This window comes from Dasypus novemcinctus, chromosome 12 (genome assembly GCF_030445035.2).
Source record: "Dasypus novemcinctus isolate mDasNov1 chromosome 12, mDasNov1.1.hap2, whole genome shotgun sequence".
Lineage (NCBI taxonomy): Eukaryota > Metazoa > Chordata > Mammalia > Cingulata > Dasypodidae > Dasypus > Dasypus novemcinctus.
Window position 1 is genome coordinate 50,512,979 of NC_080684.1, and position 144,179 is coordinate 50,657,157.

The 144,179-nt window shown below is 40.8% G+C and overlaps 2 protein-coding genes and 1 long non-coding RNA gene across 5 annotated transcripts in view; 2 read left to right on the forward strand and 1 right to left on the reverse strand.

Moving 5' to 3' along the window:
* Positions 1-685, forward strand: part of MDM2 (MDM2 proto-oncogene) — a 24,649-nt gene extending 23,964 nt beyond the window's left edge. For both annotated transcript variants that reach the window (XM_004479192.5, XM_004479193.5), the window contains exon 11: positions 1-685. This exon is cut by the window's left edge and continues 1,515 nt beyond it. The gene's annotated coding sequence lies outside the window, so the exon portion shown is untranslated.
* Positions 686-23,677: 22,992 nt separating this feature from the next.
* On the reverse strand, positions 23,678-96,351 carry CPM (carboxypeptidase M). Of its 2 annotated transcripts, XM_071218937.1 has the most exons (10): positions 96,314-96,342; positions 95,872-96,034; positions 68,460-68,570; positions 49,524-49,621; positions 41,180-41,352; positions 39,634-39,818; positions 38,257-38,427; positions 34,808-34,960; positions 28,245-28,393; positions 23,678-26,158 (listed from the first exon to the last, which is right to left on the reverse strand). In XM_071218937.1, exons 4-10 carry the CDS (start codon positions 49,536-49,538, stop codon positions 25,916-25,918), a joined length of 1,089 nt encoding a protein of 362 aa, XP_071075038.1. In that variant the 5' UTR covers positions 49,539-49,621; positions 68,460-68,570; positions 95,872-96,034; positions 96,314-96,342; the 3' UTR covers positions 23,678-25,915. The 2 variants fall into 2 exon arrangements, with proteins under 2 accessions (XP_071075038.1, XP_004479245.2); XM_004479188.4 differs by lacking the exon at positions 68,460-68,570 and having other exon boundaries at positions 96,314-96,351.
* A 145-nt stretch (positions 96,352-96,496) lies between these two features.
* Positions 96,497-108,197, forward strand: LOC131280614 (uncharacterized). The gene is made up of 3 exons (XR_009188278.1): positions 96,497-96,712; positions 101,168-103,082; positions 103,506-108,197. It is a non-coding gene; the product is annotated as an uncharacterized lncRNA (long non-coding RNA).
* Positions 108,198-144,179: the final 35,982 nt, after the last annotated feature.

The window sequence follows — 144,179 nt, forward strand, 5'->3', positions numbered from 1 at the left end:
CTCTAAATTATCCAGAAAATATGCATCACTTCAAGAATGATAGGGGTCATAGGATTATAAAATTGCCCTCAAACTGTGTAGATTAACTTATTGATTTATATTTACATATGAGTCCTTCAGCAAAGTAGTGTGAATACTTTAGAGCCTTTAGACAAGTGGAATTGAGTTTTGATTTAAATTTCCAGTGTTTTTCTCTTGGATATGACAGGTTGAGGACAGTAAAATCAACTGAAGTCTGAGTTTAAAACTGAGGAATAATTTTACACAGCAAATTTGTGTGTCTTTTACTAGCAGTAGATTGTTATAGACTTCAGAAAAACAAAAACACATGCACACATGACTTATCTCTGTATACATACTACATAAGTAGAAAACAGATGGCCAAAAGTATTGGTACTTAAGCCAGAGCTATTCTCAAATAAAGTTTAACTAATTGGAATTTGTGATACTTCCAACTAGAACTAAGCAGAATACATCCTTTCTAAGAAGAGTGAGTATAAATGAGATAATTTAATGTACATTCAGAGTATATGTTTGCAGTGATTATGCTGTTTACAAAACTATGTGCAAATGGAATTTCATTGTAAATGCCTATGATTACTAATGTAGTCTTGATTGTCTAAATTTTTAGGCTTAGTATAACATTATTTATTGATTTACAAATAAACTTAAATGATTAAAATTGTTTCAAGATTATTGTATCTAATTTTCCATGTTAATGGGAGTTATGTTAAAATGGAAATCATATTTGAATATCATCTGTTTGGGTAATCAAAGGCACAAGTCTGAATCTTTTTTTTTGGAATAGCCATGCCTGTGCATTTTGGAAATGAGCATATCACTGGGCAGCTTGATTGCAGTCGGGAGCCTCCAAAGGCATTGAGCTTGAGAGAATGATGTTGCGGCTAACTTGGACTAGGAAATGTTATGTTCCCTAACCTTGCTTGCATCAGTACACTGAAGGCTGCCTTCTGTGGTTTCTCAAGTGATGGTGAACTGTCTTGAGGGGGGTGTATGGGAGGAAGAGAAGGGAACTAATGCTAGCCACCCTGCAACTTGTCAGCATGAAGGGCCCTGCTGTAGTAGCATTTTTACTTCTTTGTATCATCTATGAAACTAAGTTTCATGAGACAGGAACCTTTTCTTGTCATGCATATACATAGATGCTCAATAGGAATTTATTGAATTAAAGGGTTGGGACCTGAGTCTTGAAGCTTGCTTTAGAGCAGGAGCTGTGCCCCAAAGCCAGACCAGTGTTAGGTATTGACATTGTTTCTATTTTTAGTTTTTTAGTAAGGTTTTTCATGATAATCATCACTGTCTCAGTCTGCAAATTGCCACTTGTATTTTTTTTTTTTTTAAGATTTATTTCCCCCACCCCCTCATTTTTGCTCTCGCTCTCTGCGCTTTGTGTCCATTCACTGTGTGTTCTGTGTCATCTGCTTGTCTTCTCTTTAGGAGGCGCCAGGAACCAATCCTGGGACTTTCCAAAGTGGGAGAGAGGCACTTAATCTATTGGACCACCTCAGCTTCCTTCACTCATAGTATTTTGAAAAGTTTTTAGTTGAATTTTCTGGTGGTTCAGATTCTGAATTGGGTTTGAATTAATATTTACAAAAAAATTCCTTCAGCTTAAAAAAAGCAGCTGTTTAAAGGTGTGGTCATATTGTCTATCACATAGCTTTCAGTTATATACAGTAGGGAATGTTTGGCATTTACAAATGCTTTAAAAGGATCTTAAAGCAGCAGCACATAGATGGTGCTCAGGAATGTTGACGAGTATCAGCCAAAGGGGTGCTGATGCAAAGTACCAGAACTCCGTTGGCTTTTAATAAAAGTTATTTGGGGTAGAAGCTTACAGTTACCAGGCCCTAAAGACTCCAACTAAAGGTACCATGAGACCTACCTTCTCACCCAAAGTTTGTTCCCATGTGTTTACGCAAGATTGTGAATAATGTCTGTGAGGGTTCAGCTTTCCTCCTGCTCCTTGTGGCTCTGTGGTCCCAGCTTCTTCCGATCTCAGTTGTAGGCTGGTATAAGGCTTGCACTCTACCTGGGACTCCCTTCTTTCTGGACTCAGCTGCTCTATTCTCTTCACGAGGTCAGCTGTAGACTCAGGCTCATCTCTCTTCCTGGGGCCTTTGCTGTGTCTAATGGAGCCAACTCTCTCCTCATGTATCTACTTCGTGTGAGCATCTGTTTTATCACCAAGGGGGCTGGACTCAAGCTGAGTTGCAGTCTAATGATTTGGTTGGCTCAGAGCCCTAATCATAATTTAATCAGACCTCTCAGCTGAATCTAATACAACCAAAGGGTTATGCCAGAGGAACTGACCAGTTTACAAACAATCTATATTGCTTTTTGGAATTCATAAATAGTATCAAATTGCTACAAAGAGTTAACATTCTAAAATTCACTGCTAACAGAATGGGACTAAAAAAGCAACACGAATTAGTCAAAACAGCTAAGCAGATAAAACTAGTGTTCAGAAATTTATATTTTATTGTAGGTAATGCATCTGAAACAATTGATATATTTAAATTCTATTGGATTTATATTTTAGATAAGAAAGAACCATAATTGATAGTTTTTAGAGAGGTTTACTAAAAATACTTGAAATTCTTAATGTTAGGTCCAGAGCACCCCCATTCATCCCTCCTCCCTCCCCTCTTCCTGCAGGTGTGCATTCCTAATTGCTATGGAACCAGAGCTCCTGGCCCAGCTCCCTCCCTGAACATTCCAGTCTGATAGTAGCAACCCATGTATGAGGGACACAGATGGAACTACAGGGCCGATATGAATCATCTCGCCCTGGCCTTAAAACTCCAAAGGTAGAATAAACCATCACAAACTAGCCCCTTTGTAGTCTAGCCCCAGAACCGAGTTATAAAATCCCTCTTCCCCCCTCCCTCGCTGCTGCTGTCCATTTCAGACACAGCCCACCAGCTGAGCTCATCAAAGGCTTTGCTTGAATGGACCAGGCTCCTGGACTAATTTCTAAGACACCTCCCTTCCTTGGCTTCCATCTGAATCTAACATTTTGGTGTTGAAACCTGGGAGCCAAGATCAAGGGAGCCCACTTGTCCTTTTTCCATTCACACTGGCGGGATTGTTCAAGCTGACACCCTCCTCTTCAGTTGTCCAGGGCAACTCTGGATTGTTCAGGCTGACACTTCATCTGTTCTCAGTTGTCCAGACAACTCTCGCAAAAAACCAGGTAAGGAGTGTCACCTTTTCCCCTGTACGTCTGGCACCCCTTCTGCTCTGTTCTCCACTGTCCAGGACAACTTTCGCTGTCTTGGAAACCCTGGCGCCGGGTAGAGGGCTGCGTCAGGGTCCTGGATCCTCTATTCTGAGGAGTGGCTAGTCGGGGGGACGCCTCTCTCTGGTCCTCTGTTCTGTATCTGGCCTGACGAGACAGAAAGGGACGCCCTCTGTCATCCATTGTTGTCTCGGGAACTCGGTGGAATCTTCTTAAACCCATGGGCAACAGCCAATCCCCCCCGCCTAAAAAACACCACCCTTGGGTGCCTCTTCCAAAATCTTGAAGACCTCGGCCTTGAATCTGATCTCCGGCTGAAAAGACTCATCTTGTACTGTAACACTGCCTGGCCTCATTACTCACTTGGCAATAAATCTGTCTAGCCAGAAAATGGGACCTTAAACCCCCAAGTTCTTACAAACCTCAACTGTTATTGTTAACACCTAAAGAAGTGGAGCAAAATCCCATATGTTCAAGCCTTTTTTGAGCTGTGCAGGTGCCCTCTGTCAGTCCTTTCCCACTTTTCAAATCCTTGTTTACTCTCCTCTCCCAAAAAATCCTCGCTCCCCTACCAATACCTCGTCAAAAACATCCTCCGATCCGGTGGATGACTCTATTCCCCTTCCCTGTATATCCCCCCTGCCTACTGATCCAGGCCCTTCTGCCCCTTCTGCTTTTCACGCTGGTCTGGAAACTCCCCTGGACCCCAACTCTACTTCCAGGTCAGATTCACCAAACCCTGTACATGTTCATGTTCCCTTCTCCCTCTGATCTCTCCTAAATACTGTCTTGGATTCTATTCATCTGATCTTTTTTGCTTTATCAGAGAACTTCAATACCCAACTGTCTCTCATAACCTTACTTGGCAAAACCTCTATATCATTCTTTCCAACTGTCTATCTGTAGAAGAAAAGGAATGTGTTTAGCTTGCAGCCCAGACCCATGCAAATACCCTAAACCAACAAAACACTACCAACAGTCCTGTCAGAGCCATGGCAGTCCCCCTAGAAAAAAAAATAAACAAAAAACTTAGCCGGAAATCCTCTGCTCTCCACAAATCCCAGCACCCACCCCACTCCAGGCAGGTGGGAAAAAACATGGGGACATGCTTCAAATGTAAAAATCTTGGACACTGAGCCAGGCAGTGCCCAAACAAACAGCCTTCTCTGGGGCCATGCCTGCTGTGCAAGCAAGGAATCCACTGTAAGTCTGGTTGTCCCCAGGCCTCTCAAGGCAAGAGGCCATTGGTTACCCAGTTGGACTGAACCCTCAGCTTCAACCTCCCAGACCTTCTGGGACTGGCAGTGGATGATTGAAAGTGCCCAGGAACTGCACATACCCTCATGCCCACTCCAAACAGAACCTCGGATAACTCTGATGGTGGCAGGTAAACCAATGTCATTTCTTATTAATATGGAAATCATTTACTCTGCCCTTCCCAAATTTCCCAGACTCTTAACTCATTCATCAGTCTCAATAGTGGGATGTATTAGTCAGCCAAAGGGGTGCTGATGCAAAATACCAGAAGTCTGTTGGCTTTTATAAAGGATATTTCTTTGGGGTAGGAGCTTACAGATACCAGGCCATAAAGCATAAGTTACTTCCCTCACCAAAGTCTATTTTCACATGTTGGAGCAAGATGGCTGCCGACGTCTGTCAGGGCTCAGGCTTCCTGGGTTCTTCTCTTCCTGGGTCTTGCTTCTCTCTGGGCTCAGGGTTCCTCTCTTCCCAGGGCTTGATTCTCTTCCTGGGGCTCCAGCTTAAGACTTCAGTATCAAACTCCAGCATCAAAACTCTGACATCAAAAACGTCCAGCTCTGTCCTTTGCCATGTCTTTTATCTTGAGTCCCCACCCACCGAGGGGCAGGGATTCAACGCCCTACTGACATGGCCCAGTCATAGCCCTAATCATAATTTAATCACACCCAGGTACAGACCAGTTTACAAACATAATCCAATATCTATTTTTGGAATTCATAACTATATCAAACTGCTACATGGAGGTAGATGAAATAGTTTCACAACCCCTTGCAACCCCTCTTTTTTCATGCCTACTAGAAATTCACCTCTTTACCCACTCATTTTTAGTGCTCTCCCACTGTCCAGCTCTAATCCCTGAAAAAACATTTTAACCAGGCTCAGAGCACAAATACTCATACCTTCTTTTCAAAACCCACTTGACATCTTCCTCCTTTCTCTAACAAACCTATCCCCAAGTTCCTCCTCTGCTCTCCCTTTTCTGCCAAACTTTGTCAAAGGGAATGCTACTTTGACAATATTTTGTTTTCATTACATTTTACTTTAATCAGAATTTTTATCAAACTTAAAAAAAAACCTTTCAGTTTTAAATCAATAGCTCACTTCTGAACTTCAAGCCAAAGTGTATTCCTAATGAGTGGTAATCTAAAATATATGTGTTAAGGGTTTGTCTGTCTAAACTGTTAAATTACTGCTTAACTACATTTATAGTGCTTAAATATTCCTAACTGGTTGCTGATTACTGATAAGAATGTTTCCAAAAACGAGCTTACCTTTTACACGTAACATGGATTCCAAAAAATTGTAGAAGAGTAAAATGAAAGGTGAAATAATGGACTGCTTGAAGACAGCCAAGCCAAAAGAGTAAAAATTACAAGTCAAATTATGTTTTTGTCTTTTGTGTTTGTCTGTTCAGTGTCAGTGTATGTTGTATACCTCCAGATGGTAATATTAAATTGATAAATGAAAATTCTTAAAAAAGCTCTATTCAAATGGCCAAAAAAATTAAATAAGCACTTATATTAATAAATATGGATGCTAATAAGATAAACTAGCATTATATGTTTAAAATCTTTTCAAAATGATGATTGTAAGTTTTGACTAATGATATTGTTGGAAACCTCTTTGCCTAAGTGGGAATGGATATTTATTTAATTTTTCTTCACAAAACAGAATAAATAATGTGAGACTTAAACAGATATAAAAAGAAGTAGAAAGTTCATAAAGGTGCTAACTAAAATTTGATGTTTGTTTGAAAGGACTTTTATACTAAAATAAAACAAACATACTTTAAAGGGAATGCAAAGAAGACTATTGAGCTAAAGTTGCATTAATGCAGGAGCAGCACCAAAAAAAGGTTCCTGCTTCAAGGGGTGAGTGAGAGGAGCAGCTTATATGGCTGCCTGAAACAAAAGAGAAGTTGCAGGGGGCATAATTTATAGTTAGTACTTGTATTCTGTGAGCTATGTAAATTACTGGTTGCTTGGGCAGTGAGTCCTTGAATTAGCAAGCAAGATGGGGAGGTAAGATTGTCACCATCTGGTGAACATCAGCAGCAAGATTTGTTGATATTAGCTGGAGCTCTTTGTTCCTCTCAGGCTGAGGCAGGGGTTTCAGCACCACAGTAAAAGATTGTTGGTATGTCAACTTACTTCAGTTAACCTCCATTTCTTCTCTGTAATTCCCTGGGTAAAATGGAAGCTCAAGCAAATCAAGATGGTTAGTAAAATTATTTACCATTCCAATTTCACTTTAAAGTGTGTTTTGTCCTAAAATAAAATGGCTGGGTTTCATAAAAGCAGAAAAGATGTGGAACAAAACTTGTAGACTGTACTGCAGGAAGTAGCATTAGGTAAAGGAATGTGTTCTGGGAAGGTGAAATTTGTCTTAAGATGAACTAACTATAGTCTATGTAGTTATGAATAGTTGTAAGGAGTTGTGGAAGCATTGTTTAAACTGATATATTTAAAAAGCTAATTCCAGGAAATCATTTTTAAACAGAAACTGAATTAGTGATAATAACAAAAGGTAACTTCATAACAGGAAAACCTGTCAGAGACCACCTTAATATTCATACTAAAGTGGTGGCAGGGAAAAGATAATCTTGATTCCATTGGGAATCTTAAGTTTTCATAAAATAATGGAGCAAGTAGTTTTTTTCTTTACTGCTAAAATAAAATACCTGTTAGTTAATGTAATCATGGTAAAGGTGTAAAAGTGAAAAGTAAAGTAATGAGATGGTCAAGTTCATTCAACATAAGTTGAATAAAAAAATGTTTGGAAACTGTTATAAAATTAAAAGGGATTCTTTAACCCTCTGTTAATCAAAGTTGTATGAGTAAAATGTTCATATGAATACTTAGTGTATAAAATTCCTGGAAATTTAATGTTTTGGCATAGTATTAAGTATTAGATAAAAGTATAATGTTGTTAATCATGGTTTTAATTAATTTTAAAAAGATATGTGTCACCGAAACAACCTCTTTGCCTAGAAATCAAAAAGCAGATGCTTTAGCTCATATTCATCTGATTCTCCCCACCTCTGCTGAAAAAGCAGCTCTATGGCTGCAAAAAGAGAGTAGCCATTGAGCGCTGCTGGGGATGGTGTATAACAGTAAATTATTATAAATTAAAGTAATACCACTGCTGTATGCAGCAGTCCCAAATATTACTAGTTTGTTACAAAAATTAATATCCACTTATATCACTATCACTTTATTTTAAAACTTGCTAAAGCTTTCTTTAGTATCTCCTTAGGCAAGTCAAGCCAGCCTGCATTGACCTTCATGTGAAAAAGCCAGTGGTGGATTTGGCAGCACTTCCCAAGGCGTGTGCATAGCCCAACCATCTGTCCTGGCCTGATGGGAAAGAACCTGACTGTGTGGAAAAAACCTGTGTGGTGCTGCAGGGACAGTTACCGGACATTGTATGCCCTCCCATGGCCCACTGGGTGGACTGGGGGAGAGTGTGGGCTATGGTGTGGACCATTGGCCATGAGGTGCAGTGGTGCTCAGAGATGTATTCACCAAGGGCAATGAATGTCTCATGACGATGGAGGAGGTTGTTGTTATGGGGGGAGGAGTGGGGTGAGGGGGGTGGGGGGTATATGGGGACCTCATATTTTTTTAATGTAATATTAAAAAAAATAAAGACAAAACAAAAAACAAAAAAAACCTGTAGCTATAACCCTATTTCATTATATTAATAATATTATGTTAACCAATAATTCTCTTTTCAGAGTTAAAAGAAACACCAGACACAATGGTATTTTATTTTAAAAGTCAGGAATAGGCAAACAATTAGGACAAGCTGTAAGGCGCTTGCTGCTCTGTCAAACTCTTAAGTGTTGTTAAAACCACAAACTCCAAAACAATTAATGACCTTTTCGGGGTTGTTGAGGGTGCTGAAAACCCTTCATCCCTCATTTAAATCAGATATTAAAACCATTTTGTGTGTTAATCAAGAAAGATTGTGCATGGAAAGAAGAAAACCCCTCCAGCAGGCTGCTTTTAAAATTACACAGGCTCAAAATTGGATGTCGTCAGCACAAATATTGGCTTTGGGTGGGGTTTGTGGCAAAGGCAATGTTCTAAACAAGTACCCCTTAGGTTTTAATCACAATTGTAGAAACGGGCAAAATCACAATGTATACCATGCCCTGTTACAAGTAAACAGCTTAAGCCATTAGTGTTTGATAACTATGAAAACTGCCATTCCTATCCAGGGGTGGATTGCAGATACTAAAAATAAGACAAGAACAATAAATAAACTGTTGACTGTCTATCATATCCCTGCCCATTCCTCTAACACCCTTCTCAAGGCTGTTAAAGCAGATACCCTCGGGAAGATTCAAAGCCATACCACTGAAACCTGAGTGGCAGTAGAGTAGCTCTGCAAGAGAAACGGACAGCGTGGTTACTGAACCCTGTGGCAACACTGTCAACTGCCTGTTGCTTGCCAACAGCTCATGGACATCACCCACAAGTATTCATCATGCTCACTCCAACAACTGTACGTCAGTCCTTCCTGCCCTCGGAAGAGGCAAGGTATGCTTTCACTACTGCAAACACTGCAACGAGACTCTTCTAACCAGCCAGGTACTATTTTTTGCATAAAAAATATAAGTGCCATATATAAGATGCCAGCACAAATTAACAGTTACCAAGAAATTCAACTTACCAGTTACCACATGTATTCTTAAACTATGAACCAGGGTATTAACTGGACTTTTTATTTGAAAAATAAATGGCCTTTTAATAAAACAGAAGGCGATAAAAAAAATCTTTACAGTTAGCTAAATTCAGCACTCCAAAAGCTAACAACAAAACCAATATAGACACTGAAGTTATAAGTTAAAGTGCCAGCGGCCCTACAGCTCAAAATGAAAAGTAATAATAATTTATTGTTGCCTATGCCTCAAACTATACAAACTGGGAAAAATGAGGCCATTTTAGCTGTAGTATTGGTCTATATGGCCTTACTGGTTGGGAATCTTAAGTCCATAAGAAATAAGTCACCCAAAACATTGTTATGAAACCACAATCAATAATCTAAAGTCTCCTATTCCCGCTGAAACTCTATGTATATCTATGAAAACTCTTCTTGTACCTAAATTGAATTTTAAATTTAGAAATAGAAAAACTTTATTAAAAGCCTACTCATAACGCCCTCCCCCCAACCTGGTACTTTGTTATCTGTTAATAAAAATATTCCTTGTATACTGTTTAAGCAGCATAAACTGCCCAACTGTATGAAATAACAAAAAGAAATCGGTAATTTGAGATAATTACCTACCAAATTATGTAATTTCACTGTCAAGCATTAATGTTCAATGTTGTGTATATGTTACCCCTATTATTCTGTTGTCTTTTATATTGTCGTTGAATAACCAACCTACATGAACTATTTCAATATCCTAACTGCTCAGGTAATTTCTCAAAATGTTTTCACATAAAATGGAAAGTGAAAAGGGCACTGGGGTAGAATGTAAGAACATAAAATGCCCACTTCCCCCTCTGTAAAGTATATAGAAAAATGCCTTTTCCTTAACCCACAAGCAAAAAAGCTGGGAAAGAGAAAGCTATATGGGTGATGGCCCATTCCTCCTTAGCAGGGAAGAAATTAGCAACTATTCTGAAAAACCCCCACGATCCCCCCACGATCCCCCCACGGTCCCCCTGCCCCCCAGTAAACAAAAGAGCATCAAACAAGCCAGAAAAAACACCTTCTGGTTTGAAACCCTTTTTCATTTCTCCTCTCTGCTTCCTGCCACTCCCATACCCCTCCTAGCCCTTTCTTATTAATCTTATCAGTCCTCCTCCTCAGGCCCTGCCTTACACAACCACTAACAAGTTTCAACTGTAGGGCCTTTCACACTATGACCAACCAAGCAGTCAGCACCATGCTTCTCATACAGCAAACTCACCCCTGCCAACCCCTGGCCCAAGACAACTGTTAAAGACAGCCCGACGCCCCGTCAGCAAGAAGTAGCTGGAGAAGACAGACCAGCACCCTTTCCCCCAGCAAAAGAAAGGAAAAGACTGGGAAGTTAGAGAGCTCCGGTCCCGCATCCCCCCGCCCTTCCCCCTCCCTGCAGGCTGCATTCCTCATGGCTACGGCACCTGCGCTCCTGGCCCAGCTCCCTCCCGGCTCCCTCCCTCAACATTCCAGTCTGATGGTAGCGACCCACCTCTGAGGGACCCGGAGGGAACTACAGGGCAGATCTGAGTGACCTCGCCCCGACCCTAAAACTGCAAAGGTTGCATAAACCATCACAAACCAGCCCCTTTGTAGTCTAGCCCCAGAACGGGTTACAAAATCCCTCTTCCCCCCTCCCTCGCCGACGTGGTCCCAGTCCAGCGCAGCCCACCTGCTGAGCGCATGGAAGGCTTTGCTGGAAGGAACCAGGCTCCGGGTCTGAATTCTAAGACCCCTCCCTTGCTCGGCTTCCATCTGAACTTAGCATTTAACTGTTCGCACACACGGAGAGCTGACACAAGATGACACAACAAAAAGAAACACGGATTCCCGTGCAGCTGACAACAACAGAGGCAGACAAAGACTACCCAGCAAATACACACAGAGAACAGACAAGGGGGGGGGGGGATAAATAAATAAATAAATCTTAAAAAAAAGATTCCTTTTTAAAAAGACGTTTTCCTCTCAGCCTTGTTTCAGCCCCATAGCTCTACTCCCTTCAGAATTAATTACAAAAAGTTTCAAATTTTTCTATTTTCCCTCCATTACTCCCATGTTAGATGGATTTCATTTTTACTTAGGGGCACATTTTACATACTATTTGTGTATATTTTGGTTCACACCTTCCCAGGCCACCAATCACCCTATATTAGGCTTCTGCCCAAATCACAGTAACATCTTCGTAAATTGACTTTACTACTTTTGGTCTTCCTCATTTTTGGTTCATTTACAGATGCCTTCATGTCACATCCCTTATATGAATATTGAAAAAAAATTAATGATTCCATTGGTAGTTAGATAATACATCAGGTATTTTGCCTGACCACTTTAGACCTTTCCCGGGCTCTTTATGAAATGGGTGCTTTCTTTTTCACCATTCTTTTCTCAAACCCTGTTTGCTGCAACAAGGCGCATAAGCTTCCAGACTCAACATGACTTGATTTTATTTTCATTCTAGTATAGTGGGGATGGTTAAATTCAAATCACAGATCTAGTACTCACTTGGTCAGTGACCTTTTAGAAAGATAATGAATACATGGTGTCTAGAATAGAGTCTGGCATGTGGTAGACACTTTTTAATAAATGGCAGTTGTGTAATAATACTCCTGACCCTAACTACTCCCAAAGCCTAGCTTAGATACCTTTTCTTGAGCTAACCCCTTTTTTCCTATGTTGTCTCATCACTGAGACACATTTATGTTCATTGAAATGTTGCTTTATTAACTCTCTCCACAAGCAAATGGTAATCTCAAGGCAGGTTAAAAGAACATCTTTTTGTATCCCCTTGTTCTTCCCCAAAGTGCCTAGTACAGATTGTGTACTCAGTAGGTATCCCGGAAAGGATGCTGAATGGCAAGGAAAGTTGCTATGCAGTTTTCTCCCACTTAGAAGAGGGAAAGACAATACTTTTGGAAAGCATCCTGAAAAAATATTGTCCCTGAAATTGATTACTTAAATGACAAGAAAGGTAACATTCTTACAAAAAATGGTCCTTAGGAATTTATGTTCCTGTGTGCAAAATGAAGAGAATTTGGAAAGCTTTTCTTAAAAAATAAAACATTCCGCTCTATTTAAAAAAAAAAATCTTTTTTTCCACCTTTTCTTTTTTGTTTTTTATGCAAAGACCAAATATTTTCAGTTATTTTTCACCACAAGGTGGAAGCACTACATTGGGAGGACACTGAGGTATTCCCTCCCCTAAGGGTAGTCATTAATAGATCCCTGATAGTACTGAGCAAATGCTCCTGGGAGACAAAAGAATGCCCTTTATGTCAGCTTTTCCCAAAGAGTGCCTGGAAATCTAGGAATGCTAGTTCTGAGTGGTACTAAGCTAAATTATTTAAGAAAATTATTCCATGGCTAAGTACGTTTGGAAAATGCATATCTCCTGCATGATTTCTCAGAGCCTCTAATACTTAAGGTCCCTGTGAATTTTTCAAAAAAATTTTTAAACCAGTGGTTACACTTTGCGCCCAGCAACTTGTCCAGGGAACCCACTGCCCCATGGTACAAATTGATTTGGGATATATCATATAAAATGTCCTGAAAGGAAAGCAGGGATTTGAAGAGTTTTTGGAATATTACTGCCTCATAAAAGGTTATTAATTTGGTCTTCCCCAGGCTCAATTTGATGGTAATCAGTTCTCTTTAGTAGATGAACTTTGCTACACTTACGTAAGTTCTGCCCCTCCTCCCCCACCTTGGGCAATATAATTGAAAGAACCAGCATCATTATTTACATGAATATTAATTATTTATTGAGAAGCAGAAATACTTAGAATTTACTAAACACACAGAGGTAGTCATGGCCCCTACGCAATAAACTTTACAGTCTTAGACAATTTGTGCACTTTAATAAGTATTTAATTATAGTACAAAAGAAAATCACTGCGAAAACTTGTAAAATCAGGTATAAAACATCTATAAATGACTGTGGAGTGTTTCATATGCTAAAATATTAAATGGTTTGTGTGCAATACAGCAAAATATCTGCTTATTAACAGTATGTAAAGTGTTTTACCCTTTCTCTAAGCTTCTATTTTAATTTTTTTATTTTTTATTTATTTCTCTCCCCTTCTCCTTGGTGTCTGCTCTCTGTGTCCATTTGCTGTGCATTCTGCATCCACTTGCATTATCCGGCGGCACTGGAAATCTCTTTTTTGTTGTGTCATCTTGCTGCGTCAGCTCTCTGTGTGTGCGGTGCCACTCCTGAGTGGGCTGCGCTTTTTTCACGTGGAGCAGCTCTCCTTGTGGGGCGCACACCTTGCATGTGGGGCACCCCTATGTGGGAGCACCCCTGCGTGGCACAGCACTCCTTGTGTGGGGCAGTACTGCACGTGGGCCAGCTCACCACATGGGTCAGGAGGCCCTGGGGATCAAACCCTGGACCCTCCACATGGTAGACGGATGCTCTATCAGTTGAGCCAAGTTCGCTTCCCACAAGCTTCTATTTTAAGTATTGTGAACTTTTAGTGTTCTTTAAGCAATCTGGCCAAGCTTGTTTTCTCCCTTTTCCCCCATCTAAAGTCATGAGGAAGATATGAGGAATCTGTCACACAAACATCAACTACACTGGTACTATATAGAATAAGAACCAGACGTCTCAGTGAGCAACTTATCCTGTTGCAATGATAAAATACGCTATGCTCATTTTTCTGGATCCCCTAGAAAAAGGTATTTCCAGCTCAGCACCAGATAATTTTTTTTCTAAAGATAGAATTCGCTTTATAGCATTTTTATAAACAAATAGATTACAAATGCAAATATACTTTTGAAACAAAACACAACATTGATTTCTTATGTGGACTTTAAAAAATGTTGAGAAGTGGCTTTTAACTTTTTAAAATAAAATTTTATTGCAGTATATCATTCATACACGAATATACATAAAACAGTAAGTGTTTTACCAAAAAAATGCATATCATCATACAAAATCTTTAATTTTTTTTCAGCTTTAATACATATTTTTTAATAGATTAAAAATTTTTTTTTAGGGAAGTGGATGTGGTTCAATCAATTGGGCTCCCGTCTACCATATGGGAGGTCCTGGGCTCACTTCCCAGAGCCTCCCTGTGAAGGCAAGCTGGCCTGCTTCCACAGAGAGCTGGTGCAGCAAGATGATACAACAAAGGGAGACAAGCAGACACAGAAGAACGTGCAGTGAATGGACACAGAGAGCAGACAGCGAGCAAGTGGGAAGGGGGAAGGGTGATAAATAAATAAAAATAAATCTTAAAAAAGTTTTTTTTAAAGATACATAGATCATGCAAAATATTACATTAAAAAATATAAGAGGATCCCATATACCCCCACTTCCCACCTACCCCCCCCCCCACTCCTCCCACATCACCAAATTCTTTTATCAGTGTGGCACATTCATTGCATTTGATGAATACACTTTGGAGCACTACTACACTGCATGGATTATAGTTTTCATTGTAGATTACACACTCTCCCAGTCCATTCAGTGTGTTGTGGCAGGATATGTAATGTCCTGCATTTGCCACTGCAATATCACTCAGGACAACTCCAAGTCCTGAAAATGCCCCCATATCACACATCATCTTCCCTCTCCCTGCCCTCAGCAATGCGTGTGGCCACAACTTGACCTAAGTAATTTTTAACCTGGTTTTGTTTTTTCCTTTAAGATTTATTTATTTTTTCCCCTTCCCCTCCTCCTGCCTTGCTGTTTTTGCTGTCTGTGTTGTCTTCTCTTATCATTTTCTCTCCCTTAGGATTCACCAGGATTCCATCCTGGAGACTCCTGATGTGGAGAGACATTCCCTGTCAAATGCGCCATCTCAGTTCCTGATTTCTGCTGTGCTTCACCTTGACTCTCCCCTTGTCTCTCTTTTTTTTGCGTCATCATCTTGCTGTGTGACTCATTTGTGCAGGCCCTGGCTCACCATGTGGGCACTTGTGCAGGCACTCACGTGGGCACTGGATCACTGTGTGGCATTTACACTCACCACACGGGCACTGACGCTGACCACGAGCACTGGCTTATTGTGCGGGCATGCTTTCTCTTCTTTTTCACCAGAAGGCTTCAGGGATTGAACACAGGCCCTCCCATATGGTAGGTGGAAGCTCTATCACTTGAGCCATATCCACTTCCTTTTAACCTGGTTTTGATTCAGTATCTGAGTCTAGGATGGGTCAGTATATACTGACCTTTTTATAAAGGCCAAATTTCTTTAAACAAATCAATTTTATTGATACATACTAATAAAGCATACAATTCATTCAAAGTGTATAATCAATGGGATTTGGTATAATCACATAGTTGTGCATTCATCACTTGAATCATTATTAGAGTATTTTCATTATTTCAACCATAATAATAAGCAACAAAGAAATGAGAAAATTCTTCATCTCTCAATCTCTGTTTCCCCTGCTGTATGTAGCTACTCTTTCTGGCTATTCTTACACAATTATTTATTTATTAACCAGTTTTACTGAGATATATTCACATGCCATATGATCGCTCCAAAGTGTATAGTCAATGGCTTTTAGTATAATCACAATTGTGCATTCATTAGCACAAAAAATTTTAGAACTATTTCATTATTCCAAAAGAAAATCTCCAAACCCCTTAGCATGCCTTCCCCAGGCCTCCATAACCACTAATCTTTTCATCTTTATAAATTGATTTATATTTATATTTATATAAATGGAATCATACAATATGCAGTACTTTGTGTCTGGTTTCCTTCACCCAGCGTAATGTTCTTTTTTATCTGATACCAACACTTTGCAGCATTAACATACATTTGTTCAGCTTCAAATAAAAATGCTTTTTTATGTGCAATTTTACCCATATTCATATTCTTATGTGATTTTACTATGCTATATAGTTCCACATTACATTTTTAGCTTTCCTTTTAGTAATAATATACATGAACTTAGGCATTCCCTTTATTTTATTTTTTTTAAAGATTTATTTATTTTTTAAAAAAATTTATTTCTCTCCCCCCCGCACCCCCCAGCTGTCTTTCTGTGTCCATTTGCTGTGTGTTCTTCTGTGACCATTTCTATCCTTATCAGCAGCACCAGGAATCTGTTTCTTTCTGTTGCGTCATCTTGTGTCAGCTCTCCGTGTGTGCAGCGCCCTTCCGCGCAGGGCAGCTCGCCTCACGGGGTGCACTCCTTGTGCGTGGGGCTCCCCCACGCAGGGGACACCCCTGCATGGCAGGGCACTCCTTGTGTGCATCAGCGCTGTGCGTGGGCCAGCTCCACACAGGCCAAGGAGGCCCGGGGTTTGAACCGTGGACCTCCCATGTGGTAGACGGACGCCCTAACCACTGGGCCAAGTCCACTTCCCAAGGTGTTCCCTTTAAACCGCTTTCATACTGATATAGTAGTACTGCAAGGTGCGAACATTATGCTGGGTTTTCACCTTTTCTATTCATTTCCAAATATTAATACACATCCTTTTTACCAGTTCTGCACAAGTTAACCTTCAGCTTTCCATTCTCTAAACTCATTCTATTCTCTGGTGACCCATATTCCAGTTATTAACCCCATGAGCTTACACAATATATTTAATTCTTAGTATGACTGTGCAATCATAGAGAATTTGTCCTTTTGTGTCTGGCTTGCTTCACTCAACATAATATCCTCAAGTTTCATCCATGTTGTCATATGCTTCATGATTTCATTTCTTCTTGCAGCTGCAAAATATTCCATCATGTGTAATGTTTTACCACAATTTATCCATTCATCGGTTGATGGATACCTGGTTTGTTTTCCATCGTTTGGCATTTGTGAATAAGGCTGCTATGAACATTGGTGTGCAGAAGTCTGTTCATGTCAGTGCTCTCGTTCTTCTTTGGGATTGTTTTGCTGTTCTTTTTTTTAGTTTCTCCATTTGTTCAGTTAGATCTTTGATTTTAGCTCTTCTTTTTTAATATAGACATTTAGGGTTATAAATTTCCCTCTCAAGACCGCCTTCACTGTATCTCATAAGTTTTGATGTGTTCTTATTTTCATTCATCTCAATATATTTACTGATTTCACTAGCAATTTCTTCTTTGACCCACTGATTATTTAGGAGTTTGTTGTTCAGCTTCCACATATTTGTGAATTTCCCTCTTCCCTATTATTGATTTCCAGTTTCATTCCATTATGATCTGAGATGATGCTTTGTATAATTTCAATATTTTTATATTTATTGAGACCTGCATTGTGACCTAATGTGTGGTCTATCCTGGAGAAAGATCCATGGTCACTTGTGAAGAATGTATAATCTGCTGAGATTGGATGCAGCGTTCTGTATATGTCTGGTAGGTCTAACTCGTTGATCATATTGTTCAAGTTCTCTGTTTCCTTGTTGATTGTATTAGCCAGCCAAAGGGATGCTGATGCAAAATATCAGAAATTGGTTGGCTTTTATAAAGGGTATTAATTTGGGATAGACGTTTACAGTTACCAAGTCATAGAGCATAAGTTACTACCCGCACCAAAGTCTGTTGCCATGTGTTGGAGCTTAATGGAGTTGTTATTTTGTGTGATGTTTTCTCCCTCTTAATTCTTATAACTTTTTTTTTTATGGTTGTTGTTTTAGGTACCAGGGTTGTGGACTGAACTCGGGAACTTATTTGCAGGAAGCTCAATCACTGATCCACGTCAGGTCCCCTGAGTTGTTTTATCCCTTTGTTTGCTTGTTATTTTTGTTTTTAGGAGGCACAGGAGACTGAACCTGAGCCCTCCCATGTTGGAAGCAGGGGCTCAACTGCTTGAGCCACATCTGCTCCCAATTCTTATAATGTTTTAAGCTAACTCTCCATTATAGTAGAGAATGGTTGCTTCACATTGAGCACTAGTGGTACAATTTTGATTTCCAATAAAAATGGATAACTTGTAATGCTGTTAACAGTTTATATAAGACCTTTGCTATGAACCTTAGAATAAATGCAAGGTCCAGTAAAAAACATTGCATTTGGATTTATTTCTTGATACATATATGAAAATACTTTTCTGTGAGTGTTCCTAGTGAGCTGGAGATTGCTAAAGCATAGCATCTAGGTGTAGGAGGTTTCCTCTTTTTTTTTTCTTCAGTACTAGGGTCGGGATTGAACCCCAGGCCTTGTATATGGGAAGCTGGTGCTCCACCACTGAGCCACACCAGCTCCCCATAGCAGGTTTTTGGAACCCTTTTTCATTCATTCACTCAGTACACACCATGTGCTAGGCTCTGAGGATATAAAAATGATTTTGAAAAACAAATTAAAAGACTGGCCTCAAAGAGGTCACAGTCTTCTAGAGAAGGCACATACCGAAGTAGATGACCATGATACAGCATTGCAAATTCAATAATGGAGACAAATCATTTATTTTGGGAGCAAAGAAGGGCCACTATTACCAGACTGACCGGGAGGGGGTGGGGTGGAATGGAATGAGATGATGGTTGGCGAGGGCTTCCTGGAGGAACTGATACCTGAAGTGACCTTTAAAGGTGTGCGAAGGAAAATGTAGTGGGTCAGAAAGGCATTCTGTACAGAGGGGACACAAACAGCAATTTATGTGGGTAGCAACTCTCAGCAGTTGGCTGTTGATTTTTGTTTTAAGTAGACCCCTGTCTTCATGATTGTGAAGGACAGACTTGAAGAAGACACCTGGGAACGAGAGTCAAGTAAGGCCATAGCAGTGGTGCAGGTGAGGAGAGGCGAGAGTAAACTCACTCCATATTTATAAAGTTTTTTTTACGATCTCTTTATTATATTTTTAATGGTACATCATATTTATAATTAACATTAATCTTTAGTGACTGCCTGCATACATGGAATGAAGAAGAGAAAGTACCCAGGTTTCTAATTTGATGGTGCCATCAACTGGAATAGAGAATATAGGAGGAATAGCAGCTGTAGGGAGAAAAGTATTTTCAATTTTCAACATGATGCATTTGAGGTATGTCTGGGTCATATCCAGGTAGATATATCCAGTGGGCAGTTGGATTTGAGTCTGAAACTCAGGTAAGAAGCTAGAGTTATGCATTTAGACATCATCAGCATAACAGAGGACAACTGTGGCATCCTGGTGCAGAAGGTGCACAAAACACAGCCTCTGCAGAAGACAGCCTCTGGAGGGAGAGAGCCTTCCTAAATTGACCTGTTGCTTCGCAGCTCTGTAGACATAACCTTCTCACCACCCCTAGACCAGATTTTTGGGGGTTCCTGAGACACGGCTGCCTATTTTCTTTTGTATTTCCTTAGACTATTTGCAACTCAAAAATTCTCAATTCTAAGAAATAATTTCTCTCTGTGCTGAAAACTCATTCTATATGGCACTTACTTCTTCACTATATAGCAGCTCTCAGGGCAAGGTTTGTATATAGTAGGTGATCAGTAAATATTCATTCACTTTATTGCTTATATTCATCAGGTTCTCTGTAAACAAAATAGTTTTTTTTTCCTCTTAGGAACTGCTTTTTAAAAAACAAACATGTTTTATTGCTACATTTTAATAAAGCATATAATCTATCCAAAGTGTACATTCAGTTGGTATTTGGTATAATCACATAGTTGTGCATTCATCATTTCAAACATTATTAGAGCATTTTCATAATTCCAATAACAAAACAAAAAACAGACAAACCAAAAAAAACTCTCATCACCTCTCTCTCTAAGCCTTCCACTGCTATACATAGCTACTATTCTGTTTTTCCATCTCTCTAGTTAATTTGTATTTATATTTTTAAAAAACAGTATTATATATGCAATATTATCCATATTCATATTTCACATGAGGTATCACTATGTTATACAGTTCCATGTTACATTTTTTTTAGCTTTCCTTCTAGTAAATAACATGCCCTTAGGCTTTCCCTTTCAAAGATTTTCATACCCATATAATAACACTGCTAGTTACAAACACTATGATATGCTTTCACCCTTTCAATTCACTTCCAAAGATTTAACAAACAACCTTTTTTACCAATTCTGCACAGATTAACCCTCAGCTTTCCATTTTCAAATCCCATTCTATTTTCTGGTTACCTATATTCTAGTTATAAACTCCACGAGTTTACACAATATATTTAGTAGCACAATTATACAGTATTTGCTTTTTTGTGTCTGGCTGGCTTCACTCAACATAATGTCCTCCAGGTTCATCCATGTTGTCATACGCTTCACAACTTCTTTTCTTCTTAACACTGCATAGTATTCCATTGTGTATACACCACAATTTGTTTATCCATTTATCAGTTGATGGATACCTGGGTTGTTTCCAACATTTGACTATTGTGAATAATGCTGCTACAAACATTGGTGTGCAGAAGTCTGTTCCTGTCACTGCTCTCAGTTCTTCTGGGTATACTCCAAGCAATGGTATTTCCGGGTCACTTGGCAAATCTATATTTAACTTTCTTAGGAAATGCCAAAGAGTTCTCCACAGTGGCTGTACCATTCTGCTTTGCTACTTACAGTGAATAAGCGTTCCTATCTCTCCACATTCTCACCAACACTTGCAGTTTTCTGACTTTTTAATAATGGCCATTCTAATAGGATTGAAATGATATTTCATTGTGGCTTTGATTTGCATTTCCCTAATTGCTAGTGTCGTTGAACATTTTCTCATGTGGTTTTTTTTGTGTGTGTCATTTGTATTTCTTCTTTTGGACAAATGTCTATTGCCCATTTTTTAATTAGGTAGTTTATCTTTTTATTGTTGAGTTGTAGTATCTCTTTATATATCATGGATATTAAACCCTTATTGGATATGTGATTTCCAAATATTTTCTCTGTTGAGTTGGCTGCCTTTTCACACTTTTGGCCAAATCCTAAAGTGTTTAATTTTGAGGAGGTCGCATTTCTCTATTTTATCTTTTCTTGCTCGTACTTTGGGTGTTAGATCCAAGAAACCACATCTACAATAAAGTCTTTAAGATGTTTCCCAACATTTTCTTCTGGTAGTTTAATGGTCCTGGCTTTTATATTTAGGTCTTTGATCAGAGTTGATTCTTGTATAGGGAGTGAGATAGGGATCCTCTTTCATTCTTTGGGTTATGGATATCTAGTTCCCCCAGTACCATTTGATGGAGAGACCATTTTGTCCCCATAAACTGGACTTAGTAGGTTTGTAAAAAACCAATGGGTCATAGAGGTGAGGGCTTATTTCTGGACAATCAATTAAATTCCACTGATCAATGTGTCTATCTATATGACAATACCATACTGTTTTGACCACTGTAGTTTTGTAATATGTTTCAAGGTCAGGCAGTGAAATTCTTCCCACATTGCTCTTCTTTTTTAGGATGTTTTTTGCTATAAGGGTACATTTTCCCTTCCAATTAAATTTGGTAATTGCCTTTCCTATTTCTGTAAAATAGATTGTTTGATTTTTGATTGGTATTGCATTGACTCTATAAATCAGTTTGGGTAAGACTGACATCTTCCCAATATTTAGTCTTCCAATCCATGAACATAGAATGTCTTTCCATTTGTTTAGGTCTTTGATTTATTTTAGCTTTTTTTTTTGGGGGGGGGTAGTTTTATGAATATAGGTCCTATACATCTTTGGTTAAACTGATTCCTAGTATTTGGGTTTTTTGTTGCTCTTTTAAATGAGAATCTCCCCCCCCACCCCGCCCCAATTTCCTCCTTGCATTGTCCAATGCTAGTGTACAGAAACATTACTGATTTTTGCATGTTGATTTTATACCTTGACATTTTGCCGAACTCATTTATTAGCTTAAGCAGCTTCGTTATAAACATTTCAGAATTTTCTAAATATAGAATCATATAATCTGCAAATAGTGAGGGTTTTACTTCCTCTTTTCCTCTTTGGATGCCTTTATTTATATAGTTTTCTTGTCCAATTACTCTAGCTAGAACTTTTAGCACAACATTGAATAACAGTGGTAACAACAGGCATCCTTGTCTTGTTCCTGATCTTAGGGGGAAAGCTTTCAACCTTTCCCAGTGAGTGCAATATTGGCTATGGGTTTTTCAGAAATGCCCTTTATCATATTGAGGAATTTTCTTTCTATTCTTATCGTTCAAAGTGTTTTTATCAAGAAAGGATGATGGAGTTTGTCAAATGCCTTTTTTACATCAATTGAGATGATATGTGTTTTTTCCCCTTCAATTTGTTAATGTGGTGTATCACACCATTTGATTTTCTTGTGTTGAACAACCCTGTCTTACCAGGAACAAATTCCATTTGGTCATGGTATATAATTCTTTTGACATATTGTTGGATTCTATTTGCAAGTATTTTGTTGAGAATTTTTGCATCTATATTGTGGCAGTTTGAGATTGGATCTCAAAAAGAGAAAGATTATATTTGTAAAGTAATCTTCTGAGTGTGATACCCTTTCTTGTATTAAATTCAGTTTAAGGACCTTTGATTAGATTAATTGTTAAGACTGCTGTAGGGCTTAGACTCCATCAGTGAGGTGGGACTCAGGTTAAGTCCCTACCCCCCTGCTGGGTCTGACATATATGGACACTCACTCAGACATGGGAAGCAAAAGCTATGTAATTTTTGATCTTGCCATGTGTCAGAAAGGAGAATGCTCAAACAGCTGCAGCTCCACGGAGAGAGGGCCATTTGACTGATAGCTTACAGCTGAATTTGGGAAGAAAGCAAAACAGCTGAGACTGATATAGAAGACTGTTGACAGCTTGCAGCTGAAATCTGGCAGAAGGTGGAGCGACTGAGCCTGACAGAGGAAGCCTAGAGGGGAAGGAGAAACTTGGGTACAATTCAGCAGCCATCCTGCTTCACCATGTGGCAACAAGCCAGGATCAACAGTAGCTGATTTTGGTGAGAAAGCATCTCTGATGGTGCCTCGGTTTTGGCCTTTGAACTGTAAGCTTTTACCCCCAATAAATCCCCTTTATAAAGGCCAACAGATTTCTGGTACCTTGCATCAGAGGCTCTTTGGCAAACTAATACATATATGTTCATTAATGAGATTGGTCTGTAATTTTTTTTTTTTTTTAGTATCTTTATCTGGCTTTGGTGATAGTGTGATATTGGCTTCATAAACTGTGTTGGATAATTTTCTCCTCAATTTTTTGAAAAAGTTTAAATAAGATTGGTGTTAACTCTTGAAATGCTTGGTAGAATTCACCTGCTATGCCATCTGGTTCTGGACTTTTCTTTGTTGGGAGATTTTTTTTTCCTGTTGTTATTGGGAGATTTTTGATGACTGATTCATCTCTTAAATGTGATAGGTTTGTCGGGTTCTTGAATTTCTTAAAGAGTCAGTGTAGATTGTGCATTTCTAGAAATTTGTCCATTTCATCTAGGTTGTCTAGTTTGTTGGCATACAGTTTCTCATAATATCCTCTTATGATCCTTTTCATTTCTGTGGGGCCAGTTGTAATGTCCCCTCTTTCATTGCTGATTTTATTTATTTACATCTTCTCTCTTTTTATTTGCTTCTTTGTTACTCTGGCTAACAGTCTGTCAACTTTATTATCTTCTCAAAGAACCAGCTTTTGGTTTTGTTGGTTTTTCTCTATTTTTTGTTTGTTTGTTGTTGTTGTTGTTCTCAATTCCATTTATTTCTGCTCTAATCTTTATTTCTTTCCTTCTGCTTTTTTGGAATTGGTTTGCTGTTCTTTTTCTAGTTCCTCCAGGTATTCAGTTAGTTCTTTGATTTTAGCTCTTTCTTCTTTTTTAAATAAAGGCTTTTAGGGCTATACATTTCCCTCTCAGCACTGCCTTCGCTGTATCCCATAAGTTTTGATAAGTTGTGCTCTCATTTTTACTCATCTTGAGAAATCTATTAATTTCTCTTAGAAGTTCCTCTTTGACCCATTGGTTGTTTAGAAGTGTGTTGTTTAGCCTCCATATATTTGCAAATTTCCCCCTTTTCTGCCTTATTGATTCCAGCTTCACTCCATTATGAGCAGAGAAGGTGCTTTGTATAATTTCAGTCTTCTTAAATTTATTGAGAGCTATGTTGTGGCCCAAAATGTGGCCGATCTTGGAGAAAGACCCATGAGCACTTGAGAAGAATATATAACCTGTTGATTTGGAGTGCAGTGTTCTGTAGATGTCTGTCAGGCCTAGCTTATTTATTATATTGTTCAAGGTCTCTGTTTCTTTGTTAATCTTCACATTCAATGATATTACTATAAATGTATTATTTACTTCCACCATTTTATTCTTTGGATTTCATATGTCATATTGTATTTTCAATGATCTTTTTACTCTTTTGGCGATCCTTTCTGCTAGTTCTCTCTTCTACACTCTCCTCTAAGCCTTTCTCTCCTTTTTCTTTGGGGCTGTAAGGTTCCCTTTAATGCATCCTGCAAAGGTGGGTTCTTTTTTAATGAACTCTCTTAGTTTCTCTTTATTTCTGACTATTTTAAACTCACCTTCATATTTGAAGAACAATTTTGCTGGATAAAGAATTCTCAGCTGGCAATTTTTCTCTTTTCTCTTTTAGTATCTTAATTGTATCATACCACTGTCTTCTCACCTCCATAGTTTCTGATGAGAAATCTACATTAAATCTTACCGGGCATTCCTTGTATATGATGGTTTGCTTATCTCTTGCTGCTCTCAGAATTTTCTCTTTATCTTTAGGATTTGACATTCTGAGTAGTGTGTGTTGTGGAATAGGTCTATTTGGATTTATTCTGATTGGGGTACACTGTGCTTCTTGGACATGTAAATTCATTTCTTTCATGAGAGTTGGGAATTTTTCAGCCATTATTTCCTCAAATACTCTTTCTACCCCTTTTCCCTTCTCTTCTTCTGGAGTTCCTATGACACATATGTTGTTGCACTTTATGTTAACATTCAACTCTTCTGTCATGCAACAATGTGACAGAGGATCTTCCCTCAAGGCTCTGAATAGCCTTGAAAATCAAACTTTCTCTGAGGCTGTTCTGCAACCTTTGCCTGCATCCCTCTTCCTTTTTCCCAGTAGGAACCTCAGCAACCAGTCCTGGTCAGTAGGGAGGGTATTTGTGAGAGTTGGATCTCTTTAGTCCATTGCCAGTTCCCTGGCCAAACAAGGGCATGGCCCCACCTGGCCTGGAAGGGCTCCTGGGACACAGCAGACCAAATCTGTTGGCTAAAAGCTGAATCAGCCTTAGACTGCATCCCTCTGAAAGACAGACCCCTGTTGTTCTTATGTTCATAGATGCTGGCCAGAGACCAGAGAAGTCAAAGCTGTCTGCGCTGCAGGTGGGGGATGGGTGCTGACAGCTGCAGCTGCAGCTTTAACTCACAGTTTTCCCTTCGAGATTCTCTTCTTTTGCCCCTTTTTCTTCTGGATGGTGTCCAGCCTTCCTCTAGTGTCCTAAACCCTAGAACATATATTTTTTTCCCAGGCTGTTACTGCCTGCCCTCTAGCTATTTTTCTGGGAGAGAAGTGAGTCCTGTGTTTCTCTAATCTGCCATCATCTCTGAAGTCAGGAACCCCCCCTTTTTTTTTTGCATATCATTTTTAACTTATGAGAATTTTCTAGGGCTGTTTCAAGATTTATTTGAGTGTAGGTGGCCAGGCACGTCATGAGAGGTAGGCATCTTCGATTCCCCATCAAGACTGAATCATTCCTTTCATTGACATGCCACACTGCTTGTTGCAGGACTTGGAACCATCCATTTCTCATTTTGGGGAAGACTATGGCAATCATCCAGTCTTGGTCCCACAGAGGGAATGAAGCTTGCAATACCTGGCTTGAGTAAATCCCTGATTCCAGTGGTGATGGGGGTCAAGTTTCACCTTTTGCTTTATTTGAAAAACATGTGCAAAAGAGTTACTAAAAATAAGAACAAACTAGGCTTTGTTGCAGCTGAGTGGCTTGGCAAATTTCTGTATAGAGGAATCATAGGGCATGAAGGATTTGATACTGGGATAGAATTCAATTGCCCTTGGAATGGAAGTAGAATATCCTTTTTAAGAGCACCGAATTTCTGTGATTTCTCTGGAATAGTCACCTTTGTGAGTTGTGAATGATGTCCAGGGACTGTAACCTAAGAGGAAACAAGAAACAGTTATCTGAGTGATTTCAGATGTCTCATGGTGCCAACAATGAAAACATTGATATCCACCACTAAAATGTGGCTTTTGTGAAATGCATGTAACAATCTGCCAGGCCTCCTGGGCTAGTAACAGATTGGGTTCTGCTTGCTGAATGAGTTACCCAATGCCTTTGGATAAGGACCTTAGTTGTTAATACTGCTGCCAAGAACTGCACAAGGAAATAAAGCCTGGTCCCTTATCAAGTGATGTAAGACAGAAGAAGGAAGCAGTAGACTGATTCTGCAACCATCATTTTTAAGGATGGTAACAGCCCTGAGAGCAAACGTATATTGCCCTTTGTCCCAAGTCTATACATAATACCCTCACTGGAGTAATTTTATTTATTTGTAAGTAGAATTATTATCCCCATTTATTCTACTTTCCTTGGAACTGATCTAAGTGTACAAGTCTATTGCTTCCTTTGATTTTCACCTGATTTTGTTAATATGAGTCTGAACCCTTAAGGTTTTTTTTTTGTGTGTGTGTGGGGGCAATGATCAGGACAAAGAAGACAAACACTAAATTAACTATAGGCCATGTCCATTGAGAAATGTTTTTATTATATGTGTATAGGGGTAAGACTGGTGAATAACATTTATATAATCATCACTTAGTTATTTTAGCCATTCATTTCAACTTCCAAAGTCTTGCCTTCCAATCTTGTCCTAGAGCTAATAGCATGTACAGCAATAGCCTAGCTAATGGAGATTTAATAATCCATAACTTTATTCTATAAGGGATTATTTACGGAACTGCATGAAAATAATTTAGATTCACTCCAGGGAAAACCCTTATTCTAGTAGTTTTTATATTTGCATGTATTTGAAGACCAAAAGACTGGCTCTCTTGTTCCAAAGGGGAAAAATGGGGCAAAAGACTAGATTCTACGAAGCTCCACCTCCCATACAACCATGAAGCTTAATGTTTAGTAAAATTAGCAAATCATGCCAAAATCCTTTCAGTGTCACCATGGATTTGCCCCCTCAGAGGAAGTACACAGTTAACACAGTCTCTAACAGTAAAATCGTTCATTTCATTCATTAAGTGTATAACATGTTCCCAACATACTCTGAGTTCCTAGCCAAATGAAATGCAATACTGAAATCAGGTATGGAAAGAAGGGAATGTCACAGTACATAAGCAGAAAAATAAAGGATCTTTTTAGGCAAGAAATCAAAGTGAGTTGAAAATAAAAGTTTTAAAAAATCAAATAAAAAAGAAAAAACAAAACAAAACAAAATGAGTTGAAGTTTTTCAAGCCCTATCCATTTGCTCAGTAGGAGGAAGATTCCCAAGATTAGCAAAAGATGAGCCCCACTGCAGGGGCTGTGAAGAAGCATGAGTTTCTAAAGAATTGTCATGTTTACAGAAAGATGCACAACCTGGCCAACTAAATCAGGTACTTTATTCATTTAGTTCTTTCACAAAACCTACTCAGACTCAAACTAGTCCAGGTCTACTTCTACTCAGAAACATGTATCTTAATAGAATTAAAGGCCAGAGTTTTACTTGCATCAATTGGAAAACTCATCAGCATTTGCTCATGAAAGGGCAGCAAATATGTCTATTACTTGCTTAATATGTGGTAACAATTGTGGATCAATTTCACTGATAATGAATTCTAAGAAACTTGTCCCAATCTTTTTTTTTTAATAATAGAAATTATGTTTCATATAATGGGTACTAAAAGTGGTATTGCATGAAGCTTGGAAGTACTTTTGCTACATTGCTTAATTAGTCTTATTATTAAAAAGAGTAGTTGCATCTTTTATTATGAAGGGTATTACAAGAAATAGGATTTGGCCTTTTTTAAAACAACACAACAACTAATTGCCAGTTGGGAAAAGACATGAATTTTTCTAGTTTTTTCCTATTATCCTCCCCTACTCCTACCTAAAATTGCAAGTCTGACATTGTCCCTTCTTTCTGCCCTGAAGTATCTACTTTTTGACTTTCCAGACTTATTTTGATTCCTTCTGGGTAAGTATTGTGACTTCTATAATATTTTAATAACAGTAACTAGGATGGCATACTTACATTTATCATATAGGTCCCAGGCAAGAGGAGGAGATAATATTCTCCGAATTTGTTGGTTTTATAGGGGCAAATATGTTTTCTGTCTTGGACTTCCACAATTACATTGGGTAATGGATTTCTATTCTGATCAAAAACTTGACCTTTTATACCTGCAAGATAAAAAAATTAAATAGAAATAAATTTTATGACATATGTAAAAACATTCTTCTAACTATTTTAAAACATGAGTCCAATTTTTATTAGCTGTTTTGAGCTAATAAAGTATTAAAGAAGGGAAAGTAATCTTATTTTAATTTTATTTTTTTTCGGAGGTACTGGGGATTGAACCCTGGACCTCGTAAATGGGAAGCAGGTGCTCAACCATCGAGCTACATCTGCTCCCCAATAAGAGTTGTTTTTTTTCATTTGTTTGTTTTGTCTTTGTTTTTAGGAGGTACCAGGGAGTGAACCCAAGGCCTTATTTATTCTTTTTTTTCAAAGATTTATTTTATTTATTTCTCTCCCCTTACCCCCCATTGTCTGGTCTCTGTGTCCATTCACTGTGTATTCTGCATCCACTTGCATTATCAGGCAGTATTGGGAAACAGCGTCTCTTTTTTGTAGCGTCATCTTGCTGTGTCAGCTCTCTTTGTGTGCGGTGCCACTCCTAGGCAGGCTGTACTTTTATCACGTGTGGCAGCTCTCTTTGTGGGGCACACACCTTGCACGTGGGGTACCCCTATGCGGGGGGCGCCCCTGCGTGGCACAGCACTCCTTGTGCGCGGCAGCACTGCACGTGGGCCAGCTCACCACATGGGTCAGGAGGCCCTGGGGTTTGAACCCTGGACCCTCCATATGGTCGATGGATGCTCTATCAGTTGAGCCACATCCCTGTCCCCTGATGTAACTTTTAATAGTCAAGTACTGATATGATTTATAGTTTAAATTTTTTGTTGTTGAGCAATTCCATTTATAGGCTGTCTTATCAGAATAAGAACACAGCTGACAATCTAAGATCCATTTCTGTCATTTCCAAGTTGTTAATCAACAAACTGGTAACATTGCCAGAGGTGGATTTCATAAAACCCTAAACAAAACAAAACCCCAAAATGTCAATTTTGAATTTGTAAGACGATACGTATCAATGCAAGGGACTAAGTAGTTCTGTCACAGGCTCTGTGCTTCTTCTCACATCAACTCAGGTAGGTAATATTAACACCACCATTTTACAGATGAAGAAACGGAGGCTTTGGATTATTACAATAACCTCAAGTTCACATGGCCAACTAAGAAGCAAAGCCTGGCTATAGATGCAGGCCTCCAGAGCCCACGCTAAAGCTGTTACACCACACCCCTGCCCACCCACCTCGACATTTCAGGAGGACAATTAAGAAAAGGCTATTCATATTGTAAGAGTTTTCACATTTTAAATCCTAAATTTCACATTCCACTATGTTGACTCCCATGGCAAATCATGCTTTCTTAAGTTGAGGGCACCTAAGCCCAATGACTTAAATGAGAAAGAAGAGGCCACACTGATAAGATGACCTTGAGCTATCCCAAAACAGTTATACCCAATAATTATTACTAAGGCAGAAGAATGAGGTGCACTTTATTTTTTTATATTTAATTTTATTTATTATTATTGTTTGGGAGGTACGTGGATTGAAACTGGGACCTAGCCCATGCGAAGCAGGTGCTCAAACACTGAGTTACATCCACTTCCATGAAGTACACTTGAAATAGTTTCCTTCAGAAAAGGTTAAAATGAAAGAATTTTTCATATTTAGCCACTAAATCTTTATCTCAGGCTTAATATTAGGCAAACTTCTATCTGACCAAGTTATCTTTTACTTACTTTCTGACTTAATACCTGACTCTTCTTTCTCTAACTTCACACAAGGAATTATTAAATGCCATTCATCCTTTTAATTTTCTCAGTACAGGCCAACCATATAAAACCTCTAATTTCCTGTGATTTTATTCTTTCATTGCCTCTTTTTTGAAAAGTTCCATTTATATTTACTTCTACTACTGGGTATGTATTATTTTGATCTCCGGGTAGTAACTGGTAATGGTTTGGTAACCTGATTATACATTTGTTCCTTAGATTTCAGTGGCATTATTCCTTGAAGAGGTATTTATATTGTGCCCTTCTTAAGAAGGTGCTGTGGTACAGTAGATGAAAAATATATACCAATCATCGCAGGCCGGTGTGACAGAAAGAACCCAGTCAGAGAGATCTCAATTTGAATCCCAGTTCTTAATTCACTAAACGTTCCCAAGTCTCAATTTTATCATCTGTCAAATGGGGATAAAATATACCACTTCCTAGGATTCCTGATGTGAAGATTAAATGCATGTGACACACCCAAGAGACTCAATAAATATTTCTTTTCTTTCATTTTACTTGGATAAGAAAAACTGTGTGAAGGAATAGAAAGACTGTGGCTATATATTCTGAAGCTAAGACAGAAATATTAGACAAGTTTCTGCAATCTTGTTCAAAACTTGCTCCACAAGGGTAGGAATATATGAATGAAGAAGCTATAGGGAAGCATATGTGGCTTGTGGCTCAAGCAGTTGGGCACCTGCCTGCTGCATGGGAGGTCCTGGGTTTGATTCCCAGTGCCTCCTAAAGAAGATGAGCAAGACAGTGAGCTGGTGTGGTGAGTTGATGCAACAAGATGACACAACGAGATGATGCAACAAGGAGACACAACAAAGAAACACAATGAGAGACACGACAAGCAGGGAGTGGAGGTGGCTCAAGCAATTGTGCATCTCCCTCCCGCATGGGAGCTCCCAGGTTCAGTTCTTGGTGCCTCCTAAACGGAACTGGAGCAGACAAAGAACACACAATGGACAGACAGAGAGAGCGGACAGTGAGCGCAAACAACGAGGAAGAGGGGGAGAAATAAATGGAATAAATCTTTAAAAAAAAGAAAAGAAAAAGGAGATATATATTTCTTCCTTCTCTGGGGCTCTGAGCTAGCTTCCTAGTCTTTCTGCCACTTAGAAAATCCATGAATTTGAGCAAAATAGCTTGTGGTGGTGGCAGTGTCTCTTGACTTCCGTATTTTTCATTGACTTTTTTGTTTTGCTTGACCAAGCAAAACAAAACCCAAACTCATAAAAAGAAGAAAACTAACTTTGAAACTGACTTTACACCATCCTTTAACACCTAAGATAATTCTGAGAAAGGATTAAGGATGCCAGAAATGAGTAGCTGGCTGAAGATACCAAGAAAAAAAGTTATGGACTCTTAAAAGGTAGCAAGTTCCTTCCTGGCTAGACTTGGTTACACTGTAATATTACAGACTTGATTTTTTTCCCTGCTTGCACCAACAGTGTTTATGAACTGCCTTAGGTACCTACACAATATCCTTCAATCAGCATGTGTTGCAACTGAACAAAGATTGACTACGTGTGCCTATCCTCAAATACGGGAAAGGTGGAATGATCTGGCTTGGGGGGACTTTCTGACAGTCGTTACATTCCAATTTGATTTTTATTCATCATCCTCTTAAAAACCCTCACCCAGATTTAAAGACGGCTCTTCAAGAATGTGGAAGCCTGGAGCATCTACCACTCTGTTACTGACCCAACACCCATCATGCTTAAACATGGAATTTTCACTCAAAGAAAACCCCGAAATGAAAAACCAACCAAATGAAAGCTTTCTTCAGGTCTTTCATGTCTTCACAATTGTCTGTCCACTGCACCTTTCGTTTAGGGGAAAGTAATTGCTTTACCAGAAGATATGGTTTATTCTGTATGCTGAAATCAAAGCAATGAAAAAAGATGCAAAGACAGCCGGCACATCAAGGGAACAAAATGCACAGTTTTGAAAAAAGTTCAGATAATAAACAAAGGAGAAGACAACATTTAAGGCCACATTTGGAGATGAGGGAGAGAAGTGCAAAGCTCTCCCTCCTGGAAAGGTATTAACTTCAGGAACTAAAAGTCCTTTCTGGGCAAGAACTAGAATGCTGCATCTGTGGGTCACAAGTCAGAGTCAGAAGGGGACAGCACTTGGGGGACTGCACGTGCAGACCTGTTTTGAGAAGTCCAGGGGCGAGGCAGGGAGCGCAGCAGGTAGCAAAGCGTCTTGTATATCTTTGCTTCTCTCCAGGGAGCGGGTAATCCCAAACCCAGTAAATCCTCTAAGCATGGCTACACAGCACCAAGGGGCCTGGCGTAGACCGAGAGCTGCAGTGAGCTCTAAATGAAAGAAAAACCCCATTGGAGCCTTACAGCAAGCGGCTTGCTCAAGGCCCTCACCAGTCTCCCGCCCTCTTGGCTGGGTCCTTTCTTTAGAGCAGAAAGCCATTTCTGCCCAGATAGATGCAGGCCAGAAACGTCCAGAGGGGTACAAATCTCAGAGACTCAGAGGTATCCTAGCAAGTGGTGAAACCCTATCAGTGAATGCCACGCAGTGGGATAATTTCAATCATTTTCTTAAACCAGGGCAATACCAATAAAGAAGTGTTCATTTTCATCATTTACAAACAAAGATATTCTTTGGTTCCCCAATGGACACTAATGTGGAGAGTACCTTTCCACCAAGTAGTAAAAGGCACATTGTATCTGTGTTTTGAAATAAGGTTGCATTATTAAACTAAAAAGGTGCCTCTATATTAAACCACAAGGGGGCAGTGTTGATGTGCCAATACATTTTCTAAAGCGAGTCGTTCCTACCAGGTTACAGGGACAGGTGGATTGATAGTTCTTTATAAAGTCCAGTGTAAATGGACTTGTAAGCCCTCCAAGTTGATAGTAAGAACAATTGTTGTTATGCTGCGATCTATGTGGCATTTAACAATTTACAGAGGTCCTTCACTGGCAATTAATTCAGTGCTTGACAAATAACCTTTACAACTCAACTGAAATTCTGAAAATAGAAGTGCAGTTACGTGGAACATATTTCATGTTCATTGCATTCCCATATTGATGCTGGCAAAGGATGAACTTCAGAAAAGAACAGGCAGAGCAACATGCCAGAGGATCCATATAGACATAAATAAAATAGAAAGGTTAAATTATTTAATATGTACACGAGAGGAAGTTCTAGTGAAAGAAGAAATATCAGAAAACCAAACAAGGGAAGACTCAAAAAAGTTTGATGACATAACAAAGAAGGAGAAAGTCTTAATAATACACTTAAAATTTATGAAGATGTTGGTGAAAAAGAAAGATGACATTCTGTAAATCCCTTATCACAGGGAATCAACTGACCCTGTGAACAGCTCAGCCAGTCAGATTCAGTCCTGTGAGTTCACCAATAATTGCCTTCTGTTCGGAGTGGGGAAATGGGCCTCTGGGAGCAGGTGTGGAAGGGGCATCCATGTAGGGATGTGTGGTCCAGGGAAGCTCCTAATTATCCTTGTACTCAGCTCTTTACCCCCATGGTTCTGATTCGCCCCTCCCTCATCCTTCTCCATCTTCTTTTTACCAGGTAGAGAGCTTTGTTACGAAGCAGGCAGAAAACTAGGTATTATTCAATTAGGCAAACCTTCAAAACACACCCACACCTACAATTGCACTTTCTCACTTAGCTTGAGCTGGTAGTGTAACTATTGTGCCAATTTCTGATGTGTTTCTTCCCCACCTAAACCACTCTGAACGGAGAAAGATAATTTGAATTCTGACAATGCAGAAGAGCCTTCCATTACCCTGTTCAGAGAGAGATACCTGGTCAAGTAAGCTTGAACTGTATGTGATTTCATCAGTACCAAAAGTAGTGTGTCTAGTGCAGTGGTTTTCAAACTGGGTCCCTGAACCAGCAGTTACCAGTTCCCTGAACCTGGGAACTTATAAACAATGGATAAGAATTAACAGTTTAATAATAATAATGTTTCATCAGTGGTAACAAAGTTACCACACTAATGCAAAGTGTTAATAAAAGGGAAAATTGTGTGAGAGGGTGGGTGTGGGGACTCTGTATTTTTTGCGTGATTTTTCTGTACACCTACAACTTTTTTAACTCAAGACTTGCTAGATCAGAAACTCTGGGAGTGTGCCGGCAATTCGTGTTTTAACAAACCCTCCATGAGTTTGCCCTTTTGCCATACTTAGTTTGACCATCTGTGATCTGTCTAGTTTCAGGTCATTTGGCAGAACTAGGGGATGAGGAAAGGGGTGAAGCTTATGCCACCAAGTCACCACCCTACTTTTGTAAAAAATGCAATGAAGGCATGTCCACATGATCTCTGGGTATGTGATCTTGTGTGGCAAGTAATAAGAAAACTTGGCTTTTCTCTAAATGGGAGATAATGTAATAGTAACAATTGTTTTCCTAGTCTTTTGCCAGATTCCCAAGTCATTCAACATGTAAAACTGGGGGTACTCTGGATGGATGTTTATATTCCCACGTTAACACAACATGCATCATGCTTTCTCTTAGCTGAACCGGTTGGCACGGTATTTCACACACACTGTGGATGTTCATGCAGAGAATTCTTAACCTTAGCTCTAGCTGGAACCAAAAATGAGCTGCGTATGGAGGCTTGCATTTTCTCAGCCAACAGGTTTTCCCAGATGCTGCGTTTTGTGTTAATAAGGAATAGGAAAATCTTACAAACCTAGGTGCACCTGTTTTATATATTCAATTAAGGAGGCTTTGTTTTCATTCCAGAAGAATGGAAGCTTCTTTTCCTGAGGATATTTGCAGCAAGACAGCTCCAAAGTAATTTCAAAACACTGGGCCCAGATATAGTTGTAATCTTGCATTCCACCTAAAACAAGCATGTTTAATTATTGTTAAGGTCTGAATGTGGAATGGAGCCAAGGATCATGTACCTTGGAGATGAGTGAATTAGACAGTTGCAAGGAAAGCACATGTAAACAGGAAAAGATGAATTTGACATATTAGTATATAAAATCAGGGCTTGACATTTTATTACGCAAGCATGACCAGGCAACTCTAAGGATTCCCATATGGGTAACTGGTTCAGAACTGACCAAAGTTCAACTGTGCATCAAAATTACACGAGAGTTGTGAGAAGGGTTTTTTCTTTTTTTAACATTACAAAAAGGATTCTTCAAATTACATTCTCCTCCAAAGTACAATTTAAACCAATATAGACTAGAATAAGAGTTCTTTAAAAATATTTCTACAAACTATTTATAAATATACTTATTATAGAAAACTAAGTACATTTATATCAATGCTAAATTTCTTGAACTTGCCAACTGTACTAAATGAAGTTACATAAGCGAATATTCTTCTTCTTAGGAAATATACATGAAAGTATTAAGTGTTCAGGGAGCATGATATACGCAACCTACTCTCAAATGTTTAGGAAATAGATGGAGTGGTATCACAAATGTGGCAAAATGTTGAAAGTTGGTAAACCAGGGCATCTGGGGAGGGATTTCATTGGAGTGCTCTGTATTGGTTTGTTTCATTTTTGCAACTGTGCTTTAAGTTTGAAAACATTTCAAAACATAAAAAGTTAGAAACCAAACTAAGTGTACTAATTTTGATTTTGCGGGGGGGTGGGGAGGTGGAGGGTGGAGGGGGTTATAGTCAGCGTTTCCTGGGAGCTTGCTATGTGCTAGGTACTGTCTAAAGAGCTCACAGCAATTACAGATGAAACGTGATCGTCCATGTTAGCACATGCCCAGGGACTCCAGCTAGGAAATGGCAGGAGGCGGGTTACAGACCATCTTGCTCTAGCCCCCATGCTCTTACCCACCACACCAAACTGCTCCTGGAGATGGCAGAAAGGGGATGAGGCTGAGTGGGCGGGAAAGGCACAGACCCTTGCTCGGGGCGGCCTTCGCTCATGCTCCCTTTCCAACTCTTCCCTCTAGGGGCAGTTTTCAAAGGATTGTAATTATATGTCATATTTTCTAAGATGAAAATTTTGTCATATTTTAATATCTCTGCAGTGGGATATGCCTTAAATTTGATGGTTGAAAAAAAATCATTGTCATTAGTTTAACTTTTTTTTCTTTCCCCGTGGTATAGTGTTTTACAACCAGTGGATCTTGGATTTGATGAAATACAGTTAATTTTGAAGAAAACAATTTCTGTCAGATTTTAACTTATACTTGATTTGTGCCCCCCAAAATATGTATTCTCAATTTCATCAGGGTTTTTGGGAAGTTCTAAAGTAAAAAAAAAAAAAAAAAAAATCGCAATGAAGAAAATGGTCAAAATATGCAATCAAAATATTATTAAATATTAAGTAATATCTATATAGACCCAGATTCCAGACAGGAAGAATTTCTCTGTCCTTCCTACTTCCTTTGCTTACCTTACAGGTTTTGTACTTTTTTTTTTAAGGACCAAGTTTATTATTATTTCCTGGTTCCTACAATTACTAACTTTTAAAAAAAATTTTTATGTTTACTTTTTAAAATTTCTTTGTCTTTATTATTTTTTTAAATGTTACACCTACCCTTCTCACCCCTCTCCTCTTTCTTATCTCGTTTTCACCAAAAGAGAGAAGGGGGTGGTAGGAGAGAAACAAAACAACAAACGTTCTTGGTGAGGGGGCTGTGTCTCGGGTGTGAAGAACTTAAATGGCCAAACAGGGACAGATGTGCACTGTGGACCCCTGGCACAGCAGCCAGCACGGAGAGTGCCAGCGCGGCGAGGTGTGCAGCCGCAGGCAGGCTGCCCGGGCTCCCCAACGTCCAGGCTGCGCCCCTAAGCTCCCCAGGCAGCTGGCCCCGCCTGCTTTTTCTCTGAGAAGGACACACGGCTCACAGGCAGGCACATGTGGGAGCAATTCCCAGCAGCAGCTACAGGTTCCCAGTTAATTTCTCACACAGCTGGATTTATCTTGAAAGTCACTGATGGAGAAAGCTGTCAAGAGGGGCAGCTCTGCCACCAAGCCAGGAGGCACCCCTTTCCTCGCTGGGAAGGGCGACGGGCAGGGGTTCTGCTGGAGGTCTGGGGCGAGGGTGGGAGGACTGTTTCCAGGACATCGGAGACATGTGGGTTGTTGGGGAGTCCGGGCGGCGCTGCTGCCCATCAGTCGTGCTCGGTGCTTATTGGCATTGCTTGGGAAGCTGGCACAAGCTGCCCAGATACAAAAGTGCCAGCTGGTGTGAGACTGCTTGCTAGTCTAGAGCGCGGAAGTGATACCGAGGACGGCGCCTTGGGAAGTGGCCTGCCAGCAAAAATGTCAGCAGCAGCTTGTGTTGACAGGGTAAGGGCTCACCCACCCACAAGGGGGTGATTTCCAAGGGGGTAACAGAAACCCACAAGCCAGCAGCTATCTCCTCTCACCCTTCCTCCCTGAGATCCACCTGTTATCTTTTGGCTCCCAGACTGGGATGAGTTCTCTCATGCCCCTGAGCTTTGGCTTATATTACTCCTTCTGACAAGCATATTCTCCCTTCCATCCTCTTTCCACCTTTCTCCTTCATGCAATCTCCTCCCCCCGCCCCCCTTACCTGCCCTGGAACACTGGAGGTCCCCCCTGTAGATTCCAGCCTGAAGGGCTCTTCTGTTTTAGGTTGCAAAGTGGCTTTAAAATCATGTGCAAATCCAGCTTACTTAGAGATGGGGAGATCTGGCACTATTAGGACCCCACTGCCGTGTGGCAGTATTTAGCTGGCTCTATGTAACGGCTGCCCCGTTAACATGAGTGTTAGATTTCTCCAATGTCTTCACCACTCCCAACTGTACTTTGGCATTACACCTAGACTTACAGTGTACCTTTTCTAAATCTCTATTTTCATTCTAATTACAATGCTGTCACAATTATTAGTTGGCACATCTGTCTCCCCTATTAAGTGTGAGGGTAAAGTCTGTGTCCTATTCATCGTTCCTGGCACAGTTCCTGGCTCACGGTAGGTAGGTGCTGAATAATCATTTGAATGAATGAAGGAGACCCTTGGCATCTCTCAAACTATCAATTACCTCTACCGCTCTGTGATATTAGCTGATGGAGAATACTTGAAGGGACTGTGCTGTGCCTAAAGATCTTTTGACAGCTGTGGGTTAACATAAACCAGCTGGCACCTTTGGATGAAGGCAATAAGGAAAATGCTGGAAATGAAAAAAGAAACTCACCAACGAGTGGATACCAAGAGTATCCATTCGTAACTCCATTTGGAAATTTCATTTTATTTTTACACTGCTCTCCTTTCCTCATGCTGGGATTTCTTGAGGCGTAAGTATGTGCGAGGTATTGAAAAACGTCATCATCAGGAGTTAAACTGCGTGCGAGTAAAGTCCCTGTTGCTGTATTTGAAAGACAAACCAAGACCTTTCAATTGACTTTATAGTAAGGGAAAACATACAAAATCACATCAGTAAATACCGTATCTACGTTGACACAAGCGCTCTCATTTCCCTAAAGAGAAATCTTCAACCCATGTCCTTGAACCCACTCCCCTCTGCCTAACTTTTAATGAACATACACAAGGGCAAACAAAATAAGCCATATTCATACCAAGTTCTTCCTAAATCAGTTTAAAATTAAATGTCCTTTTCGTACTTTTGTTAAGTTCTTGAGGTAAATAAACTTTCTCTAGGTACTGAAGGAGTTAAATGAAATCACTCTAATATTTAGGTCTTTGGTACATACCTCATCCCATAGAGGTTTTGTTTTGTTTTGCTCTAAAAGTAATTAATATCTTTTATTTTTTAGAGCAGTTTTGGGTTTACAGAAAACCAAGCAGATAGTGCAGTAGAGCTCCAATATAGCCATTGTTTCCCTTGCTCACAATTTCCTTTAAAATGAACATTTTGTATTTGTGTGGTGCATTGGTTACAATTGACACATTATTATTAGCCGAAGTCCATAGTTTACATTCGGGGTCAGACTTTGTATTGTACAGTTTTATGGGTTTTGGCAAATGCATGGTCATGAATCCACCATTACGATATCCCCAGAATAGTTTCGCAGCCCTGAAAATCCCCTGCACTACTCCTACGCATCCTCCTCCTTCCCCATAAGCCCAGGGCAACCACTGATCTTTTCGCTCTCTCTGTAGTTTTGCCTTTTCTCAAATATCATATAGTTGGAATCATATAGCACGTTGTCTTTTCAGATTGACTTCTTTCACCAGGTAACACGCACTCGGGGTTCCTACACCCACAGGATTTTAGAGGAGTCAGCAGTAATTGTTCGCATGATTAGCAAAGAAAGGTAAACTGTTCTGGTTTTATTTTCTTTAGTCACATTGTCTCTTGTGAGAAAATCCAAACTCTGATTTTAGTATGTCACTGATGTATGTCCAGTGGTCCTGTTACTTATAAGATAATGCCTATCTGTTTACAAGCTAGAGGAACAACGGCTCAGAGTCAGTAAAATGAGTTTTTTTTCCCTTATCCCTGCCAGAGAAATCAAGTCGGGGGAGAAGAATTTCTCTCCACCCAGAGGCAGAAAGTTTTCAGTTCAGCTCTGGACACAGAAAGCGGGAGCTAGGCAACCAACCTGCTTACCTGGAACCCCGTTATCGAATGGGTAGCTGGACACCACGGCACCACCGTGGAGGTTTGCAGAGAGGACGAAGGTCTCTGTTTTCAGCCACTTCATGACTGCCTCGGTTTCAGGCTGCCTCGTTACATTATTAAATTCAAAGCCATCGGGGAAATTTCTATTCAGGTCGTACTGATTATGATTTTCCCTTAGAAGAAAGAATTTTTAGGGTTTATTGACGGTACTTGTACAATGTGTAGACCTTTGGTTGGGGCTCCAGGTGCTTCTTCACAGGGGGATACAGGGGTGTGGCAGATGCCTCAGTGTCCTGTGAGCCACACCTCCTGTCTTCAAGCCCTTGCAGTCCCCCCCCTCCACTTGGTGGGCCATGTGACTTGCTCTGGCCAATGGGACATTAGCTTATGTGATGCAGGCAAAGCTTTCAAATGTGCTTGCCCTTTGGGGCTTTTCTTCTTGGAAGACTCCCTTTTGGAACACCGAGTCCCCAATGCTAGCCATGTAGAGAGTCCACATGGAGGAATGACGAACCCAGCTGACAGCCAGAACTGAAATTCCAGATATACGGTCCCAGGCTAGTTGTCCCAGCTGGACCCCAGCTGAGCCCCCAGACATGGTAAAACAGAGACTAGCCATCCCTGCTCTGCCCTGCCCACATTCCTGATTTACAGAGTGGAGAGCACATAAAATGGTTGTTTTAAGTCACTAAACATTGGGGTGCTTTGTTATGCAGCAATTGATAACTGAAGCAACATGAATGTGCTACTTTGTACAAATGTGTTCCTGAAAAGCAGAACAGTCTTGTTTAAATATACTAGGAAAACTTAAAGGCAACCAGTTGTTAAGATTTTATTTAATTATTTTTGGAAAAGCAAACAATTTTAAATATATATGCATGCTAGACATTTGAGAAATTCAAAATTTGAAAAATTCCAAACTACCAAAGCATTCTGAAACAAAATAAACTCTGTTTAAATCAGAAACAGCCAAAAAGCGACTCTTTCTTGTGTTTAATTCTTGGGCTACAGTCTTTATAAATCAGCTGATAATTGCTGAGGGCCTAGGTACTATGCTAAATACTGGAGATTCAACAGTGATGAGCACAATGGATTTATAGGTTAGTTGGGAGAGGGACAAGAAGTTAAACATTAAAAATTGTACTATGAAGGTAATGTACCAGGGAAATGAAATTTTAACAAGGGATCTAATATATTATAGGTTAGGGAAGGCATCCTTGAGGACATGCTAGTTAAGGAGTGCAAGGGGGCAAGGAGTGGGAAATGGCACATGCAGAACCCCTGAGGTGAGAAAGAACCTGGTAGCAAAAGGAAATGATGGAGAGCTGAAGCATGGTGAGTGAGGGGAGTGGGAAATGAATTTGGAGAGGTAAGACACCTTAATGGGGATTTTATCCTAAAAGCAATGAGCAGCTCTGAAGAGTTTCTGGCATGGGTTGTGAGACATTTTACCATTACCCAGCTCCTCTTGACAGGACCACCAAGTATTGCCAGATGGGGGCATTTTGTTGTTTTTAGACAGGTCCATTCTTACCTTCCGTTTGAGTAAAAACAGTTAGGCTTTCTGACAGCTTCAAATCCATCTGGGTTCATTGAAGGCATGATGTGTATCCGAGTACTATTGATTAGATTTGTGATATCTGGGTCTTTTCCTTCATTTGTTACGAGATATTCAATCAAATGAAGCAGCAGTTCCCGTCCAACAGTCTGTGTGTGTTAAGGAGAAGAAAGGCTATTACTGGTCAGAGGTAAAAAGGAAAACAGTCTCCAAAGCACCAATTCCCACAAAGGGGCCTTTACACATATTTTAGATGATAAGCAGTTTGTGAGACCACTGAAACAGTGATACTGTTCAAGTGGAAATCAATTGTGAGAGATGCTGAAAATGATTTGTTAGTAAAACTTAAAGTGCCCATTTGTAAATAATTTAGTCTTTTAAAAATTAATTAAGAGTAGAGTAAAGCTTTACTCCTATTACATTGTTTCTCATTTGCTTGCCTCCCAAAGTACTATCTGGAGTGGTAGGGAAAGAGGTGGGATTACAGGGAATGTCTGATCCTTATGAAAGCTGTAATCACGTACATCTTGGTGGATAACAGAATGAGAACCACTGCTTTAGACACATGTAGCTTTTACTAGAGAAAAATCCAAGTCTGCAATAAGTATCATTTAAGGTTTCTGATGCCCATTTTCCCTATTCCAAAACTTTAGTCTTTTGCACAGCTGTGCAATTTTTGTCATATCTGTGTATTCCTGATTTCCATACCCTTGTGTTTCTGAAACTAGTCATTTACACATCATCCTCACAATTTGTTGTCATATCTGCATATTACCTATACTATTGCTTACATTACAATTTTCTTTAAATTGGCTTAATTTTTACTTACATTAAAAATGAAACTTTGTGTCATTACCACTTTGCCATTTTTCTAATACACATTAAACTATTAGATATTTAAAACATTAAACAATTTAAAAAATTCACATCCACCTAAAATTATTTTATATATCATCCATGACTGGGAAACTGAAAGCCTTTGAGAGATCTCACTTTTAATCCTCATGGGAGAAATTTATTATTTTTCTTATTAGTTAAAAAAATAAAAGCAACTCACATTTCAGCCATAATACAGAAAGATTTGATTAGACTATGTCAATTTCTCCCTATAATTCTAGGTTCAAGGAACTGGCTTCTGAGTAAGGTATTTTCACCTATTAGGAAAAAGCAGATATTATTGAGGAACTAGTAAATAGGAAGTCAGGGGCAACAGGTGATTAAATAAGGACAGTGCTGCAGAGGCCCTAAGTAGGCACTCAAGATGTAAAAATTTACTTGTGCCTTATAATTTTCAATGACAACTCCATTATAGGAATTCACCATTGTCACAAAGGACACAATCTTTAAATGGCAGGTCCTCATTTTATCCCAATTTCTGGAAAACAGGAAGACCATACTTTAGGAATTTGTAATCAAGTGGACACAGAAAGATTGAAAGTGGGCTAAGAAAATTTGTGATATTTGAATTAAGCATTCATAGCTAGCCATAAAATTCAAAGTGGAAATACGTTTAAATTGGACTTTGCTCTTACCTCAATGTCTTTGTTGTTGTTGTTGAGTGACTGGTAGATTTATTTTTATTGCAAAGCATAATATACATATGGGCAAATACATAAAACATATATATGTATATTGCTTAAAAAAATAATTGTAAAGCAAACATCTATGTTTGATGTTTGTTTTTAAAGTCAAAATTGTCACTTGAAAAAGTCCCCACAAACTAATAACGAAAAGAGCCAAGCATGCCCCATACGGAGTTTCCATTGCTAAGATATGTTTTGGAAGCTCAAGTACTTGGGGAAGCAACGTTAATGGTCTACTTACTGGCTTCCCTAAAGCAGCCATGGAGAAGCTTCCTCTTGGGAACTAACTTAGGGTAAGTCATTTTAAACATGAAAAGGGTGGCTGCTTAAGGAGCTTTTCAGGAAAGGGACTGAAGAAGAGAAAAGGTAAAGGAAAAGGAGAGGGAAGTGGAACAGGAGTCACTTACAGCTCCATTTCTAAATGCTGGTTAGAGACGGGGAGAGGGTTCAAGAGGGAACCCCAGATTGACTCCCAAGGTAAGCACAGAGGAGGAGCACTATCAGAACCATGCCGGGTTTCTAAATGTGAATTTCTCTTAATTATTTAACCATACACACTCAAGAATGCAGAATTCCAGGCAGGAGCTGGCATTGAAATCCATCCATCCAAAAGTAAATGAAAACAAACAAGAATGGAGAAGCTAGGCTTAAGAGGCTGGGCTTGAGTTGAAATTCATTTGGATGTAGAACTAGATCAAGCAGCCATGGTAGTGTGGGTAGAGAACGAATGTGAAAGTTAAGGTTTGTAATTATCAAAGGGAGTAGCACTGGGGGAGAGAGGAGAAGAGGGAGGAGGAATTTTCTAAATGCTAAGGGAGCATAAGACACTATCAAAGGTTAAGTGTGTGTGTGTATATATATATGTGTGTACACACACACACACTTTTTTTTTTTTGAGGTGTGGGGACAGGGGACTTGTCCCCACACCTGGGACCTTGTATATGGGAAGCCAGAGCTTAACCACTGAACCACACTGACTCACCTGAGTTGGTTTTCACTTTTTGTTTTAGCTTGTTCTTTGTTTCCATTTTCCTTAGGAGGCAGTGGAACTGATCCCAGGCCCTCACATGTGGGAAACAAGCGTTCAACCATTTAAGCCACATCCACTCCCCAAGTATATATTTTTACTAATTACATTTTCAAAGTTTTCTGAATTTTAGAAGTTTCTTATAATTTCTTATTTTGAGCAAATATTTATCAAGCTCACCAACTCTTAGTTTCACTTTATTTATAATTTCTGTTAAAGTAAAATTAAATTTCATGTACCTTATTTAGATATATGACACATTTTATTTTATATTCTTTTAATTCCTCTTATTATCTTACTATATACATAGAGAGATGTCTAGAATACTGTGGCAAATATTTAATGATTGCTGTTCTGGGTGATGGTATTCTGAATGATTTTTATTTTTATTTCCTCTTATTTTTCTAGTATCACTTTTTTAATTAAAGGAAACCTGCAGCAGTTTGATACAGTTATGAATTCCAAAAATAGAAACTGGATTATGTTTCTAATCTGGTCTGTACCTGGGCATGATTAAATTATAATTAGGGCTTTGATTGGGCCACATCATTAGATAAAAGGCATGGCACAGATAAAAGGCATGGCAAAGGACAGATTTGAGGATTTTTGATGTTGGAGTTTTGATGTTGGAATTTGATGCTGGAGCCTTAAGCTGGAGCCCTGGGAAGTAAGCACACAGAGGAAAGAGAAGCAAGCCCCAGGAAGAAAGGAACCCTGAACCAAAAGAGAAGTAAGACCCTGGAAGGGAGGAACCCAGGAAGCCTGAACCCTCACAGCCATCAGTAGCCATCTTGCTCCAACATGTGAAAATAGACTTTGGTAAGGGAAGTAACTTATGCTTTATGGCCTGGTATCTGTAAGCTCCTACCCCAAAGAAATACCCTTTATAAAAACCAACCAATTTCTGTTATTGTGCATCAGCATTCCTTTGGCTGACTAATACAAAACCTATGTCATTTTTTTTACAAAAACAGTTAAACAACAGTTATGGCCCCTTTTGCTATTGGGCCATATTTTACTGCCTCTGTAACTACAGATTTATGCCAAATGTTTTTCAAAGGGATTCTTTACAGCCTTGATATAAATATCTCACACACTCATGTTATATGTACAAACCTACCTTCGTATAAAAGTAAGTCTTTAAATATGAAATCTTGGAAAGTCCAAATTTTAAAAAAGTATGTGGTCAAAACTTAGTCTCTAAAAGTTTAAACAGCCTTTTATTGAGTATGCTGAAACTCACTTGGCCTCTATTATATTAAAAACTATCATGAGAGTGTAGATGTCATGAAAGAACTTGTAATTAAAAGACTGGGAGGGCTTGATGAACAGATCAGCTTCTGGAATCTTTTCCTGCTAATTCTTTGAGTAGTTAAAATATTAATTGTAGGTCCTCCCATGGCCCACTAGATGGAGTGTGGGAGAGTGTGGGCTATGATGTGGACCATTGACCAGGAGGTGCAGCAATTCTCAGAGATGTATTCACCAATGCAATGAATGTCTCATGAAGATGGAGGAGAATGTTGCTATGGGGGGAGTAGTAGGGTGAGGGGGGTGGGGGTATATGGGGGCCTCATATTTTTTTAATGTAATGTTAAAAAAATGAATAAAGACAAAAAATTTAAAAAATAGTAATATCCCATAAAGCAGAAAAAAATCCTCTATTGGTTTTTCATTTCAATCAAGTTGGAATTTGCCAGTTAGAAAATGAATGTTTATAAACAGTTGTAGCAGTTTGATACTACTGATGAATTTCAAAAAGAAATATTGGAGTATGTTTGTAAACCGATCTTTTTCTCTGGGCATATTAGATTATATTTGATTCATAGGTTTACTTGATTAAGTAATTATGTAAACTTCTTGTGCCAGTGCCCTTTGGTAGGTGGGGACTCATAGGTAAAAGGCATGGTAAAGGACAGAGTTAAGTGTTTTTGATGTTGGAGTTTTGATGGTGGAGTTTGATGCTGAAGCCTTAAGTTGAAGCCCCAGGAAGAGAGAGGCAAGACCCTGGAAGGGAGGAACCCAGGAAGCCTGAACCCTCGCAGATGTCGGCAGCCATCTTGCTCCAACACATGAAAATAGATTTTGGTGAGGGAAGTAACTTATGCTTTAAGGCCTGGTATTTGTAAGCTTCTACCCCAAATAAATATCCTTTATAAAAACCAACCAATTTCTGGTATTTTGCATCAGTACCCCTTTGGCTGACTAATAAACAGTCTAACAATTTTTCTAAAAAATTTAAGGAAAGAATACAAGTATTGCCTGTGCCTGTATGTTTGTATGTGTGTGTGTGTGTGTGAGAGAGAGAGAGAGAGAGAGAAGGAAAGAGTGGGGAGAGGGGCAGAGGAGGCTTTTATGTTCTAAGGCAGGGGTTCTTAACCAGGAGTCTGCGAGCTTGAATTGAAATTCAAAAAAATGTTATTCTTGGAGGGACAGCTTAGTGTGTGTATGATATATTTATTAAATAATACACAGTATAGTGTGGACTTAGTAAGGAGTCTTGTTTTTCACCTGGGTGGCAAAGGGGTCCATGGAACAAAAAAAAGTCAAGAACCCCTGCTCTAAGGTATGACCCGTCCCGTGGGGTGTGTTGTAACTGAGGTTCTCTACTAGCCTAGATGTTAACTGCCCCTGCTGGATGGAGAGGGACAGACTCCAAGGAGGGTTAACAAGTTTAAAAATCCAGAAGATGGGACATTCTGCAGGACAGACAGCTGCCCAGGTCTTTTTTTAATCAAGTTCAGTACAGTGAAAAGGTACTGTAAATGCTATATTAGAAGAGATTTGAGGGCTATACCAACCAAATATGATGCATGGTCCTGAACTAGCTCTGGTTTGGACAATTTTGGGGACATTTTGAGAACAACTGGAGATACAGAAAGTGGGGGTTATAAGATAGAGATAGGATAGAATATATTGACATTAAAAGGTAGCTAGTATTAAAATGTTACAAATAGTAGAATAGCATAGCCTCATTTGGGAGAAATTCATACATACACTCAAATATATGAAATGATAAATAAGGAATTAATAGTGCTAATTTTGGGAAGATCATACACAGTGTTTTCCCTTTTTATTTTTTTTCTATTATGCACATATGCTGATTTTATAATAATAACCAATTATTTTGCATAAAAAACAGCTCAATTCTAAAACAAGGTACAATGAGGTAAAGAGTATTCTCATGTTTAAAAAAGGCTTTTTTAAAACTTTGTTTTTCTGTAATGTGGCCCCTAGTCATAAATCAACCACCTTATCTGGTCAGCTGAAGAAGCCATCATCTGTTCCAGTGCTGGAGGACCATCTAGCTGTGCTGGACTAATGAAAAGGAGGGAAACGTCCAACATCAAAGCATACTGACTGAAGTAATGTTGACCCCAACATGGCACCTGCCTTATTTTCTTCTGTCTGCTTAGAATATAACCCTATGTAAACTGCAATTCCACATCTACCTTCTAAATCCTGCCTTTCTTCTGTGACTACAAAAAGTCTCTTCAGGCTTCTGTTTCTTTATTTTTGAAATGGGGAATGGATTTAAGCAGCACTTTTGGGTCTAAAATTCTGATTCTCCAAGACTGAGCTCCCACGAGTCTCCATCTCCCCCACTTCTTCAAAGTTGAGATTCTCCACATGAGGTCCATATACTCCTAGAAGATGCGTAATCCTTGAGATCAGTGTTCAAAGCTTGTACAGAAAAGTAAGGAATCTAACCTAAAGAAGGCTACCACTGCCCTACAATTTTTGAAAATGCTCTTTCAATTCCAAAAGATTTAGGAGAGAACAGGGATGAGTAAAGTAGGTAGAGCCTCTACCAGACTGACTTCTCTGCTCCTAAGTTAGGCCATCACTTCCCCCAGCTCCCAGGGGCAAGGGGAGGGCAGGTATACAAGATCCCACATTCAGAATAATCAGTTTTTCAGTGGCCTCATAGAAGTCCCAGACAGTGGCACCAGCTGGGACACACAGGGCATGGCAGTGCTCAGATCCTCACTCTAAAATATACTGGACTTTTCTCCCTCTGCCTAATCTCCAGCCTCAGAATTTCTTAGTCACAGTGAACTCGAGAGCCTGATTTGATGGAATGCACTAACCACCCAGAAAGTGCACGGAATGAATAAGCAAATTTGGGGTGGGTGAGAAAGGACTCTTGCTTATCTTCGAGAGTTTCAGTTTAGGAGATTAATATCTGAGTAGCAGGCGGCAACCTCTGAAATGCCAGGAATTGAATAAACAAACTACTGAAGCAAATGAGTGCCATGTCTCTTATAAAAAAATGGATTCCTAGGACACCTGATCAACAGCCTAGAGTGCAAAAGAGAAGGAAAGGCTGGGCTGTGGTCTGTAACGAACAGTTGTTTTACTAAAAACAACTTTGGGGGTGTGGGGTATATGGGAGCCTCATATTTTTTAGTGTAACATTTTTTTGCGATCCATGTATCTTTAAAAAAAAAAAAGAATTAAAAAAAGGACAAACACAAACAAAATGTTCTGCAAAGTAAAAAAACAAAACAAAACTTTGAGGGGAGCAGTATAGCTCAAGTGGTTGAATGCCTGCTTCACATGTACGAGGTCCTGGATTCAATCCCCAGTACCTCCCACAAAACAAAACAAAATAAAAGACAACTTGGTCACACTGTCCAGCAAGAAGCACCCGATCCAGCAGGTCTGCTGGGACAGCGTGCTTGGGAAGGCAGGCTCCGGCTGTCAGGAGGGGTGCAGCCTGGGTTTGGGGAGGGTGAAGAGGGGCCGGAAGCCCCGCCTGCGCTTTGGGCAAACCACCCACACTATGCACATACACAAGTGTTTTAACAGGTCAGCAGGTTGCTCTTAATGGGATATGCGTTTCCTTTGACATTCCTTACAGGTAAGTATGCTTTACGGGGCATTACGCACTTTCCTATGTGAATTTTCTTTACTGGGATGACTGGTAACTGCCTTTCCCTCCCAGTGGATTATCCAGTTGTATGGAATCCTGGTAAACAGAAAACACGGCATTCGTCATATTATTAAATTACTCTAAGGAAGGACAGTAAGAAAGAGGCGAACGTGCTCAACTGCCCAGCAAGAATGGCTGCACAATTAAGAGTGGTAAAGGTATTTTTCAAAAGATGAAATAATAAAATAAAATAAAATAAAAATAGTTTATTGCTACTAAACTAGATAAGAGGCAAGGCACAATTAAGGGATTTAAGAAACTATCGAAGGGTGGGTTTGAGAGAAACCTACATTTAATTGTATAAACTTAGATATTGAAAACATAGAATATTAGATCAAGAGAAAGTGACAAAAGGATCCAAAAAGCCAAATTTTTGTAGTTCGGATAGCAGTTTGGGATCTTATGATTGTTCTGACCACTAATACCTGATGTTTTACCTGGAGCGGGGAAGAACCACCTCCCAGGGAGTTCGGGGACTTTGCTAGCAGGAGTTCAGAGGTTGGGAACTGTGGTTCTTCCAGCCCCAAAAAGAAAATGCTCAAGTTACCCTCAGAGGGCACTAGGTAAACAACCAGACGGCTGCCAGGGCGCTGGACACTGGCTCCTTGCATTCCTCAGCAGCCCTCACAGGAACACCTTTCAGGGCCTTGCTTCTTTGCTATTATTTATGCTGGGGACCCTCTCCGTGCTTCCACTTAAGCATTTACACAGTGCTCAAGAGACCGGGGGAAAGTTTCTCGGGTGACATTTCAGAAAATCAAGTCACATACATACCTCATCTCCATGCATATTTGCCACGTATTTAAAATCCGGAATCCCAATTCTGTGTTCCTTTGGGAACCAACCCACAACAAGAACCCACAGGTTTCTTCCTTTACAGGGAAGAAAAAGAACAATAAGTTGTCTCTTAAAATGACAAATGAACCTGGGTGAATGAGAATAAGATACAGACTACACTATTTTTCCCACCTGAATATGTTAATAGTTCATGGTGGCTTAAGTTCACATGCCTAACACCTCCATGCTTAAAATGCTCTTGATTTAATGCCAGTCAAATGCTTTTCACTCTAGCACAAATATTTAACTTATTTTAGAATGTGGTTTTAATGTTTGCAGACTTATTCGGCTACGTAGATCTTATTTTTACAAAATGTTTATACACTTTTTGCTGTGAGATCCTGGAGCTTTATAGATGTGCTCCTCCTAATTCACATAATTATACAATGTTAAATTATAGTTGATGGTTGGCTGAGAGGGTGCCACAGCTTGCTGTGCAAGGCAAGCGAGAAAAGCTATAGCAATAAAACATGTAACCCAGAGGGAGATTGCTTTGAAAACAAGAAATCCTGAAGCTTGTACTCAAATGCATATGTGACAGTGCCTCTCTGTTCTCATCTTGATGTCCCTGAGTCCTGGCCAGTAAACTGAAAACCACAATCCATCCTAATAATGCCTGAAGGAAAACTCCTAAGTCCCAGCTCTGTCACTGTCTGATTTGGGCTAGGAAGGGCAGAGACTCCCAATCACTGAGGCTTTGCTATGTGCAGACTGAACACTTGACTCATGTTCTCTCAGGTAAACCTTTGCCATGAACCGAAATGGTTTATTAACTGCACTTTACAAATGAGAAAACCGGTCTCCAAAAATATTTGGTAAACTGCTTTATGATCACACAGCCAGAAGCTATGATTTGAGCCCCAGAGACAAGAATTCAACCCCAGTCTATCCGACTTCATTTCCAGTGTTCCTAAGGAAATCAGCAAAATGAAGAGGTCCGTTTCAATTCTAAAATTGCCTGGCTCTTTTAGTACAAATAGTTTAGTATGAGGTATTTGGGTATGTCTGATATCTATTATGTACATCCAAACTAACTTGGATGTACATGATAGATATCAAACGTAAGCCTTATTTGGAATTTAAGAGCCCAGGAAAGGAATTTGTCAGCAACTGGTGGTCTAATGTTGAGCAGAGTTCTGCAGAATTTCAGATCTAGTTCCTAAAATCAGGGTCCCCACATGTTGGTAAGCACTGAGTTGCCAGGAGGGACCCAGGGAGAGGCATATAGCAGTCTTGTCTTTTCAAACATTTATTCATAATTTACTATAACAATATTTTAGGGAAATCTGTCATGATAGGATGATGCTTTAAAGGTATTAACTACAGGAATTTTCAGAAAACAGAACAAAATGCAGTTTATCTGAATGACACCATCTGTTCAGTACAGAATTCTCATTTATTCATTTATATATCCATTTATTGAGTACTACTATATTTAGGCTTTGAACTAGGGAATCAGACTGGACAATAAGTCACACTCTCTATGTCCAATGAGTTTCTGACATAGTGGAGAATAGCGACATATAAACAATCATTACACTAAAGTGTGATATATATAATAATAGATGTGTGTATAAGGTACTGTTGTGGAGGTGGTATAAAAGGAGAAACCTGGGAAACGGACTTGGCCCAGTGGTTAGGGCGTCCGTCTACCACATGGGAGGTCCGCGGTTCAAACCCCGGGCCTCCTTGACCCATGTGGAGCTGGCCATGCGCAGTGCTGATGCGCGCAAGGAGTGTCCTGCCATGCAGGGGTGTCCCCGCGTAGGGGAGCCCCACGCGCAAGGAGTGCGCCCATAAGGAGAGCCACCCAGCACAAAAGAAAGTGCAGCCTGCCCAGGAATGGCGCCGCCCACACTTCCCGTGCCGCTGACTGGACAAAGAAACAAGACGCAGCAAATAGACACAGAGAACAGACAACCGGGGGAGGGGGGGGGGGGGAGGGGGGAATTAAATAAATAAATCTTTAAAAAAAAAAAAAGGAGAAACCATTAACTCTTGCCAAGAAAGGGACCACAAAAAGCTTTACAAATGTAAGGTTTTACAGGTGATACTTCTTAGCACAGTTCCAAAGAATGATTCTGAGTTTGCCACATGGACAACTATAAATTCATCTCACCAGAACCATTTTATGAACCAGAAAACTCTATTCGCTGATGGCATAAAATCTCAGGTCATCTGGAGCTTTAATTCTACAAAGTTAATATTTTAATGAGAAGAGAGAGCTTTTTCTGAGAGAACTGTTAAACCTGGTTCTTTTTTTAGGCTTGCTTCCAGGGAATTCTTTTCTGTAGCTTAGTGCTTTTAAAGCAAGAATACCTGCAGATCTGTACAAAATATGGTCTAGTCCCCTCAAGGGCAAGGGAAAAAGTCAATATCCTTTTAACATAATACTTGTCAATTGTTATTTATAACTCTGTCTGCAACAGCTAGCCTGTTACATAAAGGATAGCGATATATATTTTTAATGTAATATTACTACAAAGTCAATAAAAAAAACACACACACACACACACAAAAAAAAGGATAGCGATAGCATAAGGCAATAAACAACCTGATTTGACGTGAATATTCAACATTATTTGGTTAAGGAAGGAGGGAAATCAAAGCATAATATCTAAGGGAAGAGGCACTTTGGTGGGTGTAGCAGTTTGATATTATTCATGAATTCCAAAAATAGATATTGGATTGTTTGTGAACTGGTCTTTTCCTCTGGGCATATTAGACTATATTGGATTCAGAGGCTTCACTTTTACTTGATTATGATTAAGGCTTTGATTGGGCCACATAAGTCGGACGTTGAGTCCCTGCCCCCTTGGTGGGTAGGGAATCACAGAGAAAATGACATGGCAGAGGAGTTAGTAGGGTTTTGGATGCTGGAGCTCTGGAAAGTAAACACAGGAGGAGAGGAACACAGAGGAATAGAGACAGCTCTATAGACATGGCAGAGGCCCCGGGAAGAGAGCCTGATAGTCTACAGCTGAGCCGGGAGACAAACAAGCCCCAGGAGAAAGACGAGACTTATCCCAGCCTACAGCTGATACTGGAAGAAGCTGGGACCCTGGAGCCTCAGGAGGAAGAGGAAGGTGGAACCCTTACAGACGTAGGCAGCCATCTTGCTCCAATACATGGCAACAGACTTTGGTGAAGGAAGTAATTTTAAGGTCTGGTAATTGTAAGCTTCTACCCTCAAATAAATACCCTTTATAAAAGCCAACAGATTTCTGGTATTTTGCAACAGTACTACTTTGGCTGACTAATAACATGGGTAATTCAATCCTAATTTTAGGACAAATGGCCCCTAAATTGACTGCAAGATGAGAAACTTATCTTGCGTGACTGCAAAGCCACAAAATCTGAGAATGAAAACCAACCAGTAGATGTGGTAAATATACACACAGTCCTTTTGGAATGATAAGACTCTTGAAGGGTTTTAACCACCCACCCCAACAAAGACTGACTATCTCAGGCCTAGACCAGAGTAGATGCACAAAGGACAAACTATTTACTTTTCACAATCTGGTTGCCAGGTTAATGGTAATTAAAACAAATAGTTTTTTTTTTTTTCTATCAAGGTTGGAAAGAGTACCTTTATTCTCATAAGACAGGTGTGTTAAAGAATTCTGAAGTGCGTGGCCTCTTTCTTTTCACTGCAAAGTAAATGAAACTTGGATTCCAGATACCTCAGTATCTCTATTCAGTAACTCACTCGGAGTTTGACAGAAACCCTGAGTTCATGTCCCAGGGCTGTGACACAAGTGCTCAACTGGGTTTGCTTGGAGGATCAGGAAAAGGTTTGCAATTTAGAAGGATTGCCAAAAATCTACAAGACGAGAAAGCAGACCCCAAGTGCTACAAAGTACTAAAGGAATTCAGGAGAAAGTAGGAGAAGCTTAGAAAAAGAGGTATAGTTTCCACAGGTAAAAGCTAGGGTATCATTCCTGCATCAGAATCACCTGGGATGTTAAAGTGTCAATCCTCGAGCCCCAACCTCTATCTACTAAATCAAACTCTAGGGGTGAAGCCTGACACCTGCATTTAACAAGCTCCCTTGGTGATTCTGAGGCCACAAAAGTTTGAAAACTGCTGAGAATGAGGCATTAAATGGCCAGACAGATTTCGGAGGCAGTTGATCTTTAGGTAAAACCATCTCATTTCACATATAATCATGAACATGTTTCTCTGTTAATAAATATACTTCTACTGTGTCTTTTTAAATGGCAGCTTAATATTTTATTACATAATTAAATTATTTATTCAACCAATTCTCTAATGTTAGGTGCATAACAATAAGTAATTTATGGACACTAAAGCATATCTACTAACATTATGTACAAAATTTATAACAAAAATATTTTATAATGTGAAAAAATCAGAATGCAAAATTATGTGAGTACCATGTAGACTACTCGTTAACATAATAATAATAATAATAATAATAATACCAGGGAAGCAGACTTGGCCCAGTGATTAGGGCGTCCATCTACCACATAGGAGGTCCACGGTTCAAACCCCAGGCCTCCTTGACCTGTGTGGAGCTGGCCCACGCGTAGTGCTGATGCACGCAAGGAGTGCCGTGCCATGCAGGGGTGTCCCCTGCGTAGGGGAGCCTCACGTGTAAGGAGTGCACCCCGGAAGGAGAGCCGCCCAGTGCGAAAGAAAGTGCAGCCTGCCCAGGAATGGCGCTGCCCACACGGAGAGCTGACACAGCAAGATGACACAACAAAACGAGACACAGATTTCTGAGCCGCTGACAACAACAGAAGCAGACAAAGAAAAACAAGCAGCAAATAGACACAGAGAACAGACAACTGGGGCGGGCAGGCAAGGGAAGAGAAATAAATATTAAAAAAAAAATACTATGGAAGGAAATATCTCTGTTGCCTACAAAGCCCTAAATCAAATAATAGATGAGTCCTTACAAGAGTGAAAAGATTGAGTATTTCTTTTCTATTTTCCACCTTCCCAGTTTCTTGTTGTTGTTAACCTCAAAATACCAAATCCTACCATTTATTAAGTCCAGATGCTATATGCTAGGCACTGCGCTAAGCACTTTACCTATACTATTTGACCTTTACAACACTTCTGTGTGGTGCGTGTTATCCATAATTTATAGTTGAGGAAATTGGAAGTTCAGTGGCAGAACTTGGATTTAAACCCAGTCTGTCCGATTCTGAAATCTGAACTCTTCTGACAATCCCAGGCTGCCTCAATCTCCCTGAGAGTTCTAATCCCACTCTGGGGAAAAAGGTCCCACGCAGTTCTTTTGCATTGAGTTGCTATGATCTGCACCTGGAACAAGAAAGCTCTCCTGGTCCAGAGAAACCTGCTGCATCAAAGGCTACCCAAAGAGACATTCCGTACTGGCTGTTGACTTAACCCCATCGGATTTTCTCTACTTGGAGAGTTCCAGTGGGACCCAGAGAAAAGCAAAGACTGGTGGCCTTGGCACTGGAGCAGAGCTGCAGTGATGACGAAGTCCATTTCAGTTTTTCAAGAGGTATGTGGCATGGATGGTCTGATTCACGAGGCCTGGTACCCAGGGTGATGGATTAGCTGCTGGGTTCCAGGCTTCTGGATTTTTCTGTGCATTCTTACAATTACCCTTTGACCTAAGTAAAAGCTTGAAAGAGCTTCCCTAATGCACTCAGTTTCAATTTCCTCAAACATAAAGTGGGAATAACAACCCTATTGGCAAGGCTATGGTCAGGCTGCCCTGTAGAGGGTACTCAACAAAGTGAGTTCCATTTACCTTCCTTAAGAATTATTCAAAGATCTAACACCAAGCTTTCAATTTCACTTGTGTATATTGCCCCTATCACATACACAAGGAGCTTATTACATATAGCATATCATAGCCCTATGTTGAAATGGAGTTGAAAGTAGCACATTATTTAGGTCAGCTTAAATACTCGGCATCCAAAGTTTGCATGCCCTCTAGATTTGATGAGGAGGAAAAGGGGTTCCTACTAAGTGGCTCATGACAAACACAAACCAAAACAAAACACACACAAAAAACCAAACCAAAACAAAACAAATCTCCCCCCAAAACAACAACAAAGACCAGGATGAAAAGCCAAGCTTCCAGACTGGCTATGGATATAGCTCAAGGCATTTTACATAGACTCACTCATTTAACCCCAATAACCGTAATATAGGTACTAGTATTACCTTTTCACACTCAAAGAAACTAACTAACCTTATTAGGTAACCTAATAAGGCAGTGGTTCTCAAAACGTCATCCCAGGGCCAGCAGCATCAGCATCACCTGGGAACTTGTTAGAACTATAGTTTTGGCCTCCACCCCAGATGTAATGAATCAGAAAGTCTGGGGGTAGAGCCAGCAATTTGTTTTAATAGACTCTCCAGGCGATTTTAATGCATGCAAGGTTTGAGAACTGCTGCAACAAGGGATAATCTAGCTCGTCTCTCTTCTGTTTTTAACCACTATGCTGCATTGCTAGTCACCTGAGAGGTAGACAATCCAAAGAAAAATCAAAATTAAAAACCAAAATCAAAGAAACATGAACATGTGACCCAACCAGGTTATGTACCAAACTTCTGTCGTTGAAGATTTTGTTTTCCTTCCTTCTCTCTGGGGAGACCTGGAAAATGGTAGGAAGCAGGTGAGGGGGCACTTTGAGAACAATTTGCTGAATTTGATTTTGTTTGATTAGCTGCTATGACCCCATACCACTCTCCTTATAACAACTATGCGCAAGCCTTATTCACTTTGCCCCAGAGCTGTGGAATCTAGAATGGCTGCACGTTATAGATCTGACTGCTAGGTGGTTCTCCCTGGAATAGCAAAAGAAAGCGGGGAGCAATGGAAGAAGGATGAACAAAATCCATCTGCTGTATACATACCCTGACTCTGGGACATAAAATTCATGTGTTAGGCCCTCGCCTCATGGCAAACTGCCCAGCATTCAGCGTGGCTTCTGCGCTGAGTGGAGTCGGTACTGACCAATCAAGGCGAATGCGCAGCCTGCCTGTTCCTTTACCTGCAAAGCTGAGAACCCACGCTTGGACAGATGTGATGATTTCCCCCAAGCCAGCCACATGATCTCAATGAAACTCAGTTGCCACCTCCAGTGGACTGGGAATTCCTGATTTTATGGACCGAGGAACTTGTCAAGGAAGGAGTCTGGGGGTTCAGAAGGGAGTTGGGTGTCCCAGTGGCCCTGCTGCTGTTGTGGTAAGAGCAAGTGTTCTGCTCTGTCTGGAAGCAACAATGGGGCTGGGCAGTTCATTTGGCCTGGGCAGGTGTGACTTAAGCCTACTTAGTGCTATGAGTTTTGTGGCTCAGTTTAGTATGGGGACAAATGGGAAACTCTGCACCAGAGTTACCCATTTGCAGAGATCCTGGTGTGGGGTCTGAGGTGGGGCCACCTGCAGGGTGAGCCCGGGCCCAGGGGGAATCAGGGCTTCTGCACAGGAGTCAAGCCTGCATCCTTGGTTCTGAAACCTCATCCACTTACGTGCTTTTTTGTCTGGCCCACACCCTGGCTGTAGGGGCAGATCACTGTAAGGGCAGATCACCTTCTTTTGACTCGGCATTTCTGGCGTCTACACAGGCCAGGCTTGGACAAGGAGGCTTTAATCAGCAGAGTGCTGGCTGTGTTATTGAATATTACAGGGTGGGCGTGAGGGCTGGTTGTTGCCCACGACAATCTCAGGTCCATCATTCTTCCTAAGTACCTCGTCATCTCCCTGGCCCCTCCCCTCCAGCTGCGCCTCCGCCGCCGCCCATTCCTTGATCTTTCTCTGTGTGATTTTTCTTCATACATTTTTCACTCCTTGAGATTGTGTTTTTGTTTACTTGTGTAATATCTGCCTCAATGAGAATGTAATCACAGGGCATTGCCTGTTGTGTTTCCTGCTATGTTCTGAACACCTAATAGTGTTGAGAACATAGTAGATGTTCATTAAGGTCTACTGTAGCATTTCCAAAGTTATTGGTGCACCAGGAGGACTATTTTTTTCTTGTAAACACTAGTATACTGAGCCAAATTGCTCCCGCTAGCTTTCAGAGTCCTCCACCACTTGACTGCCACTCATGTCTCCCACAATCTGCTAACACACAAGCTCCCACCAGCATCAGGGTCCTTTCTGTCCCCCTATGTCCAGGCTCACCTCTTCATCTGTATTCATGTTATCCTCAGCCTAAAATGGCCTGACTGGATTTTCTGCCCTTTCAAATCCTATGAATTCCACAAAACCTAACTCTCAAAAGTTTTCCCAGACTACTGTGACTCACCTTGATTTCTCTTCCTTCAGAATATTTTTATAAAAACGGCATCAACAGCTATGGCAGTGCAAACCATTCTGCCTTCCAGTTAGTTTTCTAAGGGTTTCATGTGGACACAACTTGCTTTCTTAACGATGCCATCGGCATCGTCCAAGCTGTCACAGCTTTCCTGTCCTCCACTACTGTGTCTACCATGGTAAGTCACGGCCATCCACCAAGGCTTGGCCACGTTCCTAGTAAAGACCTCTGTGGTAGACTGTATTGCTAGTTATCAGTTCATCAGTACTCTGATGAAGTCAGGGGTGCTCACATAACTTGCTTTGACCAATGAAATCAGGTAGAAAGGACATGTGTCACTTCTGGGCAGAAGCTTCAAGAGCCAATGCATGCTCATCATCTCTTTTCCCTCCATGGCAAGCCAGGCAATATTCTGATAATAGAAGCGCTGTCAGTTCTGGAGGGAAGGTGATGGATGTTGTCACAACCAACTGATATTCGACACATAATGTGAATGAGATATACACCTTTATTTTACTGTTATAAACTACTGAGATTTAAAACAAAAAAAACACCTTTTATTTTGAAATAGTTTCAAACTTACAGGACAATGGCAAAAATAACACAAAATTCAAACAGAGAACTCCAACATACCCTCCCCATACAGATACACAATCCACCAACTTTTAACATTCTGTTTCAATTGCCGTTATTTTATCTGTATCCATCCATCATATATTTATCTATTTTCTAAACATTTGAAAGTTGTAATATCATGCTCCTTGAAAACCTAACACTTCCGTGTACATTTCCTAAGAACAAGGATATTCATTTATGTAACCACCTTAAGTACAATGATCAAGTGCAAGAAGTTTAACATTGATGTAAAGTTTACAGTGTATAGTCCAATCTTTGATATGTACCAGTTATGTCCTTTTAGGCCCTTTCGCTTCCACTATTAGAGCCAGCCCAGGATCATGTATTGCATTTAATTTCCATTGTTTCTTTAGTTGCTCTTTTTTTGTTTGCTTTAACTGTAGAAAGATATACACAGCACATACCTTCTGTTTACTCGTGTAATATCTGCCTCAAACATCTCAACCACTCCCAAGCATACCACTCAGTGGGATTAATCACATTCACAATATTGTGCTACCCTCACCACCGTCCATCACCCCAACCTAAAACCCTATACCCATTATGCACTAATTCTCCTTTCCCTCTCACATCTGCCCCTGGTAGCCTGTACTCTACATTCTATGAATTTGCGTATTATAGCTATTGCATATAAGTATAATCATACAATATCTGTTCCAATGTGTGTGACTTATTTCACTCAACATGATGTCTTCAAGGTTCATCCATTATGAGCATGTATCAGAATTTCTTTTTAGGACTGAATAATATTCCATTGTATGTATATTCCACATTTTATTTATCCATTTATCTGCTGATGGATATTTGGATTGCTTCTACCTTTTGACTACTGTAATTAATGCCACTATGAACCTTGGTGTACAAGTAGCTTTCTGATTTCCTGCTTCCAATTCTTTTGGATATATACCTTGTAGTGGGGATTACCAGATCATATGGGAATTCTATACTTTCTTTTTTTTTAAAGATTTATTTTGTTTTATTTTATTTATTACCCCCTGTTGCCGCTTGCTTGCTGCCTGCTCTCTCTGCCCATTCACTGCGTGTTTTGTGTCTGCTTGTCTACTTTTGCTGCATCATCTTGCTGCGCTAGCTCTCCACGGGCACAGGCCCTCAGCTCTCTGCAGGTGCGGGCCGTCAGCTCTTCATGGGCGCAGGAGGCCCTGGATGAGAACCTAGGGCCTCCCATATGGTAGATGGGAGCACAATCAGTTGAGTCACATCCGCTTCCCTATACTTAACTTCTTAAGAACTGCAAAATTGTACCATTTTACATTCCCGTTAACAGTATATAAGGTTCTTATTTCACCAATCCTCACAAGCACTTGCTATTTTCCATTTTTTAAAATAACAACACCATTGAAATTTTGGGTGTCTTTCACCTATGTAGCATAATCTAGCCTACTCTGTCTGATACACCCTCTGAAGCCAACTCAGTCCAAAATTATCTTTCCTTCCACTGAATCTTCCTTACATTTTTTATTACTGATATCTGTGGTTTTTCAGACAGACGTTCCCAGAACCCTAAGATTTTGTGGAGGTGAACCAGAGTTGAGGAAATGTTAAAAAACTGATTTAAATTATTGATCTGGCACAAATTATACATCAGCTTCTGTTAATATGTGTATGTCTTACCTTTTAATCCAAATGAACAATTTCTTTTTTAAAAATTAAATTTTATCATTCATACATGAACATACGTAAACAAGAAGTGATAGTAAAAGTTGTGAACTTACAAATCAAACATGCCTATTATTATACAGGGTGCCTATACATCATCCCACCACCATTACCTTGCATTGTTGTGAAACATTTGTTACAAACTATGAAGTAGCATTGTTAAAGTATTACTACTAACTATAGCCCATATCTTACATTTGGTGTATTTTTCAAGCTACCCGATTACTAACACCCTGTATTAGTAGTATACATTTGTTACAGTTCATGAGAAAACATTTTCCTATTTATTCTCTTAACCACAGTCCATCTTCTACCACAGGATTCACTGTGTTATACAGTACAGTCCCATGCTTTGCACAGTCCATTCACACTGCACAGTCAGTGGCTCTCATTTTCATCATAGAGTTGTCTTATAATCACCTCAGTAAATTTTAGAATGTTTTCATTACTCCAAAAGGAAAAATCCCATATCCCCTGTGGCAGTTTGAGATTATTTATGAATCCCAAAAGGAGAAAGATTATATTTGTAAACTAATCTATCCTCTGGGTGTGATACCCTTTGATTGTATTAAATTCAGTTGAGGGGCCTTTGATTAGATGACCTGTTAAGACTGCTTTGAGGGCGTTTTGATTCAACTACATCAGTAGGCATGACTCAGGTTGAGTCCCTGCCCCCTTGCTGGGTCTGATATAAATGGACACTCACACAGACAGACAGAGGAATGGAGAGCTTTGTCATTTTTGATCCTGCCATTTGATAAAAAAAAAAGAAGGCTCCAACAACTGAGGCCCCAGGGAGAGATAAGCCATTCTGCCTGATAGCTTACAGTTGAAATTGGGAAGAGAGCATTGTGGCAGAGACCGATATAAAAGGCCCAAAAAGAAACCAAAGCCAGGAGACAGAGGACTACAGGAACACTTAAGCACGAAACCTCAAAAGGAAAAGGAAGCCAGGTGGGGAACGGGGGACCTCGCTGAGATAGGCGGCCATCTTGCTTCACCATGTCGCAACACCCGGGGATCAACAGTAACTGACTCTGGTGGAAAGAAAGCATCTCTGCTGATGACATGGTTTGGCCTTGGGACTGTAAAAGCTTTTACCCCAAATAAATACCCTTTATAAAAGCCAACAGATTTCTGGTACTTTGCATCAGCACCCACTGAAAGACTAATACATTCCCTTATTGCCCCCTATATTGTCTCTTAGAATTGATAAATATCTACTTTGCCATGGCTGCAAAAATACTACAATATTACTGTAAACTATTGCCCATAAGTTACATTAGTTGTAATTTTCCTGTGTATCAACTTCTGGACATGTTGTATTGTTTTGTTTTTCTAGTACCTGTCGAGTTATACATATTAATACTATCTGTTGATTGATAGTGACCTGCCAACAAATCAATATTAAAGTGCAATAAAAACTGTTTTAAAAAGGCACACCACAGTAATACATCAATGGTGAAGATTACCTCATGGAATTTTTTTTCTGGAAAATATCATGCACCATCAATAGGATTTGAAGGTAGATAGACATGATTCCAAAGCTGAAGTAATGCCCTGAATTCTAGCAGGGCAAAATTGTGCATGACTAGAGAATAAATGCACAACAAAAAGATCTAAGTAATTGCTGTGTGGTAAGCTACAAGCAAGGTGAGCAAAGGAGGCCTTTAAGGATGTATTAAAATGCAGCTGTAGACAAATGGAAGCCCAGTCCCCTGCTGGAACACAGCCTGCCTGACATTAGGAACCTGAACTGGACAGCAGAAGCTTTCGCTAAACCATAGGTATTGGTCCGAGTTAAAAGCAGCAGTCAACACTGTGGCCTGCAAACACAGCCTTGCTGGATTAAGTGCAGCTTCCCAAGGTAGCCAGATTGGTTTGTAAACCCTGACAAAAACTTTTAAATCACTAACTGATTATACTGTCCTGAAAATTTTCCCATTTTCTACTGAGGCTAGTTTCTAAACTTCTAATTTTCTATTTCTCACATCACTTTCAACATCTGAAAAAAATGAAGTCCAAATGGAAGCATGATGTTTGGTAAACTTTCTCTTACTTGGGGGGAACTAATCACATTACTCCACTGTGTAACTTACAGCGGCTCTCTGTAGCATCAAGATAAAACGCACACCCTTCAGATGGCACACCAGATCTCTTATGTTCTGGCTCCCTCCTGACTCAAGCTCCCCACCACAGTCTCGTACACTGGGCACCGGCCATTCTTAATGACATGTAGTTCCCAAAGGAGCCAAGCATCTGCCTCCACCCCTCATGCGTTTTTCATGCTCTTTATTCTGCATGGTAGGCCTCAGCTTACCTTATCAAAATGGCCAACTCCTCCTGCCTTTGCAAGGCTCAACCCTTCTTACCTTTCTCCTCCCTTAGCCCCATCCCTTACCACCCTGGGTTAGACTCTCCCCTCTGAACTCTCACTGTACCTCTGCAACCCCTCTCATAACACTTATTAAAATCACAGGTTTTCCTGTTGGCAAGGGATTTTGTAGCTCTGTGTTCATTGAATCTAGTCATGGCTGACACATGGCTGGTGATTGAGAAATGATTAGTGAATAAATGGATGATTGGATAAATTAACAAATTGGAGCCACGGTCAACCCTGGTCCAGAGTAGATGGAGATATTTTTCCAATATTGCTGGAAAACTGCAGCTGGTCTGTAAGGTATACCTCCTTGGGTGGGTTCTGAAAAGGACCCAGTTTTCTAGATCTAGAGTAGCCTGATATTCTTGTAGTACCTCCGTGCAGAGATTGCTGAGATCCAAAGCAAATACCAACAAATGGTTTAGACTCTTAGTATGGTGATATGGGGGTTCATTAGTTTATATATTTGTCCCCATGGCACTAAGATAACCCAAAGATTGTAGATTTAGGTTCCATTCCATATCTTGATAAACAGGAAAAGGGTAGGTTTGGTGATTTTAATTTCTAAATCAGGGTTTTTTTCTGATTGCTCAGGGATATTTCCTTTTTAAATTGAATATAGGGAAGGAAAAATCTGAAGATGCATTGTGTTGCAATAAATCTTCCTCTTCTTACAACTCAATCTTCTCTATCCTTCCCACTCCATTCCCAGGTCAGAGGCTAATGAATCTAATCCCCTTGTTCTGAATTTTTTAAGTTTTAAACTATAAATTATAAATGTAAAAGAAGTTTTAAAAAATGGAGTTTTAAAAACTAGCCATAATTTTACTCATGCCCTAACCATTATGATTTCTCTAGGTTCCCTTCTGGTCTCTTTTTCATGTAGAGACATGTTTTCATGTTTTTAAATCCCCCAAGTGAAAATCTCTAGAGACCTCATACTATAAAAAGCTGAGAACTTCCCTTTTTGGTCCCTCAGGAGAGAGGCCAACTACAATCAGACAGAACATCTTTTTAAAGAGCAGTTCAGCAACAGTGATAGCTAAGTTGAGCATTATCATAAAAAGCACAAATAAGTACTTAAAGAGATTTTTAAAAATATTATTTGTAGCAAGAACTATACATTTACTGTCCATTTGAAGTCTCCTCTTTATGGCATGTCAGAGATATTCTGGTTTGGGACTAATAATTTGCTTCTCTTTTCCCCATTGGTGTTTTTATTTCTTATGGGTTCCTATAAGTATAATACAGCTGTAAATTATGATAAGGTTAATTGAGAAGCAACTTGATCCTCAAAAAGATAGTTTCTTGCCTATTTATTTCTACCATAAGAACTCATCTTTTAGGGGCCAGAATACTGGCAATTGATTTGCCAATTCCCCATAAGCTACTTTGGGGTACAGAGAGTTTTTGTCAGTCATCCTACTCTCTGAGTTTCTACGCTGAAAGTCTTTCATTCTAAAGTGGAGCAAGTTGGAGTCCAGGCCTGATGCCAAGCTCCCAATAGCAGAGGAAGCCCCAAAGTTGTCAAAATGAAGTCTCGGGGAGCAGAGATTGCTTAGTAGTTGAGTGCCTGCTTCCCATGTAGAGGTCCTGGGTTCCATCTCCCGTACCTCCTTAAAAAAAAAGTGATGTTCCTTTAAGGTCTAAACTTGATCTAAAATAGCACATTTGAGACCTATGTAGGACTTCTCACTAGTATCACGTTCTGAGATTTAAATCTCACAACTGAGGAAGCAGATTTGGCCCAACGGATAGAGCATCCGCCTGCCACATGGGAGGTCCGCGGTTCAAACCCCGGGCCTCCTGACGCGTGTGGAGAGCTGGCCCATGCAAGAAGTGCCGTGCCACACCGGGGTGTCCCCTGTGTAGGGGAGCCCCAGGCGCAAGGAGTGCACCCTGTAAGGAGAGCCGCCCAGCGTGAAAAAAGTGCAGATGGCCCAGGAGTGGTGCCGCACACATGGAGAGCTGACACAGCAAGATGATGCAACAAAAGAAACACAGATTCCTGGTGCCACTGACAAGAATGCAGGTGGACACAGAAGAACTCACAGTGAATGGACACAGAGAGCAGACAACTGGGGGTGGGTAGAGAGGGTGGGGAAGAGAAATTAAAAAAAATAAAAACAGAACAAAAAAATTTCACAAATGGGTCAAAACCAGTATTTCAGTGACATACTATGTGCCTCAAAACAGCATTTTGAGACTTCTTAGCTGATACACAGTATCCCTATAGTTCTGCCTTATATAACAATGAAACATGCAGGTTCTAGAATCAGGGTTTGAAACGCAGCTCTGCCACTTACTAGCCATGTGGTATTGAGCAAGTTGCTTAATGTAGCGGAGTGAACCAGTTTCCTCATCTATGTTATGGGGCTAACCGTACTTACACCTCATGAGCTATAGCACTGATACTGAGTAAAAGTGGGTTCCTTCTTCCTGATGTATTTATTTATTTATGCCCCTCCCCCACCTTGTGTGTTCTCTGTGTCTGTTTGCAGTGTGTTTTTTCTGTGTCTCTTGTTGTGTCAGCTCTCCACGGCGTGGGTGTGGGCCGTCAGCTCTCCGTGGTGCGGGGGCCGGGTTGCCCTCACAAGGAGGGCAGGGATGTGAACCCAGGGCCTCCCATATGGTAGACAGGAGCCCAGCTGATTGAGCCACAGCCGCTTCCCCTGATGCACTTTAAAGACCAACTACTGAGATACAGGAGTTCCAAAGAAAGAAAGTTTATTTGGTTGTGTAAGCAAAGGAGGACAGTGGCCTAAAGGCCCAAAAACTGCCTCCCTGGTTTTGAGGTACTTAAGAGTTTTTATGGAGGGAGGATGGAATGATTACCATCACAATACAAGAGAGTGAGGCTACTCTGGAGTAACCATAAACAGGGGTGTGAGCAGTTTAACTAGTTTCAGTCATTTCAGGTATTAACTTTTGGCTATTCTATAATATACTGGTAATAGAAAAAGCATCTGTATAATAATTCAGTCATCATTTGTTAATTCTTATTTCTCCATCAAAGTATTATCTCATTTAATCCTCACAAGCTTTAAAAATAGTGCCAGGGGGAAGCGGATTTGGCTCACTTGATAGTGTCCACCTACCACATGGGAGGTCCAGGGTTCAAACCCTGGGCCTCCTTGACCAGTGTGGAGCTGGCCCATGTGCAGTGCTGATGCGTGCAAGGAGTGCTGTGCCACACAAGTGTGTCCCCTGCATAGGGGAGCTCCATGCGCAAGGAGTGTACCACGTAAGGAGAACCACCCAGCACTACAAAAGTACAGCCTGCTCAGGAGTGGCGCCGCACACACGGAGAGCTGATGCAGTAAGATGACGCAACAAAAAGAGACACAGATTTCCAGTGCCGCTGACAAGAATACAAGTGGACACAGAAGAACAGACAGTGAACGGACACAGAAAGCAGACAACTGGGTGGGTGGGGGGGAGGGGAGAAAAAAAAATCTTAAAAAAAAAATAGTGCCAGGCACATGATAAGCATGCATTTTTTGAGGGCCTCAGGTGCAGAACTGGCTGATGACCAACCATAGGCACTAGCAGATGGCACGGTATCAGAGAAATTAAAGAAGAAATTCTAAAGTAAATAGTGTCTATGACATATGGCTAGAGACCTTATGCCAACAGTCAACAGAAATGTATATTCCTGAAGATGTGCAGATCAGTTTGCATAAACCAACACCCACTAAGGTTTTAAAGAATGTGGAGTGTGGATTCAGAAAGTGGAAGAACACGTCCTTCAAAATCCATTAGCAGCAAAACTATCACAAACATTTACACCACCAGGCATTGGGTGAGTTTAATTATTAAGTCCAAGGACTGGATTTCACTCAGCAGTCCCAGGATAAAATGCCTGAGGACAGTACTGAAGTTAGAAGTGGCAGGTGCACGTTGCCATGAGAGCAGGACAGGAAGCGAGTCACCTCTGCTAGCTATGTTGAACCATGAACTATAAACACGGCTTTCACAACAATTTCTTCCTGGCCTGTTGCCAAAGTGACTGAAGCCAGAAACGGTTGAGAATTTCCAGTCTGACTCTGTCATGAAAAGACTCTAACTCACTGAAAGAGGGCAACCCAAGAGCCGGTAAATAAGGAACTGGTTCATCAGGAATCAGTCAGTGACATAAGAGTGGTTCATACATGGGTCTTTATTGCATTATTTTTGCAATTTCTCTATAGGTTTGAAAAAGTTCAAGATACAAAGCTGGGCAGGGGTGGGTTTAAAAGGTAAAGGTAATACGTCATGCCCGGATCACTAGCTTCTACATCTTGTAAAGGTGGGAAGCAGCAGGAGTCAGGGGTCACCAGAAAGGTGAAGCTGGAGGGGGGGCGTATAAAGACTTCAAGGTAAGGGACTCACTGGTTGCCTATTCCTGATGAAAACACAAAGCTACATTCTAGAGGGTTAAGAAATTACTATGTTGGAGCGGATGTAGCCCAGTGACTGAGCGCTTGCTTTGCATATATGAGGTCCCAGGTTCAATGCCCAGCACCTCCTAAAAAAAAATTACTATGTAGATTGGTCAGTACATTACTTTATTAAATCCCCATATATACTTGGAAAGAAAAATGATCTCAACGCAAATATTATTGTTAACTAAAGGACAGAGCATTTTTATTTTTTTTGCAACTAGAAAAAACTACTCTTATTTGCTATATATGTGATCACTTGAACCTTCTGGTCACCAAGTCACTAATCTAGCAAAGGCCAAGTGATTAACTTAAAAATAAGGAATCAGTAAGATTTGAGTGTTGGGCAATTTGAATCACGAGGTCCCTTTCTTCCTTAAGACTGGGCTTTGGAAGAGGGCAAAAAGGGATGTAAATGGTTGGAATTGCTCTCTCTGTCTCAATTTGATCACCACTCCCCTTCACGCTCTGAGTAGAATAGAGGTGTAAGATTATTACAGGAGAGAAAGAGAAGAGAGGAGAGAGAAGGCAAGAGGAGTAGGCAGGGGCAGAGTCAGTGATTGCTGGAAAGAAGAATATAAGAAGAGCCCGAAAGTCCCCTGTGAACAGGGACTCAGGAGAGGCCCCACTCTATCCCATGGGGCATCAACACAGATCATACATTTGTAGCTTCCATGGGTACTTTCATTTTATCCTTTAACAAATTCGTGGAATACGGTTGTTATCAACAAACTTAATAAACTATATGATACCCATTCTATCTCGTTCAAAGGAGTGGTGAATAGGAGATTTATTGATGTTTCTGTTTCTGTGGTTTTTTAAGTTTTATTTTTTATTTTGGTTAAGTTTTATTTTTAATTAGAGAAGTTTTAGGTCTACAGGAAAATCATGCACAAAACAGAGTTCCCATACACCACCCTATTATTATCACCTTGCATTAGTATGTCTGGTTTATTTTTAATATAGCCAAGAAGGATATAAGCATGCTTTAACAGTATGATTCTAGATAATTTAATCATGAGCTGGTACTAATTAATTTCCCTAATGAAACAGCATGTTAAATTTGCTGTACTTACTGTTGCAAAGTCAATAAAAATATGTTTACTAAAATAAAACAAAAGAAAACCAGTGCCCAAGCATTCATAACAACACCCTACCTTTAGAAGTTATCAACAGATTTCTCAAGTTAACAAAGCAATTGGCAACTTTCGACAGATCCATTAACAATTAACATTTACTGAGTGTCATTAAAAATGAGCTGCTTTAGTAGGAATTTCTATTGCTTTTTGACTTTTCCAATGTTTAAACAAGCTTCTGACTGCTAGGATTCCAGGTAGTGTGGCATATTTAAATAATGCCGTAATCATGGAATCAGAGAAAGAACTCAATTATAGATTATAAGAAATCACATGCGTTATATAATTTCCAAAGTGTTTTCACACTTTACCTTATTTAATCCTCAACAGAAACCTCATCAGAGGTGACATTACCTTTATTTTACAGATGAAGAAACAGGTGCAGGCAGCCTGAGCTTTGAAATGGTTTTTGTTGGTTGGCTGGTTTGACTCTAAGGTTAATGCTTGTTCCACATCGCTCCTTCACTATAAAAACAAAACTTGCTCTATTACCATCTCAAGTGCAAAAGGACAAAGAACTTGCAATCCATGAAGCATCTAACTCCGAAAACAAGGCAAGAGCACCATTCCCCGTGTTCCTCTCCCCACCCCTATCCCCACAAGCAACTACTGCTAAGCATTTGGAGTGGATGTAGTTAAGTCACTCTACTGCTCTTCTGATAATGGCATTAGACTCATCAACAAGGAGATGCTTTCTTGAACATTCTGTGTTTATTTTCTTATAGACATAAGAACTTTGGAGACACTAACTTCTTGCAACTCAATGTCAAATGTTATCTGCAAAATAGGTCTGTGCTATACACAAAGAAACCTATATCTATGATGGAAGTTGATAGTTTCCAGCTGTTTCTCTGGCTGTGCATTAATAGATGGCTGATCATAGGGTGATGTTTCTAAGTTGAAGACTGTAGCTTGAATAATGGCATCTCATAATTGTAACTATCGTTTTTGCTCAATATGCCTAAAAGAGCAACACTGAACATTCAGGTTCTAAGCTGCCTGCCAGAATAGACTCAAGATTATGTGGGCCACCTCCACAGAACATTTTTAAGGTCAGAATATTTCCCAGGCCCAATGCTTCAGCTTCATCAAACTTATAATTAGCTTGCATCTTAGATGAGCTCCTACTTTAAAATGTGGGTTGAGAAACACCCACTTCAGAAGGAACATGAGGAAATGCAGTAGTTAATGAGCCACCTTGGTTACCCACCCATTAAAATGACCCTTATCTTGATCTTTTGTAGTTTGTATTTATTTAATAAAAATTTATGCCCTGCCCCATTTCAAAAAGGACATGAGACAGCTTTGTCATATAGTACATCTGCTCATTGATAATCTATTCTCAAGAAAGTATCAGCCAGATAGCATATCCAAAGTCCTAGAATTAATACAATGCACATAAGCATTTGGTACAAGTCAGGTCAATTAAAAGACAACACTTTTCCCTGGGCTTACTTTAGTGCAGAAACTTTAGTGCATAGAGCCATTCCAGCGGAGCCTTTTTGATTATATTCGATCCTTTCTCACAGTGGGTTGATGTAGCCCTGAGTCATCTTATATCTGGCAGGACAATCACAGCTTTGCACCCATCAATTGCAGTACATGGTGGCCAGCGTTTATCCTTTCTGACAATGTGCCTCTATTTCCCTTAATTGAGCTTAGGAAAGTTGGAGACAGGGACCATAATCAAACTGTCACCCACTTTTACCATTCTCAGTCAATGGCCAAGCTGAAAGACTGAGGCAGATCCTTAGAGGAGGGGAAGCAACAAGATTTGCCAGGGTTTCCTCACTGCTCAACAAGTCAGCCCTGCTCAGCAAGAGAATTACTAATAGGGCGATACCTCAAGACATTCCCAACTATAACACTCAGAATTAGGTGAGCTCAAAGAGAAATGCCAATGTATTGTTCAAGCCACCCTCTCCAGTTAACACACATGTAAATGGGCATGAAGTGGTAAGACAAGGCTCAGTGGGAAAGCTGGGGAGCAGTTTTAACCATAGCTTTTGCATTTGAGTAGAAGGGGAAGAAGAGAGGGCAGAGGATGTGGATGATGATGTCATGTGTGGATCGCTGCTGTCCCAGTACAGGGAAACTTTGGCAGAACAGAGCCCAGCCTGGAGTTTATCCTCTTGTATTAAAACGCAAGAAGGTTTTAAAAATTGCTCTCACAGCAGGCATGAAAGGGATTCTGGGATATTTTGTTGCGAGCATTTTATGCAGTGTTTCTGCATTTCTGTGGATTTCTTTTCATGTATGATACATGTAGGATATATTCTATACTGTGAGTTCAGTCATTCTCAAATAATCCTTTTGTCACTGCGTATTCAATCTTATTGATAGCCAGGGTTAAACAGATCAACGGCAGACCAGATTGGCAGCATCACTGTATTTCTCATAAGTATAGTCTCAGGACTACCTGCAGCAGAATTACCTGAGGTATTTGTTAATATTGCAGACTCCTGGCCCCACCCAGAACAGGAACCACCAGGGATGAGTTCTGGAATTTCCACTTTTCATAGATACCTTAGGTGATACTAATATGAATACACCTCATGAAAGCAAACTCTTCAGTGAAACCGAAAACATACATAGAAAAGACTGCACACCGGGCAGCCCCCTGTGGGTTTTTTGTGTGGGCGGCCTCCTATGACACCGCCCGAGCTCACTTCCAGGCACTGCCTGCTTTTGAGGGTTCACCCACACTGTTACAAGTGCCGAATGTATTCCATCGCGTGATGCTCGCCAAATTGAGGACCACTGCCTTCTAGAAAGGAGCAGGAGCAGAGCCTGTCCCCGCATGGACAGGGCACATCATATCTGAGGACATTTGTCTCAATTTTTGCCACAAGGCTAAAGTTTCCAGGAACTACAGAGAGAGGGCTCGTCTAGAGTGCAGGTGGCCAGAGCGGCGGCTTTAATCGCTAACTTTTCAAAAGAGGCTCCTTGAGGGTGCTCTGATAACCATATCAGCTCTGCCTCTTGAGGGCTCATCAGAGTCTAAATCTTTCCTGACCTCTAAATTCGCTGAAATAGCTTCTATGGAGGCAGCATTAGCATTGTGGTTAAAAGCCTGGAATCTGGAGCCAGGCTACCTGGGTCCAAACCAAACAAATGCACTGCCTGTGTGACTGTGGGGACTTTAGTTAACTCTTTGGAGTTTCAGTTTTTTCATCTGTACAATAAGGGTACTCCTAGAGCAGCCATAAAGAGGACGCAAAAAGCACTTTGGGTAGGGCCTGGCACACAGTAAGCTCTACATATGTGTTTGATAGATGAATCAATCACTAAACTAAATTTACCAGTGTAAGACAGACAATAAAGGAGTGTGTGGACCTAACGCCAAAGGAAGAAAGATACAGCGCTGTTGTGGGGGGAGTTAGCCTGGTGTATTTCCTACTTCCCCTACCCTTTAGAGAATTATCCACTGAGGGCTTGTTCATCTGTTACCCATATTTTTGTCACCAATGCGCCTTTCTCTTTTTTGAATGTAAAAAGTGTTAATTAACATGCCTACACATTTTGGTAGCCGGAGTTAATGGAATCAAGTTAATCATTAATCCAGGGTTGGATTCTTTTTAAAGAGGGTATTATTCCATTGTCTCAGATGATGGATGAACAATCCCATTACTTTACAACCATAAATACCAAGAAAAAAAAAATCCAATCTCTGATCCGTTCCGGTTTGTTTTCTGGTTCTTGTGCTCTGAAGCCACGACGCTGCGTGAATTTCCTGCCACATCTGTGGCTGCCAGGACACAGGGGCTGCACGGGCCCATCTTGCTACCGCCCTCTGTCTCGACCCATTTTGACTAGAATCTATCCCACAGACCACAGCCACCTTCCCCCTTCACTTTTCCTTTTCTCCCCTGGACATCCATTTCCTGAGTGTATTTTCAAGATCTTCACAGCTGTTTCTTCTTACAAATGTTGTACATACTTTTTTTGAACTTTAAATACCCAAAATAAAATTGATTTGTTAAAAAAAATAAAATTGATTTGTTAAAAAATATATACTGTAAGAAAAAAATATACATGTATATATATGCTGTAAAAAATGAAATCCATACACCACTCTATTAAAAAAATACATTCCATATGGACTTAGGTGTTCAATGTAAAAACTAACACTATAAAAATATTTTAAAAGTATAGCATATATTTATGATCCTGAGGTAAAGAAGGCCCCTTTAAACAAAACATAAAACACAAAAGCATTAAAAAAGATTCATGATTATAACCTCATAAAAATTTTAAAATTCTGTAAGATAAAAGAAACCGTAAAGTGGCTGTGGCTCAGTCAGTTGGGCTCCCGCCTACCATATGGGAGGCCCTGGGTTTGCGTCCCGGGGCCTCCTTGTAACGGAAGGCTCACCTGCACGCTGTGGAGCGCTGCTCAGCCCGCAAGTGCCACAGAGTGCCACCTGGCCCACAAGCACTGCAGAGAGCTGACTCAGCAAGGTGACACAACAACAACAAAAAAGGGAGACAAGTAAAAACACAGAAGAGTATGCAGTGAATGGACACAGAGAGCAGACAACAAACAAGACATGGCAGGGGGGGAAGTAAATAAAATTAACCCCGACACACAGAAGAAAGCACAGTGAATGGACACAGAGAGCAGACAGCAAGCAAGCCGCAAAGGGATGAAAAAAAAAGAAACTGTAGGAAGTGGATGTAGCTCAGTGGTTGAGTGCCTGCCTCCCACGTATGAGGTCCTTGGTTCAATCCCCAGTACTTCCTTAAAAGAAAAAAAAAGACACTATCAACAAAGTTTAAATGAAAGGCCATAGAATAGGAGAAAATATTTGTCACGTATACAAATAAGAATATCCAGAATATCTACAAATAAGTAGAAAAACTGGCAGAAGACATGCAGTAATATAAATGGCCAATAAGCTTTGAATGTTTTCTGGGGTATGGATTGCTGTTTGTTCACGGCTAGCTCCAGCATCTAGAACAGTACCTTGATGTTGAACAAATGTGAAAACCTGCTCATTCTGATTTGTAACCAGAAAAATGAAATTAAAACGGAGATTTTTTTTTTTAATCAGTTGGATGGGTAAAATTTTGTAGTGTTAGTTAAAATGTAGGGAAATGTGCATCCTCGTGGTGTTGGAAATATAAATGATACCTCTTACTGAAGGGTAATTTGTCAGTATCTACCCTAGTGCAAAAGTGCAAAAATGATAACCTGTGAAACAAAACTGTTGACATGCCCAAATATGTAAATGTACAGAAAAAAGTTTGGGCATATACTTTTTTTTACTTCACAAAGCATACAAATTGACTCATTCTTTTATAAAGGTTGCATAATGTTCCACTGAATTGGCATAGCATAATAATCTAATTAGCTTCCTACAGACGAAAATACTGATATCAGTCTTTACTATGCTAAATAATGCAACTCGGCAACTGGAAAAAGACCTTGAATAGAAGGCGGAAATGGTAAAGACAAATGAGTTTATCTGGCTAAGAGACTTCAAAGTGAGTCGGGAGGTCTCAAAAAGCTAATGCTTATGTATGTCTCAGCAGGATCTCATCAACAGCCAAAGCAGATGCTACCCCAAATAGTGGGGCTCCTGAGGGCTCTGGAGACACGCAGGTCTGGTCATGACAGATACCTCTGGAGTTTGGTGCCTTGCCAGTGGGCTCTACTTTAGGGTTTGTGCTCCGCAGTGTACAGAGACGGATTCAGATGTGACTTCTCTACACATGCCTCTTCTGTCCCTTTTATTGAACTTACAGTTGGAGCTGGGGTCGGTGTATGTCCAGGAGATTTGAATCTCTGGGCTGTCTTATGTGTCAGCTGGCCCTGAACCTCAGCTGAATTGCAACACCTACTCTCCATTTCATTGGCCTCACCCAGGACAACTAACAAGGAACTGAGGATGGACAACCACCACACCAAGGAACCAAGAGAGTCTACAACTGCAAGCAAGAGAGCCCCATCCATCAGCCATACGGGATCAAAGCCCCCTCTCAATTAGAGGTGGAGTGGGCATCACCATCCCAGAATCCTCAGGATTGGGGAATAAAATATGGATCAGAGTAGACTTACTAGTATTCTACTAGAGACTTATTGTGATTCTAACAATGGAAGAAATTATATCATTGATTTGGAGACAGTGGCCACTGGAGGTGCTGAAGTCAGGGAGAGGGAAAAAGAGGTATAATATGGGAGCATTTTTGGAACTTGGAATTGTCCTGAATGATATTGCAACAACAGATATACAGGCCATTATATATCCTGCCACAACCTACAGAATGTAGTGGAGAAAGTGTAAATCACAATGTAAACTATTATCCATGCTGTGCAGCTGTGCTCCAAATTGTCTTCATTAATTGCAATGAATGTACCACACTAATGAAAGAAGTTGTTGATGTGGGAAAAGTGGGAAGTGTGGGCAGTGGGGCATATGGGATCCCTTTTATATTTTTATGTAACATTTTATGTAATCTAAGTATGTTTTAAAAATAAATAAAAAATATATTTAAAAAATAATGCAAATCTATATCCTTATACATATTCTTTGTACACTTTGTGCAAATGTTTTGATAGGATAGGAAGCTCTCATCTGGTAAGGATTGTTCAGAATAAGGCTAGCAATAAAGAGTAAAAAGGATCATTCTTTTCCTAAGATTACTACTTTATTAAACATGAATTTTAAACCACATAAAGGAATAGAAAATTTTCCAAAGTAAATGCAAAAATGGAAAAACAAAACAAAACAAAAAAAACAACTCTTTTTCTATGTCCATTTACAATGCCAAGAATATAAATATAAGATAATTAAAACAAAGGATGATTTTTTTTCCCCAATGTCTGAGCATATGCATACATATACTAGATCCCAGTTGTATCAGAAATCTGATAATGGATGTCTTATCTTCTTTTGGCAATCCTACATAAAGCAGTTGGACCCTACATAGCGAGACATTGTAGAGTAGTAGGAAACACATCCTCAGTTATTAGTCCTGTTTGCTTAATTTGGACTTCATAGCATAATTAGGGGGTGATCTCAGGCAATTTTATGGCCTCAGGTTTTTCTTTGGTAAAATGGAGGTTTGGTCTGGTTGAAATAACTGGTATGGCCCGGATTACAGGTGTGCTAGCATTTGAGGGCAGGTATGAGGCCAGCCCAAGCCTGCAGGTGTGGCTGGAGCTAAACTCTGCAGACTTGGAGCCCCTGATCTTGAATCTATCATGAACTTGCTTTGTTGCTTAACCACTCACAAGATAAGTCTCAGAAACTGTAAATTGGTATTTACCTCAAACGGTGCCCTGAGGATTAAATGGGTTAAAGAACGGATACTGCCTAGCCCTGTGCCTGACATCAAAGATGCCCTTGGTCAATAGCAGCTGTGAGTATTTTAAACACCAAAGTGAGCCAATATCATGCTTGGAAGTTGCCAAATACAATTTATATAGTAGCAATAACAATAGCATATACTTGTACTGTACTTATTAGGTGCTGGGCACATTGTGAGTACTTAACATCTATTACAACAGAACCAGAATTTGAAACTAGCAATGTGTGGTCTTAGCCACTATAAACTTTTATCATTGTTTACAAATACCTGTGTATTTCTCTGTGTGGGCATAAATATGGTATTTTTTCCCATTCTGATAGCTACCCTACTTCAATGCCTGATACCAAAGTCTCTTTCTTACCAAGTTTTTTAAAATTAAGATTACTTTGCCAAACACTCAATTTCAATTCTGGGTGCCAGACTTGGCTCAGTGGTTAGGGCTTCCATCTGCCACATAGGAGGTCCGTGGTTCAAACCCCCGGGCCTCCTTGACCCGTGTGGAGCTGGCCCATGTGCAGCGCTGATGTGCGCAAGGAGTGCCCTGCCACACAGGGGTGTCCCCCGAGTAGGGGAGGCCCACGTGCAAGGAGTGCACCCATAAGGAGAGCCACCCAGCACGAAAGAAAGTGCAGCCTGCCCAGGAATGGCGCCACACACACGGACAGCTGACACAGCAAGATGACGCAACAAAAAGAAACACAGATTCCTGTGCCGCTGACAACAACAGAAGCGGACAAAGACGACGCAGCAAATAGACACAGAAAACAGACAACTGGGGTGGGGGTGGAGGAGAGAAATAAATAAATAAATAAATCTTAAAAAAAAAAATTTCAATTCTGCCCCCTAATTTAAAATCTGTTTTTTAAAAAATGACAACCCAATGATAATTGTTATAAAGGCTATATAAAAAGAGGGATTGTATCCTTGAATGTGGTTAAAAGGGGAAATGTTAGGGTATATACATGGTACTGGAATAAAATTTTTAAAAATAATCCATGGAACTGCACAATACAAACAGAGAACCCTAAATTAAACTATGGACTACAGTTAATAGTACAATTATAAAAAGGTGCTTTCGTCAATTGTAACAAATGTAACATACCAATGTAAGGTGTTAATAATAGGGGAGTAGATGGGAATCCTGTATTTTATGCATGATTTTTCTGTAACACGTTTTTGGTCAGAGATAAAAAAAGGAGGGGTTATAAGAAAAGACATTATTAAACTTCCCACTGGTCACTTACAGCCTTGAAAGTCATACCATGACTCCTTTGAGTCAAATATTTTGGAACTCAAATGCTTGTAATTACCTTCTCTTACTGGGCAGCATTCCATGCCATTAGCTTACACTAACTCCCTGAGTTTGCAGCTCAAAATTGAATGGTTTCCCACTAGGTCATATGCAACTTTATACCAACTCATAATATGCCCCTTACAGGAAATATAGTTTGTATTGCTGACTGAGCAAGACTCAGTGTTTCGGCCTTCTGGGATTCTGTTAATTTACCCACTGTAAAAGGTTGTTTTGTTTTCCTTCCTTAACTCACTTTTATCCCCATCTCTAGCACAGTAAAAAGCATTTCCCCTCTAGCAAGCAGGACCCTCAGTGGTGAGACTGGACTGGGAATGACATGTTACTTGTACGGCACGGCTGTTTCGCTCCTGGGATGCAGAGGAGGCACTGAGGCTGGTCCAGGCAGGTTCAGGAATTCCCTGTACTAGACTGTCATCTTCTCCCCCAGACTCTCAGAGTGCTGAGTGGGCTCTGGTCTACCCTAGCCCAGGAGTCCTGCTGTCCTCCCAGATGGCCAGTTTCTAGCCCCTATGCTCCCTATTCTCATTCCACCTTGCCCATCAATGAAATCTGCCTAAGGCTGAATTTCAGCTGAGAGGAGGGAGGCTTCTGAGCCCAGGCAAAGCTGTAGAGATGGTGAAGTGTTGCTGAGCATTCTGAGATATTTAGAAAAACTCTGTTTGCCCAGAGCATATTAAGGATGTGGGAGAGGGTGTGTGTGTATCAAGAGTGGGATATTTTGCCACCCTAACCCAACACACAGGTGACCACCCAAGATGCCCTGTTATTTATACAAAGCATTTAGTGGCATTTAGTGGGGTACATGGAATATATTCAGTATTTTCTAACTAACGCAAGGTTATTTTGGTGAGCTTCAGAGGGCTCTGAACTCGTACACTACGCTGCGAAGAACAGGGACTGATAGTCATTGGCACCGCTCCGGGGAGTCGGGCACACAGGCTTGCTTATGGCATACTTGATTTATACTTCTACAGGCACCATGGGCAGTGCAGTGGTTTTTATGCTACCCACCCTGGTGGTGGAACCTTTATTCCAAAAAAATCTTATGTGAAAATCCAATGTAAAAAAGTTCAAGCTGAGCTGCTCTGGTTTAAGGAATGGGCCCCTAAGCTGTCTATTGTCTTCTCGGTGACTGAAGTAGCCCGACTCATCCCCTCAGAACCCCCCAGGCTCTGGAGACCCATTTGAAACTGTAAGAACTGGGACTTGGAGTCCTCACATATCTGGGTTTGAATTTTCGGCCCTGCCACTTACTAGCTAAGTTGTTTTGGGCAAATCACTTTTCCCCCATCTGCAAAACAGGGAAAAACATTACCTAATTCACAGGATTGATATGAGGATTTAAAATAATACAGGAAACCAGCTGGTACATGGTAAGTATTCAATAATCAGTACAATATTTACTCCTCATCCCCAAATACCCTTTTTTATTTCTCTTTTTTTTTTACAAAGTTTCCCAAGAATAGAGAACAGAATGTCCTACGGAAACATAGTTCCCATGGGGGCTACAAATATCACCAATTTCAGTGAATAGTTACGTGGGTCAAAATATTTTCCCTATTTATCACTGTTCTTTGAACAATCTGCTTAAAAACACACATACACATATGCACATGACAAAAAGCCTTCTAAAACTTCAAATTTTCCAGAGAGCACAGACTAAGGATTTACTGCTCAGATATGTAGAAATAGTGTCAAATATTTATCCTAGATCAGACGTACAAGGAAAGTCCTATTTCCTTAGCATACAAGGCTCTGCCGCTTCGTACAGCACAATCTCAGGCTCTCAGCTGACTGCTCCTGCTCCAAGACCAAGTCATATGCTTTCCCAGACTGTTGTCTTGGCAGAAGGTTAATTTTTCCCAGAATTCCGATCCTTACCTTATCCTCACCTGTCTGCTGGATAACATTCAAAGCTCGGTTCAAGCATCAGCTCCCCCAAAAAGCTTTCTCAGCTTCACCAAGCCCCTCAAGGCCAGGCCTTTGAACACATCCCCGCTATAGGGCTTATCCTGGCCTGGCAGCTGGTGTGAAGCCCCAGCCCTAGTTCCTACAGGGACGGCCACGTCTTCTTCCTTGTACTCCTGCACATAGGTTCTGAAATACAGTAGGAGCTCAAACATATGTGTTGAATGAATACACAAATGAATTACTAAAAGCCAGTTTTGGGTTAATGCCCCAACTCTATCAGTTACCAAGATATAATTTTGGATCACCAATTTCTTCATTTATAAAGTCTACCTGCTCTCATCCATAAAATGGAAATGTAGAAATAACTTATCTCACCGTTCTTATGCAGCCTAAATGAGGAAAATTTGTAAAGAGCCTAGCACAGGGCATGGCACAATAAACAACAGTTGCGTTTCTTTCTTTTTCCCCATCCTCTCTGCTCCTCTTGAAGAGCTACCTAGAAAATGAGACCAGGACTAAGTTCCTTCTCATTGCTGCCACATGCTGCCTCAAAATATGAATGGTTGTAATTCATAATAACAATAATATTCCAAAATTAATTTTAAATCTAAAGTAACTGTTCCTAGATACTCTGGCATTTCTCTTGGAATTCTGGATAATAATTAATGCTTATCAGTTTCTGCCTAAGTTTGGCATTCATACAGAATTGGTCTTCGAAATTGCTGATAAAAAACAATCTGTCTGATCTATGCTCTGTGAGGACAAAAGAGAAAAGAAACTATGTGTATTACACTAATGAAGCATTTCTAAAAAGTTCTTTATGTAAAATTACATTATCTTAATGTTTAAGTCAACAATACTGCCAATGATGGTGCTTAAATAAAAACTCTTCATGCTGAAAGTACTTAGGAACTATTATTTTTACACATTGTCACATTTTATTGGTGCTCTGGTTTATTCAGCCTGGTGTATTTGTATTTTCTCACTGTGGGTTTTTTTTTTTTTTTTTCATTCCAGGAATGGCTGCTCTGCCAATTTCTTAAAGGAAATGTTTATTGAAATGCAAAATGAGTGTAAAATGATCAGAAAATTTCCAATCAGGAAAATAATTCTTCTTGAACATTTGTCATTTTCCTATGAAGCATGAAGCCCCAGGAAGATCAAGTCTCCCCTTAGAAAAAGCAAAAAGTCTTCACCATGGCGTACAGGGTCCTCCATGATCTGCCCTGCCCACCTTGCCTCCTCATCTCCCCCCCTCACTCTCGCAGCTCCAGCCACACTGTTCCTCAAGGTCAAAATGCTCCTTTTCCTCCAGGTCTTCGAGCATCCTATTTATTGCCTTGTCTCCCTTCCTGGCTGACTCCTGTTTATCCTTCAGCTACAGTAAGTCCCCCTGCCATATATCCCCACAGACTGAATCACATCTGCATTTACTGAGGTCTTTTCTCCTCCTGCCTCCTCAGACTCAATTCCATAAGGACAGGGGCCACATCTAACTTCTTTACCTCTATATACCTAGCGCCAGCATATGCCACAAACTGTATTAGACATGCAGGATACGTTTGCTGAATAAATCGAACGAATTTGCCTGGAGAAAAGTAGAAGTTCACATCTCACTTCACGTTATGGCCCTCAGATTTGACTTACAGCAGCATTTGACATGTTTAGCCTCACCTCTGTGAGGAAAAAGTTCACAAAGCCAGTCTGTTTTACTCACTTCTTGCTCATATCTGGGAACACCTACAGTTGTGGCATTGACCCTTGACCAAACTCTGAGCAATAAACTCCTGAAATGTTCACTAATGGATGGTGGGGTTTTTTTTCCCCAAGGCAGTGACTCAGGATGTACCAAGTCCATCAGCACTGCTTAAAGTAAACACAAAGATTCACAATGTGCAGCAGGTATGTAGTTTGGGGTCAGCACCACGGCTGGCCACACGGCTACATGACTAGCTCTCACTAAGAACTCTGGACCCCCAAGACTTGAGTGGGCTGCCCTGGGTGGAAACATTTTTATGTGTTTTTGCAATTCAGTAATGGAGAGAAACACACAATCATGAGATCCTTACAGAGGGAGGACAGGAAATCCTTTGCTGACCTCTCTAGCTTTTGTCTACATTTATCTGCTGTTGCCACACCGTATCCTTTGCTATAATAAATCTCAGCTGTGAGTCTAACTTTATGTTGAGTCGTGTGAGTCCTTCCAGTGAATCACTAACTGTGGTTGTGGTTCCCAGAAACAACCTCCTTCTTGAACCACTCCCCTTTATTGTTTCTGGGACAACCACTGTTAGTCTTCCTCCTATCTCCTTGCCAGCTTTCTCTCAGTCCCCTTTGTTGGCTCCTCTATTCTACTAGACTCTAGAGTTGTATAACTCTTCTGGCCATCTTTCCTTTAGCTCTATTCTCTCATTAGAATATTTCTTAGTACCATGAGTTGCAGTACCATCTATATGGCTTTGGCTCCCAAATTTACTTCTGCTGCCTGACCTCTCACCTGAACTCTACATGCACACCCACCTGCCTCCTTGACTTCCCCACTGGATGTCTACTTAGTATTTCAATCAAACACAAAAGAAAATAAAACATTATCTGGGAAGTAGGTGTGGCTCAAGCATTGGGTGCCTGCCTACCACATGGGAGGTCCCCTGGTTTTGGTTCCTAGTGCCTCCTAAAGAAGAAGAGCAAGACAGTGAGCTGATGCAATGGGCTGGTGCAGCAAGTTGATGCAACAAGATGATGCAGCTATATGACACAACAAGGAGACACAAAGAGGAAACACAATGAGAGACACAACAAGCAGAGAGTGCAGGTGGCTCAAGCAATTGGGTGTCTCCCTCCCACATGGGAGGTCCCAGGTTTGGTTCCCAGTGCCTCCTAAAAAGAGGACGAGTGGACACGGAGAGCACACAATGAGCAGACAGTGAGCACGAACAATGAATAAGGGGGGGGGGGAGGGAGAAATAAATAAATCTTAAAAAAACACACATGTATATTTTTAAAACCTGAGCTTTTCCAATTTTTCCATTTTCACAAATAACACTCCATATCCTCAGTTACCCAAGCATAAAAACTAAGGTTCATCCTTGATTCCTCTCTTTTCCTCATCCTTCCAGTAACACCAATCCATTAGCAAGTACTGTGGGTTCTATTTCCAAAATAAATCTCTAATCCCTCCATTTCTAAGATAGCATCTTAACCCGAATCACCATTACCATTTGCCTAGATTACCAATATTGGATTATCCTTCCTGCTTTTCTTCTTGCCTCTTTCTAATTAATTCTCTAATAAGCAGCCAGAGTGGTCTTCTTCAAACCTACATCAGATTACATTCTTCCTCTGATTTAAACCCTTCAATAGTTTGCCACTGTTCTCAGAACAGAATTCAACCTCTTCATGTTTGAACTGGCTTACAAGACCCTCTGTGATCTGTCTCCCATACAGCTCCCCAACCTTATGAAATGCCACTTGCCCCTGTTCACTATACCTAGGCTCCACTGATCTCATTTCTAGTCTTAGAATACAGCAAATCCTTTCCACCACAAAGTCTTTGTACTTCTGCCCCATCTGCCCACTGACTTAGCCTTGAGGACTCAGATAAAATAATCTTACTGTAATAAAAAATAACTTAGAGATAAACCTATCTGATTTGTCATTTGTTACTGCTAAGTTTTTCTTCTATTTATGAGGAAACAGAAAGATAAATTGGGGAACACATTCTAGCCTTAAAAGACTTTTTAGTTAGGCTTGGTCACCTTTTGAGATTTAAGAACACATACTTCTAAATGTACAAAATATGTTTTCAGACTCTGCAAGTTCTAATACAATACCATGTCAGTTGACTGTGGAATTTTTAGACTTCCTTTAAACTTGGAGCACTTTGGTCAAATGATTCTCAATTATAAGTAAACACCAGTCTCTGTGCCAGGCACTGCATTAGGCTAGGGATATAGAAGTGAACAAACAGGGTTTCGGCTCTCATGTTTCTTACACATGCTAGTGGGGGGGGGTGAACAAAATGCAAAGTAAGTACAAGATTTTGATCATTGCTGGCGAGAAAATAGTTTAATAGAACAGAATGTAACAATTACACAAGGATGTAAATAAAAGAACTTTAATGGGTGGGCTCGACTCAGTTACTGACAATGGGTAAGGAAGAACAAGAGTAATTAAACACACTGGCTGCCTTCATTTTTTAAATCTGTACAGCCTTCCTCAGTATGAAAGATATTTAGAATTGGGGGATTTCAAATCTCTGCTTAACTTGTGGGGGAAAAAGCCTTTTTCACATGATCCTTTTCTCTGTTTTCAAATTCTCTAAACAGACACTTGAATTGTTCCTGGACCCTTTAAGTAAAAATAGGGATATTTACTTAGAATGCTCTATTTCTTAATGAGTGGGGGTAGCAGGTGGGGAGGGGACATCTTCCTATCTTTACTTTCTCTCCTGTTAATACATGTTTGGCCAATTATGCCTTTACCACCTCAAAGACACTAAATTTCATGAAGTTTCCTCTTATATTCCAGTGACTTATCTTGAGTTGTGGCATGATGAGGTCCTCCAATTCTACCTCTCCCCATTTTTATATTACCTTCTGTAGCAGTCTGATATGGTTACAAATTCCAAAAATAGATATTGGATTATGTTTGTAATCTGGTCTGTACCTTGGTGTGATTAAGTTATGATTAGGGCTTTGACTGGGCCACATCATTAGGGAGTTCAGTACCCACCCCTTGGTGGGTGGGGACTCACAGATTAAAGGCATGGCAAAGGACAGCGTTGAGGATTTTCTAATGTTAAGAGTTTTGATGTTGGAATTTGATGCTGAAGTCTTAAATTTGGTACCCCAGAAAGTCAGCACACAGAGGAAACAGAAGCAAGCCCTGGGAAGAGAGGACCTGAGTCAGGAGAAGAACACAGAGGAATAGAGATGGCTCCTTAGACACGGCAGAAACCCGGGGAGAGAGACAGAGCTGTTCACTTGATAGTCTTATGGAGAAAACAGAGGAGCTGAGCCTGGAGGAGCTCAGGAAGCCTGAGCCCTTGCAGACGTTGGCAGCCATCTTGCTCCAACATGTGAAAATAGACTTTGGTGAGGAAAGTAACTTATGCTTTATGGCCTGGTATCTGTAAGCTCCTACCCCAAATAAATACCCTTTGTAAAAACCAACTCATTTCTGGTATTTTGATCAGCACCCCTTTGGCTGACTAATACATCTACCATAAAACTATTTAGCAAAAAATGTTATTGCAGGAAAACAATATCACTTTCTTAAGGGGCTGAATTACTTATGCACATAAAATATAATGTAACTATATATTTTATACATAAAACTTTATATTATAAAGCTATATAAAAGAACAACAACTACAGACTTATACTATATACTATATAATAATATACTATTTACTATACTATGTGAAAGTATCTTTACATTCTTATGTTTCATTTATTAGGCATGGTAAAGCTCTTTAGCATTGCCCCTTCGAGTGCATGTCAAATAATAAGCACATATTAATGCCTAGGATACAAAGCAGACAAAGCCTTGTCCTTTCCCCCTGGAGCAACACAGACAGAACTACTGGTGTGTGCTCAGAAGAGGAATGCAAAGAGATTCTAACCCTGCCAAGGGGAATAGGAAAAGCCTTCCTGGAGGAGGTAACATTTTGAAGTAAGTCTCAATTAACTGAATAAATGATCACATGATCTCTAATATTCAGTCCTGCTCTAAAACTGTGATGTTCAGCTAAATTTCTCCTGCCTGTAATCACACATATACCTGCACATTTTGTTGGAAAGGAGTCTCAGTCATGCCTTTGGACAGCTGTCAGTCTATGTTACCTCAGCTGTGAGCAGATCTTTTAAATGTGGTTCTAGTTTCCTCATAGAGATTCCTATCAGAGAAATAAAAAAAACTGTCTAAGCGACTAGTTGAACACTATTTAAACAAGCAGAGGGTTATGTAATTGGTTTCTTCTCCAGAATTCTTGCTCAGTAGAAGACAGGGTAAACCCTTCATCTAAGTAAGCACTATCACCATGAAGGCCTTTAGCTTTGGCTTCGGGTAAGCTGGCAGTAAGTCTGTGCAGCTCAGTTTGAAGGCAACTTTTTGAAGTTGCGGCATCTTTTTTGATGCAGTGGAAACTAAGACCTCTGGTGGAGCTTGAGGAAGTTTTATATGTGAAGGGTCACAGAGCAGAATACTTTTACTTTCAAAACATCTGACATGCAATAGCCCTCAGAAAACAGAAAGTAGAAACTATTTTTAATGTGCAACTTGAGTCAATCTTAAATTAACACAAACTCAAACGAGGACTTACCACTTAGCAAACTACTCTATCACACTTAATTGCTGGCAGTTAAGTGCTAGGAGGCTGGTCAATTGTTTACAATCACTTGACAGGATGCTTTGATTTGCTCTACTTCCCCTAACCCAAATGCATGTTGGTGTTAGATACAATGTTTCTAAAATTTCACTTTACAGTTCTTTTTATGTTACTTTTTTACTCATTAGCCTAGAGAAAGGGACATTCTAAATATACTAACCTGGAAGGAAGAATCAGGACTGATGGAGTTATCATCTCTACTTGAGGTGTGGGTCCTTATTGGTTCTCTAAGTCTGTGATTTTAGACCAATAGTTCTCAATCTTGTCAGCCCATGCTTCTTATTTTCATGTCAAATATTTTGCAATTCCTCCTTACTACACTGGCAGAAAATTCATAGAAAATATATACATAATTTCAAAAATATCAATATAATGTTCAAACTATATACAAAGGAGAAATAAAAAGAAAGTATTTATAATAAAATGTAATTTTATTATATTGGGCACAACTCCACTAAAAGTCATAAGGAAGAAGTCAGATGAGTATCTATACTCAAAAGTCACCCTGGACACATATTTGACAAAAGCAGACTGATCCGGCTATGTGCTCACTGGTGTGAAGATTTTCTGAATATGAAACATCTCTTGATTAAGTTTAGGGCAAAATAAAAGACAATTTCCCCTCAATTGTCACATAGTCACAATCCTGGAAAGTTTAGTATCCATTAAAACTGGGGGGGAAAGTATTTCGTATTTGTAAATAAAGCAGAGTTTGATATTAGGCTCGGGTCATTGTAAGCTGGTCTCTCAGCTAAGGGGAACATTAGAAAACTGTGGAGGAACTTTTTCATTGCACATGCCTATTTGGTTCCTTGCTCACAGGTAGTAGCAGCCTTGACCCAGCCCACTAAATGGCAGTATCTCCTCCCTCCAGTAACTGTTGTGACTTAAACACCCCCCATAAAAATGTAATGCAATTTACTTTATATAAATAAAATATATTTTTAAAATTAATTTCAGGGGAGCAGGTGTAGCTCAGTGGTTTGGTACCTGTTTCCCATGTACGAGGTTTGAGGTTCAATCCCTGGTACCTCCTAAAAAAACTAATTTCAACTGTTTCTTTTTACTTTTGTTAACATGGCTACTAGAATATTTGAAATTACACATATTATTTGCACATATTTTCCTCTGGGTTCATCCATGTTGTCAAATGTAGCTTGATAATTTATATTTCCTCTTTGGACAAATGTCTGTTCAAGTCTTTTGCCCATATTTTAATCGGGTTCCTTGTCTTTTTATCATTGAGTTGTATGATCTCCTTTTTTTTCCTTCCCCTCCTCCTCCCCTGCCTTGCTGTTTTTGCAGGGCATTCACTGTGTGCATTCACTGTGTGATCTTCTGTATCAATTTCTCTTTCTTTTTGGTCTTCTTGCCTTTCTCCTCTAGGATTCACTGGGATTCGATCCTGTGGAGATTGCGCCACCTCAGTTCCTGGTCTCTGCTGTGTTTCACCTTGCCTTTCCCCTTTGTCTCTCTTTGTTGCATCCTCATCTTGCTGCGTGACTCACTTGTGTGGACACTCGGCTTGCTGCGCAGGCACTGGCTCACCATGTGGGCACTCATGTGGGCACTCAGCTCGCCGTGCAGGCACTTGTGTGGGCACTTGGCTCGTCATGCGGGCACTTGTGCAGGCATTCAGCTCATTGTGTGGGCACTGGCTCAGAGCATGGGCACTGGTTCGCCATACAGGCACTCACGTGGGCACTCAGCTCACCGCACAAGCACCCACATGGGCACTTGGCTTGCCGTGTGGTCATTCGGCTCACCATGTGGACATTCTGCTCACCACATGGACACTTGGCTCACTGCACAGGCACTCGGCTCACTGCGCAGGTACTTGGCTTGCCGCGCAGGCATGCTTTCTCTTCTTCTTTTTCACCAGGAGGTTCCAGGGATTGAACCTGGGTCCTCCCATATGGTAGGCAAAGGCCTTATCACTTGAGCCACAACTGCTTCCCAGTATGATCTCTTTATATAACATGGATATCAAACCCTAATGGACTATGTGGTTTCTAAATATTTTCTCCCATTGAGTAGACTGCCTTTTTACTTTCTTGACAGTCTTTTGACAAACTAAAGTGTTTAATTTTTGGGGAAACGGACTTTGGCCCAGTGGTTAGGGCGTCCGTCTACCACATGGGAGGTCCGTGGTTCAAGCCCCGGGCCTCCTTGACCCGTGTGGAGCTGGCCATTGCACAGTGCTGATGCGCGCAAGGAGTGCCGTGCCACACAGGGTATCCCTCGCCTAGGGGAGCCCCACGCACAAGGACTGCACCCATAAGGAGAGCCACCCAGCGCGAAGGAGGGAGCAGCCTGCCAAGGAATGGCGCCGCCCACACTTCCCGTGCTGCTGTCAACAACAGAAGTGGACAAAGAAACAAGACGCAGCAAAAAGACACAGAAAACAGACAACCGGGGAAGGGGAGGGGAATTAAATAAATAAAAATAAAATCTTTAAAAAAAAAAAAGTTTAATTTTGAGGAGTTCCCATTTTTCTATTTTCTCTTTCCTTGCTAGTGCTTTGGGTGTAAGGTTTAAGAAAGTACCATCTACCACAAGATCTTGAAGATGTTTTCCTACACTTTCTTCTAGGAGTTTTATGGTTGTAGCTTTTAGATTTAGGCCCTTGGTCTATTTTGAGTCAATTTTTGTATAACGTATGAGATAGAGGGCTTCTTTCTTTCTTTTGAAAATGGAAATCCAGTCTCCCAGTATCATTGTTGAATAGACTGTTCTGGCCCAGCTGGATGGGCTTAAACCTTGTCAAAAATCACTAGACCGTAGATGTGAGGATCTATTTCTGAGTTCTCGATTTGGTTCCATTGGTCAGTTGGTCTATCTTTATGCCAGTACCATGCTGTTTTTACCACCATAGCTAAATAGTATGCTTTAAAGTCAGGAAGTGAAAGTCCTCTGAACTTGTTCTTTTAAGACATTTTTGGCTATCCAGAGCCCCTTACTCCCCAAAATAAATTTGACAATTGGCTTTTCCATTTCTGCGAAAAACGACTATTGGGGGGAAGCGGCTGTGGTTCAATCAGTAGGGCTCCTATTACCATATGGGAGGCCCTGGATTTGCATCCCAGGGCCTCCTTGTGAAGGCAAAGCTGGCCCATGTGCCATGGAGAGCTGACGGCCCATGCGCTGTGGAGAGTTGGTGCAGCAAGATGATGCAACAAAAGGGAGACAAGCAGATATAGAAAAAAACGCCCAGTGAATGGTCACAGAGAAGAGACAACAAAGAAAGGAACAAGCCACAAGGGGGGGGGGGTGTAAATAAATAAATAATTTTTTTTAAAATTAAAAAAAGGCTATTGGGATTTTTATTGGGATTGCACTGACTCTGTAAATCGTTTTGGGTAGAACTGACATCTTAATGATATTTAGTCTTCCAGTCCACAAACACAGAAAGTCCTTCCATTTATTTAGGTCTTCTTTGGTTTCTTTTAGCAATGTTTTGTAGTTTTCTTACTTTAGGTTCTTTATATCCTTGGTTAAGTTTATTCCTAATATTTGATTCTTTTAGTCTCTATTATAAACGGAATTTTCTTTCTGATTTCTTCCTCAGATTGCTCATCAGTAGTGTACAGAATCACTACTGAGTTTTGTGTTCATCTTGTACCCTTCCAGTTTGCAGAATTCTTCTACTAGTTCCAGTAGTTTTGTTGTGGAATTTTCAGGATTTTCTAGATATAGGATCATATCATCAGTGAAAAGCAAAAGTTTTATTCTTCCTTTCCTATTTGGATGCCTTTTTATTTCTTTATCTAGCCTAATTGCTCTACTAGAACTTCTGGTACAATCTTGAATAACAGTGGAGACAATGGGCATCCTTGTCTTGTTCCTGATCTAAGCAGGAAAGCTTTCAGTCTTTCACTGTTGAGTACAATGCTAGCTGTAGGTTCTTCATATATGACCTTTATCATATCGAGAAAGGTTTCTTCTATTCCTATTTTTTTGGAGTGTTTTTATCAAGAAAGGATGCTGTATTTTGTCAAATGCCTTTTTCTGCGTCATTGAAAATCATGTGATTTTTCTTCTTTTTATTAAAGAAGTAGTTTATTACTATTATTTATATTTCTTGCATTAAAAAAACCCTTGCATACGTGGGATAAAACCCAATTGGTCATGGTGTATAATTCTTTTAATGTGCTTTTGGAATGTAATATTATTACAAAATCAATAAAAAAAAAATGTAAAAAAAAAAAAAAAAGTTTTTCCTTTAGACCAGCCCTTCTTTTCTCTAAGAATAATTAAAGATTTGATCATTCTTAAAAAAAAAAAAAAAAAATGTGCTTTTGGATTCAGTTTGCAAGTATTTTGTTGAGGATTTTTTCATTTATATTCATTATAGTTATTGGTCTGTACTTTTTTTTGGTAGTATCTTTATCTGGTTTTGGTTTTAGCGTGATATTCATATTCTATGAAGGTATTGGCTTCAGAGAACGAGTTTGGTAACATACTTTCCTGTTCACTTTTTTTGGAAGAGCTTGAGCAAGATTGGTATTAGATTGACTTTAAATAATTGGTAGTATTCATCTGTGAAGCCATCTGGTACTGGGCTTTTCATCTTTGGGAGGTTTTTGATGAATGTTCAATCTCTTCACTTGTGATTGGTTTGTTGAGGTCTTTTCTTTCTTCTAGGGTCAGTGTACAACAGGTTGGTTGTGTGTTTCTAGGAATTTGTCCATCTTGTCTATACTATCTAGTTTTTGGCATATAGTCATATCCTCTTATTATCTTTCTTATTTTTGCAGGGTCAGTGGTAATGTCCCCCCCTCCCTTCTGATTTTATTTATTTGCATCTTCTCTCTTTTATTCTTTGTCAGTCTAGCTAAGGGTTTCTTGATTTTATTGATCTTCTTTAAGAGTCAACTTTTGGTTTCGTTGATTCTCTATATTTTTGTTGTTGTTGTTCTCAATTTTATTTATTTCCACTCTGATTCCTTTCCCTCAGCTCCTTTTGGGATTGGTTTGCTATTCATTTTCTAGTTCCTCCAAGTGTGCATTAGGTCTTTGATTTTAGCTCTTTCTTCTTTTTTAAATATAAGCATTGAGGGCTATAAATTTCCCTCTCAGCAGTCTCCCATAGGGGTTTTTTGTTTGTTTGTTTTGTTTTTGGTTCTGGGGGTTGAACCTGGAACTTCGTATATGGGAAACAGGCACTCAACCACTGAGCTACACCAGCTCTGTGTCCCATAGCTTTAGATATGTTGTGTTCTCATTTTCATTTGTCTCAAGATATTTACTGGGAACAGGCATAGTTCAGTGGTTGACCACCTACTTTATGTGGACAAGATCCCGAGTTCAATTCCTGATAACTCCTTAAAAAAGAAAAAAAAGAAAAAAAAAAAAGACATTTATTGAATTCTCTTGCAATTTCTTCTTTGACCTACTGATTATTTAAGAGTATGTTGTTTAATCTGCATGTATTTATGAATTTTCCCTTTTTTCATCCATTGTTCATTTCCAGCTTCATTCTGTTGTGATCAGAGAAAGTGTTTTATATAATTTCAATCTTTTAAAATTTATTGAGACCTTCTTACGACCCAAAATATGGTCTATACTGGAGAAAGATCCATGAGTGCTTGAAAACAATGTGTATTCTGCTGTTTTGGGGTGGAATGCTTTAAAATGTTTGTTATTTGTCATATTATTTAAGATGTTTCTTTATTTATCCTCTGTCCAGATGTTCTATCCAATGCTGAGTGTAGTGTATTGAAGTGTCCAACTACTATTGTAGAGATGTCTATTTCTCCCTTCAGTTTTGCCAGGATGTGCCTCATGTATCTTGGGGCACCCAAGTTAGATGCATAAATGTTTATTGTAGTTATTTCTTCTGGGTGAATTGCCCTTTTATTAATATATAAGGCCTTCTTCATCTTTTATAATAGTTTTACATTTAAAATCTATTTTGTCCAATATTAGTATTGCTATTTCAAATCTTTTTTGTTTACTATTTGTGTGGAATATCTTTTTCCAGCTTTTTACTTTCAACCTGGTTCTGTCCTTACATCTGAGGTGAGTCTCTAGTAGACAGCATATAGATGGCTCTTATTTTTTTAATCCATTCTATCAATGTCTTTTGATTGGGGAGTTCAAGCCACTGACATTTAATGTTATTACTGTAAAGGCATTACTTACTTCAACCATTTTATCCTCTGGCTCTCCATTGTCATATCTTAATACTGTCTATCTTTTTACCCTTTAATTTACCCTTCTTAATAATCTTCATTTCTACACTCTTCCCCAAGTCTCTAGCCCTTGTGTTTTCATTTCAGGCTACAGCACTCCCTTTAGTATCTTTTGTAATTCTGGTCTTGGTAACATACTCTCTCACTTTTTGTCTTTGAAGACTTTAAACTCGCCCTCATTTCTGAAAGACAGTTTTGCTGGGTATAGAATTCTTAACTGGCAGTTTTTCTCTTTCAGTACCTATGTACTATGTCATACCACTTTTTTCTCACTGTTATGGTTTCTGATGAGAAATTGGCACTTAATCTTACTGAAGTTTCCTTGTATATTATGCTTTGCTTTTCTCTTGCTGCTTTCAGAATTCTCTCTTTATCTCTGATATCTGTCGTTCTGAATAGAAGGTGTCTCAGAGTAGGCCTATTTTGATTTGTTCTGGTTGGAGTCTCCTGTCTTTTCAAGTTCAGATGTTCTGGACTTGATATACTAATTCTGTCTTTGATCAGTTCAAATCTGTTGTTATGTGCCTCTAATGTACTTTTTTATGGTTTTATTTATTTTTTTAAATGTTACACTAAAAAAAATATGGGGTTCCCATATACCCCCTCACCCTCACCCCACTCCTCCCACATCGACAACCTCTTTCATCACTGTGGGATATTCATTGCATTTGGTGAATACATTTTGGAGCACTGCTGCACCACATGGATAATGGTTTACACTGTAGTTTACACTCTTCCCCAGTCCACCCAGTGGGCCATGGCAGGACATACAATGTCCAGCATCCATCCCTGCAGTACCACCCAGGACAACTCCAAGTCCTGAAAATGCTCCCACATCATATCTCTCCTTCCCTCTCCCTACCCTCAGCAGCTACCATGGCCACTTTCTTCACATCAATGCTACAATTTCTTCCATTATAATCACAATAGTTCCATAGTAGAATATCAGTAAGTCCGCTCTAATGTATTTTTAATCTCATCCATTGTGTCTTTCATTCTCATAAGCTCTGTTACTTTTCTTTGCAGGTTTTTTATGCTCATCCAGTGTCTTCTTAACATCCTTTAGCTCTTTAATCATATTTTCCTTCAAGTCTTCAAAGTGATTTAGAAGATTTGTATGATTATCTTGATGAGTTGTCTTAAATCCTATCAAGATATTTGGTTTGTTCCTTTGGCTAGGCTATCTCTTCCTGTTTCCTAGTATGGCTTGTAATTTTTTACTGATGTCTAGGCATCTGAATGTGTTGGTGAATTTATTCTGATGGTCAATTTCTGTCTCTTGCCTAGCTTTTTTTTTTCCCTCAGAGTTCTCCTTTCAGTTTTGGTTTAACCTATTCTGAGTCTTTAAAATGCCCAGCTTAAGTTATCAAAATTGGGCCAGGGATGAACTAATTGGTTCCAGATTTTCTCCCAGAAGTTCAGGTTAAGAGAAATCTAAAATAAGTTTTTCACTTGTTATTTCCCAGCCAGCCAGCAGATGGTGCTCATCAGTGAAACTTTCCACAGAGGTGTTTTTTATGGTCTCTGCTTGCCTGTGTATTTGGTCTGGTGAGAGCCATGATTCAAAGCAGGCACTTCTGGCCAAATTCACTGAAGAGAAAGCACTCCCCTCCCTCCACCACACTCTGCCTTTTCCCAGGGAGGAAGATGTCTATTCCCTTCTCAATCACTGCACTGAGCCATGGGTTTTATCCAGGCTGCATGCCTTAAAGGTAGGGAATGGGTGCCCTTCTTTGCTGCTGTGAGGGTTTACTAACTCACGGTTGTCCTTTTGGGATCTTTGTTGCTCTGTCCCTCACCCTCCTGAGGGTTGTGCAGACTGTACTAGTCTGCTCACCCCCAAAGCAGGTCCTTCAGACAGCTTTTGGCCCTTTTCCCATTGTTTTTGTGAAAGAGCTGAGCCCTGCCTGCCTACTCCAATGCCATCTTCTCAGTACTCCTCTTATTTACATTTTAACCCACATTTGTTTTTGAAAAGAGGATTCCCTGATGGTAGGGAACAAAGAACATACATCTTTGCTTGCCTCATATGGCTTTCACTTAGCAAATGTCCAACTGATTCAACTAACAGACATAGATGATTGGTTATGTGTGCCAGGCATCCCATTAGACAAAAGGATGAGGAGCAAAAAATTTCTCCATTCCCTTAGAATGAACCAATGAACACTCTACCTGTTGTGATTTTTCTCAACTCAAGCATCAACCTTTTTTTTTAGTTTCTTCTCCTTTTTTCAGTTAAGATTTTCTTTATTAAGTCACTAGGTAGTGGCATTTTCTTCCAAAAGCCTCAGTTGAAAAACAGTCAATTGCTGAATCTAAGTGAAGGGTATATGCGTGCTCAATTCTTGTGTAGTTTTCAAAATTTTCAAAATAAAAGTTGAAAATATTCACCAATTATCACAGAAGGTAATTTTGGCATGTATTGATGATTTTATAGTAACACTGTTCATAATGGAGCTAATCAGTAACTATACAGATGCCCCAAAGAAGGCAAATTCATATAATTAGGAGGATAAAATACTAACACATCTGTAGGCTTTGTCAGTCCACGGATATACTTAATGGACTAAATGATAAATGGAAAAAGAAAGTAGTGTGTAATTCCTAAATACATCAGTGAAAGTGTATGTGATATGCATTTAGAAAATGGAATATTTCTCTCCTTTCCAAGTAAGGCTGCCCACGTACATAATTAAAAAAGAAAAATAAATAACAGATGTGGAAAATCCTTTGCTGCCAACCAAACTGGAGGGCAGCAAAAAGAACATCGGCAAAGAACGTCCATCTCTCCATTACTATGCTAACATGCAATGATATTACTACAGGTTAAAATACCGCTTGGAATCTAATAGCAGATTTGAGATTTTTCTTAATCCAAGTAATAATTCAGAGCAACATACTCAACACAAATATTTTACCACTAGTATCAGATTTTACTTTTACATGATAACTCTTCAATCCTCTAACCAACCACAAGAGTGCATGAATTAAAAAAAAAAATTAAACCTGCTGGCTTTCATTATTACTGTGGTTTGATATCATGCCAGATAGATTAAAATTAGATTAGAATAGCAGGTTCACAATATGAAATAGCCCCCAGCTTTCTTTCACAAATACACTGTGCAATAAAACATAAAAACTTACCAAATCAGTTAGTACTTAAATTAACAACATCCTCATCAACTTGTGGTTTAAATGATAACCAAAATAACTCAAGCAAGTTGTGTTCTGTTTCTTTTATTAATATAATTAGTATTCTTAGATCTTTTTAAAATTGCTCTACTCTAGCCCTAGGGGAAAATGATGTCAAACGTTTGAATACATATGCTGATTCAGGATATGATTTCTTCCACATCCAACCTCTAGTATTTTGGACTATAGAGCAATATAGAGTAATTCTGGCACTAACTCTTAGGCAGTGTTGTTTAAAAGCAAAGGTACACACATGGCCCAAGATATTTATTTTGCGTTGCATGTAACTATATTTATATAAGACTTCTTCTTGAATATAAAAACTCTGATCTTACTTTTTTAAACATGTTTACGATTATGGTAATTAATAGACTCCCAATTTGCTCCAAAGCTCAGTCTAAAATCCAGGTAGAGAGAATAAACCCATCTTACAAACAGTAGAGGTGCAAATTGAAAAAAACGTTACAAAACTTTTGATTTAAGCATTAAGTATTCTGGTAAACTCTTTAGGGTATCAACATAATCAAAGAAGATTAAGAAATAAAAATAACTGATTATTTCCCTTGTCCCCAAAACATTTAAGCCTAGAAGTAAAGTGACCTGGATTTCAGTCCCAACTTAGAACTCATCATCTGGCTGATCTTGGACAAAATATTTAATTTATCTATGTTTCAAAGCCTCCATTTATAAAAATGAAAATTATTTAATATACGTAGTTTCTTAATAAAGCAGGTAAATGGTACACTAGGAAGCTTACCAATCTCTGCTAAGTATGCTTACTATTATCCAGCAATTGTCTTCTCCAAATGGATATATTTTAAAAGCAGTCTTTAATCAGTATCAATGCCACTTCCCCCGCCCCCACAACTTTTTTCACACAACAAATAGGACTAATCATGACACAATCATACCAACAGAACTGGATTATTTACGATTAAAAGATATTTGTAGAAATGATAATTTTGCGTAACTTTAAGCCACGGGGCTAATTATACATGGTATAGAAATCTTACCAACTGCACTATTTTAGTTTAAGGAGGCTTGAAGAAATGATACTAATTGTTCAATCATACTTAAAGAAGCCAACAAAAGATACATGGACTTCCTTGAGAGAGGTTTATCTTGAAAAGGAACTAAAATACAGACCCCAAATAACCAATATAACCAAGATCCCCAAAGACAGAACTCCAAAACTGCGAAGGACTCAGTGACAGCGAATTAATATGGAGACGTTTAGTAAAACTCAGGTATCCTATTACTCCCCCGACTAAACAAAAGGAAATACAACAAAACAACAAACAAACGGAGAAAACAACCCACACGCTAGGTAATGCTGTAACAGATCGGAGTCCTTCAGAGTTTCTTCCTGGAGAGAGGACACGAAGCTGAGGCATACATAATAATGGAAGGGAGGACTGGGATTTTGGAAAGAGTGCACAACACGGACCCTACCTTCCACAGATTTTCCAATACTGTGTAAGTGAGTGATAGAACTGTAGTTTTTGGCAATATCCTTCAAAAACGCTTCCATCTCTTCCTGGTGGTGGTAGTTGAAATCCAGCGCAACTACCAAAGGCAGCATCAGCCCTAGCCAGAGGCGCGCGAAGTCCATGGTCTAGGGATGAATAAAGATACTGCTGAAGCTGACAAGCGATGAGAGAAGTTGGGGGTGGAGGGAGGGTACTGCTCTAGTCTTAGAGTCTCCTGAGGCTAACCCTCCCACCTTCTTAAGGTTGTAAAACTTGGAAGCAACACCTTCCGGAGCTGGCAGTGCAACCCGCGACCGAAAGCACCGGCAGCCCACCTCCCTCCATCCCGCCGCCCACCCGCCGCCACCCGCCGCCACCCGGCAGCTGCGGCAGCTGCGCGCGGCCCCGCGTGCCCTCAGCCTCACCCCGGCCCAGGCGCGCCTCCGCACCCGCCGGCGGCAGCCGCGCGGGGCGCGGAGTTATAGCCCGGCCAAGGGGCGGCGCGCCCGGGCCCAGCCCCTGGGGCCTGACTGACGTCGCGCCGGCCCACTCAGGCGCCGCGCGGGCCGCTCCCGGGCGGGACCGCCCCCCAGAGCTCCGGCGCCTCCGCCTCCTGCGCACCTGGGCGAGCCGCGGCCCGCGCCGCGCAGGGCTCCGGGAGGCGCTGCGCTTGGGGCGGGCGGCGGAGAGCGGCGGGAAGGCCAAGTCGCGTGTCGCCGACTCTTTCTTGCGGACAAGCCAGGTTGGGAGTGTGTCCTAGCCTCGGCCGCGGCTTCGGCCGCTCAGGGAAGTCCAGGGCGCTCCGCCGAGGGGGCATCCGCGAGGTGGGTGTCTCCGGCTGCAGAGAGTTTGGGGACGTTTAGAGCTCGACCGGTTTCCCGCGCTGAGCGTGGTCACACGGAGCCGCGGGGCGCGGATAGAGGCCGGGGCGCCCTGAGCCCCGCGCGGGCTTACCCAGGTCTGCGCCCGAGTCGCGCGGAGCCGCGCTGGCAGGCGCACCGGCTTCCCCGCTCCTCTGCAATCGCATGGGCCTTTCCAAAGAAGAAGGTGTGTGCGCGCGCGGGTACGTTTAAACACCGTCAAGGGTGTAGTCAGATTTCCAGCAAATCTTATGACGGACGAGATTTTACTAAATGAGAGATTTTAAACAGGAAACAGCATGGAGAAAGAGCCTCTGTTGTAAATCCGACGCTCCCCTCCAACACTCCCTAGGCCAGTTACAGTTGTCTCTTCCTAGTTTTTTAAATTTTCCCCTAGAAGAATCGGGGGGGTCTGTGATCGCACAGGCAGAACAAGCACTTTGCTACGGAGAAGCAGCTCGTGGCCGCACTCAGACGCCCACCGCACCCACACGCACGCACTGACGTTCAGTACCCCTGGAATTTTAGGAACTACGCCAGGTCTCCGCAAGGATCTGGTGAAGACAAAAAGTTTAAAGATCCTGATTTGTGATAACATTTCCACTAACATATTGAAAATCCTGATGCCCGGCTCCACCCCAGATTTACTGAACAGACTCTCTCTGTGTGAAGCCCAGGAAAGAGGTTTTTTTTTTTTTTAAATCACCTTGAGCTAATCTGATGCGCGGTAAGGGGTTGAGACCCATTGAAGAGATTGGCTGCCTCTTCTTTGTTACAGATATCGGGCGCTATTCCTATAATTGAGCTTTAGGTATGCCCGAGGCCTCCTCGAATAACGAGGCGGCAGTGTAGGGCGCCAGTGGACCTGGGTTTTTCAATCCTTAACTTTGACACTTAGAGGCTGTATCAACTGTCTGTGCCTTAGTTTCCTGGTCTGTAAAAGGGAAATAATATTGTACCCAAACAAGATTGGCAGGCACATAGTAAGAACTGTATACGGTGTGGGTTAAATAAATACATCTAGTTTACTTCATAAGCCTTTAAGCAGAATTTTCTAAGATTTAGAAAACCTTAATATGACATCGTTAGATTTTTAAAAATTCTTGAGTTTTTGATTGGATTTTAAAAGTATGCAGCAGTTACTATACTAAATGTGACTTCTATAAGGTGGTTTGTAGCAGTTCTTGGTATTGTCCACTGACTGAGAACGTGGTCTGTGTAGAGGGAGAATGGGGCTTGAGGAGGTAGTTTAAATTTAGGCCAAGTTACCATGAAGAATGGGAAAAAGAACTGACTAGGAAGAAACGGAAGGACTGCTAAGCTGACTTTAGAAATTGTAAGTTTGTAATAGAAGCAAGTAGCATATGATTTCCTTTAGGGTGCTGTGGCTGCAGACTGGAGAAAATGGGTGGCTTTCCTGGGAGGGGGGGATTGCCAGGGTTGTTACGGAAAAACAGAAGGATAGGCCCTTGTGAGGTACGGTTGAAATAGTTGCTCTTGAGGTTCTTGCTAGGTAGGAAGGAAACAAATTCAGAAGAGCCAGTAAGAGAATGGAGGTAGGGACTGAAGTCCTGACTCACCTCATTCTAAACATGACACCACTAAAAGTATAACCATAATAAAAAGGCTGATGATTTGACAGCATAAAAATGTACCTTATGAACAGGAAAAACCAGCATAAAGGTTACCAGAAAAATGACAAGCAGGAAGGAAGAATTAATAACTCTTACAAAATCAAGAATGGACAAAGGACATTAATAGTTCACAAAAGCAGAAATACAATGAACAATAAATATATTAAAAGTTACCAACCTGGTGAGCAATGAAAGAATTCCAAATTAAAAGGACAAAGTAGTATTTTGTTTTGCTTATATCAAAAAAGATTTAAATGATTGACAACTGGAATTGGACAGGATCTGGAGAAATGACATTCCTGCTATTTTAATGGTAGTATAAATCAATAGTCTTTCTGAAAGGCGATCTAGAAATAGACATCAAAATTTAAAATGTGCTATTCCATTCAGAAATGTATGCTATGGAAGTAGTTTGAAGAAGCGCTAAGGTTATATATGTTAGAATCTTAGTATGCGCCGTTGTTTTTTTGTTTTGTTTTACTTTTTTTCCTTTTATTGTGCCATTGTTTTTAACTGTGACAAAGGAGATAAATAATGCCCACCACAATAGTGGATTGTTTAGATCAGAGGTTCTCAGCCAGGGGCAATATTGCTCCCAGGAGATGCTTTCCATGGTCACAGCTGGCACCTAGTGGGCAGAAGTCAGGGATGCTGCTAAACATCCCAGAGTGCACAACAGAGCTTCTCATGGCAAAAAATTGTCTTGCCCAAAATGTCAGTAGTGCCAAGATTGAGATACCCTGGATTAGGTAAAGGATGTGATAGCCATACAATGAATTACTTTGGAGTCATTAAAAATAAGGGTGGAAAATTTTAGAAAACCACACACACAAAATAAGGGTTTGTCACATTAATGAAAGATGTACCATACTAATGAATGGTGTTGTTAATATGGGAAAGTGGGTGGGGAGTGAGGCATATAGGAATCCCCTGTATTTTTTTTTAAAAGATTATTTATTTCTCTCCTCTTCCCCTCACCCCACCCCCTCTGTCTGCTTTCTGTGTCCACTCACTGTGTGTTCTTCTGTGACCGCTTCTATCCTTATCAGCAGCACTGGGAATCTGTGTTTCTTTGTGTTGCATCATCTTGTTGTGTCAGCTCTCCGTGTGTTTGGCACCATTCTTGGGCAGGCTGCACTTTCTTTCACGCTGGGCGGCTCTCCTTATGGGGCGCACTCTTTGCGCATGGGGCTCCCATATGCGGGGGACACCCCTGCGGGGCAGGGCACTCCTTGCGCACATGAGCACTGCGCATGGGCCAGCTCCACACGGGTCAAGGAGGCCTGGGGTTTGAACTGCGGACCTCCCATATGGTAGGCGGCCGCCCTATCCATTGGGCCAAGTTCACTTCCCCCTATATTTTTTATGTAACATTTAAGTAATCTAAAGCTTCTTTCAAAATAAGAATTAAAATGTTAAAGAAAAGAAAAAAATGTTTTTTGAAAAAAAAGGTGTAGATCTGTAATTATTGATTTTGAAAGTTAAATTGTTGAGTGGCAAAAAGCTGACTATAAAAATAAAATGAATAGTAGGGCCTCATTTTGGTAAAGCAAACAAAAAACTACACATTCATAGCAAAAAGTTTCAAAGATTACTTATAAAAACACTGAGTGGTAATTCCTGGGTTGCAATATTTTGATTTCCTTTTCTTAATCTTTATGTATTTCCTGAAAAATTTTCCAGTAAGCATGCATATTACTTTTTTAAATCAGAAAAACAGTGAAGGCATTTTCATTTGAAAGCAAAACAAAGCAAAAAAGCACAGACTTTTCAGAGATGGATGAAGACAGGATTCAAAGATGATTTTGGAGTGAATTACCTAAGTAAAGGAGAGGTAAAGGTCAGTGGAGATGAAATATTAAGGAAGTGAAAAACTGGTGTATTGGATCAGTCCTGCTCAAGAACTCTGAAGTTTCAAGATAGTAGCAAGGACTGGAGCAGAGGGAATGTATCAAGTACTCATTATATTGCCTTCCTCTAGGAGATAGCAAGAAGGTAATTATGCTCTTTTTGGAGTAAATGTCCTTTCCCTTTTCTTTAGTGCACTATTTTTTAAAAAAAAATTTTAGTTTTTATTTTTAAAGAAGCTTTAGATTACATAAATATTACATCAAAAATATACCCAGTCCCTTATTCCTCCCACACTTTCCCATATTAACAACATCTTGCATTAGTGTGGAACATTTGTTAAAATTGTTGAACACATATTGAAGCATTGCTACTAACCATGGACTATAGTTTATGTAATAGATTACACTTTGCCCTGCATGCTTTATAGGATTGACAAAATGTATAATGGCCTGTATCCATTGTTGCAGTGTCACGCAGTACAATTCCAATGTCCCACAAATGCCCCGTATTATACCTATCTTTCCCTCTCCCACCCCTCAGAACCTCTGGTGACCACTGCATTTATATTAGTGTTATAAGTTCTTCCATTGTTAGAATAATTACAAGTCTACTTTAGTCCATAGTTGCATTCCCCCCTTATGTTTCTTCATTCCATTCTGATATCCATTATAAAGAGGGAATTACAGGATACGTGATAGACTAACAGAAGTGACTATGAATTGGTGGCCAGAGCAGGCTTCCTGAAGATAGGTCTATTTAAGCTGAAATCTAAATGAGGGAGAAATAGAATCTAGGCAGAGAAAATAGTATCTTTTATTTTACATTTTCCCGTAGTTTTCTTGCATTTACACACACATACACATTAGAAACAATACTGAAATGAGTGATTTTTATGTATTTATATTAACGTGTCATATTTTCTATTCATTTCCAGCACCTCCACTCCCTAAACAACCCACGTCTTCTCTCATCCCAAAGTAAACTCTGAATGCCCCAAGAAGAATCTCACAAACAAAAAGAGACCAAAATCTTTTAGGGTTTTGAGCTTTTCTGAGCTAGGCCTTTATTTAACTCCTATTGGGAATGGTTTTCAGACTACAGATGAGTTATTTTAGCTTCACCTTTCCAGAATCAACAGAAACATTGAAACTTAAGTTTTATAATTGTTCTCTTTGATCTGTGTCCCAAACATCCTGGATTTTATTATCTGTCTATAAACTGCTGGAACATAGGGATTGGATAAATACTGCTAACAACTTATTTTCCGAAGTATTTATTGAAAAGTGTAAAACTGTTTTCTGTCTGATGGTTAATTTAGTGACCCTTAAAGGAAGTGAGAATTTTTGAGGTGAAAGATTAACACAAAAATGGGACTCAAGAATATCCAAGATATAAAACCAATGGGTTATTGAGCAAGCCCACCGGATTACACATTATTCAGTTTCTAATGGTTGTGTCTTTAGGGCACATAGGGAGGTGGGCAAGCTTTGGGGTTTGGGGAGAGAAGGTTCTTCTACCCTGTTCACCCCTTCTCGTGGATTCCAGATTTGGGTTTGAATTTTGAGGGAAGCACAGTCCCCAACCTGAGTGAAACTTGTATTCAGCAACTGAGTTGGGAACAAATAGTCTCGGTAAAGTTCCAGTCATCTTGGGAGTAAGTGGAATTGCTAGGAAGGTAATTCAGTAAGGACTGGGATGCCTGGAGTTGCTCCAGAAGTAAAAAGGTCTTGCTTTGGTTCATGGGCCATTTACTGCTGCCACACAGCTCAGTAAGTCTTCTTACTGAGTATTTTGTATATTTTGGTGACGTATGATGCCCTGGTGTTGGGACCATTCTCAGAAGCCAGGGTCAGAATGGACGGAGAGGTAAAAGTACCCCTTACTTGCTGCCCCACTGTTGTTTGTGGACATAGAGATTTCCCCTACTAAATGGTAATCTCCCTGCTGGTAGAAAATGTACTTTATTTATGACTGTATTCTTAAGTCCTAACAAGTATTTTGCACAGAGTAGGACCCATTCTGGTAGTTAAGCATATAGGCTCTGGAGTCAAATAAATGAGAGTTCTATTCTCAGAACTGGCTATAAAAAGCGTGGATTTGGTGTTTAGAGCTGTATTTGGGTATTCACTGCTTACCACCTGTGGCAGTTTGTGATTATTTATGAACCCCAAAGAGAGAGGTTATGTTGGTAAACCAGTCTGTTCCTGGGAGTGCGATTCCCCCTTTTTTTTTGGAAGTGTATAATTTTATTTTCTATTTATTTATTAATGTTACATTAAAAAAATATGAGGTCCTCATATACTCCTCACCCCCCTCACCCCACTCCTCCCATAACAACAACCTCCTCCATCATCATGGGACATTCATTGCACTTGGTGAATACATCTCTGAGCACCACTGCACCTCATGGTCAGTGGTCCACATTATAGTTTACACTCTCCCCCAGTCCACCCAGTGGGCATGGGAGGACATACAATGTCCAGTAACTGTCCCTGCAGTACCACCCAGGACAATTCCAAGTCCTGAAAATGCCCCCACATCACATCTCTTCTTCCCACTCCCTACCCTCAGCAGCTACCATGGCCACTTTCTCCATATCAATGCTACATTTTCTTCGATTACTAATAACAATAGTTCATGAATAGAATATCAGTAAGTCCACTCTAATCCATACTCTATTCCTCCATCCTGTGGACCCTGGAATGGTTACGTCCATTCCACCTCTATATCGAGAGGGGGCTTAGATTCCACATGGATGCTGGATGCAATTCTTCTGCTTTCAGTTGTAGGCACCTTTGGCTTCCTGGTGTGGTGGTTGACCTTCTTCACCTCCCTGTTAGCTGACTGGGGTAAGTCCAATAAACCAGAGGGTAGGAGTTGCAGATGCTGAGGCTCAGGGCCTGGATGTCACATGGACAGTCCAGAGATTCAGGTCCCCTGAGTATACACTAAACCCCAGTGCCCTCCACAGGTCTGGTAAAAGTAACAGGAGAGGCATGTGTAGAAAGGTCACATCTGAGTCCAACTCCATCACACTCTGGAACACCAACTCCAAAGTAGGGCCAACTGACATGGCACTGAACTCCATCTGCCAGGACCATAGAACCTGTGGGTCTCTGTAGCCCTTAGAAGAACCAGTACCTGCGGTTGTATCTCCTTTAGCTGTCTGGGACTCTGCTGAGGAGTGTTATTCCCCCCTGATCGTATTAGAGTCACCTAAGATGTCTTTGATTAAATTACCTGTTAAGAGTAGGGCTTTGATTCTACCACAGGGCCAGCAAGGCATGACTCAGGGTTGAGTTCTGCCACCTTGGTGGGCTGTATAAACGGATGATCACTCAAGAATACACACAGGAAGAGAGAGAGCACCATAGATGCCAGAGGAAAGAAGGCTCAAACAGTAAAGCCTGGGGAGAGATGAGCCTTTGGCTGATAGTTTGCAGCTGAAAAGAACAGAGCAGCAGAGCAGCTGAGAAGGCCTTCAAAGAAAACCCTATGCCAGTCTACTGCTTAAGTTGGAAAAAACTGGGCCCACAAAGCCTTAAGAGGAAGAAGGAAGGCGACACCAGGCAGAGATCACCCACCATCTTGCTTCAACACGTGACAGCTGGCTTTGGTGAGAAAGCAACCTTGACTTGGACTATTTAAGGCCTTGGACTGTAAGCTTTTACCTCAAATATATACCCTTTATAAAAGCCAGCAGATTTCTGGTACTTTGCATCAGCACCCCTTTGGCTGACTAATATACTACCTATATGAGCTTAACCCTTCATGTGACCTTAATACCACTCAGTTTCAGTCTTCCTTAGAAAAGGAGGATATCTAACAGCATTTACCTCATAAGGGTGTTGTGAGAGTTAAGTAAGACTTTCTGTGTAAAGCACTCAACAAAGTGCTTGGCATTCAGCAAATGCTGCTCTATTGGTGGAGCTTGTGCAGTAGTGCTCAAGAAAAGTCCATTAAATTGTTGAATTATTGAATGCACTGCCAGTGGATACATTGGAAAATAGCCACTGAAAAGCCCTGGGGAAGCTGTTTTCAGGCAGGACATGCCCAAGTGCTCAAAGGGCAGTCCCAGGACCTGTTTTACGTTTTGTGTTTTATTTCTTCTTTTTTGAGGTACCAAGCAGGGGATTGAACATGGAGTCTCGTATGTGGGAAGCTATTGCTCAACCACTGAGCCACATCGGCTCCCAAGTTTTATGTTTTTGTTTTCATTTCATGTCCTGTCTTTGCTGTCACTGTTAATATCTTTATTCTCAGATAGGCTCCCTTCCCCAGGCTTAAGATCTGAAAGAGTCTTTTTCCCCCAGAAGTCAAATCCTAGTCCAAGCTGGGTCTTGATGGCTTGGATTGGCCTGGGGAGGATCATGCCCTATCCTGGAACCAATTGCTGCAGCCAGGGAAGGCAGAGCACTCATTGGCTAGCCGCAGTCACGTGGTCACACTTGGATGGAGGGCAGAGAGAGCAGCTCACAAACCAAATGGACTAAGAGTGAAGGAAGGGCTTATTCCCCAGAGGAAAACCGAGGTGCAGACACTAGAAAAAGGTGATTAACTAGTGGGTAGGAAAAGATAGGTGCCCCTTATAACCCTCTAGATTTTCAAAATTCCAACTTCCTATTTGCAACACTATGAGGACATTTTCCTCCTTGATTAAGTTAAGAACTAACACCTTCGGTCTGGAAGACACAAAACTGCTTTGGGAGAGCCACTTCAGCAGGGACAGCCCTTCAAAGTGCATTGTTTTTTGTTTTTTGGGGGGGGAGGGGGAAAGGGGCAGAAAAAACAGACAGGAGAGGTTTAGGTACTCTCCTGGCCCCTTCAGAATTATGGGAAGCAGTTGGCAATGGAAATAGTTATTGAGGGCATTCTTATACTGTATAATGTTATATAATAATGTTATAAATATTGGATTTCAAGAAATCTTATTTTGTCACTTGTAACAGTAAAACAACCAGGAGAGGAAGTATTGTAGATTTATAGTGTTGACTTACTAAGCTGGAACTAAGCTTCCCAGTACTCTCCCTGCAGAGTTCTGGATTGACCTGGGCTATAGGAGATGCATTGCCTGACATTGGAAGGAGGCGTGAGAAGGCAGCCATATTCTCTTTATGCCCACAAGGTCCCCAGTGCCACTGCAGCTGCCACACATGGAAGCGGGCTCTCCTGGTTGGCAATGGAGCAGCAGCTGGGCCTGCACCTTCTCATCCCCCATCTCCTTCAGCTACTGCCATCCCTGGGCCAGGTGTGTGTTGACTCCAGACAAAGGTGCCTTCAGCTCCTTGGAGTCATCTGCAATGTGGAGGCTTCAAAGCTGGGAGATGCCAGTGTGGGTTCCAGTCTGTCTTGGACAGTTCTGGCTCATCCTCGCAGTCTCTCACTTGTCTTTGCTCTCCCCTACTACATGCCCGTCTTTCCTTCCTTCCTGCCCACACTGTGGACTTCAAGCTGCAGCACCAGGTACAGAAGCAAGAGTCTTACATAGACTGTTTATATAGCCCACAATCACATAAGGTTCAATCCTTTAAATAAGTTCCTTACTATATATCACTCCTAGTGGTTCTGTTTTCTAAATGAACTCTCCCTGGTATGGGGAGATAAACACATAGGTTTTCAAGGCTGATGAACCTGGCTGTACCACTTCCAGTGGTGTGACCTTGGACGACAATTTTTTTTTTTAGATTTATTTATTTCTCCCCTCTCCCTGGTTATTTCTGCACTTGCTCTCTGCTTTCTGTGTCCATTCGCTGTGCATTCTTCTGTGTCTGCTTGTCTTCTCTTTCGGCAGCACTGGGAACCATTCCTGGGACCTTTCAGTGTGGGAGAGAGGTGCTCAATCTTTTGTACCACCTCAGCTCCCTGGTCTGCTGTGACTCTTATTGTCTCTCCTCTGTGTCTCTTTTTGTTGCATCATCTTGCTGTGCCAGCTCTCTGTGTGGGCCAGCACTCCTGCATGGGCCAGCACTCCTGTCGGACGAGCTTGCCTTCACCAGGAGGCCCTGGGCATCGAACCCTGGACCTCCTATATGGTAGACAGGAACCCAGTTGCTTGAGCCACATCTCCTTTGTGCTTGAGCAACTTATTCAACCTCTCTGAACCTTACTTTTCCCATCTGTAAAATAGGAACACTAATCCTAGGATTGTTGTGAGATAATAAATGAAAGTTGCTTACACAGTGCCCAGCCTACAACAACATTCAACAAATATTCCTTTGGGGCTGCTAGGTTTGGGGAATACAGTGGAGAATAAGGCAAGAAAGTTCCTGTTCTCATGGTACTTAGAAGCCAGTGGCAGATACAGGCAAGAGCAATGTGGTAAGTACTCTTAGAGGAAAAGGACAGAGTAGGGTAGGGGCACTGGCTTAGTCTTGGTGGTGAGCATGGCATGGGGTGGTGTATATTAAGGAAGGATTCCCAGAAGGAGCATCTGAGGACAGGTGGGTGTCATCCAGCCCTTTAGGAAGAGGGTTTCATGCATGCAAAGTCTGAGAGGTAAGAGCGCATGCTTTCTTAGTTCATACTGCACAGGCCGAAGGCTAGCCAGGGATAGCCAGGGAATTTTGTTTTTTCTTTTTAGGATGGACCAAATTGAACCCAGGACCTCATACTTGGGAAGCAGGCTCTCAACCACTCAGCTACATCTGATCCCCAATGAGAGCTGGTTGTTTTGTTTGCTTGCTTGTTTGTTTTTAGGAGGTACTGGGAGTTGAACCTGGGACCTTGTGTATGGGAAGCAGGCACTCGACCACTTGAGTTACATCTGCTCCCCAGCCAGTGGATCATATATCCAGAGCAAGAAGAAGGGATGGGGAGTGGGAGGTGGGCAAAGTCAGGAGAGCAGAGCACAGCCAGGAGTCAGGAGGCCTAACTGGAGGCTGCGAGGGCTCCCCTAGACTGAGAGACAAAATGCAAAGCTATTTTAAGACTGCAGGCTTACAAGGAAGTGTGATTTTCTTTATAAGAAGAGGAAAAGGAAGAAGGAAAAAGAAGCCAGATGCTGTGAGTTACATAATGTGCCTGGGAAGGCCAGTGGGGACCATGAGAGAGAGGAAGCTGGAATCCCTTGAGTGGGTATTTGCTGAATCCCAGTTTCATTTCCCCTCTCCTGGGCCTGTATGCCCAATTGCCTTGGCACGTGAGGTCAATTAGGGGGCCCAAAGGTCTTCACATCCAACAATACAGTCTTCTTGAAGTATTAATCTTACTTAAGGATTGTTTTGGGGGAGAGAAACCTACCTGATCTTTAAAATTTATCCAACAGATATATTATAGAACAGAATGCAAATATCATATGGATTCTTTTTTTTAATGATAAAAATAGATCAAAGAAATATCACAGTTGAGGAGAGGTGCTTGTGGCTCTTCCCTCAGAACCAGGTGAGTCAGGCTGAGGTCCCTCTGATCTGACCTTGGGAGTTTGGGGAGTACGTGGGAGGATAAGTTCAAGAAGCACTGGCTTGAGGTCCAGGTGAGAGTCAGGGGGTACTTGCTTTTCCCTGAAGGTTGGTATACAATTTGTGGGGCCCAGTGTAAAACAAAGATGCAGGGTCACTTGCTTAAAAATTATTAAGAATATCAAGACAGTGACAGCAGAATATTTTGGCTCAAAATTAGCTAATGAGCTGAAGGCAGGACAATTCACGTGACTGGATAATGGGCAGCCTCCTTCAGCGTGGACGTTTCTCTGTACTCTGTTCTCTTTGAGCAGGAATGGAAGAAGAGCCCGAGAATCTCCTTACAAAGTTAAAAATCTTACAGAATCATTCTTTCTTGTCTTCCTCCCTGAAATATCTTCCTTTTAACCTCACCTGTTAGGATTCTCTCCAGCCTTCAAGCCCCATTTCAGAAGCCACTATCTTTTAAGAATTCTTTGTGACAATCCTAGTCCTCTATCCCTTTGTTTGTTTTTCCTGCCTATCGTATCTAGGATGCCAAGTCAATAAATATTTATTGAACACCTACTTTGTTCCAGATGAAGTTATCTTTCCCTACTTTGAATTTAATTATTTATTCACAAATATTGTCTGAGTGTCCAGGTGCTGGGTTAGCATGGTTAGGTCATCCAGGAGTATCAGCCCTGCCCTCAGTGAGGTGGCAGCCTGGTGGTAGAGAGGGTTCTTGTTGGCATTTTGCAGGCAGAACTGTAGGTGACTCACTGTTGTGTTGCCTTTAGAAGCAAGCACAGGCCTCTTCTATTTCCTATATGCTCAACTGAAAAACATTTGTTGAATTAAATGAAATACAATACAATATCTTTAGCATGTGGTAAAAAGTGAAGTAAAACTGTCACAATTCTAGACAAATATCTTGCTAGTTGTGGCCTTTGTTGTACTATGGATGCCTTAAACACAGAAGTCAATACCGTGTGTTTATGGTAGCTTCGTTAGGATTGCAACATAGAAATCCTCCAAGCATGAGTTATTCCCAGGCAGCTTTTCTGTTTTTGTTAGGCTTTTTTACAATTGCTTTCATTAGTTGTTCTTTCATGATGTCTTGGAAAGCTACCACATAAAATTATTAATACTGCTTATTTAGGAGCTCTTTCATGGCATTTCAAGATTTATGAGCTATGTAGGTGGCAATGAAAACTTCATGGCATTTTTTTTTCCCGTGTATTTTCTGTGTCCTACACAGTTTAGAAAATGAAAGAACCTGTAAAAACATTGTCTGCTCCTAGGCCAGCACGTCTTTGTGGAATTTCCCAGCCTGGAAGACTATCTCTTTGGTCCCCCACTGCATTCCCATCACTCCTCTGAACCTGCCCTGCCAGGGCTCCTAAGGACTGCCAGTGTCCATGCATCTGTCTGTATCCTATGCAGCCTCTCAGCATCTGGCACCGTTCACACACTCTTTTTGAAATGTCCCTCTCTCATGGCTTCTCAGACACATCCAGGCCTGATTTTCCACCCTCTCAGGGGCTTTGCATTCACAGGCTCCTTTGCTGCCTGCTCAGTCTCTGAACAATGGGACCTCTCTCCCTTTAGATACCTCGTCCTGCCCCATGGTTTTAAATTCCACCTACGGGCTCTGTCTCCCACAATTATGTTTCTATCCCTGACCTCTCCTCTGTCCTCCACTCTACATTTCTACTTGGATTTTTAATATGCATCAGAAAGTCAACGTTTTTAAAAAATGGAACTCTTGATTTTCCCCTTAAAACTTGTTCTTCCCCTGATTCCACCCAGCTTTTCCATCTCAGGAAATGGGAGCACCATGCATTCAGTTACTCAAATCAAAAACTCAGGAGTCATTCTTGATGCCTCTCTTTCCCTCCCTTCCCCATCCCACATGCCAGTCAATCAATTTGGTTGAGTCAAATCTCCAAAATACCCTGAACTCTGTCTGCTGCTGGCACCTCCACTGCTGCCATCTTCATCCAAGCCACAAGTCTAGTCGTAACTAAGATGCCAGAGTACAGTTTTAGAATAGAAGGAGGTCATGTCATTCCCTAGCTTAAAACACTTCATTGGCTTCTGGTCAGGCTTAGAATCAAACCCAAGGCTTCTTCCTGGCATCTGAGACTCCCCCTCCCCCACCCCAGGAAGTATCCACCCGCTACCTCTCCAGTCTCATCTCCTTTAGTAATACTGCACCTAGCCATGATGCCCTTGAACATATGGTGCTACTGAAGCCGGCTAGTAAAATAGGGAATCAATAGATGGATCTGGAAACTGGCAAGAATTCCATGCAGACATCAGTAACCCCCAAGATGGTTGCTGGAGGACCCCACCCCCAAGATTCTGCCATTCAGAACAAAGACTTCTTCTGGAAGCCAGGAGATGCCCCCGATATTCCCCAAGGACTTTATCATTCGTCCCTCCTGGGAGATTGATGGAAGAAATAAGCAATCAAAATGGTGAACAGCTGGAACTTCTCTCCTGCCATTAGCAAAGGGGTGGAATAATTAATGGCTCGAAAGGCAGGTGGCGAGGCCTGCTCTCCGCTCTGCTCTCTTGCCTCTGGACCTGGACTCCAGCTGCCTTCTCCCCTGCTTGGATCACCACGTAAGTAAAACCTGCACATTTATAACCTATAATGGGAAATTGTAGTCTCTAAATCAGCCCTCTTTATCACTTTTCAGCCCCGTCCTCTCTACCTGGGACCCCAGCTCTGTTATTTTCTCCCATTTCTTTTCCCTCCCTACCTGAATAAATTACTGGCCTAACTCACCCGATGTGCTCTTGAAATTCATTTCTGCAGCGTAGTCAAAGAACCTAAACAAAATCTAGTAACACTACCTCTCACTTTAGGGCCTTTTCATTAGCTCTTCCAGATGTGCTGTCTCCCAGACCTTCCCATGTCTGGTTCCTTCTTATCTGTCAAGTATCAGCTTTAACGTCATCTCCTTAGAGAGACCTTCTTTGACCACTCAGCTGTAGCTCCAGCCAATGCATTCAGTTCTTTTCACATCACTGTCTTTTTTTTTTTTAAGATTTATTTATTTATCTCCCCTTCCCCCCCCCCACCTCAGTTGTCTGTTTTCTGTGTCTATTTGCTGTGTCTTATTTGTCTGCTTCTGTTGTTGTCAGTGGCACGGGAATCTGTGTTTCTTTTTGCTGCATCATCTTGCTGTGTCAGCTCTCCATGTGTGCAGTGCCATTTCTGGGCAGGTTGCACTTTCTTTCGGGCTGGGCAGCTCTCCTTACGGGACACACTCCTTGCACGTGGGGCTCCCCTATGCGGGGGACACCCCTGCGTGGCACGGCACTCCTTGCGCGCATCAGCACTGTGCATGGGCCAGCTGCACACGGATCAAGGAGGCCTGGAGTTTGAACCACGGACCTCCCATGTGGTAGACAGACACCCTAACCATTGGGCCAAGTCCGCCTCCCCTCTGTGTCTTATTTTCAACATGGAACTTATCTTTATTGAATGTTTTCTTATTATTTATCTATGCCCCCTCCCACACTAGAGTGTAGGCTCCATGAGAATAGGGACCTGGTTGTCATTTTAAGTATTATGACTCAACCTCTACAGCAGTCCCTGGTACAGGGTAGGTGCTCCGTACCTGTTTGCTGATTGAATATAAATGAAAAAATGAATGAGTATCTGTTAGAAAGAGCCAGTCTTATCCTCAGGCTGTCATCTAAATTGTAAGACTCAGAGGGATTTCAAAATCCCAGTTGCCTAGTCAGAAATTTCAGTGCCTAAAGACATTCTATTGACCACTGTCTTGAAATGTCATTGTTTCTGTAAAAAGTATTACCTAAAAGAGAATAAAGGTCTCATGCTTTCCTGTTAATACATGAACTCATCAAAATATGAGCCTGGGTTAGCAGTAATCTAAGATGATTTTCATCTTAGAAATCAGAATGGGACCTGGCGCAAGTAAATGTTAATGGAAATGTGAAAGAGAGAAATGAAAAGTTGGCTCTGTGGGGGCACTGCCCAATCAGGATGGATATGGGTGAAACATCACAGTGAAGGGTAATCCAAAATTGAAGAGAGTTTGCTGTGGACTTTCCATGTGCTAGCATTGTGCTAGGTGCCTTAAGGGATAAGGAAGAAGTGAAACAGATTCTGGGCCTCAGTACCTACCAAGAAAGAAAACTATGGTGATTTCTAGTGAGAAAGGATGAACACGTTTAATAAACAAGGGACAAACATTTCAGCTCTGCCATGTCCCCAGTCTCCTCTCACAATATCAGTTTATGTCTCTATAAGATGACGTGAATTAGCTTCAGGGTTTATAACATCACAAAAATGTATGAATGTAAAAGTAAATGTTATGCCACTGATTTGATATGAATTCTGGCAAGAATTCTTAGATAAAGATACAAAAATATTCGTTGTTCATTTCTAGGAAATGCCTTTTTATGGCTTTTGAGACCTAGTCTAAATCTGTAAAATTAAGAATTAGTATTTCTGATAGGTGTTGGCCTTGTAAAATGGGAAAAGAGGAACCACATTTCTTATAACATATGAATGCACAAGTGATTCATTCTTTGGTTCAGGATGGAAACATTTATTTCTGGCATTCTTAACTCTTCTGTCTGAATTAGCTTCACAAATTTCTCTGAATAAGATGTAGGCAGTGGATGGGCCTCATTCACAAGGAAACACCAGGATAAATGGAGGGACTAACATCCAACAATTTGAAACTTGTAAATATTTATGAGAAAATTATATCCATCTTTGTAAGGATTTCTCCCTGAAACTTGGATATAACTATGATATGCTCCAGCTTGTCTCTAGATTATGGATTCTAGTGTTAGTATGGCAAGGCAACATGGCAAAATCAGTATGAAAATTTTGTATAAAATAGCCACATTGGATCTTGAATAATAAGGACAATGACAATGCTGCTTCTTTATTCCTATGACCCTCCCCCCTCTTAGTCTAGAACATCATGGTTTGGAATCAGTGACCTAGGTCCAGGACCAGATAGACAATTTCTGGGGCTCAGTGCAAAATGAAAATATGGTGGTCCTTGTTTAAAAATGAAGTATATCAAGATGGCGATAGCAGAGCATTAAATCAAGCATGGGGCTTGTGTGACTGCACAGATCTGAAGCCCAGGAAGCTGGCCCTGCTTAAGTCCTTCTTTAGAACCTCCTAGTAGTGAAACCAGCTAGTAAGATAGGAACTCAATAGACGGATCTAGAACTTGGCAAGAAGTCCATGTGTACATCAATAACCCCCAAGATGGCTGCCGGAAGACCCTCCCCAAGATTCTGCCACACAGAAGAAGACTTCCTCCAGAAGCCAGGAGATGCTCTGGGTATTCCCTAAGGACTTTATCATTGGGCTCTCCTGGGAGATTGATGGGAGAAATAAGCAATCAAAATAGTGAACAGCTGTAACTCCTCCCCTGCCATTAGCAAAGGGGTGAGATAATCAACAGTTCAAAATGCGGCACCAGGCTTGAGTTCTGTCTCAAGCGCTCTCTCATCTGTGGACCCGTCGTGCCTTCTGCACTCCGCTCTTGCCATTTTTCCTCTGCCATGTGGCCACACAAGTAAAACTTGGACATTTATAACCTATAATGGGGAATTATAGTCTGTACATCAACCCTCTTTATCCCTTTTCAACCTCTTCCTCTTCATCTGGGACCCATGGTCTGTTATTTTCTCCCATTTCTCTTCCCTCCCTACCTGAATAAATTACTGGCCTAACTCACCCGATGTGCTCTTGAAATTTATTTCTGCAGCATAGTCAAAGAACCTTGATAAAATCCAGTGACAGTAGGACTTTATTCGGGTGAATAAACCATTCTGAACCTGGCTTTGCCTATTTGCAGAACAGCTAAGGGAATCATACCTGTTCAATTAGTAGCCTGCTGATTACCCACAACACGTGAGGAAATCAAGATATTTAATACTGTGATCTCCAAATTAGAAAAAAATTAATTTCTCAAACAATTTTCTAGTGTAAAATTTCCTGTGGACAAGAATCTTCTGATACTAACTTGGAACTCTTTTGCTAAGAACTTCAGAACTGCTTCAGAATATCAATCCCAAATATTTACAAATATTTACTAGTCCATGCAAATATTTTAATACTTTCCCTCTAGTCTAGCTGTTCCCATGATAGGCTGCTCATCATAAACATCTGGAGAACATTTAAAAACTATAGCTTCCTGGACTGCAAACCTATGGAATCAGAATCTTCCAGTGAGAAGTGTATAGAAAAAATAAATTAAGCAACTTTTTTTGCCTACTTACCTTGACTTTTTACTCTACCCAGTCAGGCAAGTGAAAGGTATTTAAGAGACTCTGTGACTCAATATTGAGAACTTTAGTAAAAATAGGGAAGTTTGTCAATGTCAACTCACTGGGTTGATTCAGTCCTTCCCAAACAGAATGCTCGGGGGGGGGGGGGGCGGTAATAGGGGGGGTTGGCCTACAAAAGTGCCTGAAGGAGAGGAAAAGACAGAAGAAAAAGAATGAAAATGCATGTAGACAAAGGACAAGTTAGAGAAGTGAAATGCTGTTGTTTAAGAAAGATATCATCATCTCTGGGAGTTGCAGGTTCCCCATCGGTAACGTCAAAGGGAACTGGCAGAAGTTGGAAATGTGAAATGGAAAGGCTTAAGACAAATAATCAGCTTTCTGCTTCTGAGTCTTGACATGAGCTAACATGGACATGGATCTGCTCCCATGAGTGTACAAGCTGGTGTGGGAAAGTTGATAATAAAGCCACTGAATGCTAATGAGTAATGTTCTGAGCTCTCCTGCTTCCCGGGTTCCCTGGGTATGTAGAGGGCAGTGCAGTGAGGACAGGATCGTGCAGACTGTCACTGTGATGGGAAACCTGGCAACATCAAGATCTACTGTTTTCAAGAGCTTTCCCAAAAGATACTGAATCCTTTTCTCCAGCTGAAGCTGTGAATGCTTTTGCCTCTTAGCAAGGTCCTTAGCCAAGGTCCTGTAGTTTTAAGTAGTGAGAGAATCAGACTAAGTAACCTAGTAGATTATTTAGTAGAAGCCTTTTAGTCCAAAGGGGACCTTTTCAAATAAGACCTTAGGACCAGAACCTGAGAGCAGGTAGAGGCAGCAAATCATCAGGTTGATGAGTTTATTTTTTAAATCCTCTCTCCTCCCTAGAAGGGGTTATCAGGAATGATAGGTTACATTTCTCAAAATTCACAAATATTTCCCTAGACACAATGCAAATTCTTCATAATGCCATCAGGTATGGAATTAAGTGTTACAAGAATGGCACAAATGTAACATGTCAAACTTTTAAACCAAAATCCTTCTCCTTCCATTGTGTGTTAAAGCCACATGGGTTAAGGCTTTAGCCAAATGCTGAACTTAGTGCTTTACATCTTACCATGGGCCTCTTATTTAGTATGCCTTAAAAAACACATTAAAAAAAAAAGGGCAAATGGTTATGAAGGCAGTTGAAGCTCTTTTCTCTTAATGGGTCTTAAGGTAATGCTTCCCAAGGCTAATGTGGCAGGGTGTGTGTTAATCATTTAAAATAGGAAGATGCTTGGAATTGATTTCCTGTTGGATCAGATTCATCAATGAAAGAAGGAAAAGGTGATTTTTTCCCCTCCTTCACCCTCCCAGGCAGGCAGGCTCCTGTGCTCTGGAATTTTGTGTGTTTCAGGAGATCCTCTCTATTCCAGGCCACTGGTTGGTTGCTCCTATAGCCCTCAGAAGACTGCAGGTTTATTTTTTGGAAGGGTTTAAAAAAGAAAAAGGGTCTCTGGACTGGGCAATACCAGGCGCAGTTGAAGGAATGATTGTGTTTGTTTACATACTGGATACCAGTGAGCAGAAACTCCCGGATCTCTTTCCCCACTCAGCTCCCAGAATCTGACAGTTTGCCCAAACCTCACCCTCCAGACAGGAGATTGGAACACTCTTCTCTTGGAAATTTCTCACCAGCCCACAGGGAAAAACTGCAACACACTAATTTGTGGGGGAGGAGGGTCAACAAATGACCCACCCAATATCACCCTGGACCTAGAGTGAAGATTGAAGTTAATAAGCCTCACCCTTTTACTTCCAATCAATTTTTAGTCACCCACTCTTAATCAAGGGCAGATTTGGCTCAATGGATAGAGTTTCTGCCTACCACATGGGAGGTCCAGGGTTCAAACCCAGGGCCTCCTGACCCATATGATGAGCTGGCCCATGTGCAGTGCTGATGTGTGCAAGGAGTGGCCTGCCACACAGGGGCGTCCCTCGCGTAGAGGAGTCCCACGTGCAAGGAGTGCACCCTGTAATGATAGCTGTCCTGTACGAAGAAAGTGCAGCCTGCCTAGGAGTGGCGCTGCACACACGGAGAGCGGATGCAGCAAGATGACGCAAAAGAAAAGAGACTCAGATTCCTGGTGCTGCTGACAAGAATACGGGCAGACACAGAAGAACACACAGCAAATGGACCCAGAGAGCAGACACCTTGAGGGGGAGGCGTGGGGAAGGGGAGAGAAATTTTTTAAAAAAAGAGGGCATTATTTAACCAAATAAGCAAAAGCACTGAACTCAATGAGCATACCTTCTAATGGGGGAGAGGGAATGACACAGAAAATAAAACCAAATAAATGAGTAAAATATAAATGCTTTCAATAAAAACATGGTGGTGGTGGTTATGAAATGCAAGTTGGGAGGGTATTGCAATAGTGAATTAGGTTCAAAGGTGGGAGTGGAATTACCCTCATCTATTCATCTATTCATGCCGCCTTCTTCACATGGAAGCTTCCCACGCTGACTTACTTTCAGTTCTTCACATGAACTTGTCTGCTCTGGTGTCCAGGCCTTTGCTTCATATGGGTTCCTGTACCTGGAACACTAGACCCTTCTGTACTAGCTTCTGTGAGAGATTTGGGTTTGGGATTAATTAGTTTAGCTTACCCTATTTATTTTTATTTTTATTATTTTTTAAAGATTTATTTATTTTATTTCTCCCCCTCCCTCCCTACCCCAGTTGTCTGTTCTCCGCGTCCACCCACTACGCGCTCTTCCGTGTCCCCTTCTGTTGTCAGCTGCACAGGAATCTGTGTTTTCTCCCTGCTGCGTCATTTTGCCACATCAGCTCTCTGCCGCGCAGTCCCATTCCTGGGCAGGCTGCACCTTCCTTCGCACTGGGCGGCTCTCCTTACGGGGTGCACTCCTTGCATGTGGGGCTTCCTCAACGCGGGGGACACGCCTGCGTGGCATAGCACTCCCCGCCCGCACCAGCACCGCGTGGGCCAGCTCCACACAGGTCAAGGAGGCCTGGGGTTTGAACTGCGGACCCCCCCATGTGGTAGACGGATGCCCCAACCACTGGGCCAAGTCCGCTTCCCCCTATTTGTTTTTATTTGCATAAACTGTGTAAGGAGGAGAAAGCTTCAGATATTTTCCGTGTGCCAAGAGAATCCAGTCTTTATACTGGTTGAGTTCGTTTATAAGAGCATCAGTGAGGTTTTACTGGTTAATTATGACCAAGCTTAACCTCCTTTACCACCTCAACTAAACAAAAACGATTCTCTACAATATTCTAAAAAAAATGTAATTCCCCAGTACAGACATTTATAGTCTCTAGGTTATACATCAACAGCCTGGAACTATAAACCAACAGCTCAGAACTATAGAAACATACCTCTGATTATTACAGGCATACTCTGTGCCCTTCTTACTAAACAGGCATAGAGAGAACACTAACTTTATAGTTACAGGATACAGAATTATTATAGATTTAACTTAAATTTAATGGCAACAAGTGTGTAAACATTCTCTAACCTGTAATTTTTTTTCAGAAACAGAGTAATGATTAAACTAGTGTTTTGTGAACTTTAAAGCACTTCTAGCAACAACTGAAACTCAAAGTTTTTTATTAAGCACCATTCAAATGGCCTATTGTCTCAACTACAATGTAAAACGATGAGCCAAAAATTTTGTAACATACAGAAATTTTATTTCACCCTTTATTTCTCAGTTTGGTCATCATATCCTGCAGGAAGTCTTCCATGATCCCCCAAGAAGGAAACTGCAGCTTGTATGCCCCATAATTATCACATTATAATTGCCTATTTCCTTTTGTTGTGTCCCCCACTAGACTGGACACTTTTCCAGAGCAGAAACGAAGTTTGCCTTGTTTTCAATTCAGTCCCTGGGGGATAGCACTGTGGGCAGCACATGGCACAAAATAAATATTTGTTGATTAAATAACTAAATATATAAATAAACAAAAATGTTAGCATCATGATATGGAATTAGTTTATATATTTTTCTTCTCTGCAATTATTAGCTATCATTATTCAACCTGTCCATTAAAAAGTTAAAATTTGAACTTCTGCTCAAATAACACCTTCTCCATGATGCCATCTCTGACCATCCTGTCTAAAATTGCACCTGAGTCACTTGCCCTCCCTTTACCCTTTTTCTTTTTGTGGCACTTGGAGACCCACTTCATGTGGCACTTGGAGACCACTTATTTCCTCCATCTTTCCCCACTGGAACGGAAGCTCTATGTGAGCAATGACATCAGTTTATCACCACCATATCCACAGTGCCTACAACAACGCCTTGCATGCAGTAGCAGCAGAATAATCCTCTTTAAAATAAATTTAAGTTATTAAAGGCTAATATTAATGGGAGTAATTGCTGGCAGGAGGATAGAGTTAATTTAGGACTTTTCTCCCCCTTAAATGAAAAGAGCACTGGTTATTATCTAAAGCCCAGTGGTTTTAAAACCTATTTGAGCACAGCTATGCATTCTACATAGTGACCTGACACATCCATATGATGTAATATCTACTGGTTTTTAAAAATTTTTTTTAATTTTTTAAGTTTATTTCTCTCCCCATCCCCCCCCGCCCCCAGCTGTCCGCTTTCTGTGTCCACTCGCTGCGCGCTCCTCTGTGACCACTTCCATCCTTATCAGCAGCACCGGGAATCTGGGTCTCTCTCTGTTGCATCATGGGCCAGCTCCACACAGGTCAAGGAGGTCGGGGGTTTGAACCGCAGACCTCCCACGTGGTAGGCAACGCCCTAACCACTGGGCCAAGTCCGCTTCCTGTAATATCTACTGTTAAAGAGATGTAACATCTCTTTTGAAAGAGTATTACATGCAACAGTATTTTTTTTTTAGCTTTGTTTCTTTTCCCTTCCATTCTAATTCATTTTTTAAAATGTCATTCTGACCCACAGATCCAAAGTGTTTTAATTTATAAAATACTTATCTCATTAAAGTAATGATTGGTATAGCAAATACGTCTTGAAATGTTTCATGATAGCACTGCTAATGACTGAAAGTAGACCAAGAATTAGTTCCAGCTCAGTCAGTTTATTTAGTTTTTGGGTCTGTTGGGTGCAGTTGATGCCACACTACCCAATTTTTTTCTAAACAATTTTGTTAATTCAGTGTTCTTCAGAAAGGAATTTCATGCTTGTAAATAAAATGTCTTGAAGTAACAGCCCACTATATTAGTTAAAATTTCTTTTTTTTTTTGGCATATTTAGGGGGGGAAAAGGAAATTGAAAGTCTTTGTATTTGAAGGATCAACCATAGATGAAAATATATCTTTAGTAATAAATGATATAATAATTTGTAGGACATTATGTTTGTTAGATATCTTAGCACTTTTCATTTACAAGATAGCATTTTAGATGGGAGAAGATTTTAGACTGAGTTTTGATGTGAGATTATATAATAGTACAGTCTCTCAGAATGAAAAAAATTGTGTTATAGTAATCATCATGGTGGGGAATGTTCATTACTACTCAAAAGGAAATGGCTCAGGCAAAAGGCATATGCAACAATACACAAAGGAGGAAATACTTAACTAACAAGCATATAGAAAAGTGTCTAACACTACTGGGAATAGAAGAAATAGAAATTGAAACAACAGTGAAACTTTTTTGGTAACCTATCAAAATAGCAAAGATTAAAATTTTTAAAAATAGCTATTCCTTTTTAAAAATGAAATGCCTAGATGAGAGTGAGAGTAGAGAGAGGTATCCATTCATACATTGCTGGTAGGAATGAAAATTGCTACAACCCTGTTAGAAAGTAATTTTGCAATGCAGCCTTAAAAATGTTTCTTATCTTTTAACTGGTAATTCCACCTCTGGGAATCTCTCTGAAGAATATCAGATAGTCATCAACAAACTATTTCCTAGAGTATGCTGAGTTGAGGCAAATGCTTTGAGGAAATAGGCTATTATTCTGGACACTAAATTATGGAAAACACAATGGGTAGTAATTCAGGGCAGTGTCTAGAGGGGAGAAAAATTGATGATTTAGCTGGTTTAACCAGTCATGGCTATAAAGATGTACGTCAGAAATCCACAAGTATCATCTCTCACCAGTGTCTCTCCTCCCAACCAACACACACAACTCCAGGCTTTATGCTCTGTTCGTGGTTTTTCTCCATAATGGTTACCCATGGTATGTTTGCACTGGTGAGAAAATGTCCTCCTGAGTGACTACCTTATTCAACAGACCTTGTTACAAATAAACCTTCAGTTCTACCAGCCACGGCCATAGCCAGCTCTAAGCCTGGACCATTCAGCCTGGCAGGCAGGTAGCAGGACAAGTGGCACAAGTGTTGCATAACAGCCACAGGAGCAACTAGACTCAAGTATGCTGACAAAACAGCAGGTTAATGATCATATTTCCCCCTTTAAAGGCAGAGATAGTTAAGCAGCTGTTTTATTCTTAAGGAAAAGTTCTTTAAGATAGGAATTGAAAGAAGTGGTTCCTATTTTGCAACTGAAAATAATATTTATTTTGGTTGAGATTTGCCTACTATTTCAAAATTAAATGTTAAAGAAAATCAGGGATAATGCAAAAGTATATAATTTTTTTATAAAGGAGCATGTGATGAATATTAAATTATTAGGGATTAAAGGTCAAATCTATTTTACCTGAAAATTGGATTGAAAATAAGAATGAAAGGAATTCAAGTATTATTTAACAGTCTAAAATGCTTAAGGGAAACGGACTTTGGCCCAGTGGTTAGGGCGTCCATCTACCATATGGGAGGTCCGCGGTTCAAACCCCGGGCCTCCTTGACCCGTGTGGAGCTGGCCCATGTGCAGCACTGATGCGCCCAAGGAGTGCCGTGCCACGCAAGGGTGTCCCCCGCGTAGGGGAGCCCCACGCGCAAGGAGTGCACCCATGAGGAAAGCCGCCCAGCGTGAAAAGAAAGTGCAGCCTGCCCAGGAATGGCGCCGCCCACACTTCCCGTGCCGCTGACGACAACAGAAGTGGACAAAGAAACAAGACGCAGCAAATAGACACAGAGAACAGACAACCAGGGGAGGGGGGGGAATTAAATAAATAAATAAATCTTTAAAAAAAATAAAAAATAAAAATAAAATGCTTAAAGTTTGTATTATTTTTGATTACATAATACATAGCCATTATAGGTAAGTAAAAATCATGATTTCACTCATCCATAAACCCAGCAGCTAGGGACAAACTGGCAATAACATTGTGAACACATTGACACTCTTCAGTCTATGCATTTTTTTTTTCTGCAAATATAAGCATGCATTTTTTTTTAAAAAAGATTTATTTATTTATTTATTTAATTCCTCCCCCTCCCCCGGTTGTCTGTTCTCTGTGTCTATTTGCTGCGTCTTGTTTCTTTGTCCGCTTCTGTTGTCGTCAGCGGCACGGGAAGTGTGGGCGGCGCCATTCCTGGGCAGGCTGCTCCCTCCTTCGCGCTGGGCGGCTCTCCTTATGGGTGCACTCCTTGCGCGTGGGGCTCCCCTACGCGGGGGACACCCCTGCTTGGCACGGCACTCCTTGCGCGCATCAGCACTGCGCATGGGCCAGCTCCACATGGGTCAAGGAGGCCCGGGGCTTGAACCGCGGGCCTCCCATGTGGTAGACGGACGCCCTAACCACTGGGCCAAAGTCCGTTTCCCGCATGTTTTTTTGTCCTTTCAAAATGGGGTGATTCTAGTAATTTTTTTTAAGTTACCAATATATTGTCAACATCTTTTCATGTCAATGAATATAAATTCTACCACATTATTTTTAATAGTTGCATATATTCTGCATTAGGACCATAGCGTAATATATTTAACCCAATTTCCCATTTTGGGATATTTATGAACCAATGTTTTTCAAACTGCAGGTTATGACCCTTAGTAGCTGTGAAATAAATTTAGGGGGTTACTTATTTATTATGCTTTAAATATTGTAGACTTAGATATGTCTTATTAAATAATTGATAAGGCAAATGCTTCATTACCCATATTATTCTGAGTTTTCTAAATTATATTGGCAATTCTTTTAAGTTTAGTCCTCCAAAGAATGCTGAATATTATTTTGAATATATCCAAGGAAATAATGTGGAAAATTGGACATTAAATTTATAAATTATTTGGTAATTGATATTTTTCAATAATGAATCTTCCTATCCAGAGATAAATTGTCACTTCATTGAATTATTTTCTTGGATTTTTCATATAAGATTTCTGTATTTCTTGTTAACCTTATTCGATGGTGTTCAACATTTAGTTTGGTATAGCAAAAATATTTCCATTATTTTTTCCCAGCCGATCACTGCTGTATATAGGAAAGAGACCATTGTTTTAATACTTACTTTGTAACTGAGCATACTGAATTCTAAAACTATTTTCTCACCCAACTTGTTTTATTCAGATGAGAATGAGAACTATAAAGTGTAACTGGAAAGTTTTGCTGACTTTCCTCTTCCTTCCTCTATTATATTTTATTCAACTTATTTTCATTTCATAAATGGCTGGCCCATGAAAACAAAAATCAAAGCACTACCTAAGGACATCTGTATGACCAAATTTTCTTGAAAGAGCAGAGTGAATTTCCAAGTAAACACAATTAAACAACGCACAACAGGACCCACCTGCAGTCAGTTGCTTCATCTTGCACCCTTGTGTCAGCAGCTGCACATCCTGAAACCAAGTCATCCCTAAACAGGATGAGCATTAAAGGACCCTTCAGGCAAACTCTGTTTCTGCATTCTGATGCATTTGCTGCCTGTATATTATATCTTATTGAATGCTATTATTATCCTCCTTTTATAGACAAGAAAATATTCTCTTATGCATTCAATAAATCAGTATTGAGCCTCTGCCGTGCCCTGGATCTTCTCTGGCTGTAAATTAAGCGAAGCCCCCACCCTCATGAAAGTTACGTTCTAATGAGGCAGACATGCATAAACAAAACATTTATCTTGCTCAAGGTCACAGAGCTGAAGTTTGTAACTGAGGACTGGACCACAGTCTCAGTGTAGAGCTCCTGAGCTTGACCACGCCAAGACACTATGCTGTGGGGAGAGAGAAGGGAACATGGGTGCTGGAGAAGGTTATCTGCCATCTGCTGAAAAGTCTTCAAGGATGGCATGACTGGGTGAATTGACCATGGTCTAGGATGTGTCCTCCTACTACACGTTCTTCCCAGGGAGAGGATGTCTGTCTCCTGGAAACAGTTGCCTTGATCAGGGTTAGAACACCACTTTATGTGTTGACCTTTCCTGAACCCCTGCAGCCAGCTCACCTACCTACTTTGTGTTCTTTCCCTCACATCCTTGGTAGCGCAAATGACAATTCACACTAAGGTATTAATGAATGACCAAACTTATTTACACTTTAATTAGGCCCTGAAATTAAACTGATGCCAGGATTTTCACCCACATAGTACAACTGTGGGCAGAAATAATTGGAGTTAGGCAAAAACCCTTTAATATCATTCAAAATTACCCTTAGAAATAGGATGGTTGGTTAGAGACCTGATGGATATAGGATGACTGAATACCTGAAAGTAACTTGTTTCTCTCCCTGTTGCTACAATGCAAAGAAAAGAATTGAATGTAAATCAGAAGGTAATGAAAGGCAACCCTCTTTTTGGACCAAATTCTGCTTTTGGTGGTCAAGAATATCCTGTTGAAGCAATGAAGTATGAAAACCAGCTTCAACCAGTTGGCCGGACCTGCGCAGAAGCAGCCCCTTGCTGTCCTCACTTCAACTTGCTTAATTAACGTAGTAAAATTCCCACCCAGAGGTGGAGTCATCCGCCCCTTTCTTGATCATGTAATGTATGTGCAAGTGTGATTTCCTGAACATACTAAATCATACAATTACATAACCAGCTATGTGTGTTCATCCATATGCATAAAAACTAATGCATAATCAAAGCAAATGCTAAGTAGTAACTTGGGTATTTAAACAAGAGTGAAACTGGAGTAGGAGGAGTCGGGTCTGAGTCACTTTGGACTGGCCTTGGCTCCTTACCTCTGCAGATGTAATAAATGTGAGTTTGCCTAACTCTCGTGTTGAAGTTTTCTTCATGCCATCTCTGGTTATCCATAAAGGCCCTGCTCTGATGCCGAACAGACCTATCACCTGAAGCCACACAGATTTCCCCTAGTTAATAAAATTCCATTTATCAGTTCCTATTATTCCTCCATAAATGAAACTGAGGCTTTTCTTGCTTTGCTAACATGGATATTTGACAGCTACAGATCTTTTCCAAATGTCCAAAGTTCCTCTCCATTTACTAGTTTCAGGATTTGTCTATATTTTAGTTTTTTGGGTTTTCACAAATGTTGTTATTGTTTAATTCCTTTGGAATATTTGGAGTTAGGTAAGCTTTTATTTTAGTCCAGTGTTTGAGACTCCTAGAAACATTATAAAGGATTTAAATTGCTTTTATTAAACACTGCTGATAGTTTAAATACAGGAAAAAATATTTTCCCTGTTATTAATTCCGCTCTGATGTTAGATATTGTTGGTCCTTTGGAAATCTGCTTCAAATTTCGGCTTTAATTAAAAAATAGTTGTTTTTTTTTTTGATCTGTGAAAGCTCGAGAGGAAAGAGGAAACCCAAAGGAAAAAACACCCAGACACCCCGTAGCCTTTCTATTAACACTGCATGGAACTGTGGTTTATCCTTTGAATTCTCTGTTATTAACTGGCTGGGGCAAATTTGGTGAGCACGCTTGCTATGGAAAACTTTGCCTGCCTATTTTTTTTTCAGTACATCATGTGAAATCCTTGCAAACACAAGGACCTTTTATTTATTGACAAAGGCAACAGTGATTCTAGACAAACGGCTCTCTTGTCCTTCTCAAAAAATAAGAAAGAGAATCTATTCCATATTTCATTGCAAAGTAACCAGAATGAAAACTGCATAGTGCCGCATTATTTCTTCTTTATTTTACAAATGCTTTCTATCAAACAGTGAAAATTATTTGTGTAAACTAGCTCGGGCGTTCTGCAAATTATCTGGAAAACAGAAATATTCTTAAGTTGTTCTGGATCAAGCGTTATTTTACTGACCAGACTAAGTAAAGTTATTCACTTACCTGTCTTTGGGGATTTGAGATAAAATAAAGACACTGATAGAATGGTTCTCTTTCTTTCATACATTTTTGGATGGGCAATTATGTAATCACCTCAGGATGAATCTGGACCAAGTGCTTCTGTGTGTTGGACTGTGTGCTAACCCCTGGGAATATAAACATAAATAAGACAGGTTCCCTGCCTCATTTTTGTAAGGGAGACAGGCAGGTAAACAAATAATTAACAATGGCAGGACACTAGGTCCCTAACCAAGAATACCTGACAGGTACAAGGACTCTCTTACCCAGGGAAGATGCAAATCACAGCCAAACAATGTACTGATTTAAAGTCTTTGTTGATTCCAGCTATCATTCATTGCCTGTATGCATGTGTGGCCAAAGACCATATGTGGGATGATTTAGGATGGCCTCTGATGCTGGCAACATCTATTTTAAGAGAGGCTTTCCTGGGGATGTGCTGTATTCCTTTGTCCTTTTATCAATTGATCTCAGTCTCAAGATGTAGCCAGTTATCTCTGTCTTCAAAGGCTGCAGTAGATTCATTTGAATAGTAATAATTAATTGGTGTCAACCGAGTGCTTTCAGCCTATAGATCGCCTGCTCGGAGACTCCCTCAATGACAGAGGTGGAGCTAGTGGAAAGCCCCTTGCTCGCATGGCCCCTGTCAAGTCCTGCTAGAGGCCTTACTGACAGTTTCCATGCTCACAGGTTTTTGTTTTTAAAGATTTATTATTTATTTATTTCTCTCCCTTTCCCCCCCTCTCCCAGTTGTCTGCTCTCTGTGTCCATTCGCTGTGTGTTCTTCTGTGACCGCTTCTATCCTTATCAGTGGCACTGGGAATCTGTGTCTCTTTTTGTTGTGTCATCTTGCTGTGTCAGCTCTCCGTGTGTGCAGCGCCATTCCTGGGCAGGCTGCACTTTCTTTTGTGCTGGGTGACTCTCCTTACGGGGCGCACTCCTTGCGTGTGGGGCTCCCCTACGCGGGGACACCCCTGCGTGGCACGGCACTCCTTGCGCGCATCAGCACTGCGCGTGGGCCAGCTCCACATGGGTCACGGAGGCCCGGGGTTTGAACCGAGGACCTCCCATGTGGTAGGCAGACGCCCTAACCACTGGGCCAAGTCTGCTTCCCTCATGTTTTTATCGATGTTGCGAAAAGTAAAATAATTTAATCACAATCAGTTAAAATGTAAGGTTACTCTCTCTTTTTACTCCAGTTTTCCTCCTCTCATTCTTCCCCTCGTGTCAAGTGGCATTGGAGTGGCTGTAGGCATTTTGGTACCTGCTAAGAAGTTGATTTAGGGATTCATTTTGTTTGAGTTAAGGGGAAATATTTAAGTGGTTTGCAGTCCCTTCCTTGTACAGTCAAGTTCATTGCTGACATCCTGGTGCAGTAATAGTTTCCCAGAATACTCTTATTTACTGCCAATCACCTATTGTGACATGAAAGTATCTCAATACTAACACACACCGAGCCCAAAAGATGCAGACAATATGGGAACAAAATGGCTCTGAATTGCATGAAGCAGAAACTAGTCTGTGGAACATTTTTTCAAAGGTTATAACTCATATATGAAAGGAACTTGAGAGAGGCATTTCCAAACTTGACAACGACTCTGAAATTTACAGGATTTTACCAAATAAGTTGGAAAGCTGAAAGAAACTTCAGTATCACTGACAAAAATATTTTTTGGTACACCATTTTAAGGGAATAATGAAGTATCTTTCTATTGTTTTAATGTAAACTATATTACTAAACCATTGTCATATAAGGAAATTAACAAGAAGGATGCAGCCAAGATATATAGGAACAGTTATTATAAAGTTGTATCAGGGAGTTAGTATAAATATTGCGTTATTTTTTTCTGGGTTTTGTGATGTTTGAGGTATTTTTTTTAGCTCTTATAATTTGAAATTTGTTGATTTCTTGTTTCATTTTGGAATACATGTTCATGTAGTAGGTTTTTTGTGTTTTGTGGGTTTTTTTTGTGGTATTTTTTTGGCAAGGGAGTAAAGAGTTTATTAAGAAGCAAGGAAAGAAAAAGAGTACACAACCCTAGACATGGTTGTGGGCATGCTCCAGGGTGAGGTGCACACTTGGGGCCCCAGGTCAGGCCTTTTTAAAACCTTTCCTCCTCCCATTTCCTAAGGTTGGGGAGGGGCTCTGGCTGTTTGCTGTTCTGATTGGTTGCCCCACCTGTGAGCTCTCAGGGGGCCATTGGGAAGGCCTGCTTTCTTTTTTCTTTTTTTAAGATTTATTTATCCCCCCGCCCCCCGCCGTTGTTTGCCCTTGCTCTCTGTTTTCTGTGTCCATTTGCTTTGTGCTCCATGTGCCTGCTTGTCTTCTCTTTAGGAGGCACCAGGAACCAAACCTGGGACCTTTCTTGTGGGAGAGAGGTGCTCAATCACTTGAGTCACCCCTGCTCTCAGCTTTGTTGTGTCTCTCATTGTGTTTCTTCTTTGTGTTTCCTTGTTGCGCCATCTTGTTGTATCAGCTCACTGTGCCAGCCCATCATGCCAGCTTGCTGTCTTACTCATCTTCTCCAGGAGGTACCGCAACCTCACCCAGGACCTTCCATGTGGTAGGCAGGATCTCCATCACTTGAGCCACAGCCACTTCCCTGGGGCTTCTCTTTGACCCCAGAAAGGACTTCCAAATGGGACCTTGTGGCCAAAGTCTAGGCAGGATCTTTCTGGCTTTGTTCTTAGTGGCAGGGGTTTCTGGGCAGAGTCTCACAGCCATATTCTCTGCCAGGTCCCAGCCATCTTCCCTCTTTCCTTATACTAACCTGCCTCAACTTCCCCCTCAGAGAATTTACACCCTTGTTCTCAAGGAGCTCTTGGTTTTCTGGCTTGACTCGCCAAATATGTTAGTGGAATACCCTGGGTTCTGGGCTTCTAGGTTCTTGGCTGTATCTCATAAAATAATTTAAGGACATGCCATAAGGTTAAGCAAGGGGGTAAAGAGCTTATTAAGAAACAAGAAAAGAAAAACAGTATGCAACTTCAGACATGGGTGAGGCATGCTATAGGGTGAGATGATGTACTAGTTTTAAATTTGTGATTTTATATTCTCTTAGTTAAAAAGCTCCTCCCAAATTGTTTAAGCTTCAGCTTCCACGAAATCTGAATCCATGCCCATTCCCTAACCACTCACTCTAGTCAGCACTCAGTCTCTTAGAAAACTGAATTTTCATTCTTTCTCTAGTACTTATCACCATCTGATATTTTTCCTTATAAATGTATGTGGCAGCTGGTGTGGATGCTCTACCCATATCCACTTACCAGCCCGGGAACCCACCCCCACCTCCGGGAATGGGACAAATGACACCTTTACACCTGACCCTTCTCCAGAGAACACCCTTAGTTGAAGAGCCACTTCACCTGGGAGATACCACACCCCATCTGGAGTGGCCAATGACTGCCAGACACAGGGGAACACAAAAGCTTCATCTCCTGCTTCAAAGTACAACTCTGAAGTGGCAATGTGCACTCGAGACCCCACATTAAGCCAAGGCTGGATGTTCCTTGCTCACATGCTTCCTTGGCCCCTTCCCTGGTCCCAACCTGGCTCCCTCACCCCTTACAGGTTTTTCCTGTAGAGCACTCCCTTAATAAGTAATGAACACCCCAAGTCCCTGTTTCAGCCTCTGACCGTGTGCTTATGTGCTTACTGTCCGCCCCTTTCTCAATAGAATGTAAACTGCAGGAGCTTGGTGAGTCTTGTTCACTGCCATATTCCTTTGCCTCATGCTTGGCACGTGATAATTACAATAAGATGAGAGGAAGAAATATTGAATGAATATATGTATTCTTGTCACTCTGTACATATTTTCTCTAATCCTCATGACTATCCTGAGAGGTGGATATTGTTTCTTTCATCTTATAAATGATGACCTGAGACTCCACCCACCAAGGCCTTACTCAAGGTGGCTCCTAGGGAGTGCCTCGACTGCCGCTGAGCCCAGCTGTGCTCGCTGACACCACCATCCAACCTCAGGAAAGGGAGCCAGCCTTTCCCTGCATCGTCCTCACCCGAGTGTGGGTGTGGACCCTCCCTGATTTGAGGCACAGCAGGCTGTACAGATGATGAAAGGTCCTGGGGCACCGATAATGACTCACAGTGACTGCAGACTCAGTACCCCTCCTGAGGCCCTTTCCTGGGCTCGCCTCCTGCCCCCTCCCAGGTGGTCTCCTGTGGCAAGGAGCAGCCCACAGCCTAGCAACAGAAGCGCTCCTGGCAATTCCACATACTGTGACTGGGCAAGTGTTGACCACACCCGGAACTGAGAAAATATCCCTCTTATTCCTCAGTTTCCCTTCTCTCCTTTCCAACTGACCCTTTCCTACACACGCCTGCCCTCCACCAAGGGCACAACAAAATAATGTCAGAATTCTGGCGGTTTATTCCCCAAATCTCTATTATTCACTCTTAACACTCCCTAACCCCAACTACTAACCCATGAGTGCCAACCCCCAAAACCCCTGGTATTTTTCAGGTTTTATTTTTTAAGAAAAGTTTCGTTTAACTTAGTAGCATGTTCTCATCCTGTGACCACCTTCTTATGAAAGAGTAGACTGGGGTATGTGAACAGAGTATTTTATAGGTCAGGTTGTGAGGATGAGATGAATCCATACAAGACAATTCTTGGGCCGTACAAAATTAAACTATAAATAAGACAAATAGAATTCTATGTAGAGGGCTGTAGTACTTTTGTCCCAGTCTCCCAAAGGAGAGGGTAAGATTGGTTGTTGCTAGTAGGTGTTGTTGAGAAACCAGGGAAGTGACGCATTTCCTCTTGCCTCCAGTTCACCATGGTGATGACACTGACCTTGGCTTTCTGGCTGTCCCCAGCTGCTGCAGGGGACGGAGCTGTAGGAGGAACCCTCCCAGCTTCCTCCTGCTGTTCTCTCATCCCTCCCTTTTCCCTTTCTCCCTTCCGATCTTTCTCTCTCTTGCTCTTCTGACCCTTCTTTTCTCCCCTTTTCCTTTAGAATTTCAGATTTGGCCAGGTTCTTAGTTTCCTATAGCTGCCATAACAAAGTCCCACAAAATAGGTGGCTTAAAAAAATGGGAATGTACTGCTCAGTTATTGAGGCCAACAGTCCAAGATCAAGATGTTGATCTGAAACCTCTAAGGGGGAATCCTTCCTTGCCTTTCCTAGCTTCTAGTGGTTTCCCGGCAAGCCTTGGCATTCCTTGACTTCCAGGTGCAACACCACAATCTCTGCCTCTGTCACCACATGGCCATCTTACCCCCCCCCGTGTCAGCTGGTTTCTCCCACCCCTTCTTATAAACACCCCAGTAATACTGGATTAAGGGCTCACCCTACTCAGTATGACCTCATTAAAAAAATATATATATACTTAAAAATTTTTTAAAGATACTTAGGTTATATAAATGTTATATAAAAAATGTAGGGGATTCCCATATGCCCAACTCCCTACCCCTCCCACACTTTCCCACATTAGCAACATCCTTCATTAGTGTATGACCTCATTCTATCTGAAATGACTGTATTTACAAATAAGATCACATTCATGGGACAGGGAGTTAGACTTGAACTTGTCTTTTGGGGGAACTTAAATTACAACCCTTAACAATCAGCTTGAAGCTTATATTCTACTTTTGAGGTGCTGCAATTTATAGAGGAGAAAGAGCTCCTAAGTTGCATACACTAAGGTACAAACTCAGATCTGTACCTTTTAGACAAGTTACATAACTTCTCCTACTCTCTTTCCTCCTCTGCAGAAGTGGTGATGCTAATCTCTCTCATGTTATTTGGAAGATTAAATAAGATGATATATGCAAAGGCCTGGCACACAGATGGCTCTCAGGAGATGTTTGTTTATTTCCTACTTCCTTTACTTTGTTTATTTTTGTGGTACTATGTGTGTGGTAGTCATTAAATAGATGCTTATAAAATGACTATTTGGACTTAAATTTAGTAGACCCTCATATGCCTAGAATGACTGAGATTAGGAGTGATTTAATAATTACAACCCATTAATGTATTTTTTTTCTTAACAGGGTATTTCCATTTATTATTTTATGTCGGGTTTTGGGATTAGGGAAGTCCTTTTCATCCAATATCTGACATGACCCTCCTCTAATGCATAAGTGGGCATTATATTTTATTATCCAAGATCCTGTCTTTATTGTTCAATGTCTGCACTTCATTATACAGAATAAGCAGCCGAGGCTTAGAGGGGTTAGGTCATTTACATGAGGTCACCTTTTACATGGTGTCAAACCTTGACACCAGCACCTAAACCCTGAACCCCTAGTTTAGACTGTAGGGTCATTTGCTATCTACAATCTCCAGCAGTTCCATTAGGAGGGTAGAGCCCAGCCACTGGAGGATCATTTGTTTCCTGAGTGCAAAGTGAAATCATCCTTCTTAAAGACAGTATTAAGCAATGTGCAGTTATACAAAATTGAAAGATTTGGGACAGAGCCACATTGTTCTCACAGTAACGAATTATTGAGGGGGAGAAATGGAAAATTTAGGAGTATGAGAGAAAAATGTATTGAGAGAGACTTTGTAGAACAGCTCAGAATTGGCAAATAACAGAAATGTCTAACAGGGAATTTTATGAAGTTGTTTGCAGTTTAAGATGCAATATTAACCTTTGCTTTGTTGTCCACAAATCTTTAGTAAGATCTACCACTTTTAGTGGCCATTTGCTAAAAATTTCTTTTGTGCCCTGAACCTGTGTTGCCATGGTGCACCATGCTGAAACTTGTTCCACATATAGAATATTATATTTAAAAGGTAATTGTAGGGAAGCGGATGTGGCTCAAACAATTGGGCTCCTGTCTACCATATAGAAGGTCCAGGGTTTGATACCCAGGGCCTCCTGGTGAAGGCAAGCTGGTCTGTGTGGCGAGCTGACCCATGTGGTGAGCTGCCCCATGTAGAGCACTGGCCTGTGCAGGAGTGCTGCCCTGCACAGGAGTGCTAGCCCGTCCGGAGAGCTGACGCAACAAGATGATGCAACAAAAAGAGACACAGAGGAGAGACAAAGAGATGCAGCAGACCAGGGAGCCGAGGTGGTGCAAGAGAATGATCACCTCTCTCCCACTCTGGAAGGTCCCAGGATAGGTTTCCAGAGCTGCCTAAGGAGAATACAAGTAGACACAGAAAACACAGTGAATGGACACAGAGAGCAGACAATGGCGGGAGGGGGGAGAAATAAATAAATAAATCTTTAAAAAAAAAAAGGTAATTGTAGGGAGTGGATGTGGCTTAAGCAGTTGATTACCAACCTCCCACACAGGAGGTCCCAGATTTGGTTCCCGGTACCTCCTAAAAAACAAACAACAAGCAAACAAATGAAAAAGCCAACTCAGGGGAGATGATGTGGCTCAGTGGTTGAGCACTGTCTCTCCGCAAATCCAAGGTCCTGGTTTCAATGCCTAGCCTTGGTACCTCAAAAAAAAAACAAAAAAAAACAACATATATATATATATATATATGATTGTAAAATGTGTTTTTACAAATGAGTATACCAAGACTGTAAGGGTATGTGCAAGATTCTTAAATACCTTTAAAAGTTTTAAGGAACTAAAGTTATGAAGGAATGTAAGATCCAGCCCTCCCTTACTCCTGCCCCCCTCCAAAAAAAAAACCCATGTACACATCTCAAGAGTGAAAGAAATACAACATCACACGACCAGCCTGAGTGGGAGTTGTAGGCAGAATTAAGCAATATGAAACCAATAAGAAACCAAAACTCTTCCAACGTTTTTTTTTTCCAATTATACCATTTATTGATGGAATTATAATGGAAAATAATAACAAAAGAACAATCTTTTGAATATAATGGCTTAGTTTACTAAGGGAAACATGTCTTTGAAACATGCAAAAGATTGTCAAATGTGTCATCATAGAAGGCCTGGAATTTATAAAGAGACATCTCCACAGAGATTTTCACAAGTTCTACTCTTAGGTCATATCAAGCAATTGTTTCCTGTATGTGTGTGCATTTATTAGCTGTATCTTGGAATGATGAGCCATATTTTAACTGGGCTTCTTGGAAGAGTTCTGCTCATGATGAGATGTATGAAAGAAAAGGGTTATTTTTGTTCAGTGGGTGAACATTTATCCTTCACTATAAATGAAGGTGATAAACAGTTTTGAAACCCATGACACAATGTCTATAAAAAGAGAGTCTGGCATTGAAAAGAATTGCTCTGGATGCTGCAGTTCCAGGTCTAATGTCTGACTAAAATCTTTGATCATTTCAAACCTGAAATAATTAAGGTGGTGATATTCATCCTTAATAGCTTGACAGTTTCAGTTGACCAGGGTTGTAGCCCTCTTCCCAATCTCTCCATCCCAGGAAAACTAAGAATTAGATCTCAAAGAATTTAAGAGAATCAAAACCAAGATATTAATCTTGTATTAAGAAAAGAATTTTGATAAAATTTATAACAATTTGATCCATAAAAGAAATTGATTTAGACTTGTGATTTCAAGTTGAATACTTACAAAGTTCATGTATCTGAAAGAACTTATGGTTCACTGTACTTACAAGTTTAACTTAATTTTTAAGAGAATTATTTAGAATTTGGAAAGATTTTAGGCCACTCATTTAAAATGGAGATGGAATAGATTTAGTTAATAAACATTGACTTACCAGATTGACATGCTTGTATAGGAAATGTGTTTAGTAAGTTTGTAAACTAACTCAAACATTATTCAAATTTACAGTAATGGCTAAATGAGATGGGTAAGCTCAATTGAAAAGCTTGAAAAATAACCAAGGTTTTTATTTGGTAACTTCAATACATTAAATACATTTTAGAACAACAACTTATGAAACTCCATAATTATCTTTTCTCTGCACAAAAACACCTATAATGGGAGCAAGTGTAGCTCAGTGGTTTGAGTGCTGAAAGGCCTTGGGTTCAATCTCTGGTACCTCCTTAAAAAAATAAAAATCTGTAGTGGCACCCGAAAGTTGCCTCAATCCTAATGAGTTCTACATCCAGGCTGCATATCAGTAATAAAGGGAACATTTAAAATACAATTTCCAGCCCTGTGCTTGAAGGTTTTGATTACTAGAGTGAGACTAGAAGGTTTTGATTACTAGATTACTATGGTGAGACTAGAAAATCACTATTTTTTGAGCACCATAGGGATGTGATGTGCAATTAAGGTTGAGAAACATGTAGTTACCTCCTCTTACTTAGACTTAAATGGTACCCCCCACAACTCAAAAAAGAAGAAAGAAAATCCAAATCTACTTGCAAATATGACTGATTCAGTTTTGGCATCAGTTCTTTAATTCTAGGGACAAGGGCTTTTGCCAGTTTTGCCTCCCTGAGCCAGGGGACACAAAACATGCAACAGGACCTTCTGTTTTGGGGCTTTACTAATCTTGAACCACCATTTCCATGATTTCTCTGCCCTGCAACCCTGTGGAAAGTTCATAACTTTCTATAGTGCTAGAGAGATCATGGGCACACGCTCCGCGGCCACCTCCAGCCCTCGCCTACCTCCTGCCTCCTCTTCCGTTGTGTGAGGATGTTTTAGTCTGTTTCCATTGCAGAACTGGGGGAGATGTTAAGCCTGATGAAATGGTCCCACCTGACCTTAAATCCAGAAACCAGGACCAAGCAACCCTGTTGCTCACTAAGGCAGGAATTCTCAGTGGCAGGGGCGCCCTCCCCAGGGTGGCTAAATACCGCACTCAAACGTATAGACTTGTTTCCTTTCTCATGTGAAGTGGCCATGCAGATCTGATGGGAGCAGTTTGGCTTTCCCGGGGACTGGCCACAGTGGGCTTCTCCCCCTGCTCTTTTGGGCCCTTTTTGCTGTGTGAGTAATAAAACGGTTGTTTGCTAAAAGTTTCTGTTGCGCCCTAAGCCCATGTTGCCATGATGCACTGTGTAGCAACTTGCTCCACATAGAGAATATTATATTTTACAAAGGTAACTGTAAAGTGTGTTTTTACAAATGAGAATACCAAGATAAAGAAGAATTAATGGTTTGCACAAAACAGTCTTCCAGGCTTTACCTCCAGATCCCCACTGCAGTCTACCTCAGCGACTGGTAAACAAGTTATTTCAACTCCCGAAGCCTGGATTTCCTCATTTGTTAAATGGAGATAATGATAGCACCACCTCCCTCACGGAGCTGTTTGAGGATGAGTGGAGGAATGCCTGGGAGCCAGCCCATAACTCACTGGCACGGGGAAGACACTCAACGTGTGCTTCTGTCTTTCAACAAGTAGTCAACCTAAGGCTACCCTGCGCCAGTTGCCCTTCCTCTCCTAAAACTTCCTTCCATCTGAGCTGCGGAGGTGCAGGGCTCGTGCTGACCCGGGAGAGCGGTTTGATAATGTTCCAATCCTTGTAACTGTCCAAAAACCTAAAAGGAGAACTAGCACTTTTGTAACCAGTGTGGTATTGAAGCTGAAAGAAGCTTCAGTTTAATGAATATAATTTGTAAGAGGGTAGAAATAGATTACTAGTAGATGACACACCACATTTAATGAAAATACATGTATTGAGAAAAGAGCAAGTGGATTGGGATGCAACTCCATTTATAACATTTGCAACTGCTCAGGTCACTGTCCATTTGGCCTGGATGGAAACACCTGTGGTTCCTTGCTTCCTGCACAAACTATTAAATAGTTGTACGATACATCCCTTTCTTGTTTCTCTTCTTTGGAGGGATTCAAAGCCATGGAGCCTATGTATTTCTGTTTTCTCCCGTTCCTAAACTAACTTTTTCTTACACAAGTCTAACGTAGGCTCCATTTGCTGCCTTAGGTCTGTCTTTCTACTTTCTGTATGAATATTGTTTTGATTCCTCCAAGTCCTCATTGCTGGGTTTGTTTAAAGATGGCTAAGAACAAGTAATTCCTTCTCCCTGCCTTTTAAAGATGTTTATTCTCCAGTTTCGCTTTAGAAATTGACAGCTTCTAAAGTAAAAGGAGATAGCTTTGTGCAGATGTTTTGATATCCATACCTCCAGTAATCCCACTGATTTGGTCATTTCTGAATTTCAAAACCTGGAGTGTTGCCTGGGCCGTGGGAGAAGGCTCCAAAGGGTGATTCTTTATCATGTAACAAAACAACACTCAATATTTAAATGCCACGGCTCTAATTCATTGTTAATGATGGTGCTGATGAGTCCAATATTTTCACATAATGGGCCTTTAACTTCCCAAACATCATTAAACAAAACCATCATGTTGGTATATTTGGTCCAAAAAAAAGTGCTTAGGCTGCAGTATGAAATAGCTTGTAAGTGATTTAAAATATGATGCCTTTCTTCTTCCCTTTTATAGAGTTTACAGAAAGGGAAACTTTTTCTTCTGTATGCCAAGGGGCTGGTTCTTTTCACTGGCTGTTTGTCTTCCAGAGTGCTTCCCTTTTTGCCAGTGTTATGAGCCAGCCAGAGGGTTTAACTCAGTTTGTGAAATTAACAATGTTAAAAGTCAATACTGACATTAGAGCCAGCTGCTTGAAGTGTCAGCACAGCTGTTTCATGAGGGGAGAACAAAATCTCACCCCTGCTTGCAAGAAAATGCCGATTATGAACCAAGGACTCATAATACATTCATTTTTGCCCCCTTTACCACCAGCTCAGATTTCTATATAATAAAACTTAAGATCAGGAATCTGGAGGCAAATGGAAAAATGTACTTCTGCTTCTGAAACTGCATTCTCTTGCAGATTTCAAGATCTGCTTTTATTTTCTTTCTGATTGTGTGACTCACGGAGTCATTACAGAACCACCCATAAAGGCCCTGTTCTTTTGTATAATTAAGGCTTCTTCTGGGTTAAGATCAACAGTTCCCATTCCTGAGGGACTGAGGACTTAATTGCTGTGTACAACCTGAGCCACCCTGCCCTGCTGTGAGGCTTTGCTTTACCTTATTCTGGTCCTGCTGGACCCAGAGACTGGGACATAAAGGGGCTCAAAGTAGAACAAAGACAACATTTGAGCAGGCCTGGACAATACCACCTAGCCAGGGCTGGGGCAGAATTAGGCAGAGGGGAGGTACTCAATGAAAGCCCAGGGCCTCGGACCAGCCCATTGTTTCTTTAACATCGTGCATTAAAGTATTTGATGGAAAAGTGACTGCCTCTAGGCAAGGGGATAGAGATATTTGCCTAACGTAGAATTAAAAAAAAAAAAGCTGCAAATATGAAGGGAATGGTGATTTCTTTCTTTGCTTCTTCTTTGTCCTTTCTCTCCTTTCTTCCTTGATTTTCCTTTTTTAAAATGATTTATTTATTTTAAAGGACTAATAACATTATTTCCCTCTCCCCCCTCTCCCTCCCCCCCACCTTCCGCTGGCTTGCCGCGCAGGCACTGGCTTACCACACAGGCACTCATGTGGGCACTTGGCTTGCCACGTGGGCACTCAACGTGGCACTGGCTCACAGTGCAGACACACTCTCTCTTCTTCTTTTTTACCAGGAGGCCCCAAGGATTGAAGCCAGGCCCTCCCATATGGTAGGCGGAGGTCTTACCACTGAGTCACATCTGCTTCCCTCTTCCTTGATTTTCAAAGTTAAAAAAAACTAGAAACAGAAAAAACTTAAGTTTTGCCCTGGAAGTGTAGATTCATCGATATCCTGCTATTCTAGTCTATCCCAGCCGCCAGGCAAAGTCAACCAACATAAGTTGGCCATAATTCAAAAGGAAAAAAAACATTTTTTTTCTGACACAATTTGACATACAGTGGGTGATTTAGAAAGAAAACGGTTGCTAATTTCCTCAGACTTCTGGAGCTTATTTTTTCATTTTTCATAATTTTCGTTGAAATTTTCTCCAAATGGCCAAAATGTTGTCTTTTTGTGCTCCTTGCACAAAATATACTCCACTAGTGGGGAGTGTTTAAAAAAGAATACAGGAAAAGAGCTTTCCAAAGTTTTTTTAAAAAAGAACACAGATATTAGCAGGAAATGGAAGACAGCTTGGTTCTTAGCTGTGTACCAGGGTGCCCCGCGGTGCCACAGAAAGCTCACAGGGATGATATGGGGTATTTTAAATTTCTAAGGGAAACAGAGCAATACGTGACATCTGTTAGATGCTGTGCAAACTGTTACCTTGAATAGTTCACAGTATCAGCATTAGATTGTGCTACATTCCTTCTGATGACATTTTAAATTTTATCTGAACTCTGTTATCCTAGAAAACAGCGCTGGTTAAGAAATCCCCCTGCCATTGTGTTACTGCCCTGGGCAGCCTTAACTTCTCCTTAGATCAATTAAACTTTAGACAGACTTCTCTTTGGCTCTAAGGCCCTTACAGAATCCAGACAGAACGTGTTTCACCGGATCTCAGCAGTAGACTTAGGGATAACATCATGCAATTGATAGACACCATTGCTCGATCTTCCCTCCAGTTCTCTTCCATTAGGACTTTGCCCTCTTATGAAGCCTTCTGATCCCTCTCTCTATCACAATAGCTTTCTGGTCTCTCTTCTTTATTGCCTATAGCTTTGAATAAAGTCATCCTTGATCCTTGCCTGGTGCAAATTTATTCTCTGACATCATACATACTTGTGAAGCTGGGTTTGCCTTATTTATCGCTCAGTACTATGTGAGAAACAGTGGGGAATGGGGAATGAGGATGATGGTATCCAGTTTGATTCCAAGGTTTGAGAACTTAAACAGTGTCCAACAGGCATAGACATCCTCATAATAAGTCATTTTGGTTATCTAGGAATAAAATAAAAACATCATTTTTATAATTTATGCATAAATTTTTTCCAAATGGATACTAAATTGTTAGAACCCAAATTTTATTAAGTTGTTCGAACCTAACTCTTAGTAAATGGAAGTGTTAAGAATTTCTTTTGGCCTAGCAACATTGAAAAAATTACCAAGACAATAAGGGTGCCATAAATGGAGAAAGTCTGGAAACATTTGTACCAAGTCACATGATAAATAAATATGTAGAAGAGCCCAAGAAAATTTGAAATATGGAAAATAAAGCTTATACTGAAACTGAATATGAAGGTTATTAGAAATCAAAGGGTGTGAGGTAGTAGGATAAAGAAATGCCAGCTGATGTTGAGGGGGTACTATGGCAGGATCTGAGAGAGTTAGCAATATGTGGCACTCAGGTCATTCCTCACTTCTGCCCCATGTTGCTGGCGGATGTCACCGATCCACCTAGACTTACTTTCTTAAGCTTCAGAATCCTTCTCAACTCAGAGCTTCAAGCAGCCGCAGATCTATCAGTGTTGACATATGAGATAAAACGTACCTGCTCTTCCTGAGGGGGAGGAGGAACCACTGCAGTAGCTAAATGATATCTCCAGAATTTGTCCAGGGCCCCTTCTCTGTTCCCTGCCTGCCTTGATAGATACTTTTTGCCCTTTTTATCTCTGGTTTCCTGAAACCTCCTTAAATGAAAGGTCTCTGCAGCACACCTAGCCAACTTTGGACTCTCTTTCCTGGTTTTGAGCTTAGCAGCCTTCCAGGACACAGCTCTTGGCAGCTTATCCCAACTTCTCTGGGGTCTTGGGCAGAATCGCCACCCTGCTTAAGCCACCTCAGGTTCCACCCCTCCCCAGGATTCTCCCTAAGGGTAAAATGTCTGGATTAGATCTCAAAATGCTCAAAATTTGGGGGAATTCACAAAACTAATCAAACTCACTGTGATGGGCTTCTGTGCTGTGCTAAAGTGCAAGGATTCAGTGGACAAATAAGGTTGCTCAGGTCTGCATTTGAGAAGTATAATTTGAGCAATAAGGTAATGGACAGATTGGAAAGGGAGTTCTTGTGAGAGAGCTGCTTGCGTTCTTAATTACAAGACAATTACATATAATGGGGTTCTTTGGCTGCAGAGCAATTTAATTTAGCTCTGCTCTGGAGAAATTTAGCATTCACATCAAGAAAGGACATAACCCTCTCTGCCCTGCATTGGTCAGCTCATGCATGTGTTTGATCACTTCTCAGAGTCACAGTTCAAAACATACATCGACACTCTATAAAGTGTGCTGAAAGAGTGCTCAGGAAGTAAAAGATCTCGAAATCACATTTCCTGAGGTATAGTTAACGAATTTAAGGCTTCCCAGCCTTAAAACCAGTTCTGGGGAGTCAAATTACTAATTTCAACTCTCATACCAGATCGTTTCAATTTTACTTTTAGGGGTAAATGTTGAAAACGCTAATTCTTTTAAAGTATATTTTAAATTACTCTGTGGTGGTCTGAAGCTGTTTTTGCCCCAGAAAAATATCTTAAATCCAGTCCATTCTTATGGGTGTGAACCCATTGTAAGTAGGACTTTTGATGAGGTGACTTCAGTAAAGGTGCGGCCCAGCCCAATCAGTGTGGGTATTACTCCTACTGCTGGAGGCTTTTATGAGCAGAATGAAGGTCAGACAGAGAGAAACCACAGGAAGCAAGAAGCTGAACATCAGTGGAACTTGGAGGAGAAGGGAGAGACCAGGAGATGTCTCCATGTGCATGTCGCCATGTGCCTTGCCATTTGACAAGCTAAGGACCAAGGATCGCCAGCAGCCAGACCCAGAACTCCACAGTCTTCAGGGGGAAAACATGTGCCATGAAATCTTCTTCAGGGAGAGAACATCACCTTGAAGATGTCTTGATTTGAACTTTTTCTGAGCCTCAAACAGTGAGTGAATAAATTCCCATTGTTTAACTAGACCCATTTCATTTCCTTGAGCAGCCTAGGAAACTAAAACATACCCTAATTTGATTTTTGTTTCTTTCTCTCAGGCTGTTCAGTCATTAAAAAGAAAAAAAAAAAAAGAGAAACAAGAAAAAATGGATTCCAACTAAATAGTCAATTTATTACATCAGAGATATAATTAAAAATATAGCATGGGTTATGCTCTGCTTGTAGTTTAGGTACTTGTCCAGCAGGGGTCCCAGGTCAAGAGTCTAAGTTATACATTACCTCAGGTGTCAGACTTATCAGGGTTTACCTGGAAGTCATGTGGGGATTCTCTCCATGAGAAGATTTCCTCATGAGGAGGAACAAGAGGGTTTCTGGAGGAAAAGAAGGCATGCAGAGGAAGAAGAGTTGAGGCTCACCAGTTCCCTGCTGGGTTCTCTGGCTCTCTTCTATTCCTCAAGAATTGTTGAGAAGGCCCTGAGGAGAGAGGAGGGTGAAAACAAGAACAATTTTATTAGTAGATCTGTAAGCCATTGAAAGAGAATGGACACTCTATTTGGTTCCCTCCCCTGGGTGGAGAAAGGGAAGGGACCATTCTCATTTTATTTTCACCATGAGACATTAATTTTGATTAATGTGGATTCTCAGGACCCTTTTCTGATTCCTTACCAAAGGAACAGAGATGATGGGGTAGAAGGGACTTGGAACAACTAGTGTGAAGAAGAAGGAAATGGAGACTTCTGTTGATATCAGGAGGTCTATTTTTGCCTGCTTAAGAGTGAACTTGGGGAAGCAGACTTGGCCCAATGGATAGGGCATCCACCTACCACATGGGAGGTCCACAGTTCAAACCCCGGGCCTCCTTGACCTGTGTGGAGCTGGTCCATGCGCAGTGTTGAAGCACGCAAGGAGTGCTGTGCCACGCAGGGGTGTCCCCTGTGTAGGGGAGCCCCACGTGCAAGGAGTGCGCCCCATAAGGAGAGCTGCCCAGAATGAAAGAAAGTGCAGCCTGTCCAAGAATGGCACCGCACACATGGAGAGGTGACACAACAAGATGATGCAACAAAAAGAAACATAGATTCCCGGTGCCGCTGATAAGGATAGAAGTGGTCACAGAAGAACACACAGTGAATGGACACAGAGAGCAGACAATGGGGTGGGGGGGTGTGGGAAGGGGAGAAAAATAAATAAATAAATAAATCTTAAGGAAAAAAAGAGTGAACTTGGGGAAGAGAATTTGGCTCAAGGGATCGAGTGTCCGCCTACCACTTGGGAGGACCACTGTTCAAACCCAGGGCCTCCTGGCCCATGTGATGAGCTTGCCCATGTGGCGAAGCACACAAGGAGTGCGGTGCCACGCAGGGGTGTCCCCCGCATAGGGGAGCCCCATGTGCAAGGAGTGAGCCCCATAAGGGGAGCCGCCCAGTGTGAAAATAGTGCAGCCTGCCCAGGAGTGGTGCCGCACACACGGATAGCTGATGCAGCAAGATGGCGCAACAGAAAGAGGCACAGATTCTTGGCGCCGCTGACAAGAACATAAGTGGACACAGAAGAGCACACAGTGAATGGACACAGAGAGCTGACAACTGGGAGGAGGGGGAAGGAGGGGAAGGGGAGAGAAATAAATAAAAAATAAATCTTTAAAAACAAAGAGTGGAACTTGGTGCTGTGGTTGAGAGGATGGTTGGTTAGCAAAGATAAAACCCTGAACTTGGGAGGAATTTGAGAAGAATTGGATGCATGGGGACGGACCTAAAAAAAATATGGCCCTTGGACTGAGACTTTGACTATTTTTATCTACAAGTTGTTATGGCCAAGGAAAACATGATTATCCTTGTAAAGAAATGGATAATGGGTCCCTGAACAGCAGAGGAACAGATTGTCTTTCTAACCCTAAATGTCCCTAACTAGTGTGGTGCCTTGTATATGATAGGGACCTACTAAATGTTTGTTGATTTAAAATAGACATCAGAAAGCATTTTACAGACAATCATTTGACTTTAAATCCAATCCAACAGCACTAATAATCATAGCTAGTGTACACCAAGCATCTGGGCAACCTGCCAGGTGAGTGCCTCCTCCAGAGACCAGCAATAGAGGAGACAGAGGTCCTGAGAGAGGCACGGCAGGGTGGTAAACTTGAGAATGGCAGTGACATAAATCTCCTTGTTTTCTCCCTCCCTAGTGCTTTTTAATTTAGTAGATACTTCATAAATAGTAGACCTGAATTGAAATGGGAAAGCTGAGATTTGAAGCCAGGTCTGTCTGACCATAAAGTGCATGTAGTTTCCACTGCTCCTGTCAGGACTGAGACCTTTCTGAGATTTCTGTAATGAGCTAAGTCCTGCATAGAAGAGAAGAGGGAGAGACACTTCTTTCTCTACAGGTCCACCAAATTCGACCAGCAAGAGAGCAAAATCCACACCTGATATAACAGAAGATAATGTCTGTGTAATAGAGGTTGCTCAGAATTCTTGGCTCATTTACTGAGCACTATCTGTGTCAGGTGCTCTTTGAGGTACTGGGAATATTACTGCATGGTGTAACTTTGGATTCAGGTCCTTAGTTACTTTTTTTTTTTTTTTAATTTTTGCAACTATAAGATAGGTTTATAGGATTATTTGTTATGTTTCTGGATCCTGGACAAATCAATCTGTTTCTCACCCTTGGTTTCCTTAAAATTTGGTGCACCATAGAGATACCAAAAAATATAGAGAAGGTGAGAACTTTATGCATAATAGATCAGTTTTTAAAATTTATTTCTTTATTTTGGTAAAAAATAACCATTAAAACCATTAAAATCACCTATAATACAGTTACTGGCATTGATCACCATACCAGAGATTTCTTTACATGCATATGTTTGTATATATGTATGTATGTATGTATGCATGCATATATATATAAAAGATTTATTTTATTTCACCCCCCCTCCCCATGGCTCCCTCATCTGTCTGTTTGTTGTTTGCACTCCCTATCTGCTCACCGTGTTTGCTTGTGTGCTTGCTGTGTCAGCTCACTGTCTTGTTCATCTTCTTTTAGGAGGCATTGGGAACTGAACCTGGGACTTCCCATGTGGGAGGCAGTGTCCAACAGCTTGAGCCACATCTGCTCCCTGTTTGCTGTGCTCCTCATTGTGTCTCCTTGTTGTATCTCCTTGCTGGTCAGTGCACTGTCTGCTCATCTTCTTTAGGAGGCACCAGGAACTGAACTCGGGACTTCCCATGTGGGAGGTGTGCTCCCAGCTGCTTGAGCAACATCTGTTTCCCATGTCCATATATAGTTTATAAAAGTGGAATCCTTGTCTCATAACTTGTCTCAGTTTTTAAATAATAAAGATAGCTCCCTCCTTTTATTATAAGCAGAACCTATGCATTTTGTATGGAAACCAGAAAACACAGAAATGTACAAAGAAGAAAGTGCTCCTGTTTTGTCTGGAGTCTAAAAGGTCAGTCCTAGAGTACTGGAGCTATTTTGTGGGATTGAGGGAAGGGAGGAGGGCATGGGTGGAAAGAAGTCAGGAAGTCTTTCAGGATGTGTGTAGAGTAGGAGACCTGGTTTAAGACGGACTTCATTTAGCTCAGGGTATGT

What these genes read in the sequence shown, in the direction of transcription:
- CPM (XM_004479188.4), bottom strand. Translation starts at nt 96,031, where the DNA reads ATGGACTTCGCGCGCCTCTGGCTAGGGCTGATGCTGCCTTTGGTAGTT. An exon ending in CAAATATGCATGGAGATGAG is followed by an intron (nt 41,353 to 49,523) that starts GTATGTATGTGA and finishes TAACACACACAG; the next exon opens with ACTGTTGGACGGGAACTGCT. An exon ending in CTGGGACCTATATGATAAAT is followed by an intron (nt 26,159 to 28,244) that starts GTAAGTATGCCA and finishes GTTTCCTCTTAG; the next exon opens with GTTACAGTCCCTGGACATCA.